Consider the following 144179-nt stretch of genomic DNA (forward strand, 5'->3'; position numbering starts at 1 on the left):
GTCAGTCTTTTACTCTTATACTTGTTTATGTTGATGACATACTCATGGCAGGCAATGATCTCTCCGATATTAGCACTTTCAAAGTCATGCTCACTCAGAAATTCAAACTCAAGGATCTTGGAAAATTGAAATATTTCCTTGGCCTCGAAGTAGCTCGCTCTCCCACTGGCATTTTTCTCAACCAACGCAAATACGCTCTTGACATCCTCACTAATAACGGTCATTTGGGTGCTCTTCCTGCCCACTTTCCCATGGAACAAAATCTAAAGCTCAATAATACTCTCTCCGATCCAAGCTCGTTTCAGAAACTCGTTGGACGTTTGATCTGTCTCACCATCACTCATCCCGATATTGTATTGCCAATCAATTTATGCACTAGCCCAGACAACCACATTATGATGCTATTGTACGTGTTCTTCAATACATTAAGGCATCTCTAGGTCCAGGCTTATTTTGTCCTATTGCCAACACTCTTCAAGTCTCCTCTTATTCTGATTCGGATTGGACTAGTTGTCCACTCACTCGCCGCTCCACCACTGGGTTTTTCATTCAGTTGGGCACTAGTCCAATTTCTTGGCGCACTAAGAAATAAACTATAGTCCCTTGCTCCTCTGCCGAAACTAAGTTTCGGGCACTTGCTTCCACTACCTGTGAACTTACATGGCTCAAAACTCTTTTAACTGATCTTGACATACCGCATTCTTAACATATGCTCTTATATTGTGACAACCAAGCGGCACTTCATATTGCCCAGAATCCTGTTTTCCACGAACGTACCAAACATATAGAAATCGATTGTCATATTGTACGTGAAAAGTTACGAGTTGGTCTCTTCTTCACTAAGCATATTCCTACCCACAATCAGCTTGTCGATATATTCATCAAAGCTTTGGGTCATGATCATTTCCAAAACTTATCACGCAAGTTGGGCATTACGGATCTCCATGCTCCAACTTGAGGTGGAATATTAGAGATATCTACACTTTCCATTTTAGCACAATATTTACTTTCCATTTTTTCCAATTCTCTTATGTATATATACCCTTGTAATCCTTGTATTATGTAAAAAAAAAAATCAATATAGAAAAAACTTTTCTCCCAATTTAACAAACCAATTAACTTATTATATATTTCACGCGAAAAAGAAATAAAAAAATATTTTTCACAAAGGAATTACAACTTATCAACAAGAAATTTTAATATTATTTTATTTTCATCAAGTTTACCTACATAATATATTTATATATAAATTATATTTAAATACATAATATATATTTATGTAATAATTTTTATGTACTTATAACATATTTATTTTGTTTGGCTAATCATGGTTGTTGAATCATAATTGAATCCTTAATTGAAAAAATGATAAATATATATATATATATATATATATATATATATATATATATATATATGGGTTGAACATGAACATGAAAAAGTAAGATTAACCTATTTTTTAAGTTTGGTTGAATTTTGTAATTTGATTTTTTTTTTTCTTACCCACCCCAAGTATTGTGTTAGCCCAAGCTTAAACTTTTAAATTTTAACAATTCTTTTTTTTTTTTAAAGAGAAACTTATATAAACCCTTTCCATAATTTTCCTGATAGAAATCAATATACAAGAAGCATTTACTATTTTTGACAAAAATGCATTTAAATAATATTACTTTTTTTATTTAATATAGCCATTAAATACTAGAATTCTTAGTAGTGCGTAAATAAAAATAATGTCCCTATATCATTACATGTCCTTAAGTGACATAATCTAGACAAGTATAGGCTAGATTAAGACATCGTTTGAATAAAATAAAATAATATTATTTATTAATTAATAATAATTTTATTACTAATGTACATTTATAACATATGATTATCACATTAATTTATTGTTAATTTAATTTTATAGATGGTTCTTTTTATTCGTTCTAGAATTAAATTATATTTTATTGATTATGAATAGGTTAAAATGTATAATAAAATAATATATGATTAATTTTTATTTAATAATTTAATTAATATTTAGTTAAAATTTTATTAAAATATTTTTATTAAGTAAAATAATATAATATTATTTTTTGATTAACAATAATTATGTTCTTAATTTGTATTTATAATATATGATTATCATATTAATTTACGTCAAAATAATATTATTAATTAAATTATTATTTTTAATTTTTTATGTTAATTTAAATTAATATATGATTCTTCTTCTTCATTCTAGAATTGAATTATATTTCATTAATAATTAATATAATATAATACGTAGTAAAATAATATATAATTATCCTCTTTTATATTTTTTAAATTATAAAAAAACAACTAAATTTTATTATATTTACAAAATCGACATCACCTATAAACGATTTCACTTATAAGTAGTCAAAAACCTATCTTAGATTACTTCTCAAAATTCACTTAAATAGTTCTCAAAAAAGTAGTTCTGGAAAAATATTTTTTGTAATAAGTGTTTGTTATAATACAACCTAAACGCCTTTTTTTTTTTTTGGTAAAAGTGTTTATTTTAAGTGATAAGTGTTCTAAGCACTTTTTTAAAGTGCTCCCAAACAGGATAAAATGATGTGTAAAGAATTTTGTTGTGTATGCCTTTCAATCTAGTTTACATTGTAATAAATAATACAGAAGGAAGCCCAAGTATAGATCTATCTTAGTTCCTACATTAATTATGTGGAGCATTTTACCGCCTATTCACTTATGTAGTAATTTTATTTTCCATATTTGATTTAAAAAAAATTAAAAATGATGTCTTGTTTATTAGTTTTTCAAGATTTGTATTAAAACCCTAAAAAAAAATAAAGGTTTTGTTTAGTTTTGAAAAATAGTTTCTTATTTTTTTATTTTTAAATATCTAAATAATTAAAAAATATTACCTTATTTTTTCAAAATTTCAAATATATATGAGAAATAAAAAATTTTAAAAATAATAAAAAGATGTTTATAACTTTTCTATACAAATTTAGAAAATTAAAAGACAAAATGACATTAAAGTAATTATTTGAAAAATAAAAAATAAAAATTAAAATAAAAATTCTTTCCCACAAGTAAACAATACCAAAACTTCTATTGTTTTTCAATTTTTTATATTGATGTTGCAAAACTTCAAAAAAAAAAAAATACAGAACTGATTCTCAAATAATCAAACAAAAAGGTTCATTAAAAATTAATGAAGAATACATTGTCAAAATTGTTATTAAAGAGACTATTAAGTTAGAAGATCTAGCAACCTTTAGGTCAAACTATGATAGAATTCATATCGGAATGGTCCAAGTTGGATACTTTCCTTTAACAAGAGCAGGTCTTAATAAGTCAGTCTGTGTCTTACTTCGAGACGCACGACATCATGAATTCAATGATTCCTTACTAGGAATGTTAGAGTCAAATAAAGCTAAAGGACCAATATATTTTGAATGTTATCCAAATATTAGTGGAAATTTGCATGATGAATCATTATACAAGCTATTAACATTGGATCTTCAAACAAAAAATTATAATATGGATAGTCAATCCTCAAATCTTGAAATAATTTATAGAGTTTATTACAAAGTAACTATTTCAATAGTTTTTCCAAATGCAATGCAAGAAAGTCCAAAAGGATCGACTCTCATATTACAAGCTAATAATTTCTTTAAGTTTTAATTTATCATATTTTAAATGATTTAATTTATTTCAAATAAGTATGCTCTGCGATTGTAGCTTTTAAAGTTGATCATTCGCGTCAGAAATTTATCTAAATGTTTTATATGTTTGATTGTTCTATGTCTGATTAATATTAAAATGTTTGTCTATTAAATTGTTTTCATCTTTCCTGCAATTAAAGATATTACAAGTTCTGGTATCAGAGCCAGTATTATTCATTATCCTCTTTGTTTTCTAAAAGGATTGCATGTTTTGATTTCTCTAAGCGTTGGTCAGCCTATGAAATCTGTTGGTTAGCCCATGATTTTGTGAATTGGGTGGTTCCGGTAGGTGGTCCCGATTAGAAAATCGAATATTGTAAAATTAGACGATAAAGAAAAATAATGGATAGATTGGTTCAAAGTATCAAACAAACAGGAAAGATTTTAGGGAAAGGAAAAACAGATTTAAATGAGACAACATCAAAAGAAAGATCAAAAAAGAAAGAATTACAAATTTCATTAAGCACAATTGAAAAAAATATTAGCAAACTGGAATGGCAAAGACATGCCTAAACAAGATCCAAAAGAAATCTGGAAAATGTCGAGATTTGATTCTCAAATAATCAAACAAAAAGGTTCATTAGAAATTAATTGTCAAAATTGTTAATAAGTCTATTTCATTAGTAACAAATGAAACAAGACAACAAAAGCGATTATTAAGTCTAGAAGATTTGGCAACCTTTAGGTCAAACTATGATAGAATTCACATTGAAATGATCCAAGTCAAACTCTTTCCTTTAACAAGAGCAAGTCTTAATAAGTCAATCTGTGTCTTAGTTCGAGATGCACGACATCATGAATTCAATGATTCCTTACTAGGAATATTAGATTCAAATATAACTGAAGGACCAATATATGTTGAATGTTATCCAAATATTAGAGCAATTTCGCATGATGAATTTGTTGACTTTTTGAGTCCGATCCCTGGTTTTGATTACGACAAATTGCATATTACTAATGTGTGTGCCTAGTACTTGAACAAATCATTAAATCAGTACACACACATGAGAAAGAATTGTTGGAAGCTTGAAAGACTTAAAGATCATACTCCTGGCATACTCCATGGAGAATCCAAAGAGCAGAAGAAAGAAGAAGAAGATTCTTATTGTAAATGCATTTATGTTTTAAATTTGGTTTGTAATAATCTATATCGGTCTGTAATAATTATCTGCATGTCATGCATATAGGATATACTGTAAGCTCAGTAAGACCCTAGTAAGACCTTAGGTCCCAACACTCATGCACAAATATCATTCATAATCAGGTGTGTAAAAAGAAATTGAATTGAACATAATAAGCATAAAATGAGTGAGGTCGGGCAACCAAACCCCAAGAGTTCAAAACTGATTGGGCACCCAAACTTCTGGAAAGTCAGCAATTTGACTTGGGTTCGGGCTACCAAACCAAGAATGAATGCATCGCCCTCGGGTGACCGAACCCTTAGAAAAGGACTTCTCACCAACCCGGGTGACTGAAGTTTATAGTTCAAAATGACCTCGGGCGACCGAACTTGTGAGTTCGGTTAACCGAATGTTGGATTGGACACCCGAACTGCATACTGTTTCTTACTTTTGTTCAGCCAACAGAATCCAAACTTGAGCACCCGAACTGTTTAAAATAATTTTTTAGCTAAGTTTATTCGGGCGACCGAACTAAAGTTCAGCCACCCAAATCCTCTCGGGTTACTTAATTATTTACCAAGGTTAAAAGGGCTAAACTGGATTAAATGCTCAAATGTGTTTTAAAACTTTCCTAATAATACCTTACATGTCTTAAACGGTCATAATTAGGCCTTGGTATATATATATATATATATATGGGTTCATTTGTGTGGATTAGCAAGAAGATTAAGAAAATCATTAGCAAAAATCCTCTCTATTTCCAAAAGCTCATATTTCCCGTTTTACTTCAAAACACTCTCAAATCTTCATATCCTTGATACATCTTAGCTTTGTGAGAGTGTCATATTGTGTTATTGATTAGTAGAGGTAGCTAATACTCCCATTGTTTTGGTTAAGTGATTGATATTGATTTTGGGGAGCTTAGTTAAGTTTATCCCATAGATTTGAACATTATAAATCTTTTATTGGGATAAACTAACAAGCTTAAGGATCTTTGCATTCTCATTGCAAGATTCTTATAGCTTTGATTTTGTTGTGCAAATATTTTTACAAACTATAATATTTTTCAAACTACCCTTGTTCTTATTTCATTGAAGGAAAATATTTTGAGTTAGTTTGAATATTTGATTAGCATCTTTGAAACTCTGATTTGTTATTGAAATTTGATATAATTTGTTTCAAAGATATAGCTTAATTAGAACACTCTTGAGCATCCTTATTATCATATCTTATTGAGTGTTGCTTGCACAAAAATTCACATCATTGAGCTTACATTTATCTATACTATTGATGTGCATGTGATTGGTTACATTTGATACACATTAGCTTGATTAAGAAGCATAATCATTGTACCCGTCTTTATTGTGAAAATATTGTTGTATTCCAGGCGTGACCTGAGGGGGCGTTGATCTAGCCCGCAAGGATCGGTAGGGCCTTCTCCACCCCGCAAGGAGATTGTGTAAAGGTTGAGACCAACCCTGTGCTAATTGATCTGGTTGTTTAGGTGTCGTTCCACCCGTTAAGTGAGCCATAGTGGAATCCTTATGCTTATAAGCTAGGGCGGGGACATAGGTAGTATTGGCTGAACCCCAATAGCATTTCTTGTGCTTGCTTTTAATTTTCACATTTTAAATTCCAGCACATAAATATTTATGTTTTACCATTGAGATTGATTGGGTTTGTGAAAATATATATATATAGGAAGACTTTAGGTTTGTGTAATACTGGTTGTGGAATTTGGACCAAACCTAGGAGGAACTTTTAAATACCCAATTCACCCCCCTCTTGGGAATACACCAAAGTTAACAATTGGTATCAGAGCTATATGACACTTACAATAACAATGCAAATTTCCTAAAGCTTGTTAAAAGTCATTCTCCTTGTAATCAAAATTAGAGGCATCCACTAAGGAATTGCTTCCTTTGAGTTCAAAATAAAAATCCTTTATTTTTGGTTCACCATCTCCTCTATAGGAAATCTTTACCAACCACGATCACATTCGGTAAAGTTTTCATCATATTCCATGGTTCGTATCCTTACTCAAAATAGTGATTATACTTAAAGGATACTTTCCAATCACCAAAGAACTACAGTCAAAATTCATATACTCCTTAGTGCTCTTTTCCAAAGCAGTTAAGATAATGTCTTTAGACTTCTTATCCTAGAAAATGTCCTGCCTATCCTAAATACTCTTATGTACCCATTATTGATTTAATTTTTAAAGAGAATTTACTCAAACTTCTTTCACAAGCTCTCAAAATTTAAGTCAAAACCTTTAGAGCTTCATCTTCATGAATTAAGTTAAATGGCTAACATAATTGGTTTGGGTTTCAAAATATATGAAAATACAAAGTTTCAAGAAACCTATGCACGATTCTTAAAGTTTAATGTCATTTGAACTTGTGCCTCTCACATTTTGAAGATCATAAGAAAAGAGGCAGTTATAGGCTTTATTCATTGAAGGAATATTGATTGTGATTTTTTGGTCCTTTAAAACCTATTCATCTAGAGCCAAGTTTTAATCATTAAGAATCTTAAATCTCTTGGCTAAATATTTTGAAAAATAAGAAAAGGCATCAAATGAATCGAGTGCATAATTGAGAGGGAGCATTTATCTCTCATATCTATACATATTAAAATTCTCTCATATTCTTATATCATTTATGTCTTTATGCCTTAATGAATAACTGCACTGTAGTGAACTCAAATCTATCCTCTACTCTCTACTATTTATATTCTTTAATGGATAGATTATATTTTATGAATTGTTGATTACAACTGGATTGCATGCTTGTATCAAAAGCCTCATGCATGGCGGATGCAGTGATGTATATTGCATGCTAGTAGTGGATATAGGTTCTTGTGTGCCTTGAACTGAATTATAAATTGCTTATTTAAACCTATCATGTATAGGTTTTATAGGAAAATGTCCATTTTACAGACGGCATGCTGAAGAAATTTTGAAAAAAAAAATCCCAAAATAAAACCTTGTACATAGATAATTATAGTAAAATTAGTTTTAAAATATTTTTGAAAGGATGAGTGAAAATCATTTTAATATATTAAACTTCATCCTGGCATAATCATCAAATATTTAGAAAGGGTAAGATCCATCCCTATGGGAAGCGCATAAATTACTTATATGCATCATTTCGCTTTTTGAATATTAAGGCTCTTCTGATATCCTCGAACATTATATCATGTGCTTGAAGCTTTATGGTTTAACATGGAATGTTCATGGTTATGTCTTAATATACATTTTTCTTATGCATCAATGGTCTATAGGGACAACTATACTAATCAGGTGATAAATATAGTTGACATATATTCAATATAGCTAGTTTAAGGAGTGCAAAAATAATTGCTTATACTACATGGCATGCTTACAAAAATTAATTTTTGTTTAGTATAAGCAACTGTGTTCATCTAAGCTCGTACTCCAATTTCTAGGGGGAGTCCTTGAAATTAAATTTCCATCTTTTTAGGCTCTCCAACATGTCTAGCTTAGATATGTTTTAAATATAGTGTGGCATGTGCTTAAATGTATTAATCTCATTGAAAATCTTAAAGCTAAAATATATTGTTTTGCCACAAACTATTTCAAAGTTTGCCACATGATCTTGCACTTAAAATATGGTTGTAATTTCTGTGGTAATAAATTTGTTTTGTGTTTAAATGATCACCAAAAAAAATTTGCTTGCTTGATCTTCGAATTAAAGTTTCCTTTTTAGCAAGCATTGCTCCCGTACATGTGCTTAAAATCATAAGGGAGTTACATATTTATCTATTTGTATTACATATTTTTGTTTTTGGTAGGAAATTGATTTTACATGCGACATATTGTTTTCTTGCTTGTATGCTAAAACGACATATTCTTTGGTTATAAAATTGTTCATACCCAAATGCTATATTAAAAAGGGGGAGAATTTTTTTTAACAAAATAAAAATCATTTTAGAAAAGGGGGGGGGGTGCTATTCTAAGCTAATAATTCTTTTATAATAAATCCAATCTTTCTTAGCTTAACCTTTTTACTGATGCCAAAAGGGGGAGAGTTTTGTTGAGCAAAATACATGAGTGTCTGTGCTTTAATGCTGAAACTAACTGCATAATTTATTTGAAATGTCTTCTATCTTGGATATGCTTGAGCTTTACTGCTTATTTGTATTTTATGCATATTCTTAGGGGGGGGCCTTTTTAGGCTAAACCCCATTTTTCTTTGATGCATTTATCATCATCAAAAAGGGGGAGATTGTGAACTTTTTGAGTCCGATCCCTGATTTTGATTATGACAAACTGCATATTACTAATGTGTGTGCCTAGTACTTGAATAGGTTATTAATTCAATACACACAAATGAGAAAGGATTGTTGGCAGCCTGAAAGACTTAAAGATCATACTCCTGGCGTACTCCATGGAGAATCCGAAGAGCAAAAGAAAGAAGTAGAAGATTCTTATTGTAAATGCATTTATGTTTTAAATTTGGTCTGTAATAATATATATCAGTCTGTAATAATTATGTGCATGTCATGCATATAGGATATACTATAAGCTTAATAAGAGCCTAGTAAGACCTTAGGTCCCAACAATCATGCACAAATATCATTCATAATCAGGTATGTAAAAAAAAAAATTGAATTGAAAAAAATAAGCATAAAATGAGTGAGGTCAGGCGACCAAACCCTAGGAGTTCAAAACTCCTTGGGCGCCCGAACTGCTGGAAAGTCATCAGTTTGACTTAGGTTCGGGCTACCAAACCAAGAATGAACGCATTGCCCTCAGGCGATCGAACCCTTAGAAAAGGACATCTCACCAACCCGGGCGACCGAAGTTTATAGTTCAAAATGACCTCGGGCGGCCGAACTTGTGAGTTCTATTAACCAAATGTTGACCTGGGCACCCAAACCGTGCACTAATGCTTCTGACTTTTGTTCAGCCAACCGAATCCAAACTTGGGCACCCGAACCGTTTAAAATAATTTTTCAGCTAAGTCTATTCGGGCACTCGAACTAAAGTTCAGCCACCCAAATCCTCTTGAGTTACTTAATTATTTATCGAGGTTAAAAGAGTTAAACTGGGTTAAATGCTCAAATGTGTTTTAAAACTTTCCTAATAATACCTTACATGTCCTAAACGGTCATAATTAGGCCTTGGTTTATATATATGGGTTCATATGTGTGGATTACCAAGAAGATTAAGAAAATCATTAGCAAAAATTCTCTCTATTTCCAAAAGCTCATATTGCCCATTTTACTTCAAAACACTCTCAAATCTCCATATCCTTGGTACATCTTAGCTTTGTGAGAGTGTCATATTGTGTTATTGATTAGTAGAGGTAGCTAATACTCCCATTGTTTTGGTTAAGTAATTAATATTGATTTTGGGGAGTTTAGTTAAGTTTATCCCACAGATTTGAACATTATAAATCTTGTGTTGGGATAAACTAACAAGCTTAAGGATCTTTGCATTGTCATTACAAGATTTCTATAGCTTTGATTTTGTTGTGCAAATATTTTTACAAGCTATAATAGTTTTCAAACTACTCTTGTGCTTATTTCATTGAAGGAAAATATTTTGAGTTAGTTTGAATATTTGATTAGCATCTTTGAGACTCTGATTTGTTATTGAAATTTGATATAACTTGTTTCAAAGATATAACTTGATCAGAACACTCTTAAGCATCCTTGTTATCATATCTTGTTGAGTGTTTCTTGCACAAAAATTCACATCATTGAGCTTACATTTATCTATTCTATTGATGTGCATGTGATTTGTTACATTTGGTACACATGTTCTTGCTAAAGAAGCATAATCACTGTGCCTGTCTTTATTGCGAAAATACTATTGTATTCCAAGCGTGGTCTGAGGGGGCGTTGATCTAGCCCGCAAGGATCGGTAGGGCCTTCTCCGCCCTGCAAGGAGATTGTATAAAAGTTGAGGTCAGTTATGTGCTAATTGACCTGATTGTTTGGGTGTTGTTCCACCCGTTAAGTGAGTTATAGTGGAATCCTTGTGCTTGTGAGCCAAGATGGAGACGTAGGCAGTATTGGCTGAACCTCAATAACATTTCTTGTGTCTACTTTTAGTTTTCGCATTTTAAATTCCAACACTTGAATGTTTATGTTTTACCATTGATATTGATTGGGTTTGTGAATATATAGATGGACTATAAGTTTGTGTAATGCTAGTTGTTGAATTTAGACTAAACCTAGGAGGAACTTTTAAAAACCAAATTTACCCCCTCTTGGGAATACACCAAAGCTAAAAATGAATCATTATACAAGTTATTAACATTGGATATTCAAACAAAAAATTATAATATGGATAGCCAATCCTAAAATCTTGAAATAATTTATAAAGTTTATTACAAAGTAACTACTTCAACAGTTTTTCCAAATGCTATGCAAGAAAGTCCAAAAGGATTGACTCTCATATTACAAGCTAATAATGAAAGAACCTCACTTGTATCTCAACTGTTAACTTCGGTGCAATCCCAAGAGGGGGGGTGAATTGGGTATTTAAAAATTATAGCCTAGGTTAAATTAGATTAATAGTATTACTTAACCTAAGGTCTGTCTATGTAAATGCAAACTCAATCATGCATAACATGACATACACGTGCAATAATTAAATTTGTAGAAATGTAAAGGAACACGCATAATATGTTATTAGGGTTCGGCCAACAGTGCCTACGTCCCCGCCTTGGCCACACCAGCACAAGAATTACCACTAAAATGCTCACTTAAACGGGTGGAACAGCACCTAATACAACCGGGTCAATTCAAAGGATTGACCTCAACCAACACACCTTAACAGGATGACGCACCTAACTTTCCTAACCGGGTCTAAGCCAATCTGGGACTATTCCAAATGGCTAGTCTCCCTCTTCAGGCCCGCACGTGGAATACAACCAATGTTTATAAAACATGTTTTACAACTCATAAATCTTCATTCTTCGGCATGAACACCGCACGCCATCATGATACGTCTTTTAGTCCGAAGCCGCGCACACGGTGAACCTGCATGCAATTCTCAGTATAACTATCAGTATCAAGAGTATTTGTCATAAGCAAAACTGGGTGTGACCTATCAGGTCAACATCAACCAAAGAAATTACTTTGACATGAGATTCAAACTGGGGGAGAATGAGAATTCAGTGAACTTAATGAAAATGAAGAAGAAAAAGTTCAAAGTATTCATAAGACAGCTGCAACAAGTATAATTCAAGACCCAAGTGGAAATGTCAAGATAAATTTTCAATCATTATGAACAAAAAGTAGAAGTCTAGTACAATCAAGTTCAAGACAATTCAAAGTCCCAGGAAGAAAAATCATTTCAAGCGTCTACATTGAGCCAAACAAATATTACAACTACAAACTTAAAGGGATCAATTTTGAACCGAAGTTCCACAAGGTTATTATCAAGAGGATTCTGAAGAATCCATCTCACCAACCATGTCTCAAGCTTAGATGAAGATCAAAGAAAAGCCTTAGAAGAAAGAAAAAAAATTACTAGTCATAAATAAAAAATTTGAACCTGATATGGAAATCCTTTGAGAAGACTATAAACATAAGCTAAATCAAAAGAATAGAGAAAATTTTTTTCAATAATTATAATAAAGAAGAAAGAGAAAAAATAAAAATTGATTGGCTAGAAGAAATGCAAAAGACTCAAAAGAATATTTTGTTTTCAAGTATTTGAAGGACAAACAGACAGTCAATGTTATTCAAGATAATAAAAAGAATTGGAAACTGTTAAATAATAATAATGTATCGTCAACAGATCCTATAGTGGCCCAAAGAATAATGGTATTTAAATAATAAAGAAGGATAGAAATGGAAAAAGAAATAGAAAAAGACGGTAGACTTCGTTAACAAACGCTTCGCATTTGTCGACGACATTGCACTTTGGGGGTAATAACCAAAAATTTTTCCTTGGTCCTCGTCGAAGAGGGTATAGCAGGATTTCATCGACAAGGGCGAGCTTTGTCGACAAGAAAATACTAAGAGAATGTTTGGGCGACTTTGAATTTCGTCGACAAAGGTTAGGGTTTGTCGATGAATTGTCTCTTGACCTCGTCAACGAGATGACGTGGCTTGTCCATGAAGGCCGCAGTATAAATAGCCTAAACTTGGTTTATACGCATAATTTCCGACATAAATCTCTCCTTTCTCTCTCCTAGATGGTTCTTCCTCCATCTCTCTTCGATTTCGGCCCCTTCAGTCGCTGAATCGATGATCTAAGGCCACCACGATGCTCCTGGCGGAGTTCTCTTCAAGTCTGCTGGGGTGGATCGTCAGTGGGATTGAGTCGAATTTCTCCCCAGAATCAGGGTAAGGTCTTTTATTCAGTTTTTGGCCTTCTGGCAGTTGTAGGAAATGATGTAGGTCAAGAAATATTGATATTCTGTTCTAGAAAATGTGGTTTTCAGAGTGGGGAATAGGAAGCCCTGCGGGTGTAGGACTAGTATACGATAGGGGCTTTTTGACAATTAGGTAAGAGAAACATGCTATGCTAGGAAAACCTAGTATAATTTCAGTATGAAGTTTATGTTTTTACCAAATTATTATTCAGAGCAAAAATTTGTGCAATTTATTATTGATGTTAAAATATTTTAAATTATTGTGAGGCATGAGAGTATGAATACAGTATAGAAACATGTCTATACAGTACAGAAACATGTTTATACAGTATTTTCAAGAATATGTTTTATAGAATATACAGACAGTGAAATGCGTTTACAGTATCTTTCAAAATACCATGATTTTACAGTTTTACAGCACTACAACAGGTAGATTTATAGTTATCTCAAAAAAATACAGTTGATACAATTATTACAGAATCATGGTAAAACAGTTAGTTGTATATAAAAACGTATTATATAGTATCAGACCCTGATGGATCAGACAGCAGAGCACGGTACCGTAGCTCTCGATATACAGATATTCAGTTCAGAGTGCAACCACTTAACTCGAATAGTAAGTGGTATAAGGTCAATTGTGCATAGTTGTGGACAGGCTCCCCATCAGATATGGGTTGCGGAGGGACGATCTGACCGAGGAGTAAAGTGGTTTATCCTGGTAGGCTAACCAAGATAGATCCAGCCTTTGGGTTGCACAACCCTATTTTGAGGGGTTAAATCATGACATGCAGTCATCCAGGAAAATATTCTCGGATATTATAGTATTATCAGATTTTCCAACATAATAGTATTATTATGAAAAGTAATTTCATACAGTTTGACATATTAAATTATGTAGTTAAAGGTTTTATAACATGTTATGTAGTATCAACATTTTCAGTTTTAGTTATTTGTACTGCTCTTAACTCGGATTAATTTTTACAGATCTACATCTCAGTAGCAACACACTAGTGATAGCATGTTTCGTCTTACTGAGCTATGACTCATCCCAGTGTTGAATTATTTTTCAGGTGAGCCAATTGGGCGAGCGGAGCAGGCTCGCAAATAAAGGAGCTGTTAGTCTGCCCTTTTTTTAGGGTGAGTGTTTTGGGGTTCAACTTTGTTAGCCCTGGCATTAGTAAGAGTAATTCTTAAGAGTACAGTGAAATATGTAATATTTGTGGAATATTTAGACACTCTGGTATTGTATGTATATATATATATATATATATATATATATATATATATATATGGTTGTGTTTCATGTTATTTGAATTTCGCTGTGTAAGAGGTTGTTTTTAATTTAAAATAGTAGAGTATAAATTTTATAAGGTGGTTGTTACACATCCGCCATCAAATTCTTTCAAAATTGATTATAAAGGAACAAAAGTTATAGCATCACCATATAAAGAAGTTAAAGAAAGAAACAATGAATTTGATCAAATAATTAGTCAAAATAATTTTACAAATCAAATATTATAAACTATTGCAAACCAATCTTCAAGAATTGAGAATATTTTAGAAGAATCTTTAGTAGGGTCAACAGTACCTTTGAAAAGGGTGAATCAAGTAAAGCAGTTAAAAAACAATAGCCCATATATAAACCGTTTACTATTCAAGACAATATCAAATTCAATTTAGATTCTAAAATTGAGCAAACCATAAAAAAGATTGAAGAACTACTTAAAAAATACAAAAAAATTAATACTTTAACAAAAGTAGAAGCCATTCATAATTTAGAAAAGACATTTACTCCAGATGGCAATGATTTTGAAATCAATAAATTAAGAAATTCTTATTCATGGAAAAATAAGAGCAATAGAACTTATTACAAAAGACCAACACCACCAAATTTGTTATTTGAAGATGAACCTTTAAAGACAGAAAGAAGTTTTGATTCATTATTTGAATGAAACTAAGATGGATTCACTGAATATCAAATAGTCACATTGGTATAGCAAATGGCTCTAGCAGCCACTGCTTTCAAACTCAAAAAGAATGAAGAACCTACAATAGCTAATATAATTTCTCAAGGATTTAATGGAACACTTAGAGTCTGGTGGGATAACTATCTCACTTCGCGTGAAAAAGAAGAAATCTTTGCTGTAGTCAAAATAGAAGAAGTAAATGGTCAGCCAACTCAAGTAAGTGATGTTGTTTCAGCATTACTTTGGTCAATACTTAAAGCTTTCATAGGAAAACCTGATAATGCATTAGAAAAAAATAGTGTCATTTTATTCAATCTAACTTATCCAAAATTATTTGATTTCTCATGGTACAAAGATGTTTTTCTTGCAAAAGTATTATAGCGACCTGACGGAAGAAGTGGATTTGGAAAGAGAAATTCATATGTGGTTTACCAAAATTGTTTGCTCAAAGAGTTAGAGACAGAATTAAAGATACATTAGGAACAAATTATGCAACATTCACTTATGGTCAAATCATTAATGTCATTAATCATGAAGGTTTAAAACTATACAATGAACTGAAAATTCAATCACAAATGAAGTATGAATTTAAAAAAAATATAGGAGAATTAGGAGATTTTTGTACGCAATATGGATATGAAAAAATTCAAGAACTCTTTAAGAAAAATAAAGAAACATAAGCCTCATTACAGACATACGAGATGTTACAAAAATTATGATAAAAATTAATTTAAGAATAAAAAGAAAAATTATAAATCCTCAAAAGGAAAATCTAAGTCAAAATATAAAGACAAAAGTGAAGTAACTTGCTTTAAATGTGGTAAAAGGGGTCATTATAGTAGAGATTGTATGGTTAAACAAGAAATCAAAAAATTAAATTGCAATAATAAGCTCAAAAGACAAATGCTTTCTTTAATAGTCAATAGTGAATCTGAATCATATGAATCAAAAGTATCCTCTGAATCATAAGAAGAATTTGTTAATGAGTTTTAAGAAAATTCATCACATTACTCATACTTAGAATCATCATCCGAAGAAGAATCTTGTAAAGGAGATGTAGGATTTTGTTTCTGTAATAAGTGCTCAAAATCATTAAATGTTTTTTTTTTAAAAAGTGAAATTATGTTAGAGATGCTACAACATGTTAACGATCCAAAAGTAAAAAATAAGTATTTAAAAAAATTAAAAATCTACTAAAACAAGAGTACAAACCAAAAGTCGAACAAAAGGCTTATAATTACAGCATTCAAGAAATTATTGATAGATATAAAGAAAAAGAAATTATTGCAAATAAAACAAATCAACCTACGATACAAGATTTACAAAGAGACTTTAATAATGCAAAAGAAGAGATAAACAAAATAAAAAGGGAAATGATTAATTTACAAGTTAAGGTAGACTCTCTTCGTAAAGGAAAGGAGATTAAAATTGAATCTGAAGATAATGAAAAAGATGAAAGAAATGATTTTCAAGTTGACTTTGAAAGAAAAGCCTTATTAGGGTATTTATCAAAAGTTAATATACATAAATGGTATACTGAAGTCAAACTGGTCATTAATAAGACATTTGTTCTTCTTGCTCATGCCTTACTAGACATAGGAGTAGACAGGAACTGTGTACAAGAAGGATTAATTCCTACTCAATATTATGAAAAGACGACACTACAACTATATGGAGCAAATAATACAATATTACAAATACAACACAAAATTTCAAACATACATATTTGCAATCAAGAAATTTGTTTAAAAACTACCTTCATACTCGTAAAAAATAAGCAACAGGAAATTATACTAGGAACACCATTTTTCACATTAATTTATCCATTTCAAGTAAATGAAAAAGGTATTCATACACAAATAGGAGGTCAAGAGATATTATTTGAATTCATGAACAAAATGAAAGAAAAGGAAGTCAATACGCTTAAGGATTTAGTAGTAAAAAGAATTAATTTAAATAAGACAAAAAAGAAAACATGTTAAACAATTATCAAAAGAAATTAACTATAAAAAGATTAAGGAAAGAATTCAATTGCCTAAAATTAAGTCCAAAATTGAACAATTTAAAGCAAAAATTCGGAAGAAGAAGTATGTTCAAATTTACCTAATGCCTTATGATCTAGAAAAAAGCATTTGGTAAAATTACCTTATATAAAAGATTTTACAGAAGATAAAATACCTACAAAAGCTTGTCAAATACAAATGAATCAAGAATTACTTGAATATTGTAAAAAAAAATTGAAGATTTACTAGATAAAAAATTAATAAGAAAAAGTAAATTACCATGGAGTTGTTCAGCTTTCTATGTTCAAAATCAAGTTGAAATAAAAAGATAAGCTCCAAGACTTGTAATAAACTACAAAACTTTGAACAAAGCTCTTCAATGGATTAGGTGTCCAATACCTAATAAAAAGGATTTATTAAATAGGCTATATACAACCTCAATATTCTCAAAATTTGATATGAAATCTGGATTTTGGCAAATTCAGATTGTTGAAGAAGACAAATACAAAACTGCATTCACTGTGCCATTTGGACATTACGAATGGAATGTAATACCCTTTGGTCTTAAAAATGCACCCTTTGAATTTCAAAATATAATGAATGAGATATTTAATCCTTATACAAAATTTACAATTGCATACATAGACGACGTTCTTTTATAGTTTGAATCAATAGAACAACACTTCAAACATCTAAACATTTTCTTGAGGTAATCAAAATAAATGGTTTTGTGGTTTCACAACCTAAAATCAAATTATTTCAAGTAAATGTTAGATTCTTAGGTCATAATATTTATCAAAATACAATTACTCCAATACATAAAGCATTGGAATTTGCCGACAAATTTTGAAACGAAATCAAAGATAAAAATCAATTACAAAGATTTTTAGGATGTCTTAATTATGTAGCCGATTTCATTCCTAACCTTAGAATAATTCTTAAACCATTATTTAAAAGATTAAAAAAGAATCCACCAGCGTGGATAGAAGAGCATACTCAAACGGTCATCAAAGTCAAAGCTTTAGTCAAAACTTTGCCCTACCTTAGTCTTCCGGATCCAAAAGCTTTTATGATTGTAGAAACTGATGCCTCTGATGTTGGATTTGGAGGCATTCTCAAACAACGATTAGGATCAAAAGAGGTTTTAGTTAGATTTCATTTAGGAGCCTAGATAGAGCCTCAGTCAAACTATTCTACAGTAAAGAAAAAGATTTTATTAATAGTTTTGTGCATTCAAGATGACTTATTCAATAAAGAATTTTTACTCGGAATTGATTGTAAAGGTGCAAAGGATATTTTGGAAAAAATGTCATAAATCTTGTTTCAAAACAAATCTTTGCTAGATGGCAAGCCATCCTATCAGTTTTTGATTTTCAAATTGAATTTATCAAAAGAACTTCAAATTCATTACCATATTTTCTTATAAGTGATTTTCTATAGGGGAAAGATTCCTTGTCAAAAAACCAATGACTACTATTCAAAAGCTAGTCCCTCAAAAGACATCCTTGTTTAGAACAGATTTCAACCCCTCATAAGACCTCCTATACAAGTTGTTGGCTTTTTGAGTCCGATCCCTGTTTTGATGCTGACAAAGCACATGTTTCTTATGTGCGTATTTAGTATGTGAACAAGTCTTTAATTCAAACACACACATAAGGGGAAGTAAAAGTTAGGAAGAACTTCAAGCTTATCATCATTTTGGCATTTTCCATGGAGTCTTGAAGAGCAAAAAGAAGACGAAGACATTTGTTTTTAATTTGTTATGCATTTAATTTTATTATTTTGGTCTATAATAATGCATGCATTTGGATGATATGGATGAAAGCTCATAATGACCATAGATAGACCCTAGAGACCAACACACTTCGCAAAAAACCTTTTTCTTAACAACTAAATCTTATAAAAAGGTTTAAATTGGCTAAGGTCAAAATCGGGGCAAAAACAAAGCCTTGGTCGACCGACCTTGGATTTTTGGCTAAGCTAAAGACCCTCGGTCAACCAACCCCCTTTTGTACTAAATGACTTGGTCGACCAAACCTGCCACGTGAGGCATGTGCTGTGAAGTCTCGGTTAATCGGACCATTTACTACTTAAAGAGCTCAACTGATCGAACATGGTCAAAAGTTAACATTTAACATGGCTCAGTCGACCAACCGAATTATAACATAGCATCCACGGTCGACCGAAGTAAAAACTTGACTTTTCCACCTTTCACGGCCGACCAAACTTTTAGTTCAAATTGGCCTTAGTCTACCGACCATGAAGACTTGACATACCGACCTAAGCCACGGTCAACCGAACCTACAAAGGTTCAGGAAATTGCCCTCGCTCGATCGACCGACCCCTTGCTTCGGTCAACCGAACCTCTCGGGTTGGGTTATTTTCCACTGCTAATTAAGCTTAATTTTTTCATTAAATGATTTGGAAAATACCAAAGTGTCCCCAAACGGCCATATTCTCAAGAAGTCTATATATACCCCTTCATTAGCCAAAATTAGTAACTTTGATTAGCATTAAAATTCTCTTAACTTATTTTTTAATCAAAGTTCCCCCAAACAACCTTTTTATTGCAAAATCATTTTGGGGTCAATTTTTATACTCTCCAAACTCTCTTTCATTTTTTTCTTGAAAATCATTGTTACAAGAGAGTATTTTTACTTGGGCATTTATTTCATTCAAGAGTTTTTTCTCTCTTGCTTGCATGTTTGAGAAACATTTTTAAGAGTAAAGCTTTGGGATTTCTCCACATATTTTTCCATGGTAAATATTTTGTTGGAGAAATATATCCTTGCTTTGATTTGCATATAAAGTTTTAAATGCCTGTATTTTGTTTTTTGTGTGCAAAGCTTTTGAAAGTAAAACCCTAGGCTCTCCTATTTCTTATTGCAAATATTTTCGGAGAAATATTTGATTTAGGGTTTAAATATTTGAGGTCCTCATCATACATATTATATTCAAAGATTACAAAAATTATTTTGAAAGCACCCTTTCTCTACTGAGAAAATTTCATATTATAAGAGAGTGTATGTATTTTGAGCTTTAATATGTACATCTTTGCTTGTATTTCAGAAGCATGTTTTATGTACAAAAATGTTTTATTGTATCGGTTAGGTTTAGCTCGGAATTGAACTAAGGAGTCTCAGCCTCGTGAGTGAGACCGATTCGATTCAGCCCGAAAATTGAACTGGGGAGTCTCCGCTCTATAAGGGAGACAAGTTGGGCTCAACCTTATAATTGAGCTAGGGTTTTCCTCACTCTGTATGGAGAGGATGTAAACAGCTTCTGCTCCATTCGTTTAAGTGAGCAGGTTCAGTGTAACCCTTGGGGGGTCTGCCTAAGGCGGGGACTTAGGTTGGTTTGGCCGAACCTCAATAACAAATATCGTGTGTCACTCTCTCTTTATCTCATTTAATTATTACACTTTAATTTCCATATGTGTATGCTTGCTTGTTCACTGCTATAATTATTTGCATGCACACATTTAATTTAAATGAGATATGCAACACACGTGTATATCTGCATTGATAACTTAATCATTTTACATACACATTTGTATTATGAATGAGATATGAACTGTGGTGAATCGGTGCAAATGTTTAAATTAGCCAAAATATTTTAAAACCCAATTCACCCCCCTCTTGGGATCACACCAAAGTCAACACAAACTCCTTCATTTAAAGAAATCATGGAAGGACAAAAGAGTCCTTCTTCTTCCCAGAAGAAGACTGCAAAAGGATACATTGACAAAGATATTATCGAAGATCTGTTTCCCATTAAACCCAAATGGGATTCATTTTCCCCTTTTGATGTTATCAAAAACTATTTCTTTAGAGGATGTCATTTTGACACTCCCGACCCTCTGAAAAATCAAAAGTTTTATGAATTAATTTTAATTGAAACAAATTCTATTTTCATTGATCATAACTATGATCTTAAAGAAGTTTCAAAAATTAATTTTTTAAAATTCAAGATTTTGAAAAATATTACTCCTTCTGAGTGGGATCAGCACCCACGCATCTCAAGAAGGTTCCAAGGAGCTTTTTGTCCTCAGAACTATGATTACAAGGACTACACTGATGCCTACTTTAATACCATGTTCCATAATTACAACCATTCATGGTTATCCACTTTAATCAAAAGATTTTGAAAAGCTTTCCAAAATGGTTTTTATCATGGTTCAAGTTCTTTGGTCCTGAGACTTGCATTTTCCCAGAATCAATTCAAGATGATTTTGAGTTGTTTCAAAAGAATTTTCATCCTCCTCAGGACTTGTTTGTTCCTTTTTCAAAGCTCCTACTATTTTGTTCTTATTTCATTATTACTTGGATTTTTTTCTAGGACTATATTATAGTTCCTCCCAAAGAAAGTTCAATCTGTTATTCAAGAACTGTTTGAAGAATTTACAGAGTGCAATGGTGGGACAAGTTCACCATGCCTAAAGGAAAAGTTCGAGCTTGGCTCGCTTAAGCTTCTAGTTAGAACTAGCATGTCTTCCTTGAAGGAGGTTCTTATCCAAAATCAAAAGATAAGAAGAAGATTTTTGAAGAAGACAGTATGTCATCTTGTTCAAGAAAGTCAAAATCAAGTAGTATGAAGTCAAAATTAATCAAGATGATTGCCCAACTGGAATCAGACGACTCTGAATTCTCTGATGATCAAAATTCTCCTAAGACCCTTGATTTAGAACAATTTGGATCCAACATCGAGAACTGGTACGATTTTATTCATAAGGAAGATCCAACTGCAGAAGCTGCTTCAGAACCAAAAGATCCAAAGTCCTCTAAGAGAAAATGATTTTAGCATTTGTCAAAAGTTTCGTCACCCTTGACATGCAACAGCATAATATTGACGTTTTAGCAACTGGCCTTATTTTCAAAAGAAGATATTGATATTTGCTCATGTTATTTGCTCAAAAGTCTTCATTTTTATAGTAAGATTTTATAGCTATTAGCCCTTTGGCCCAGCTTTGTAATTATTTTGAGAGCGAAAGGTTGAGTGATTTTACAGCTGTCCTACTTTATGGCCAGCATTGTAATTTTTAAATTATTAAAGTAATCCAAGTGGTAGTGGTTCATCCACCCGAAGGCAGCCGCCCTTGTATTGTTACCACTTTTTCTACTATAATAATTTTCATTTTGTCTTGTTGCGTCGGCCAAACTCTTGTAAGGAATCTTGATTTGAGTGGTCAATGGGGCCCAATGAGCACCCGCACTCACTTTACGGATTCCAAATGGTTTGAAGTCCGACCCTCAGTGTCTATAAATAGATGTTTTGTTCTCAGTTGTAATTCGCGCCAATTTAGGGGATTCGCTTAGAGCATCCTAAGCCTCGAGCTTCACATAAATATCTCTCTCTCTCTCTTTTTCTCTCTCTCTCTCTCTCCCTCCTCCTTATCTTCGTCCTTAAGCTTTCTGTCAAATGTAAAGAGGCATAAAATTCAATAAAAATAAAAATTTATGTAAGTTTTATTTATCATATTTTGAATGATTTAATTTATTTCAAATAAGTATGCTCTCTGATTGCAACTTTTAAAGTCGACCCTTCAAATTTATCTAAATGTTCTATATGTTTGATTGTTTAATATCTGATTAATATTAAACTGTTTGTCTATTAAATTGTTTTTCATCTTTCCTGCAATTAAAGATCCTGCGAGTTTTGGTATCAGAGCCAGTACTATTCATTATCCTCTTTTTTTTCTAAAAAATTGTATGTTTTGATTTCGCTAAGCGTTGATCAGCCTATGAAATCCGTTGGTCAGCCCGTGATTTAGTGAATTGGGTGGTCCCGATAGGTGGTTCCGATTAGAAAATCGAATATTGTAAAATTAGACGATAAAGAAAAATAATGGATAGATTGGTTCAAAGTATCAAACAAACAAGAAAGATTTTAGGGAAAGAGAAAATAGATTTAAATGAGATAACATCAAAAGAAAGATCGGAAAATAAAGAATTACAAATTTCATTAAGCAAAATTAAAAAAAGATTAGGAAACTAGAATGGCAAAAACCTACCTGAACAAGATCCAAAGAAATCTAGAAAATGTCAAGATCTGATTCTCAAATAATCAAACAAAAAGGTTCATTAGAAATTAATGAAGAATACATTGTCAAAATTGTTAATAAGTCTATTTCATTAGTAACAAATGAAGCAAGACAACAAAAAAGACTATTAAGTCTAGAAGATTTGGCAACCTTTAGGTCAAATTATGATAGAATTCATGTCAGAATAGTCCAAGTCGAACTCTTTCCTTTAATAAGAGCAAGTCTTAATAAGCCAGTATGTGTCATTATGCGAGACGCACGACATCGTGAATTCAATGATTCCTTACTAGGAATGTTAGAGTCAAATATAGCTGAAGGACCAATTTTTTTTTAATGTTATCCAAATATTAGAGCAAATTTGCATGATGAATCATTATACAAGTTATTAACATTGGATATTCAAACAAAAAATTATAATATGGATAGTCGATCCTCAAATCTTGAAATAATTTATAGAGTGTTTTACAAAGTAACTACTTCAATAGTTTTTCCAAATGCTATGCAAGAAAGTCCAAAAGGATCGACTCTCATATCACAAGCTAATAATGAAAGAACCTCACTTGTATCTCAACCAAAGAAATTACTTTGGCATGAGATTCAAACTGAGGGAGAATGGAAATTCAATGAACTTAATGAAATGAAGAAGAAAAAGTTGAAAGTATTCATAAGACAACTGCAACAAGTATAATTCAAGACCCAAGTGGAAATGTCATGATAAATTTTCAATCATTATTAACAAAAAGTAGAGGTCTAGGATAATCAAGTTCAAGACAATCCAAAGTCCCAGGAAGAAAAAGCATTTCAAGCGTCTATACTGAGCTAAACAAATATTACAATTACAAACTTAAAGGGATCAATTTTGAACCGGAAGTTCCACAAGGTTATTATCAAGAGGATTCTGAAGAATCCATCTCACCAACCATGTCTCAAACTTTAGATGAAGATCAAAGAAAAGTCTTAGAAGAAAGAAAAAATTTACTAGTCATAAGTAAAAAATTTGAATCTGATATGGAAATCCTTCGAGAAGACTATAAATATAAGCTTAATCAAAAAAATAGAGAACTTTTTTTCAATAAATATAATAAAGAAGAAAGAGAAAAAATAAAAACTAATTGGCTAGAAGAAATGCAAAAGACTCGAAAGAATATTCTGTTTTTCAAGTATTTGAAGGACGGATGGATAGTCAATGTTATTCATGATAATAAAAAGAATTGGAAACTATTAAATAATAATAATGTCTCGTCAATACATCCGCCATCAGATTCTTTCAAAATTGATTATAAAGGAACAAAACTTATAGCATCACCACATAAAGAAGTTAAAGAAGGAAACAATGAATTTGATCAAATAATTAGTCAAAATAATTTTACAAATCAAATATTACAAACTATTGCAAACCAATCTTCAAGAATTGAGAATATTTTAGAAGAATCTTTAGAAGTCGGGGTCAATAGTACCTTTGAAAAGGGTGAATCAAGTAACGCAGTAAAAAAAAAAAAAAAAAGCACATATATAAACCATTTACAATTCAAGACAATATCAAATTCAATTTAGATTCTAAAAATGAGCAAACCATGAAAAAGATTGAAGAACTACTGAAAAAATACAAAAATAATAATACTTTAACAAAAGTAGAAGCTATTCATAATTTAGAAAAGACATTTAATCAAGATGACAATGATTTCGAAATCAATAAATTAAGAAATTCTAATTCATGGAAAAATAAGAGCAATAGAACTTATTACAAAAGACCAACACCACCAAGTTTGTTATTTGAAGATGAACATTTAAAGACAGAAAGAAGTTTTGATGGAAATTCATTATATGAATGGAACTTAGATGGATTCATTGAATATCAAATAGTCACATTAGTACAGCAAATGGCTCTTGCAGTCACTGATTTCAAACTCAAAAAGAATGAAGAACCTACAATAGCTAATATAATTTCTCGATGATTTAATGGAACACTTAGAGCCTGGTGGGATAACTATCTCACTTCGCGTGAAACAGAAGAAATCTCTGCTGTAGTCATAATAGAAGAAGTAAATGGTCAGTCAACTCAAGTTAGTGATGTTGTTTCAACATTACTTTGGTCAATACTTAAAACTTTCATAGGAGAACCTAATAATGCATTAGAAACAAATAGTGTCGTTTTAATCAATCTAACTTATCCAAACTTAGCTAATTTCTCGTGATACAAAGATGTTTTTCTTGCAAAAGTATTATGGCAACTTGACGGAAGAAGTAGATTTTAGAAAGAGAAATTTATAGGGGGTTTACCAAAATTGTTTGCTCAAAGAGTTTTGAAAAATAGTTTTTTTATTTTTTTTATTTTTAAATTTCTAAATAATTTAAAAAATATTACCTTATTTTTTCAATTTTCAAATCTATATGAGAAATAAAAAATTTTAAAAATAATAAAAAGTTGTTTATAACTTTTTTATACAAATTTAGAAAATTAAAAGACAAAATTCTTTCCCACAAGTAAACAATACCAAAACTTCTATTGTTTTTCAATTTTTATATTGATGTTGCAAAACTTAAATAAAAAATTATATTTTTTAATTATTTAAAAAAACTAGGATAAAAATAACTCACTTTCCTTGAAATTTAACAAAAAGATAGGGATCTTTCTTGAGATTTCAAAAATTATATTGACATTTTTTGAGATTTGAAAAAAGTCATAGACCTTGCCTAAGGTTTGTCAAAAAGACATAAATCTTCCTTAAGATTTGTAAAAGGACAAGTCTTTTGAAAAGAGATTTGTATTTTTTGACAAATTTTAAGAAAGATCTTTAAAATTATTGAAATTTCAGGAAAAGTCTTTGAAAATTTTGAAATCTCAGAAAAGATTAGTGTCTTTTTATTCAATCTTAATGAAATTCAATATCTTTTGTCCTAAATACTAGCTTGGACAAACGCATATTTTTAGATTTTGAGTTAACTGAGTTACAATTTTTATAATTTTAAAAATTACAAATAATATTAGCAGTCATTCTAATACTACGGATAACTCATTGTTTTTGTTAAATCTATACGGAGGTTTCTCTCTCTCTCTCTCTCTCTCTCTCTCTCTCTCTCTCTCTCTCTCTCTCTATATATATATATATATATATATATATTAAATTGGAACCTAAAAATTGCACTAAGTAGTAATGAGAATATGAACATTAAATATTCTGCATAACAGGACTTGCAGTGGGGAGTGGAGCCCGCGTAGACCTAGCAAAGCGGATCGGATCGAATAATCCGTGATAGATAAGGCAGATTATCAGGTGAAAAAAATCATAATCATATTCGACTCGTTTAAGTGACGGATTAGGCGGTTTCGAGTCGAATAATTCATGGCGGATGGGCAGATAAGCCGCCATTCTCAAATATAATTTTATTAATAATTTATTTTGGCATAATTTTTCAAAGAAACAAATTACCAACCAATAAAATAATTCATAGATTAATATAAAAGGGTAACCAATAATGGCGAGTAAAATGAGTTTAACCAAAACTTTTTAAAACATAAATAAATTACATTAAACAGTAGCAATCAATAGTTACCCCAAAAAGAACTTCAAAAGGAAACAGAAAATGAGTGCCTTGGATTGAGCTACAAAGCATCTAAGAGTACTTTATATATAACATAGCATTTAAACACAATGTTCATATTTAATTTAAAGCAATCACATAATATAAATTGAGGTCTTGTTTAATTCAAAGCATTGGAGTATACTCTTATCATGAGTGCTAATTGCAGAAAGAATTCGCAGTAGGTAGAACAATGAGCAAGAAGCATGTAAAAGAAAAATAAAGGTAATGGTTTGCCTTGAGAAGTATTATTGGCACCAGGCCCACACTGTTGACCCTATGGGTCATATCCTGTTTTGATTATGACAAATACTTTGATATTTGATGTCTGTCAAGTTTGTATGCAGGTTCATAATAACAAGATCATTTGATGGCACGTGAAAAGTTGAAGACCGAAGACCCTGAAGAAATTTTTCTTGTTGTAATTTATATTATTTGGGTCTCTAACAGTAATTTAGGGAACATGGTCTGTAATAATCAATGTCTTACCTGCATGGTAGGATGGATAAGCTCAAGACCATAGATGGACCTTAGGGAACACTCTTCAGTCAACCGACACTAGATTTTTTCGGTGTCCTCGAACTAAAAAGGACCTAAAAATGACCCTAGGACACTCACACATGCATATATATGAATGGTCATTTGAATAGGGTGTTTGCATGCTTAAACAGGACCAAAATGCTTGAAATAGACACATTCGGTCGACCGTACTTCACAGTACATATACTCCCGGTCAACCGAACCCAGACCAGGTCAACAGTTTGACCACAGTTTAGTCGACCGAACTCATATAGTTCATTTACACCCGGTCGACCGAACTCCCTTTGAGTCAACACTTTGACCTCTTAGTCAACCGAGCCCAAAATGAACGCCAACGCTTTGGTCGATCGAGGGTCCTCAGGAGATGCCCCAATAGTCTAGTCGACCGAACCATCTAGTTTATTTCTTTCCAGTCGACCGAACCGCGCTATTGGAAAAAATTGACCTTTACAATCGACCGAGACCATAGTTCATTTTTCTCCTGGTTGACCAAACCTCAAAAAACTGCCCTTGACACATATATCCGGTTGACCGTGTCCCTTATTCATTTTCGACTTGGTCGACCGAACCATATGAACTTGAGTCAACCAAAAATGTTTTTGGTCAACTGAACCTCTCGGGTTGCCCTGAATTTTTTACCGTGGTTAAATATTTTAAACAGGGTTAATTATTTTAAAATGATTTAAAACTTTCCTAATTATTCCCAATAGGTCCCTAACAGTTATATTTTAGAGGTTGTCTATAAATACCCCTTCACTTGGAATAATTAGAAAAGAGATTAGAAAAACAATTAGCAACAAATCCTCTGATTCACAAAACTCTATTTCTCACATCCAAGCCTTATTTTTTCATTCTTACTCATCCTCATTGCAAACCTTGTTAACTAAAAGTGCTATTGTGAGTATCTAGTTAAGCTTATACTCTCATTTGTTTTGGTTGATTGATATATATTTTTATCCGAGAGTAAGCTTGAAGTTTTTCTAGGAGATTTCATTAATAAGTCTTCCGTAGGAAAACTTCGTAGAGCTTGTGAGTTTTGCATCATCATTGCAATACTCAAGAGTTCGTATTGCTTTTTTTTTGTGAAATAAATTTTTTCAAATCGATTTCAAATATCTAGTGTGATTTACCTTGAGAAATATTTTGTTGAGATATTTGTGCATACGTAAAAAGATCTTTGTTGAAATAGGCTTTGATTGATTTTATCTTCTTGAACACAAAGATCAAATTACTTTATAAATTAAATTTGAATATCTCTTGTGGTTATATTGAGAAATATTATTTGTTGAGATCTTTGAAGTGTGCTTATAATCTTTGGTTGTGCATTGTGATTGAAATATTATTTTGACACAAAGATCCTATCATTTACACTCTCACGCACTGATTGCTATATTTGCATAAATATTTGAGAGTAGACACTTAGACTACATCGAGCTTATCATATTCTATCTTTTGGTAGTGCATTAGTTATATTGTGCGTATTGGGTACATATCTGCTTTACACGAAAACACAATCATTGTACCATTTGATTGTATTTCAAATCTATTATATTTCCAGGCACGGGCTTGAAGAGGGAGACTAACCCTTTGAAATAGTCCCGGATTGGCTTAGACCCGGTTAGGAAAGCTAAGTGCGCCATCCTGTTAAGGCATGTCGATTGAGGTCAACCCTTTGAATTGACCTGGTTGTATTAGGTACCGCTCCACTTGTTTAAGTGAGCATTATAGTGGTAATACTTGTGCTAGTATGGCCAAGGCGGGGACGTAGGCATTGTTGGCCGAACCTCGATAACATATCGTGCGTGTTTATTTACATTTCCACAATTTAATTACTGCATGTGTATGTTATATTGTGAATGATTGAGTTTCATTTGCATATATAGACCCTAGGTTAAGTAATATCGTTTATTTCGTTCAACCTAGGCTATAATTTTTAAATACCAAATTCACCCCCCTCCCTCTTGGGATTGCACCGTTTCTATCACACATGCAGTACTAGACAATAAAGGGGTGATTGTCAAAAGAATCCAACCAAAAATGGAGGTCTAGGGTAAAAGTTTTACAACAAATAAGTATATGCAATGCCTTCAACTTTCTGCCCATGCAATTTAACCATCTAAAAACCTCTTCCATTCCTCTCCCTCCAGAAACACAAGAACACATAGCCTAAACCGTGCTCTATTTATTGTTGATCCTCTCCTTTCCTATAATGAACAAAAGAACTAAGGCAGTTTGGCACAACCCACACAACATTGAACCACTGCCAATTAAGGAACCAAAGCTCCCTGGAAGCCTAGGCAGTGAGGCTGAATATGACTCCTCATCCTTTTTACGCATATGACACCATGCATACATATAATGTTCATGAAATTTCGAAAAAATCAATATTGAAGAATTTCTGTTCATTTGATAACTAGAACAAGTGCTTGCAGAAGTGTAGGATTAAGCAAATTCCCACTAATCTACTCAGCATTTTTTTTAAACAGATTTCGAAAATCCAATGCCATGCCTGAATACTTTTTTTTTCTTTCTTTTCTTTCCTTATGTTGGGCTGAACTATACTATAATTTAAATGGATATCAATTCTCAACGCAAACATTGAACTTAAGTTTTATGCTAGATAGGGAGTTATGAAATATCAATTGTTATGAAATATCTGTAGTCTTTAGAAATGTCCTAAAATAGACCATGTACGTACATACAGGCATACTACATACATATACATATACCAAAACATACCCAATGTAATACAACAAACTGATTTAGCACAGATTACAACCATGGACAATTCTGCTGCTTCTGCACTTGGTTAAAGTCATGTCATGTATCACCAAAACATCCAACAGAAAGAGTAGATGAAATTTACAAATTATAAAGGCCAGTGAAGGAATTAATTTTCATTGCCCTACCTTCTTGCTTGTGTCGAAGTAGAAAATTCTGTAGAAATATGTAATGTTCTAATATGCAATAACAGAGAAGCGAAAGAAGTAGAGTTGCAGAAGAAGAAGAATAATAAGACCTACGAGTTCAAACTTTAAAGCAGATGAAGCACATGAAATCACGAAGGCTCGAAGACGAGCTTGAGAAGAGCTCCTTCTGGTTCGAAATGTCGACGACGAACTCACGAAGCTCCTAACGAACTCGCAAAGGGCTCCTACTGGTTTGCAGTGTGGAAGACCAACTCACGAAGCTCCTGCTGCTCATTCGAAGGGTTGACGACGAACTCACAAAGCTCCTAACTATTAGGGTGTGGCTCGTATTGGTGTTGGCAGCCGCACCACCCAGCCGCAATCGTTGACATTGGAGACGGACGATCACTAAACTCTACCTACCATGTTGAATTGCAGCCGCTCTATTTGACTTCTTCCCCCTCCCATTTGTGTATATATATATATATAATGTATGTGTGTGTAATTGAGTTGTGTGGCAAGGTAGTGAGTTGTGTGGCTGTGTGTGTGCAGCAGAGAGCTGTGAGGTGTGTATGTGTAGAGAGAGGGAGTTGCATAGTGTGGTGTGTTGTGTGAGGTGGAGTCTGTTCTAGAGAGAGAAAGAGTAGAGTTGAGGGCAGTAGCCTCCTCCTCCTTGTAATTCTCCCCGTTTATAGTGATTGTATGCTCTCCTATGGACGTTGGTCACAGTGGACCGAACCACGTAAATTTGGTCTAGTATTTTTGGTTGCGTAATTTTGCTTGTGTGATTGTTGCTTGTGGATCACTTCGCAACAAATGGTATCAGAGCGAAATTGGAGCAAAATTCCTAGATTTGAGCCTCTACCTAGTAGTTCAAAACTCGATTTTGAGACCACCAAAACATTTTTCTTGATGAGACGAAGTCAACTACGGTAACAAGAGCTCAAACGAAGCACAGAAAAGGCCGCACGTGCCCACACGCACCACTAATGGAGAGACAACGCTGCCACGAACTCTAGCGCGCCCTCACGCACCTACTGGTTATCGAAAGGTATACTCATGCGCGCCCATGCGCCGGCGAATGTTTGAAGGTTGAAGATGCTAACGTCAACGCCACGCCAGGCTTGAGTCAGCAGGCACGTAAGTAGGTACATAGCCACGTCAGCACTGAGTCAGCTACACAGTCAGCAGCCACGTCAACGGGGGGACCCCAGAGGAGGTGGGCCCTAGTGCCACATCAGCTGGCATCAATAACGGCTTTAGTGGCTGTTAACGTCGTCAAGAATATTCTGTTAAGGGAGGGAATATTCAGTTAAAGTTGACAAAGAGTTGACTTTTTTGACCAATTTGACCAAAAGTTTGACTGAGCATTTCGGAGCCATTTCGTATTGGTTTTTCAAGCGGGTTGAACCATTCCTAAGGTTTTCGGCCATTTTGGAGCCATTGGTGGTGTCCGTTTTGTGAGATTCAAAGCATAATGGTAGGTTTTGGCATTTCAAATTTTGAAGTGGAGAAGTTTGATGGGTGGAACAACTTCAGTTTGTGGCAGAGCATGGTGAAGGATATTTTGGCTTATCAAGGCTTGATCAAGTCATTGATTGGAAAGAAGTCAGATGATTTCAAAGATGATGATTAACCAAATTGTTGTTAGACGAAACCTCACTGATTGAGCTCTAGAAGAAATTATAGCAAAGGTAAATGTCGAAGTCCCTTACCAATAAGTTGTTTCTGAAGAAGAAACTTTATCAACTTAGAATGAACGAGGGAAGTAGTCATTTTGATCACATAAATGATTACAACAAGATTTTGACCCAGTTGTTGAATCTCGACGTAAAAATTGATGAAGAGGGTAAGGCGCTTCTACTTTTGTTGTCTTTACCAACTTCATTTGATGGTCTGGTAACTGCATTGCTCGTGGGAAAGGATACCTTGAAGTTGGATGATGTGATGGCACCACTTCAACATTCTGAGACGTTAAGAAAGCCGATTGTGATGTGGCGTGAGCAAGCTTTGGTGGCTAATAGTAAGAGACAAGGAAGAAGGAAAGATCAAAAGCTCATAGGTAAACAATGGCATTCAAAATAATGAGGATGAGATACAAGCGAGGTCGTATGTTATTGGTGTGATAAAAAAAGGCACTTCAAGAAGGACTATGAAGATAAAAAACAATACGAAGAAGAAAAGAAGACACAGGATGGTGTCAATGTATTAGAGCATGCCACATGGCATGGTAATGATGAAGTCTTTATAATGGTGAGCAGCTTACATCGACAAAATCAAAATAATGTGTAGTGTCGATGCTGCAAGAAGTATGGCCATATGAAGAGGGAGTGCCAGAAATTGATAAGAAAGAACATGAATGCTCGTGGTAGTCCAAATGATAACGAATGGGTTTTGGACTCTCGGAGTTCAGTTCATATTTGTTTTAAGAAAGAATTTTTTCATTCTTTCAGAGAAGTTCGTGGTACGGTATCACTCGATGATGGGTCTTCATGCGATGTTAGAGGGATTAGATCTATGAAGCTAAACACGCCTGTTGGAGGGGTTCGTATTTTGGATGACGTAAACTTCGTTCCAAGGATGCGAAGAAATTTGATCTCCCTTAGTCGGTTGGATTCTAAGGGTATCCAAATCTCTTTCGCAAGTGGAGCTATAGAGGTGACCCAACATGACTCAATGATATTTACTAGGAAGGAGTCTCCTGGGCTATATCAGTTGATGGGAACCACAGTGATTGGTGGTTTGACCTTAGATGATGATAGCCGCACGTCGTTAGAAACTAACAGACGAGTTCAGTTTGCTGATGAAGAAGGCGGTACTCTTTGCATGGTTCAGATGTTTGAACCAGGCTATGATGATTTGCCTTGATCAAGTTCGTAAAATTGGAATAAATTGCCCAAGAGGGGGGTGAATTGGGTTTTTAAAAATTTTATTTTCTTTTTTTTAAAACTTCTATGTTATAACAATAACCACACCTCAAACACAATCACAAAATTAATTCAAATCAACCACAACCAAAACAAAATAACCAATCACTTGATTCTTGTAACAATAGCCCTGTAGCAATATGTAATGCTTGCTGAATATGTATAAGCCCTGTGTTACAATCACACTTCTTCCCAATGTTCATCTTGTAAATAAGCTTTCAGTTTAATAAGTTAAGGATGATCAACCAACGTAGTCCCTTTCGGTTTCCGCTATCAATGCTCATCAAACCAAAATAAACTATCTTCCAGTCTATTTAACAACCAAGCATTTAGAATTCAGAGTTTTATGAAGCATCCATGCAATTTGTAAATTTTGCTGAAAAATAAAGAGTAGGGAAGAGAGAGAGAAACACAAGGTTTTACGAGGTTTGGCTTCAACACAGCCTACGTTCTCACCCTTGGCAAACCACCAATGGGTTCCACTATTGCAGTTCCTTTACCGGGCGGAATAATACCGATTACAACACTCCTTTGTTAAGGCTAGAGCTTGCCTCTCCAAACAATATTCCCTTTTTTGGTCCAACGATTCAACACTCAAACCGTCTATCAATCTGCTAAAAAGATTTGAAATAAGATGTACAAGAATTGCTCCTCAAAAAGCTAATTAGTACAGATCAAAAACTATATACTTCAATAAAATTCACAATATGAAATTCAGATTGAAGCTCTAGAAGTTTTTACCGTATGTTTCTTTCAATTGATGAAAGAATTAGTAGTTGTAGCACAATAGCAATGAGAAAATCAAAAAAACTTTAGTAAACTTCGTGCAAGTTGTGAGCAAGAGAGAGCTTTGAGAATTTTAGAATACTTGAGAGAAATTTTGAATGTTGAATTTAATTCTTGGTATTGAATCAATTTAGCTTGGGTGTATTTATAGATGTAGAAGAGTATCTAACTTGTTCCCGAAGTTTACTTGGAGTAGAGTCCAAGATTTAAATAAGTTTGAGCCCCAAGCAATTTAAAATTTCAAAATAAGTCCATTGTGTTTTTAAATTTTACCACGTGACAGTTGACTGTGAGAACTCTGGTAGTCGGCTGTCAATGTATTTCACATTTAAAATGCACAACCTGTAAGTTGGCAATCGCCTGTCAACAGGCAGTCTGGCGTTTGTCACTGAACAATTGGGATTTTTTAAAATGACTAGGAGGGTGACAGACGACTGGCAAAACACAAGCAGTCGTCTCAATTTACCCTAGCAGTCACCTGTCAACACTAGATAGTTGACTGTCATGCTTTTGTCTACTTACTTAAGGTTCTTTAACATGGCAGTTGACTGTCCATTGGCAGTCAGTCGCTTGTTAACTAATTTGTTTCTTGTGTTTAAAATATTTTTAATTTTTCTCTTCTTTGCTTATTTAATCTTAGAATATCAATTTGTTTTTCTTTGAAAAATAAGTTCCAAGACTTAAAACTAAGGTCTCTAAGTCTCCTTTGCCTAATGAGCTTCAAAAAGAAAAGTCATACTTGAATCATACTTGAAGTACTCACAAAGCTTGTTTTAAAAACTGATTTGACTCCTCTTTACTTTGAGTTCTCTTTGTCACTGACCTTTGATCTTTCAAACTTCTTTGAGCTTTCATTATGGGTCATTTATTTGATGTAGGGCCTTCCATGTTCCTTGATCCTTGTGAGCTTTCAAGATATGTCATTTGAAGTCTAAGCTTCATTTGATTTGAATTTTGACTTGAGCTTTTGGAATTTGTCCTTTTGTCATCTGAAATCCTTTTTGCCTTCATTAACTAAAATAGCACTACTTTGAAACAGATTAGATAGCCTTACTTTGTTATCATCAAAATCAAGAGTCGTAAGCCTAGTTAGGCCAACAATTTTCCCCTTTTTGATGATGACAAATAAGGAGCAAAGATACAAAAATACTCCCCTTTTCAACAAGCATAAATCTTCAAAGTGGATGTACTAGTCAAACATTAAAGCACAATTTCAGAAGGCACACTTTTAGATACTTCCTATTTAACATAGAAACATAGAACATAGACACATAATGTTTTAACATAGAAACATAGTTCAACAAAATACTTTGCGCTTATACACACATACTCCCCCTTTTGACATCAACAAAAAAGCATAATACAACCATAAGCAGAGCATGTGTAGCATACAAACATAAAAAATTTTAACATCATAAAAGAAACTCAGTCAAGCATCAGAGGTTGTATCACTATTTGTAGCAACTACTTTCCCTTTAGATTTCTGTGATTCTTCTTCTTCTTCTTCTTCTTCTTCTTCTTCTTCTTCTTCTTCTTCTTCAGTAGAGCCTACATCTGATTTTTCCTATGAACCTTCATCTAATGATTTTTGTGAGCCATCATCATTTTCGTTACTCTCTTTATTTGAATCAATATCATTTGGTGCTAAACTAGTGACACATTGCTCTATTTTGTCAAGACATTTATCCAGTGAAGAGTACTTAGCATCAATATTTGAGATTTTGTCTTGAAGAGAAGTAAAGCCAGCCCTCATGTCAGAACGGAAACTGGAATAATGCTGATAGAAGGGAAGGAACCATATAGGCATATCAGCTTCTTCAGGAGCTGGTTTAGGTTCTTCTGGCACCGGTCGTACAGACCTATTTCTTTTATGCATCCATCCCTCAATGTATTTCTTGTAGCCCATCCTTTTTAGAGTAGTGGAGGAAAATAAATTATAATGGGCTCGTTTCACTCTCTTGGAAGATGGAGTGAGAACTTGGAAGTGAACAAAGACTAAAGAAAGTATGCCACCATATGGAAGTCCAATTCTAGGAGATTCTAGTTTCATGACCATCCACTTAAGTATGAGGCTTGCTAAATCCAATTTCTTGTCTTTGAGTATGCACCACATGACAAAACAATCGACGAAGGAAATATGATCATAGGATCCTGCTCTAGGAAGAATATTATAAGCAACAATTTTGTGAAGGATTTGAGCTTGTAAATTGAGCTGCTTATATTGTGGAGGATTTCCAAAATAAACAGGTGAATCATTCATCACAAGAGGTAGAAATTCTTGTGGAGTAAATCCCTGCTCCATTGTCCATTGTTTTTCAATAGGATTGCACTCAAAATCACCATGTTTTATACAAAGGATTTTTCTTAGCAATGGTGGAGTAAGGGTAATCTTTTGGCCTAACACTTTGGTAGAAAAACCAATATCTTTCTTTACCAAGTTGGAGTAAAAGAGTTTGATCAGATCAGGATAACATCCTTTGACTTGGTGTAGGATAAACTTGTCTCATCCTATGTTTTTAAATAGCTCAAGAATCTCAAGTAAATTGGATTCAAAGAAAGCAATATCTAGTACCTTACCAAAAATTGGATCGATAGTGGAGATGTGATTTCGGTACAAATTTTTTGCTTGAGTTGAGACCAACCATTTTTCTATTTCGTCGTTGTTAACTGGTCGTGAAGAAGATGCTTTGTCTTTGTTCCCTACTATTTTAGTTCTTGACATGTTGATGAAGCAAAAATTCGAAGAATCCTAGGTGAGGAGTGTCACGACGTCTCGGAGCATGGGTGCCCCAGGGTGGCGAAATAAAAATTGTGGTTTAATTTTTTCAGGAAAAATATGGGGATGGAGTCGCCACTAACCTTTTAGTGTGGTTAGAACACTTAATTACTACCCAATTAAGGGTAGAATCAATCTGCATTACCAAAGCTGAGATTAGGGGTTCAATTACGCGAGAAGAAGGTACGAGCATCCCCTACGCTCCCATTCTCACGAATGATTACTAATTAATTATGAAATTATCCCAAATTTAATTTAATAGATCTTTCAAGTTACTCCCTTTTAGTGAATTTTTGAAATGCACATTTTAAAAAATAAACCACATAAAAATATATATATGATACATATATATATTCCCTCAGAATCGGGGTATGTAAAGCCCGAAAGCTTATACCCTTTTTGAAATCATAGGGAGGAAAAATGAAAATAATCATAAAAACAAACAATAATATACAATAATAATAATAATGATGGTAATGAGAGTAATAATAATCATAATGAAAACAAAAAACAATAATAATATTAATAATGATGAAGATAATATTAATAAATAATAATAATAGTAATAATAATACTAATATTAATAGTAATAATAAATAATACAATAATGATAGTAATGATTATAATAGTAATAATAACAATAATATTAATAGTTATAATAATAATAAATACCATAATAATAATAATAATAAATAAATAAATAAATAAAAATAATAGTAGTAGTAATAATAATATTAATAGTAATAATAATAATAATAATAATAATAATAATAATAAATAACAATAGGGATAATAATAACAATATTAGTAGCAAAAATAATAATATTATTTATAGTAGTAATAAAGATAATATGCGTATTTTAATAATAGGACACTTACCTTAATATAAACACACAATCAATATATATAAAAACAAAATAACCAAAACTAAGGAAACAATCTACTCATCAAATTATGGAACCAAGTAACCCTAAGATTAACAAGTAATTGTATAAGGACAAGAAGGTGGTGAAATTATGGAAATGAATACAAACTATTCCTAATATGTTGACAATCAATATGGTGACCAAATACAAAATTATGGTAATAAAGGAAAACAAAAATCAACATGACATTCTAAATTTTTGGATGTTAAATACAATAATAAAACTTGACAACCATCTTACACCTGATATGATAACAAAAACCCTAATATGAATAATACACATTTGAATCAAGACTACAATAGTAAAAATCTTACGCATAAGAAACACACCAAGATAACAACCCAAACCTTAAGAATACATATTACACATTAAAATAATATAAACTTTACAATATGAATATTAAAAAATACTATCATGATAAAATCTTACAATATGAAAATTACCCAAATAACAACCACACCCTAAAAATACATATTAAACATACAAAAACCCTAAATACGTACCATAATGACAAATACCCTAAATATTAAACCTATAATATAACAAAGAAAACCCTAAAATATTTTAATAAGTATGACAACAACAAAAGAATAAACATATATATTTAAATGTAAAAACAGTATAATCCCACAATCATAATATTAACACTTTAATGTGTAAAATAAAAGCTTAAATATGAAAACTAAAAACATATTACACTAAATAAAGCACTATAAGAAGAAAGCCTAAACATTAAATAATAAATATACCTGCACAAACAATGAAAACTCAAACATTAGATATCAGCACAAACCAAAACCTCAAAAGAAAAAAGAAAAAAGAAAAAGAAAAGGAAAAAATGCATGCATGTGCGTGTGTTGCTGTGTGCGTGAGTGTGTGTGTGTGTGCAGGGGGGCTTACAGAGGTGGTGCTTACAGTGTGTGTGTGCAGCAGGCGATGCCGGTGTGGTGAGGGGCGACTCACGGCGTCTGAGGGGCTGGGCATTACTGTGCATGGCCGTGAGGTGGTGGCTCACGGCAGGTGGCCAGAGCAGTGGGGATGGAGTTGCAGAGGTGGGATGGTTGCCGGAGAGCTGTTGGGTCGTTGCCAAAGTTGATGACTAGAGTCGAGAGACTGCTACTGTTGTATGAGGGAGATGGTGGTTTCGGCTGTGAGGTGGCTGCCGGAATTGATGGGGGTGGTCGTGAGGTGAGCAAGGGAGTGTCGTGGGTCTCTGCTACTGGTGGTTGTTGCTAAGGTCGGCCGAGAGTTGCAGTGGGTTGGTTGGTGGCTAGCCGTGTTCGGTGCTGCCGGCTGGTTGTCTCGGGTGGAGCTTGTTCGGAGTGAAGGACTGAGGGAGAGAGCGGGGCGGAGGAGAGTGAGGGAGGTCTGTGAAGGCTGGGCTGCTGGGCACGAGTGAGTGAGTGAGAGGGAGAAAAGAGAGATAGGGAGGCTGTGCGTGAGGTTGTGAGGCTGAAAAAAAAAAAAAAAAGAGATCAGTTTTTTTTTTTAGGGTTCTTTTTGTTCTGCCCCCCGGGTGTTGTTTTAGCTTCCTATTTATATATAAAAATAAAAATAAAAACAAACAAAAAAACAAAACCCTAAAGCTCCTTTTTTTTTTATATACTTTTATGGTAATAATAATACTAATATTGCTAATAATAATAATAATAATAATAAGGTTTGAAAATAATGATAATACTAATATAAATAGAAATAGTAAAAATAATTATAGTAAAGTAATAATAAAATAGAAATAATAAGAATGATAAAAATAATAAAAATAATAATAGTAAAGTAACAATGATAAAATAGTAATAATAATAATAATGATAATAAAAATACTAAAAATAATAATAACAAAATAATAATAATAATAATAATAATAAAAATACTAATAATGATAATAATAATAATAATAATAATAATAATAATAATAATATAGTAACCCCTTTGTTATATTTGATTCAGGCAAAAATAGAGTGTCTACAGCTGCCCCTCTTTGTAGGCTTTGTTGCTCAATGTAACGACAGGAACTGTCCTACTTTTTTGTAACAACAAGCCTGCAAAGATAAAAGACACCTATTTTAATCAAGCTATACAATTTCTTATAACTTTCAGGTTAATCAAGTGTTGTTCGTTTCTGCCAACTAGGGATGATTTGCACTGAATGTAAGAATTCAAGTGGAAGTACATAGCGAGGTATTGCACTGAATGTAAGAATCCAGGTTGAGCTACGCAGGGATGGTTTGCTACAAATGAAAGAATTTGAACCATAGCAGATACGATGATCTGAGCCACATAACACAGTGATGGTTTGCCACAAATGTAAGAATATGAGCCATAGCATATACGATGATCCGCACCATAGGACACAATGATGGCCTGCTACGAATGTAAGAATCCGAGCCGTAGCAGATACGATGATCCGAGCCACAAAACACAATGATGACTTACTTCGAATGTAAGAATCCGAGTCATAGCGGATACGATGATCCGAGGTATAAGACACAATAATGGCTTGCTACGAATGTATGAATCTGAGTCGTAGTAGATATGATGATCCGACCCACACAACACAATGATGACTTGCTTCGAATGTAAGAATCTGAGCCGTAGTGGATACGATGATCTGAGTCATAAGACACAATGATGGCTTGTTGCGAATGTAAGAATCTGAGCTGTAGCAGATACAATGATCTGAGCCACACGACACAATGATGGCTTGCTTCGAATGTAAGAATCTGAGCCATAGCAGATACGATGATGATCCGAGTCATAGGATACAATGATGGCTTGCTTCGAATGTAAGAATCTGAGTCGTAGCAGATACAATGATCCGAGCCATAAAACACAATAATGGCTTTCTGCGAATGTAAGAATCTGAGCCATAGCGGATACGATGATCTGAACCACAAGACACAATGATGGCTTACTGCAAATGTAAGAATCCGAGCTGTAGCGGATTCGATGATCCGAACTACAAGACACAATGATGGCTTTCTTCAAATGTAAGAATTCGAGTCGTAACGGATACGATGATTCGAACCATATGACACAATGATGGCTTGCTGCGAATGTAAGAATCAGAGCCGTAGCAGATATGATGATCCTAGCCACAAGACACAATGACGGCTTGCTTCGAATGTATGAATCCGAGCCATAGCGGATACAATGATCCGAACCATAGGACACAATGATGGCCTGTTGCGAATGTAAGAATCCGAGCCATAGCGGATGCGATGATCCAAGCCACGCGACACAATGATGGCTTGCTTTGAATGTAAGAATCCGAGCTGTAGCGAATACGATGATCCGAGCCGTAATACACAATAATGGCTTGTTGTGAATGTAAGAATCCAAGCTGTAACGGATACGATGATCCGAGCCACACGACCCAATGATGGCTTGCTTCAAATGTAAGAATCAGAGCCATAGTGGATATGATTATTCGAGCCATAAGACACAATAATGGTTTGCTGCGAATGTAAGAATCTGAGTCGTAGCGGATACGATGATCCGAGCCACAGGACACAGTGACGTCTTATGAGCAAGCTTTGGTGGTTAATCGGGAGAGACAAGGAAGAAGTAAAGATCAAAATCTCAGAGGTAAACAATGGTGTTCAAAATCAAAAGGATGAGATACAAGCGAGGTCGTATGTTATTGGTGTGATAAAAATGGGCACTTCAAGAAGGACTATGAAGATCGAAAATGATACGAAGAAGAAAAGAAGACACGGGATGGTGTCAATGTATTAGAGCATGCTACATGGCATGGTAATGATGAAGTCTTTGTAACGGCAAGCAGCTTACATCGACAAAATTGGAATAATGTGCAATGTCGATACTGCAGGAAGTACGACCATATGAAAAGGGTGTGCTGGAAATTGATGAGAAAGAACATGAATGCTCATGGCAGTCCAAATGATGACGGATGGGTTTTGGACTCTAGGAGTTCAGTTCATGTTTGTTTTAAGAAATAATTTTTTCATTCTTTCAAAGAAGTTCGTGGTACGGATCACTCGGTGATGGGTCTTCATGCGATATTAGAGGGATTAGATCTGTGAAGCTGAAGACACCTATTGGAGGGGTCCGTATTTTGGATGACGTAAACTTCATTCCAAAGATGTGAAGAAATTTGATTTCCCTTAGTTGGTTGGATTCTAAGGGTTGTCAAATCTCTGTCACAAGTGGAGCTATGGAGGTGACCCGACGTGACTCAATGATATTTACTAGGAAGGAGTCTCATGGGCTATATCAGTTGATGGGAAGCACAGTGATTGGTGGTTTAACCTCAGATGATGATAGCGGCACGTCGTTAGAAATGAATAAACGAGTTCGGTTTGCCAATGAAGAAGGCAGTACTCTTTGCATGGTTCAAACATTTGAACCAGGCTATGATGATTTGCCTTGATCAAGTTTGTGAAATTGGAATAACTTTCCCAAGAGGGGGGTGAATTGGGTTTTTAAAAATTTTCTTTTCTTTTTTTAATGTTTCTGTGTTATAACAATTAACACACCTCAAACACAATCACAAAATTAATTCAAATCAACCACAACCAAAACAAAATAACCAATCACTTGATTCTTGTAACAATAGCCCTGTAGCAATATGTAATACTTGCTAAATATGTATAAGCCCTGTGTTACAATCACACTTCTTCCCAATGTTCAACTTTTAAATAAACTTTCAATTTAATAAGCTAAGGATGATCAACCAATGTAGTCCTTTTCGGTTTCCGTAATCAATGCTGATCAAATCAAAACAAATTATCTTTTAGTCTATTTAACAACCAAACACTCAGAATTCAGAGTTTTATAAAGCATCCACGCAGTTTGTAAATTTTGCTGAAAAGTAAAGAGTAGGGAAGAGAGAGAGAAACATAAGATTTTATGAGGTTCAACTTCAACACAGCCTACGTCCTCGCCTTTGGAAAACCACCAAAGGGTTGATTAGTACGGATCAAAAACTATATACTTCAATAAAATTCAAAGTATGAAATTCAGATTGAGGCTTTAGAAGTTTTTCACCATATGATTCTGTCAATTGATGAAAGAATTAGTAGTTGTAGCACAATAACAGTGATAAAATCAGCAAAACTTCAGTAAACTTCATGCAAGTTGTGAGTAAGAGAGAGCTTTGAGAATTTTAGAATACTTGAGAGAGATTTTGAATGTTGAATTTAATTCTTGGTATTGAATCAATTTAGCTTAGGTGTATTTATAGATGTAGAAGAGTATCTAACTTGTTCCCAAAGTTTACTTGGAGTAGGGTCCAAGATTTAAATAAGTTTAAGCACCAAGCAAATTAAAATTTCAAAATATGTCAGTTGTGTTTTTAAATTTTACCGTGTGACAATTGACTGTGAGAACTCTGGCAGTTGGCTGTCAGTGTATTTCATGTTTAAAACGCACAACCAGTATGGTGGCAGTTGCCTGTCAATAGGTAATCAGGCGCCTATCATTGAACAACTGGGTTTTTTTAAAATGACCAGAAGGGTGACAGACGACTGGCAAAACACAAGTAGTCGTCTCAATTTACCTTGACAGTCACATGTCAACACTAGATTCTTTAACATGGCAGTTGACTATCCATTGGTTGTCAGTCACTTGTCAACCAATTTGTTTCTTGTGTTTAAATTTTTTTTTGATTTATCTCTTCTTTGCTTATTTAATCTTGGAATATCAATTTGTTTTTCTTTGAAAAATAAGTCTCAAGACTTAAAACTAAGGTCTCTAAGTCTCCTTTGCCTAATGAGCTTCAAAAAGAAAAGTCATACTTGAAGTATTTACAAAGCTTGTTCTAAAAACTGATTTGACTCCTCTTTGATTTGAGTTCTCTTTGTCGCTGATCTTTGATCTTTCAAACTTCTTTGAACTTTCGTTATGGATCATTTATTTGATATAAGGCCTTCCATGTTCCTTGATCCTTGTGAGCTTTCAAGATATGTCATTTGAAGTCTAAACTTCATTTGATCTTTAACGCCCTGACCCCCTACGTGGGCCCGGAGTGCTACTAATCCATTCATTTACTTGATAATCTGCATTCTAATATCATGTATGTAGTGAAAAATATAATTATAATCTTCCAACAAATATAATACCAAATTTTTATAAATCTATATACACACCATAATAAAACCATGCATCCACCTGTATTCTCATATATATATATATGTCTCCAAAACATAATCCCCAAATATCAGTATTCACAACTATTCACCTATCTAAAGACTTCAATACATAAAACATAAAACATAAAATATACATCTAAAAAATAACATAAAAAGATACCCTTTTCTCTTTCTATTTCCCAAAAATGTTACAAAAACCTCGAGCTCTCCTCGATCTCGAGGAAATCCTAGAAAAAAAAATTCATATTTGGGTGAGACATATCTCAGTAAGGGAAGAAACAATATATTAAAACAGTGTGTGACTAACATGAGTTTATATAACAACATATTATTTAACATATGCAAATCGTTAACATAATTTCTGAAATCATTCTCTGAACCTAATCAATCACATGTAAAAGATTTAACCCACGAGATTACCCAAGGATAGAGGTGATTACCTGCCCATACAAGTAGCACCTCTCTGTTCTAATACATTTGACAACCCGAAGGTCACAATTGAAGCATACCAGAGCACTCACCTTACTCAGTAAGCCCTCAAGTATTAAATTAATCTCGTACTCACATAGTTCATACAAAAGTTTACTGGCGAAAGCTCCCAAGAAAAGGGAAATCTACCCCCCCCGTACAAGTAGTTTCCCTCTGCCCTAGCACGTTATGCAGCCTACTGCGACACCTGATACAACCAGAGCACTCGCCTTTCTCAGCAAGCCCTCGGGCGAAGAGTTCGCCTTGCCCAAATGTAATATGTTCTACTAGCATAAATACTGCTAATACCAAAATACATTATTTTGTTTGCCATTATTCTACATCTCTCAACTGTTCATGTTTTCATATTTTACTTTTCATTTCATTTCACTTTACGTGGCTCTTTCCCATTTTACATTGTTCACATTTCACACTCCATTTCCATTTCATTCATTTCCATTTTCATTTCATTTCATTTCATACCCAGTATCTTTTAGCTATTTTATCCAACATCTTTCAGTTGTTTTACCCAACATTTTTCAGTTGTCACACATTTACCCGCATCTTTCAGCTGTTTTACCCACATTTACCCAACATTTTTCAGTTGTTTTACCTGACATCTTTCAACTGTTTTACCAAGCATTTTTCAACTGTTTTACCCAATATCTTTCAACTGTTTACATGGCTGCATTAACACACACAAGCAGCATAGTTCATATCATATTTTATTCTCAATGAATTACTTACTTAACCTGCATCTCATACATTTAACATATATTTGCACAAAACTTACATTCACTCATTCCACACAATTTAGTAATAAAATTCATACACTGCTTGTAAGATAAGCCAACAAACATTTAATATTTATATACTGGAAATATCTTTCATTTCTTACATAATTATCTTGAAAATATTTTCCACTTTCATCAATTAATTTTTGCATATACGTATCTAATAAATAGCCCTAAACTCGAAAAAACATAATTTAAATGACTAATATTTTAAACCCATACCGCGACATATACACGTAAATATAACACAATTCATTTTCCATTAAATTCATAAAAATTCTGGTTTAATATATATTTTTTCCCTTACCTGATTTCTTGAATTACACCAACAAGGACTTTGAAAAATACCTGCGTTGCTAACCCGGACCCTGAATCAAAAATCCTAATTCCATTAAATTAACCCTAAATAAAATATTATTTTAATATTTCCTAAAATCATAAATTCCAAATAAATAGTTATACCCTCAAATATAACAAATTTCTCAAATCTCTCTCTCGCTTTGGAGTGGGGCCTAGAATACTCTAATTGGAACTTTACTTATGTCAAAATGATGATAATCATGACTAGAACCCCGTGGTGGTGTCTGATTATCGATTTAACAACAGATTTAACAAGAAATTGAGCAATTAGGGAAAATTTGCTTTACCCCAGGAATGGTACCTACGCCGCTCCCACAACAAATCCGCTTCAGTGGAAATGTAAATGGCGAAGTTAGGAACCCAACGGTACCTTCCGTTTTTCGATCGGTGCTCGTTAGGCCGACGAAATCGAGGAGAGAGAGGAAGAGGACGAAGGCGAGACACGGGGATGTGAGAGAAGTTGAGAAAACTTGCGCAGGACTTTTGAGTTTTTTTTTAAGTTTCAGGATGTTTTCATTAACTATATAATATATTATATTAAAATATTATATTATATAATTTAATTAATAATATTAATTAACTAATTAATTAATTATTTTTATTTATTTACTTTAATAATGTTTAATTAATTAATTAATAATTATTCTTAACTTTTTCTTTTCATATTATTTCTTTTTACTTGTTTACGTAATACATTAATTTAATAATGTTTAACTAATTAATTGATTAATTAATTAATTAAAATTTTTTTTTTCAGGTTATTACATGATCTGAATTTTGACATGGGCTTTTGGAATTTGTCCCTTTTGTCATCTGAAATCCTTTTTGCCTTTATTAACTGAAATAACATTACTTTGAAGTAGATTAAATAGCCTTACTTTGTTATCATCAAAATTAAGAGTCGTAAGCCTAGTTAGGCCAACAGTTCATATCAAGGTGGAGCTGTGGACTTGGGAGTTAATACTCGCCAAGGTGGAGGTTATTAGGGTGTGGCTTGTATTGGTATCGGCAGCCGCACCACTGAGCCGTAATTGTTGACGCTGGAGATGGACGACCACCAAACTCTGCCTACCATGTTGAATTTCAGCCACTCTGTTTGACTTCTTCCCCCTCCCATTTGTGTACATATATATATATATATATATATATATATATGTAATGTAAGTGTGTGTAATTGAGTTGTGTGGCAAGGTGGTGAGTTGTGTGGCTGTGTGTGTGTGCAGTAGAGAGCTGTGAGGTGTGTGTGTAAAGAGAGGGAGTTGTAGAGTGCGGTGTGATGTGTGAGGTAGAGTGTGTTGTAGAGAGAGAGAGAGAGAGAGAGAGAGAGAGAGAGATTAGAGTTGAGGGCAGTAGTCTCCTCCTCCTTGTAATTCTCTCCGTTTAAAGTGATTGTGTGCTCTCCCGTTGACGTAGGTCATAGTAGGTCGAACCACATAAATCTAGTCTCATATTTTTGGTTGAGTAATTTTGCTTGTGCGATTGTTGCTCGTAAATCACTTCCCAACACTGATGAACTCGCGCAGGGCTCCTGCTGGTTTGAAGTGTGGAAGATGAAGGTTTCGTGCCAGAAGGGTCAAAGAAGAAGGGTTTCATGCCGGAATAGGGCCAGGGCTCGTTCTGCTCTGGAGTCTGGCTATTTGAGAATCTGGGAGAATGGGACTGAGTTGGCATGGGGCTGGGAGCAGGAGGAACCGAGCGGAGCTGGGGGCTGTCAACTGTGTCTCTGTGGCGACAATGGCATGTGGGCACTGGGCTTTGGCCTCTGGGCACTTGGGCAATGGGCTATTGGACTTTTATGAGTTATAATTAGTAATAAACTTATAAGCGGTATCCACTCGATCCAACCCAACCCGCTAGGAAAACAAATATAAAACTGAAAAACTATATTTGACTCGTTTAACAAGCGTCGATTATAAGTTGATCAAAAAGGGTCGAATTAACGGATTTTTATCCATCCGCAGCCCCAGCCCCATATCCCGTATCCCACTGCTGCCCCACCCCCGCGCCCGCTCACTCTCTCGGAGCTCTCCCTCGGAGAGGAGCCATACGCTTGAGAATGTACAAATCGAAGCTTCAAGAGCTGTGCCATCGATTCTCATGGCAGCTGCCGGAGTATTCCTACGAGAAAGAAGGCCCAAACCACAACCCTCATTTCACCGCTTCTGTCACTGTCAATGGCCGCTCCTTTCGCACTCCCGACCACTACAGTTCCTCCAAACTAGCCCAAAACGAAGTCGCCAAGCTCGCCATCCTTCACCTCACTGATCCCCAACCTTCCCTCCCCCCAGCTACTCCTTCCACTGTCTCAGCTCCCTCTGCATCTTCTGGTAAAATGAGTAGACCGAACAGTGAATTCTCGTCTTTTTAATTTTTTTTAATTTATAAATTTTTGTTTATGCTTTTTTACGTGAGGTGCAATGTAGGTAAATTGAATAGAGTTGCTTTTGATTGTTGTTGCCTGTAAGGTCTGAAATTTCTGTTGATATTTAGTTATTTTTCTTTTTCATGAGATTTTGAGTGAGAATGAATTCCATTTGTTTTGCAAAAATTATGGAAAATATCAGGTAAATGTGGTCATTATTGTTAAATTTATTTTTTTTTTTTTTTGAGGAATGGGAGATTTTCCTTGTGACGCTGCACAATTTGAGCAGATCAATAGAATGACTAATCCTCCATTGATGCTCCCTTGAGATATGGACTTGTTAAACAAAAATCAGGCCAAAGGTAGTTCCAGGAATGGCCTTTCCATGCCTAAGTTAGTTAAGATGCTTAGGAATCAAAAGTGGTTGGTTAGGTTGAATTATTTACCCATTTACCTTAGGTTACAATGTTGCATTTGGTTCCTGGAGTGCCTATTTCTAGGAATGGATTCGTTGCAATTAGTTATACAGAAAATTGTTATGATAAAGAAAATAAAAAAGTGAAACTTTTTATGGAATCAATAACTAATATTAGACAAGGAATAATTGTTCTCAAATTTCACCATGAGAATGTCTATTCCTTTCTTGTCACATGTTGGATGGAATAAATAAGGAATCTATAAGGAATAGCTACTCTCTCTATTCTCAACCTTCTCATTGTATTCCATCTTATTCCAAGGAATAGCTATTCCGCAAACTAGACGTAACCTTAGGGTTTCTTCCTTTTGGTTTAGTTTTTTTGGTGAATTTGGTAACTTTCCATAATCATGGGATTGGTGTGGGGTGGTTTATTTCACCATTAAGGGGTATGTTACTTGCAGTATTTATGTGAAACAAGCTGTCCCACTTGTCCTAGTTGGTTGAGGGGTGCTAGGTTGCATACTTGTGCGGCCAGACAAAGTTGGTTGACGCATGCCAGGTTGTGTAATCGGTCTATGCAGCTAAACTAGACTTGGTGACTTGTGGCATAGATGGTGATCTTGAGGAGGAGGTCTATATGGATTATGGAGCAACCACCTGGGTTTGTTGGTCAGGGGGAGTTGGGCTCAGTGAATCTTCTCAAGATGTTATTATATGATTTAAAACAATCTCCCGGAGCGTGGTTTGGTTGATTCAGTGATGTAGTACTTGACTTTGGCCTTCGATTGTGTGTAGTAGATCACTTTGTGTTTTATCGTCATACTTCATTAGGTAGGATTCTTCTTATTGTGTATATGGATGATATTATAATTATGGGTGATGACAATCAAGGTATTCAAAGCCTAAAACATCTTCTACAGACTAAGTTTCAAAACAAAGATTTGGGACCATTCAAATACTTCTTGGGTATAGAAGTATCCAAATCTCGTATGTGAATTTTTTTGTCACAAAGGAAGTATGCTCTTGATCTTTTGTATGAGACTGGGCTATTGGGATCCAAACTGGTTGATACACCCATGGATCTTAATTGCAAGTTAGTGTCAGATATGAGTGATTAGTTGCCTAACCTAGGACAATACTGGAGACTTGTTGGAAAATTGAACAATCTCACAATCACTTGGCCGATATATCTATTGCAACAAGTGTTGTGAGTTAATTTCTAGATTATCCAAGGACAAGTCATTGAAACACAATAATTCGCATCTTGAGATATCTCCAAGGTGCACCTAGGAAAGGTCTCTTATATCAAGATTAATTCAAAGATATACTAATGCAAATTAGGCTGGATCACCTTCAAATAGAAGATCCATGACTGGGTACTGTGTCTTTGTTGCTAGTAACTTGGTTTCTCGAAAGGGTAAGAAACAAACCGTAGTGGTTAGGTCAAGTGTTGAGTTAGAGTATAGGGCCATGGCTCACACTACATGTGAGCTTGTTTGGTTAAAAAATATGTCGGAAGAATTGGGTTTTCCACATTTTGTGTCTATGGAGTTGATGTGTGATAATCAAGCTACTCTTCATATTGCTTCCAACCTAGTCTTCCATAAGCGGACAAAACACATAGAAGTCGATTGTCACTTTATTTAGGAGAAACTTGTGTAGTAGCTCATGACCACCACTTATGTGAAGTTGGTATGCAACTTGTTGATTTGTTTACCAAAGCTTTGGGGGTTGCTCGTGTTACATTTATTTGTAACAAGCTAGGAGCATATGATATCTATGCTCCAGATTAAGAGGAACTGTTAATGGTTATTTTAGTCATTTAGCATTATTAGTGTGTTTGTGTTATGTTAATAAGTGAGAGTTGGTACGGGTATTATGGTTATTAGCATGAGCTTGATATATATTATGAATAGAGGAAGAAACCTATCTTTGTGTTAGATCTTTTGTTTTACCCCAAGTTTCAACATAGTACATGTAGTAAAAGTAGCTCTGCTACATGGATCAAAATGTTGGGTAACTAAAAATCAACATATATGAAAAGGTAAAAGTTGCTGAAATGAGAATGGTAAGGTGGATAGCGGTATAATGTTAAAAGGTAAATTAAAAAATGAGCACAATTGTGGTAAGTTAGGCATAGCACTTGTGGAAGATAAGATAATAAAGTGGGGTTGATATAGTTTGATCACTTGCGACATAGGCAGTGAGGAGGAGTGAGCTAGTTACCCTTAGTGGTGTTAGAATGGGGAGGGGTAGTAAGGATTTAACAACCCTCAAATTGTTGGAGGAATTTGCCTAATATCGTGTAAATTGGGAAAAAAAAAAAGGATTCATTTAGTTGGCCTCACATAGTGGGACTTAAGGCTTGGTTTGTTGGTATAATATATCAATTTGGTTCAGTTTGGTAAATATATTTTTAGGCATGTTTTTCCTTTTAGATGACAAATGTTAAGGTATTTTTAATTTAAAATGAAATATAAGCTGTCATTCATGCACATTCATTTTTTGATAGAAAAAGAAATATAATAAAGAAGAAGAATAAAGAGAATTTCAACCTAGGAGAGGACAAGAAATCCTCAAAAAGAAAAGAAAAAAAAAAAAAAAGAAAAGAAAAAAATTATCAGAATCTAACTAGGAAAATGCCTTTTTAAACCCTCACTATTGTAATTCACCAAACATTGCGAGTTTGCTAATTTGCACTAGGCTTTCTTCACCTTCCTTGTGCCACCATCCAAACTTCATTTCCCATAGGAAAAGAAAACCATAACCCCATCTATAGTTGTTGGGCTTCTACATCCTTTACATTAATTTCCTCCACAAAAATAGGCAAAATCCCATGTGGAAGTTGCTTTTCTTTACTCAATCCATCTTCCTCAAAACAGGAATTCCCTCCAAACCCAACACTGGAGATGGTGGCACATAAGGTAGGTCCCCAAGTAAATCATACAACTTTGATGCATATCCATACTGTTCCTGAAATTCATTTAATAACAAATCATCATCACATGCAAACTCATTGGAAACATCGCTTTCAACCTTTGATAGATGCCTTCAATACCTTTTCCCCTCACCATTTTTAGTTAAATCTCTCTTTTGACTATTAACATCTACTTGCAACATTGCCAGTCAAGAATAAACCGTATTGTGCCTAGCCTTATCACCACTAATACTATTTTCCTCATCACTACTCTGATCCTCCATAGCTCCAAGCTTAACCTAAACATCGTACCCACGGATTACTTGAGGCTTTGTATCCCTCCCCTCATCAATTGGTACTGAGGGATGCTCATGGCCATTCTCTTATCTTGACCATATTTTTCACCCCCTAAGTAGCGACAGAAGTTGAATTTCTAGAACTAGATTTACCTTGGTCACTGTTTTTTCCTGGCCTTGCCTATCGAAACCCACAAATCCATTATCCCTTTCTTGTGAAGAATATGTAGTTGATTCCTTCTCCATTTGTAGAATAACCTCTTTTGAATACTCGATTTGCCATTTGTTTGCAAAGTCTGAGGGGCCACCCCATTAGTCTGCAATTTTTGAATCAGAGCCTTACTTATGTTTTGGGCCCGATTTAATGGCTTACTTAAATCTTGTATTGTAGTTGGACATAATGTGCGATGTATGCTTTGGGTTTGGATGTGTTCGGCTAGCTAAAGCCCCCCACTAAACATTTAGGATTCTTTTTGAAAGCCTAAAATTTGGTTTATATCCCTTAAGCCTAGCCCATACCTTTTTATTTTAGAATTTTGTACACAACCCAAGTCTAAAATCACTTGTACACCTGGACCATCTTTTACTAACCATGCATAGACAGTTAAGAGAAAAATTTGAGTTAAAGAAAATCCTGTATTGAACCGAATCGAAGTCTTCCAAATACCCTATTGTTAAATTAACCAAATTATAACTTGGTTAAACTAGGTGATTGACGTAACCATATATAATTGACTCCAAATTTTAGATTCAAAGAATTAAAACAGGTGAGCTAATAAGCTTTGATTCTAGTGTGGGCCTTCTCGAAAACATCACCACCATCCATTTGGAAGGACATGTGAAGGGATACACAAAAGGAGAAAAGAATGCATTTGTGCCCTATTTCTAGATTCGACTCTTAACATGGCAATCTTTGTCTACGCAAACAATACACATCTCTCAATTCCCAATCTTCATGCCAAATTTGCAACCAAACTATTTCTCACATTGCACTCTTGCAACTCTGAGGAGCTCTAGAGGCTTTGGACCACCCTTGAAGAAAACCAAGAAGGCCAAGAGGCCAAAGAAGAAATACAGTGGGAAAGAAGATGAAGATGATGAAGCAAAGGAAAGAAGAACACCATAGATTGTGACAAACTGGATGATTAGGATGGGGTTCTCAGTGGGGATTACCCTGATCATAGGGTTGCGTTTCTTCCCATTCTTTTATTACCTCGAGGTTGGTTTGAAAATAGATGTGTCTATTCGGTTACTTTCGGTTTACATAATACATCAATCGATTAACTGAATTAGGTCGGTTTGGTTGGTTAATTCAGTGTATACTGAGTACTACCAGTACCAACCCTAACTAGGCCCTATATGGCCCATACTAGTTACCAGAGGCCCACCAATGTTTGAGCCCATTTAACCCTTCTTGTCCCTTCCTCCTTACAAACCAGCTAACCCTAAAATCTCTAGCACTGCCACCTCCTCATTTTGCCCATCAAGGTAGTTGAACATGTGCACAATTATCAATTGTACATATTACACACTACAATTATACAATCATCAACTACATCCATATTAAAAAATATTGGTCCAATGAAAAAGAAAAATTATTTTTGAGAAACATAGGAATTAGTGTAAGTATCGTCATTCATCAACAACCAAAACTCATCCGAGTAGAATACAACTAGGCAACCATTAATTTGAAACCTTAAAAGCATTTGTCAAAGAATCAAGTACAAAACATAAGTAAAAGTGGAAACACAACTTAATAATCTAATTCTAATATCATTAATTCATCACCCAAATGGACGCAAGGGAGCCCATCAGGGCCATTATGCCCATTAGTGTCACTGTCACTCATCAAGTTCACCTATCATTTTTTTTTTAAATGGACAAAAAAAAAAAAAATAAGCAGAAAGATTTATTCATCAAATAGATATAAATGGACACCGCGGGGGGGGGGGGGGGGAGAGTTTGGTTGCTAAGTGTCAAAGCCTTGAAACTAAAAAATGATTATGAATGTCTTGAACTAAAGCAGCAAGGTAAAGGAAATTTTGCAACCCCTTTTGAGTGATTGAATCTCGTCATCTTTAGCGAAGCAGGTGTTGGGAAGTCCAATGGGCAAGGATCTGGCCATTTGATGCAAAATGGTGCTCGCACTAGGGCTCCAGAGTGGCAAAGTACAGGCCCAATCCCAGTCCTCTACTTTTCATCTCAAATTTCGGTTTATTAGTTGTGTATAAAGGTGCCAAAAAAGGACACAAAACACAACGTTTTGCTGCAAACATGTCCAGTGTCCTGTCCATGATTGAAAATAAAAAATAAAATTAATTTTCAGCATGGGTTGGAGCATCTCGGGCAAGTGTTGAAGTCCAACATGTGTCGGATACTGACACTTCAACCTTCTAGAAGTGTTGTTGTTTCCTAGATTGTGGCAATATATCTCTAGGTAAAGTCCCTTATCGCCTTAGTTGTAATGGGTGCTAAGGGTTCTACTTCAACCTATTTAGTGAAATTATTTATGGCAACCATCAAGAACTTCTATAGACTTTTGATATTCTCAAAATGGGCCCATTAAAGCGATTCCCCATTGACTAAAAGGCCATGGTCCCTTTATTGTACTAAGTTCTGTGGTAGGTTTTCATGTGATTTGCATAGGCTGATAGTGATCGCATCTCTTCACAAACTCCATAGAGTCTTTGTGCATCGTTAGCTGGTAGTATCCCTGGCTAGGGCTCTAATAGCCAAAGACACCTACCTCAAATGATTCTGACAAACCCATTCGCTGATCTTTGTGAGCACTTTTTTATGCCTTTGTGTAGAGCAAAGTTTATGACATCGTGTAGACCACTACTCCTTGGTGAATGGCATACCTTGCAAACTTTTTCTTGATCTGCATGGCTTCATTTCTCTCGGCCGGGAGATTTCATCTATTAAATAAAAGATGATCTAGTCCACTCAAGACAGTTCCAAATCTACTTGTGTTGCTTCGGTCGTTGCTTAAATGCTTATTTTCGATACTATTTCAACCTTCACTAGCCTTTCAGGTCAGTGCGTGATGAGGTACCCACTTTAAATAATGCATCTACATGACTGTTGTTGTTTAAATGCTTATTTTTGCTACTATTTTGACCTTCACTAACCTTTTAGGTCAGTGGGTGATGAGGTTGTCACTTTAATAATGCATCTATGTGATTGTTTTCAAATTGAGGTATCCAAAAAATAGTGAAGGACTGCAAAGACAGTATCAGTTCTTTAGCTTTGGGCAAGTATCTTTGTATCATAACCTCTTTGGTTTCATAGTTGATTGATGACAATCTGGGATTTGCTAAAACTCTAATACGCTCCAACCCCCCAACCCCCCCCCCCCCCCACGGGGGGGGGGGGGTGCCCGGGAGAAATCTAAACCTCTATTTGGTTGGATATATTACTGAAGGAAGTTTTTTTTTTGCAAATCAGAAATCAATACCCTGAAAATGACTTCCTCTAACAACAAAAAGCTGGTAAACAAAACGAAGACTCCATATAATTGCAGCCTCTTCTACATATCAGGCTATAAAAACATACACATAAATGATTAGGTTGATTATATAAACAAAACAAAAAAGCGGGGGAGGGAGGGGCATAATGTGTGACACGCTGGATGGAGTACAAATTGAGGACTAATGGGCCATAAAGACTAGTTTAATAGTAATAGAATGTAGTTATGCTTATCAAACTATGCAAAAAGTGGCATGGCTCTAATAAATAGTGCATACTAATAATTTCTAATGTGCATAGAAAATGTGCAGCAGCAATTTGATAAAAAATCCTGTTAGCAAATAGTTTAGAAAAATAGAGTTTTTATTTCAAGGTTCGTAGTTTAGGCAATCTACATTTTAAAACATAAAAATTCCAACACTACCCACAAAACCAAGAGGTTAAAAATTATAAATCATCAAACAGCAACGCTAGGAAAAACTTGTGTGAAATCCATCGAGATAAGGAGGGGAGCTACAAAAAATAATAACCCTAGCCCATTGCATTTCATTTTAAACCAATCATTTAGTATAAGAAACATAATTTTAGAAGCTAAGAACACCGATACTGTCCACAAAAAAAAAAAATTAGAAATTAAAAATCATAAAACAGTGAACTAGAAAAAATTCATGTCAAATCTATCGAGACAAGGGAGGGAGCTACAAAAATCAAAACCATAGCCCAATGTGGAATTGGTGGGAAGAAAAATCACAGCTGTACCGACTGTTACGGATTGCGACCATTATGTAAAGGCCGCTACAGCTGTTATGTAACCGCTATAGGACTGTTACTCCAAAAAAATTATTTTATTTTAAAATTTTTCTTCTCACTTTTGTTTTTCACCTTTCATAAATCACTCTCAATATACAATGAAGCTAGAGGGGGGAAATATTATAATGAGGATGATAATGATACAAAATTTACTATTTTTTTAAATAATCATAATTGATTAATTAACTATTTGAAAATACTAACTTGTTAAGAAAATATTTTATTTTGATAATATTAGCAATTTGATAATTATGTTCTATGGTATCAAATTGAAAATATTAACTTATTAGTAAAACTTTTCAGATTACTATGATATGAATGGTTACTGACTATTCGCTGGGGTGTCCCCTACGAGCAGCATGCTGCACTTATACCACCTAGGTGTAGCGAAAAGTGGGCGACGGTGGGCTAGTTTGTCGCCCCAAAGCGTCGCATTGTGTTAGCGCCTGGTATGGTGTCAAATATGTGAAGGTTCCTGCATCATTTTGGATGTGGGCAAGTAAAGAAGTTAGTTCAGGAAGGACTAGATTAGCAACTTAGAATATAGGGACACTTATGGGTAAAAGCATGGAAATTGTGGATGCAAAGATTAGAAGAAAAATTAATCTAATCTGCCTTCAAGAAACTAAGTGGGTAGGGGAGAAAGTTAGAGAAATTAAAAATCAGGATTTAAACTTTGGTACATTGCAAAGAAAAACATAAGAATGAGGTAGGAATTATTGTAGATAAAAACTTAAAAGATAGTGTTGTAGATGCCAAAGAGTAGGGGATGGAATTATAAAAATCATGATGGTCTTAGATAAAAAATGTTATTAGTGTTTATGCTCCTCAAGTAGGCTTAGCAGAAAACCTTAAGAGACAATTTTGGGAAGATATGGATAGTATCATACAAGCATATCAAGGTTTGAGAAAATATTCATTGGAGTAGATCTGAATGGACGCATTGGAAGGGTAATAAAGGTTATGAGAGGAATAGAGGATACATGGAGGATATGAATATGGAGACAAAAATGAGCATGGGGAGATGATTTTAGACTATGCCATGTCATATGATTTTATTACAATGAATACTTGCTTTAAGAAGAGAGAAGAATACTTAATAATCTTAAAAAATGGACAAAAAAAAAAGTCAAATAGAATTTTTCTTAACTAAGAGGGTAGATTGTTTATTGTGTGAGGATGGTAAAGTTAACCTAGATAAAAGCTTAACCACACAATATAAAGTTTTAGTGTTAGATACATGTATTTAAAAATGGAAGAGAAAGGACAAAATAAACTAGTGTGAGAGAACTAGGCAGTGGAACCTAAAAGGAGAAAATATAATAGAATTTAAAGATAAAATTATCAAAGATGGCAATTGGACTATAGAGGGTGGTGTAAAAACACTCTTTGGATCCAATAGCAAAGAAAGTTGGCGGTGGGATCAAGATGTCCAAAAAGCTATAAAGACAAAGAATTTGGTATAAAATATGACAAAAATATAGAAACATGGAAAACTTTAAAAAGTATAAAAAGGTGAGAAAAGATGCAAAAAAGGCCATTAGTGAAGCTAAACATAGATCATTTAATAATTTGTATGCTAAATTAGATACAAAAGAACGGAAAGAGACATATTTAAACTTGCTAGAGCTAGAGAAAGAAAGAGTAAGGACTTAGGTAATGTAAAAGAAAGAAGACATAAAAAAAAGATGGGGAAGTTACTTTTAGTAAGCTATTTAATGAAAACCAAGTAGAAGACTCAAACTTAAAATTGACAAATGAGGAAAAGACTAAAAATATGAGATTTATTTGCTAGATTAGAGTTAACAAAGTTAAGTTTGCACTAAAATGGAAAAGTTGTAGGACTGGATAACATCCTAATTGAAGTTTGGAAATGCTTATGTGATAAAGGATTTATATGGTTAACTAATTTATTTACCCCAATTAGAAAAATTAAAAACTAAGAAAATGACAGATGAATGGAGCAAAAACAATGTAATACTTATATAGAAAAATAAAGGATATATTCAAAGTTGTAATAACTATCGTTGAATTAAACTTATGAGTCATACAATGAAATTGTAGGAAAGGGTAGTTGAACAAAGATTAAGGCTAGAAATGAAGGTCTCAGAAAATCAATTTGGTTTTATGTTTGGGAGATCTACTACAGAAGCTGTATATCTTTTAAGAAGATTTATGGAAAAGTTTAGGGAAAAGAAGTGGGACTTGCATATGGTATTTATTGATCTAGATAAGGCATATGATAGGGTATCTAGGGAAGTTCTGTGGTGGGTTTTGGAAAGAAAGGATGTATGTAGTAGGCGTACTAATATCATTAAGGATATGTATGATGGAGTAATGATGTTAGGACTATAGGTGGAGAGACTAGAGAATTTCCAATCACAATATGTGTACATCAAAGATCTACTTTGAGCCCTTATCTTATTGCTTTATTGATGGATGAATTGAAGTAGTTCCAGAATGAGGTTTCATTGTGTATGTTGTTTGCGGATGATATTGTCTTGATTGATGAAACTAGGGTGGAGTAGAATCTAAGTTAGAATTGTGGAGAGAAACTTTAGAATCTAAAGGCTTTAGGACAAGTAGATATAAGAAAAAATATATGAAATGTAATTTCAGTAATAGTAGGAGGAATATTAGAGACAAAGTTAAACTTGATGATGAAGAAATCAATAGCAGCTGTAGATTTCGATTATGTGGATCTATTATGCAAGTTGAAGGAGAAATTGAAGAAGATGTAATGCATAGAGTTAAGGCAGGTTGGGTAAAATAGAGAAGTGCTTCAAGTGTGCTTTGTGATCATAGAATACCTTTGTAATTGAAAGGGAAGTTTTATGGGATGGTTGTAAAATCAACTATGCAATATGGATAAGAATGTTGGGCGATTAAGAAACAACATATCCAAAAAGTAAAATTTGTTGAGATGAGAATGCTTAGATGGATGAGTGGTATAACACTGAAAGATAAATTAAGAAATGAACATATTTGCAGTAAGTTAGGCGTAGCTCTTGCAGAAGATAAGATAAGAAAGGAACGACTCAGATGGTTTGGGCACTTGCAACATAGGCCATATAGTGTGTCAGTAAGGAAGAGTGATTTAGTTACTATGAGGGGCAGTAGAAGGGGTAGGGGTAGACCTAAAGTAACTTGGAATGATATAGTAAGGATTTAATAGTCATGAATTTGTTGAAAGATATTGTCCATGATCGCATAAATTGGCGGAAATGGATGCATGTATCCGACCCCACCTAGTGGGGCTTAAGGCTTGGTTGGCTGTTATTGTTTATGTTATATATTTTTCAACTTCAACCTTCCATTATTTTCTAATTATTGTATATTTGTATTATTCGTTTGTCTTATTTGTCTAATAGATTAATGAAGTGTATAATGTATTTTGTTTTATTAATTAATTTATTCACATAAGAATTTATCATGCTTAAAAATAATGACAAAGTATAAATACACATGTAATTTTTCTTTCGATGGTGGTTTAAAACAAATGTAAATTTCTTACCCTTACCAAACAACTTAGTTGAACTAAAGGGGTCAAGATACACTAAAACTCCTAAGAAGGGTTAAAACCTCAAAACGTGCAACTACACTAATATGCACAAGGTTGTACGTGCTTGAAAAAAATTCATGTCTATCACACCAGCTCTTGTTATGTAATAACATATGCTTTCCTGCTTCCCATTACACTCGTTACCATTACCTTCCGCTAAGCGCTACCACAATTTAAAACCATGGGTATAAGAAGGGAGATGGATTGCATTCCATTGGATAGCCCAAGCCAAGTGGCCTCCAATGGACCAAAAAAAGAGCAAGTCACAAAGACACTTAATTATGTTTGGACAAGTTTTGTATTTGGATTTTTATTGGATTTGGATAAAATATAATATAAAATTGTATTGAAATTTGTCTAAATTCACCCAAATCCGAATCCAAGGTCTGTAATCCATGCTGTCAAACACAGTGTTAGAAGATAGAAATACAATCACACCATGTTTTACATATAAAAAGAGAGATAGGATCAAGAATTACTTATTTTGCACTAGATTAAAGTTGAACCAAAATCCAAATTAACTTCCATTAAATGGAATTTCTTTTCTCGTTCCTTTAATATCTTTGCGAATATATAAATTCACACTAATGAAAATTATAGAGAAAAAAGTATCAAAAGTGATTCAAGAGGGACAAGAAAAGTGAGTGCCCACCAATTTGATGAATATTCCAGCCCAAAGTCAGTAAGTTGGTTAGTAGAAGTGCCTTGAATCCATTGATTGATAAAATAAAAAGATTGTTGTTGATATACAAACTTTTATGTCCATTATTCTATCCATAAGCTAAGAATGTGGAAAACCTAGTTCTTTCAACGTGTTCTTCAACCAAACAAATTCAAATGTAAAGTGTACCATAGCCCTATACTTTGACTCAACATTTGACCTAGCCACCATAGTTTGTTTCTTACATTTTCATGACACCAAATTACCAACTACAAGATATAGTACTTGGTTGTGGACCTTTGGTCGGAAGGTGACCGAGCCCTATTTGTGTCTGTATATTCCTGAATATGAGTGTGACCTTGAACCTGATATAAGAGACCTCTCTTTGGTGCACCTTTGAGATATCTTAAAATGCAAATTACTGCAATTTAGTGACTTGTTCTTGGGGAATCGAGAAATTGATCCACTCCACTCATTGCAAAGTATACATCTAGTCGAGTGACTGGGAGATAATTCAACTTTCCAACGAGTCTTCGGTACCAACATGAATTAGGCAACAAATCACCTATCTAGCACTAACTTACCATTGGGATCCATGGGTGTATCAACAAGTTTGAATCCCAATTGTCCTGTCTCATCTAAAAGATCAAGAACATACTTCCTTTGTGACAAGACGGTTCCCATATGAGATCTCAAGACTTCTGTACCCAAGCAGTACTTTAATGGTCCGAAGCCCTTGGTCCGAAACTTCCTTTGTAGGAAAAACTTTAGGTCCTGGATGCCTCAACCATTGTCACTAGTGACCACAATGTCATCCACATACACAATAAGTAAAATCTTACCAGATTGAGTATGAGGATAAAATACAGAGTGATCTACTGCACACCGTTAGAGGCCAAGCTCAAGTACTACAACACCAAATCGGCCAAACCATGCTCTGGAGATTGTTTTAATTCATATAATGATTTCTTAAGCCGACACACTGAACCCGACTCACCCTGGGTAACAAACCTAGGTGGTTGCTCCATATATACCTCCTTATGTGGATCACCATGTAGGAAAACATTCTTTACATCTAACTAACGTAGAGGCCAATGACAAGCAATGGCTAAAGAGATGAACAAAAGTTCTGAGGCAACTTTAGCAAACGGAGAGAATGTGTCTGAATAATCCAAACGATACACCTGAGGCAGGCCTTCAAACGAGCCACAAAACCATCAAGATTGACTTTCATATTGTACACCCAAGGACAATTGACCATAGACTTATTAGGAGGAAAAGGTACCAAATCCCATTTATCATTATCATGTAGCGCATGCATCTCTTCAACCATTGCAGTCCTTCATTCAGAATGGGATAAGGCTTCAGAAATAGATTTTGGAAGAGTAACAAATGGTAGCATAATAAAGAAACGTTAGTATGAGGGTGAGACGAATTTATAACAAACAAAATTAAAAATTGGATGTTGGGTACAAGTACGTTTACCTTTCCTAACCGCTATAGAAAGATCAACATCATGGGAAATAAGATCATCTGATGAAGGAACTAGAGGCGCAATAGTAGAAGCTGGAGGAGGTTCTCACCCCTTGTTGCTATGTGTATACTTGCAAATTTGGATGATCCTAGCGATGAGAAGGACTTAAACTAGATGAAGACATAGGAGGATTGGGCACAGATAATAGGTTGATCTGGAAGGCAAGGGCCGCAAGGTAGAGCAAGGGACTCATTAAGGTTAACAAAACTCAAGAAATTAGAGTAGTATGGTGTAGACTCAAAAAAGGTGACATCAGTAGAGACAAAGAATCAATGTAAAGTAGGACCATAACATTGACATTCCTTTTGAGTATAGGAATAGCCCATAAAAATACATTTGATGGCATGAGGATCCAACTTATCTATTCCTGGAGTTAATTGATGGACAAAGGACACATAACCGAATATATGAGGAGGAAGGGAGAACAAAGGAGCCTTAGGAAAGATAACCGAATATGGGATTTTACGAACAAGGACAAAGGATGACATTTTATTGATGAGGGAAGCAAGCTATGAGCACAACATCACTCCCAAAAATTTTTGGGGACATTCATTTGATACAATAGGGTATGAGTGACTTCAAGAATGTGTCTATTTTTCCTCTCTGCAACTCCATTTTGTTGTGGAGTGTGGGCACAAGAGGATTGATGTATCATACCAGAATTAATCATGTAGCTAGTGAATTGGGTATTGAAGTACTCCTTAGCATTATCACTATGAAGCATCCTGATTGGCATATCAACTTGAGTCTTTATTTGAGAATAGAAGGCATAAAAGATATTATACAACTTAGAGCGGCCTTTCATTAAATATAACCAAGTAATCCTAGAGTAGTCATCAACAAATGTAACAAAAAATTGAAACCCCAACTTCGATGTGACATGAATAGGACCCCAAATATCATAATAAACTAGCATAACCACCCGTTTGTCGACCGAGGAAGCAAAGGGAACAGGTATTTTCCCAATTGACAAGACTCACACTCAAGATTAGACACAAAACTCAATGTAGGAACTAACTGTTTCAACTTGTCCAAGGATGGATGACCAAGTGACAATGGATTTGAACTGGTGTAGTTGCGATTGTGCAGGCAATGGGAGGAGAAAGCAACTTATAGTAGTAAAGCCCATAAGGCTCACGTCTTGTGTCAATTGTCTTCCTTGTCTTCAAACCCTGAATAAACACAAAGGAAAGAAAGTGACAGAACAATTTAGTGACTTTGTAAGCTTACTAACTGACATGAGATTGAAAGGGGATTTAGGAATGTATAAAATAGAAGAAATAGAGATGAAAGGAAGAGGATTTACTATTCCTATCCCCTTAACAGCAATAGTAGACCCATTAACAAGGGCAACTTGAGGGAGATTTTTAGGATGCTAGAGGTCAGAAAAGAAGTTGGCTGCACTTGTTATATGGTCAGTGGCAATAGAATCAATAACCCAAGGACTAGTGGAAAAGATACCAGATGATTTACAGACTGTGGATTACCTTTCTGGGCAAAAGATGCGATGTGATAAGATGCTTGTTGAGATGATTGATACTGGTGAAACCTGGAATACTCCTCCGATATAGTCACAATATGCGGTTCACTCAAACAAGTGACTAGCGAGGGAACCATACTTTTGGGATTTGCTAACTCCATCCCAACACACAATTTAGACCAATGATAACAAGATTAATTGCTGGAGCAGTCGGAAAACCACGAACAAGGTGACTCACCATGAACAAGTCACAAATAAATCAGTACAAGGCTGCCACAGCACCAAGAAACTTAGATGCAGCCCTAAGAAACTAACACACGACATTGGAACAATTGGAGAGGTGAACCACCGAAACTGCCACAGACAAATCACCAACAAACTTATATAACACTGCTACAACCTCACAAAAAACAGCTTGTGAACCATGTTGATAATTGGGTAAAATGGAAGACCTAACTTCAATGATAGGTCTCTCCCTCTATTAATAATACTGGTCAAGTACAATATCAATGACCATAATACCCTTACTATCTCACACTTATTACTAACATAACATGATAATAATGCTAAATTTATAAATAACCATTAACAGCTAGTTTGTAACTTGATGAAAAATCGCTTCATATATTGCCTCTTTGCTTGTTTCTTTGTAGCTGAAACGCATGGCATATTCAATTTTTTGGCCTTTCTGATGATTAAATCAACTCCATTGGCCTCTGCCGTTGAATCACCCATCTATAAGAAGTTTCCATTCTTTTTAGTGGTTGCTTGCTCAACAGAACTATAAACTTGGTGATGAAAATTGCCAAAGCCTTTGCCTTCATGGCAATGCAACCTACAAGGCATGTAACAAATCAAATTCGCTAAGTTTAAAAGACCACCTCATCATCCTGCCTTAACTTCTTGATGATTATGATGGCATGTGTGAAACTAGGCTTGGAGTTTCTGGGCTGAAATCACCATTGCATAGCTCGTCTTTTCTCCTTGGATATTGCATTCCTTTAGTTCACTTAACATTTTACTGATTTAGTAGATGGGCCTCTCCCTCTTCTCATCATTACATACCAACTCCAAGGTTAAACGGATAAGGTAAAGGAAAAGCTCATCTCCCACTTCTGGTTTTGCCAGGAGCTACTGATCCTTGAGATCGAAAAATGCCTTTTCTTGCACTCTCGAGTCCATTATAAGTTGCCACATTCCCAAGTTTGGCAAAAAAGGTAGGCACTCTCTATTGGCCTAGAAATGAATCAAAATTGGGCAACTATTCTTTCAGCTAGATTATGAACACCCCACATGCACCTTGGAGGGGCATCTTTATCAAGGACTGAATTTTTACTGGGTTTGCCTTGATAGCTCTCCTCACAATCATAAACCCCAAGAATTCCCTTTAATATACCCCCAAAGGTGCATTTGGTAGGATTCAGCTTCATGTTATATTGTTGTAGGTAAACAAATGCCTCATCCAAATCAGCCACATGTGAAGCCTTAACCAACATGTCATCTACATACATCTCCATGTTGTGCGTATTTGTTATTTGAATTTTTAAGATCTTATTAACCAACCTCTAGTACATAGCTCTGGTGTTTTTGAGCTCAGAAGGCATTACATTGTAGCAATAGATGTCTTGGTTGTTAATGAAGGATCTTTTCTCCTAGTATTGGGGCGGAGGGTGGGGTGGGGCAGGTATATCCTTATTTGATTATATTTGAATATATGTCCATGAAGGTCAGCAACTTTTATATTGATCAATCTGGGTTGGGGATACCATCCTTTGGACATACCTTATTGAGGCCAGCCACTTTCTTTCTGTTTTTTTACCATGACCACATTTGTTAGACATTTTGGATAGTTCTCCTCCCTTATGAATGCTGCCTTCAATAATTTTGAACTTGCTAGTGGATTTGATTGGCTCTTTAAGCTGAGAACCTATGTATTATTCCTTCTTTTCAGGCCACGTTGCTTGATCTCAACTAAACTGTCCACTGGGCTTGCTCTCTGACCCAACTTATCTTCCCTGGAGTATAGGTTATCCATCATCAAGGTCTTTGCTTTTCCTTTCAACGTGGCAACATAGCACTGCTGCACCACTGATTGGTCTCCTTGTACCTTCCTTATTCCATTCTCAAGGTTTTAGATAGCGTCTGTGATGTTAGTAATGGTTTTTTGGGTCCTCGATTCCTTTACACTCTGCTAAGTAGGTGGGGAGAAAACTCACAGCTGTAGTGAGCCTTCTGGACTGCTACTGTTACATAACAGCCACCACAGCCGGTACATAACCACTATAGGACTGTTATGGCAAAAAAAATAATTTTATATTTTAAATTTTTTCTTCTCATTTTACTAATTTCCCTTTCATAAGTTATTCTCAAAAAGTTTCACTGTGGGGGGGGGGGGGGGGGGGGAGGGATTTTAATGAGGATGATTAAAAAAAAGGGGCAGCCTGGTGCACAAAGCTCCCGCGTATGCAGGGTCTGGGGAAGGGGGATTTTAATGAGGATGATAATGATGCAAAATCATTTCTTTTTCGTATTCACAAGAGATGCATTTATTAACAATTTGATATGAACACTATTTTGTTAAAAAAAATATTTATTTTGATAGTATAGTAATTTGATTATTCTTTTCTATATGTTTCAACTTCTACCTTCTTTTTCTTTTCTAGTTTTATTCTTGCTCAAGTTGTTAGTACTTTATTTATTTAATTTATATATTATAGTTTGAAAGCTTAGGTTATAGTTATACAATATAACTTGTTAGCCTGAAGTTATTAGATTTTTATAACTTCAACCAATAAAATACTAAAACTTGTTTAATTTATTGTATTGTTTGTGTTTCTTATGTGCCCAATAGATTAGTGGAGTGTATAGAAAGTTTTTGTTTTTTCGATTTGTTTTCTTTGTTTGTTTTGTTTTTTGTTTTTTGTTTTTTTTTTTTTTTGTTTTTTTTTTTCCCCTTTTCTGATAGCAAAATAAGAGAATTCATTAATAGATTAAGAATTTGTGTGAAGGAGAATAACAAATATCCCAATAAAATATAAAACAAACTAGAAGGAAAATCTAAGAACAACAAGAAAGAAAAGAAAATAATCAAAACTGCAATTCCTAAAATCAAACCAACGGATTAGTCTAGTCTCACTGAACTTCCACAAAATACCCAAACCCAACACACCACAACAAAGCCAAACAGTGAATCTTCTCCCAAGCCAACAACTAGTTCAACTTCTTCCCCAAAAAGATCTCTGCATTGTGCTCTGACCATAACCCCAACAAAATATTACCAATTAACCTCATTTCCAAAGCACAACCCTATCCTTCATCTTACCAAAGCCCACAAATGAACTATCCAAAAGCTCCGCCGATTCTGGATGAACCCAACTTTCTCCAAATTCAACAAATAACTAGTCCAAATTCTCCATGTGAAATCGCAGTGCAAAAAAAAAAAAAAAAAAAAAATGAGATGCAATCTCTTAATTTTTATAGCAAAACAAGCAAATGTCTTGAGAAAGTGACCATATGATCTTCTAATTTGTAACAAGTTATTAGTCTTGATTCTATTAAGCACAACCAACCAAGTAAAAGCCTTAAAATTTTAGGGGTACTTTGTTCTTTCAAATAATAGAATAAAGAGAAAAAAAAATGAGGAATGAAAAGGTGAAAAATATGTGTATAAACCGAAAAAGTAAAAAAATATGTGTGTGTGTATTGTCAATAACGGTTTAGAATACATGTAAAATTTGTTGCCCCTATTAAGCAATGTTAGTAAGTTGAACTAAAGGATCCAAAATACACTAAAACTCTTTATTGGAGAATCTAAGAGCTTAAAACATGCAAATATACCAATGTACATAAGATTGTGTATGCTTGAAAAAATTCATGGCTGTTTCACCTGCTTCTTGTTATGTGACATCCGCTACTCCCGCTTCCCCTATGCCCATTACCATTATGTTACAGTACCTGCTACTGCTATTTAAAACCATGTATGTTCTTGGTTGGAAATTTCATTAGGAGGTGATTGGTGGATATTGTGGGCTTCATCCAATTTAGGCTTGGTTGGCCTAAGATCATGTTATAAATGGAGCTTCCTTTAACCATGGGGAAGTCTACCTCTACCATGATGGTCATTTGTTGGGGAAATGTCCTAGTTGTAACTTGCAAGGTGATCATTCCTTGTGGTTGGATTGCTTCTCCTGTAAACCCCTTGAGTGTGTTACTTGATGACTAAGTTTTTGTTGATTGATGTTCATATGCTTAAAAATGCGGTTAAACATCATATTAACAGAGCTGCCATTGTCCACCAATTTCAGCTTTAAAGTGTGACGAGCAATCATTGCAGATATGACTAGTGTGTTTTGTGGGTATGACACGTTCCTTGACCTGCTGCCTGCATATGTAATTGACAAGTCTTGTTTAAGAAACTTTGGCCTTCTCTCCTCATTTTGTCTCCACCAATTGCTAGACCGAACTGACATCATGGTGATTTTTCGAACCAAAACCGAACCAAACTCATTGGTTAACCATTAGTTGGGTCAACTAATGGTTTGGTGACGAAAGTTGAAAGGAAAAGGATCAAAGAGAATTATAAAATTTGAAGAGTTTGGTAAATTATGATGGAAAGGGTTTTAAAAGGGGGGTTTCTGGTTAATTTCATTTAGTTCTATATTGTGATCTTGTGTCTTTTTTGTTTTCCTTTTATTTATTTTTCTTTTTTTATTTTTACTTGGTGGATTCCTTGTCCTCACATGTACCTTTGTTTCTTTCTATCTGATATACTTTCTTTTGTTATAAAAAAAAAAAAAAAAACTGACAGTTTGGTTATCCAATCTGAACTGATTATCACCACACATTGCACATAAAAAAATAGCTTTGTACAGTTTTTTTATTATTAATCTACATGGCTATATATTAGGAAAAAAGATCCTCCACATGCAAGTGTGTGGAGGAAAAAAATTGAAGGAAAAAAAAAATGCATGGCTAACCAATGGAATCTGTACCAAGAAAGACCATGGTGAGAGTAGGGGCTGTACAGAGGCCGCCTTTGGACTTTAATTCAATTTGGGCAGTCACACTTCAGTTTCGTAGGCCGCTAAAACATATCCATGTGTATTGATTTTAAATTTTTAGACATATTGTATATTAATATAATTATATATATTTCCGGTAATATATATTATAAATATTTATATATACCAGTTCAGTTCGGTAATTGTTACCGTATGAAGAATAAATATTGAACCTGAACCGATAATCAAAAACTCTAAAAATGGTGAACTGAAACCAAACTGAACAAATTGGTCAATTGAATTTTTGTTTTGGTCTGTTTTTCGAATTGGTTCAGTTTTCTAACATTTTTGAACAGCCCTAAAGCCTAGCACCCTGGTTTGCTAAACCCAAGCCTCCCTTAGCCAGAATTCACCATCTATACTGCTTAAAAAAATGGTGGAGGACAAATTACATTGTTGCTACTAAGTGAACAACTCAAATTGTTACTGAGCTGAACAATTAATCTGATTTTGTGAAAGTTCTTGACAAGGATGATTGAAAAAAGTTTGTTGTTGGAGATGAGAAGGGGCCTGTAGAGATTTTTAGTGAGATAGTGCCAAAACCAGAATTACATCTGACCAATTGCACTAGCAACAGGGTTTGAGGGCATAGTGGATGTGCCAAAATTGACACCTAAGCCCAAAAAACCCAGTTAGGAACTTGAGGTGGAAACTGCAAAGATTTTTGTATATTTATGTTACCTAACAGATTATCTTGAACTGCACATACATTGCGTTGGGCTAAACTAGAAAAAAAAAAAAAAAAAAAAAAACCATCTGTGGAGCGTACCTATTGATTTCAAGGCTGAAGATGTGAGTGAAATTGCATATGTGGATTCCTTCTAAAATTGTCTCCAATGACCTTGCCGATTTTCCTTTATATTTATTTTTGAAATCTTTGGATTACTTTGTTCAACTACAAGTTTGCTTGGTTCTTCAATTCGTAATACTTCAAATGTTTCAAATTCAAGGTCAAATTTTTACCAATAGAGGGAGGGTGGTGCAGTGTGAGCTTTGAGGCCTAGAGCTCAAATTCATCATGTTTGGCATTTTAAAGATTTTTGGGCAATATTATAATATTATTATTTTCTAGGATTTTCCTATTTTGACAGCATTTTATAATAGTATCTTATTATGAGACAATGTATTAGATTCTAGCTAATGAAACTACGGAGAGAATGTTATGGGGAGTGAGAAGAAAGGTTTAATTTTTAATCTGGTTTTTGAGAAGGCTTATAATTGGGTGAGTTGGTCCTTTTTGAATAAGGTCTTAGATATTAAAGGTTAAGTTCAAAATGGCGTGACCGGATCAGGGTTTGTCTTTCATTTTTTAATGGTGAACCTTTCAGCTTCTAGGAGTTTGAGACAAGGGGATCCTTTATCTTTTTTTATCTTTTTTATTCTGGCAGTGGATGTTTAGTAGGATGATTGGGAGGGCCGGATCGTTAGGAGTTCTGTTCAGGGCATTGCTATGAGGTGGGATGGGGTGATTCTCTCTGCAGATGACACTATTTTGTTGGTCTGATGATAGGATTTCTTTTTGTAATATTTATAGATTGTTTTACAAGTCATTGTGTCAGTTTCAGGACTTAAGATTAATTATTTAAGATTAATTTGGGTAAGTGTGGTTTAGCTGTTGTTAATCTGTGTTCAAAGGTGACTTCTAGGTTTGCTGCTGTCATGGGTTGTGGGATTTTATAGTGGCTTTTGACCTATTTAGATGTTCCATTATGTGGGAATCCTCACTCAGGGGTTTTGGGATCCAGTTGCTGATAAGTTTTCTAAATGCCATTATGAGTGGAAGGTTGTATTTTTTGCTTTGGAGGTCACATTAAATTAGTCCAGACGTGTCTTTCCTCAATTGGCCTTTATTTCTTATCCTTGTTAAGGTTCTGTTAGGGGTTGCTGATAGGTTGGACAGGAGTATGAAGGATTTTCTTTGTCCAAAGGGTGGGTGAGAGGAGGGACAATTTGGTGACCTGGGAGGTTATTGGTAGGTCTAAGGAGGAGGGAGGGCGGACTCAGGCTACTAAATTGGGTATTAATGACTTTCTTGTGGAATCTAATTCCGTTTGGCGTATGGGTAATTATGAGTAAATTTGGCATGCAAGAGAGCGGGAGCGATGCTAATATTGCAGCTAGGAAACACACACACTTTGGGAAGCTTGAAGTGTCTGTATTCAACACATGTCGGTTATGGACACCTGCCCAACACTCCCCTACACGTATCCAACATGTGTCTGAAATTAACTTGTTAATTTTTTTTTTGAACATGGCTGAGACACTTCATGACACAGCGAGGACACCTTTGGGACACTTCTTGCACCGCAATGCAGTGTTTTGTTGCCCCATTTAATTCTGTTAACAAAATCCAAAAATAATAATAATAAAAAATTGCGCTTAGGTTGAGAGACTGAAAATCTAGAGTTCTTTCGACAAGGAGTGGTTGGACTTTGAAGATCTTGTGCCATTATGCCAGCCTTGTAGAGCACCACCAGACCTACCAGCCCCTAGAATTAACTCTCTCTTTTCTAAAGCCATTACCAGTTTTCCACTCTCTGTTTATATATATATATATATATTTATTTATTTTAAATTTCTTGATGCATTAGTCATGCTCTTGAGTTTTTATTTATTTATTTTTTTTAAATTTTAATTTTAATTGTTGAAACAATACTCTATGATAATTCTGTAAGTGTAGTTTGTAAAGTGTAATTGATAATTTTGCATAATGGTGCTTATATTTCATTTTAAATCAAAATTACCACAATATTTGTCATCTAAAAGGAAAAACATGCCTATATATACGTATACATTATATTATATTATATTAATTTGTCAACATATCTGCACCATCTCGTACCCTCATTTTTTTCAAAATTTCTGTATCGTCATGTCAGTATCATGTTGTATCTGTGTCTTGTGTCGGAATCATTGCTTCCTAGTATTGCAGCTAGCCAGCTAGAGTTTCACATGAATGGCGCCATGGAAATTCATTTGGAAGGTATCTCTGTTTTTTTTTTTTCTCTTGGACTTGAATATAAAGTAGAGATGGTTGTTGGGCTCAATTTTGGAAGGATCTTCAGCTTGAAGACTTAACATTTTTTTGGTTGCTTCTCTTTTTTGTCTTACTTTGTATTTTGAGGCTCATCTTCTTTTCTCATTATTGATAGTGATGTTGTTTCTTGGACCAATTTCATAGGAATCTTAAGTTCTTAGAAATAGGGAGATGAAGGAGCTTTCCTCACTCATTTTTGGTTGGTTTCTTATGAGCGTTCTTATTGTGGGGATGTTAGAATTTGGTGTTTGGATACTTTTCTGGTGGCTTTTCTTTAAGTGCTTTATTCTTATTTAAGAGTTCTCATTCTTTTTTCCTTTTGCCAATCGTTTGTGGAAAGCTGAATTTCCTTGAAAGGTAAAAGCTTTTGTGTTGGCAACTATTATTAGTAGAGTCAACACCAACAATTTGTCGAAGATGAGGAAACCTTGAAATACGTGTGCTGTTATAAACATGAGCATTTAAAATACATATGCTGGATCCCATTTTGATTAGCTGTGTGCATATGATACCTTTATAAGAGGTAATCTAGTGTTAGATAAGTAAAAAGTAGTGTGCAGTATCTTAATCCATTGCATAGAGCTATAGACCAGGCTACTTTTGAGTTGTTGTGGTTAAAGCGTCTTAATTCAAATATTGGGTCCAAAGACATCCACCTATTCACTTGCATTGCGATAATCAAGTGCCTATTTATATTGCAGAACATTCAGTTTAGGGCAACATAAGCTGAAAATCCCATCGCACCCCACCAGGGGAGCTTTTCCAGGAAGATATAGACCTCCATGATATTCAAAAAAGTGACAGCGCCTCCCAGACATTTCAAAATAAGAACGCGTATACCCTTTTCATTAGTTGTTTCCCCATCACTGCTATATATTTGTTTTAGACACTTAATAATGAATTTGGCACATAAATGATATGTGGAAGATGCTTCAATGCCGAAAAATGGTCACAAGCCATTCTTAGATGAGTTTCAGTGAGAATGTGAGCACTGGCCAATTCATCCTAGAGGAAGATGCCTTTCTGGAGAAGAAGATGCATACCTGCAAACATATGCATTGAGTACTTGCTATCATTTTTCCTAATCCTTTCACATTTAAGATGTCAGTTGCAAAGAAGAGCAACACGATAATTACTAACTGACTTCTGTTTTTATGGGAGATATCAACTAAACGAGGGGGAATATTTGTCATTATATTTAAATGACAAGGTAGATAGGTGTCATTTTTTTGAACTCTACGAGGGGTCCATGATTTCTCATCTTTTTGGTCAACCTTAGGTTAGGACAGTGTATTTTACCCTTCAGTACCATGATAGGAAAAATCATGTGTTCACGATATAAATGCTTTGCTAATTTGTTAGCGAATGTGTTTACAAAGTTAGAATGACGGTTTAACAAGCTGGATCTTTTATATGTGTTTGCTTTAGCTTGATGGGGAGTATTTTTGTTGATTTTGACCATAGTAGCTGTGGGTATATGATCCTTATTTATTTTTTGAACCTAAATTTCTGTGTTATATAAATATAGCTTAATGATCAAGTCTCAGCAATAAACTCTTTGGATTTATATGCTCTCTCTCTCTCTCTCTCTCCTATTATTTGTTTATACTGTCATATTAAATCTGCATATTTGGAAATTTAATTTGTTTTCACATTGATTTCTCATAATTTTTGCAGGTCATTTAAGTGCAGGTACTGGTTCCGAAGGTACATTGCCCATTAGGGGGACATTTCAGCCAAAGATACCAGAAACTTTGCAAAATCCTCAGACAAATGGAACTACCTCTGCTGTTGGTGATGATAAGAGGTCAATAGGTTAGAATAGTTTTATTCTTGTGCGTAATTTTCTTATTATCAAATAATTTTTATCATTGATTTTGGATTTGATAGGTTGTACTATTCTTATTTTAGTGCACACATTTCTTGTTATCAAATAATTTGCATCATTGACTTTGGCATGGTAATGTTAATTTTTGGAATAAATTTATGACTATTATGCCTTGCACTCTTTTATATTATAGAAATAGTAGATTAGTAGATTTGCATATCTAAGCACTCGCTTTTGCGGGATAAGAATTATTTTGCATTTTTGCCTAGCTACATGTTTGTCCAAGTTGTGCTGTCCTTTGTCCTGTATGAATTTTAAAGGTGACGAAATATCACTGATTATGTGATGTAGGCAATTAAAGGATTGAGGAAAAGCAAGTATAAGAGCTGTATTTTGTTTTTATCACTGTTTGTTCTTTTGGAGCAGTAAATCATTAGGGCAGAGTTGTATCTTTTTTTTTTTCTTTGAGTTATTGGGCTGAGTTGTAATTTTCGTTTCCTTTTAAGCCCTTTTCGTGGTTTTTTATATTTTATAATTTTAAAGAATCCTTTAATGAGTCTAGTTCAATTCTATGCTTGGAAGTTAAGTTGTGGGTCAAGTTTAGAAGTTCTCTGTGTCCGAAGAAAGTTGATTCCTAATATGATTGGTGTTTGTGGAATCTCTGAATGGTTTATTGCTCTTTGGTTTTGATAGATGAATAAACAAGAATTTTCTCACACAATGCTTTCCCTTAGGCATGTTGATTTCATGTTTTTTGTGAGTGGATTTCTCACAAACCATAGGTTCCTTCTTTTCTCCTCCACACCTCCTTCTCTTGGCTATTGTTTGTGCACACTGTTCACAGCATTTTAACTCCTTTCTTTTGATTTGCAACCCTTACACTATTCCATCTTCTACTCCATTAAAAGCTCTAAACACTAGAATTGTTTTTGGTTTTTACCACAATAGAACCCTAACCCCAGATACCTAAAACCCTAGCCTTCTTACTGCTAGAATTTCCAGAAAACTGTTTGATATATTCCAACCCTTGTGGTTAAATCCCAGAGACAATTATTTTCCCTAACCAAGCACTCCGAGGCTCTAAACAGTGGACCTACTTTCTACCATATTTACAAACCCTAAAGACACTTATTTCCCCTAACCAAGCACTACTAGGCTTGTAGGCAGAATTTCCCTAATTTGTCTTGTGTCATTATGTTAATATATAATGGAACTGTCTTGAAATGCCTCTACATGGATCTGCAAATGGTGAAAACTAGAAGTTGTAAAAGTTGTAGGTAGATTTTCCCTAATCTGTCTTATCATTATGTCAATATTTTAATGGAATCCCCCTTGGCTCCACTTTAGTTACTGCAGGCTTTGAGCATTCTAATCCATCTAGGAGTGCCCTTGATGAAGGTGGGGCTGGAGGCTTTTGCTATGAAGCTGGGGGCTGGGATCGAAGCCTCTTGCTCAGCCAGAAAACCTGGAACATTTGACAGACATGGGACCTCTTGCGATGAAGCAGGGACTGGGACTGAAGCCTTTTGGATTCAGCTGAGCATGAAAGCAACTGAATGACCTTGTGCTAGCAGAGCTATTGGTTCTCTGCTGGAGGTGATTTTTCCAGCATTTTGTAGGAAACTAGACTTGAAGGTGGTTGAATCACACAGGGCAGGGGTGGTGGTGGTATTTCTTTGTAATTGGTTCCTTAGGCAGCTTTTGAGGATGATGTTTCTTTTCTCAGGCCAGAAAGGGATATCCCAAGGGGATGCTGATAGGTATTTCAGGCTTAAAGGATCACTCTGATATTGGGGCGGCCTTAGAGTTTTTTGTCTGTACTACGTTTTCCAACTTTTGCCACCCCATTTTGTTCTGGAGTGTGGGCACATGATGACTGATGAACAATTCCAAACTGAGTCAAAAAAGTAGTGAATGAAGTACTATTTAGTATTGTCACTCTGAAGTATCCAGATAGGTAAACCAAATTGAGTCCTTATTTTAGAATAAAAAGCACGAAATATATGAAATAACTCAGAATGATATTTTATTAAATAGAGCCAAGTCATCCTTGAATAATCATGTAGAAGTATTGGAAACCCAACTTGGACACAACTCGATTGGGACCCCAAACATCATGGACTAACATGAAAGTGCTTGCTGCCTGTTTATTGACTTGGGAAGCAAAAGGAACTCAATAATTCTTTCTCGACTGACAAGACTCACACTTAAGACTAGATATAGGACTCAAAGTTGGAACTAGTTATTTTAACTTTTCCGACAAAGGATGACCAAGGCAACTATGGATTTGGACTGGTGTGACAGCAGTAATGCAGGTGTTAGAAGGATGTAGCGGCTCAAAGTAGTACAGTCCACCAGCTTCAGCCCTTTTTAAATCATCTTCCTAGTCTTCAAATCTTGAACGACCATAGATTCAGGGAAGAATGTTGTTGAACAACACTTGGATTTGGTAATCTTTCTACTCAATATAAGATTGAAACTTGGGAATACACAAAACCAAAGGAAGAGAAACACAGGAAGTGGGATTTACAGCCTCTATTCCCTTAATGGCAGTGATGAACCCATCAACAGGGATAACACGAGTTAAGTTTATGAAATGTTAAGTAGAGGAGAAATTTGGTATACCTTTTATATGATTAGTGACAGCTGAACCTATAACCCAAGGACTGAGATGAGGAGTACTGGATGACAAGCAGGGTGTAGGGTTACCTATTTGAGTAAGAGATGCAATGGAAAGGGAAGATTGCTGGGATGCTTGATATTGTTGGAATTTGGGGTACTCTTCTTTGACAAAGTACACTGCTCCCCACTTGGGCTTGAAAGTGTGGAATTTGTGGTGGTTGCATTGGTGACACGAGGTGGTTTACCATGGGGATCCCAACACTGCTCAATAGTATGGCTTCCTTGTCTACAATGAGTGCACTTGTGAGGAGGGCCTCTACCTCATCCATCTCTTCCACCATGACCATTTGAACCACCTTAAGAGATTTTGTGGCTGCTTGGTTAGAAACGAATATCACCCAGTGTAACGAAAGCAATCCTCTTAGAGCCAAGGATTGAAACACTAGATGCAAGGGTTGGGGAATGTGTGTTGGAGGAAACATGAAGTATGCGAGAATAAACATCAGCAAAGGATGACAACTGTGCACTACTAAGAATTTGGGATTAGACTTCCTCAAACTTGGGTTTCAAGCCCGCTAGAACCTGAAGTACCATCCTAGTACCCTTTGCTTTTGGATCTTGCAAACATTGGCAGTTATGGGTTGCACGATGTTAAGCTTTGCTTGGATAAACTTCATCTCTGCAAGGTACTCTGACACTCCTATCTCCCTGTTGTAATTGAAAGTACTCTAGGGATAGTACATACGTGTAACATCACTAGAACACAAGAGGTTGACACAATCTCAATACTCCTTGCATCCGTCTAGGTGCACGCACATCCATGCAATGTGGGATTCCATAGAGTTCTATAAAAGGGAAACAATCAGCCCATCCTCATGGTTTTATATCATGGTTGCATAAGCAGAAAAAGTTATATTTTTTTTAATAGTTTGCACTACTTTAATGGGTTAAAAATCTAGGAATGTAATTAAAATGAAGAATCAATTAATTAGAGACATAAAATTACTACAAATGAGTCAATATACACGTATATGAATTTGGAAAAAAGGATTAGTATCAGTACTTGAATACATGAATACAATGTTACAACATAGCACATGTCACCACCAAAAAGAATGACGTGGAGGGTCTTCACAATCTACATCTCAATTTTGAGATTAGGATTGGGAGTTATCTCCCCACTGTTGTGGAAATAATTAGCTGAATATACCCATGTTCATGTTATTTCATTGTTGCTCTCAGTGTTTTTAAGGAAAAGGTGTAAGGCGAGGCGTTTTACCCTCCTTGAGGTGAGGCGTAAGTCTCAAGGCATTGACGCGTAAGCATTTTGGGACTGTATTTTTTTAAATAATTAATAAATAAAATCAATTTTTATATAGTAAAAAAATGAGGAAAATTTTAGAATAATGGAGAAAAAATAAAAATATAATTTTTAAATATCATATAAGTCAATTTTAGATTAAAAAAAAAAACACACAAATAATACATGTTAAAAAATAAACATGAGCCATATTACCAAAAGAATAAAAAAAAAAAAGAAGCCAAATTAAAGCATCATCCAAAAGAATAGAAAAAGCCAAATTAAAGTCATCCACTAATTTTTAAGAATATAAAACTAAATAAATAGAGGCAGATCAAATTGAAGGGTCCACGACAGTTTGGAGGAATTGTCAAAGAGGGAGACGGTGCTGGAGGAAAGCTACGGAAACTTTGTCGAGTCGTCGGAGAGGGAGAAGGAGCTGGAGGAGAGCTACGAAAGCTTTATCGACTCGTCAGAGAAGACTGGAGGCTTCGTCGAGAGATCTGAAGCTTCGTACAAAGGAATCGTTGAGAGAGGAGAAGAATGGAGGCTTTGAAGAGAGAGCAGAAGCTTCGTAGAGCTTCGTCGAAGAGAGCAAAGGCTTCGTTAAGCTTTTTCGGAGAGAGCAGAGGCTTTGTTGAGGCTTCGAAAGAGAGCAAAAGCTTCGTTGAGCTTCGTCGGAGTTAGCAGAGGCTTCGAGAGAGAGGAGAGGCTATGTTTTGGGTTCTGGCCAGACATACCGAAAGGCGTACGCTTGGATGCTGAGGCATAAAAGGGCGAGGTTTTTTGCCTGATGTGTACGCCTTCTCGCTTGAGGCGTACGCTTTTGTGGACTTGCACCTTGGTGTGTTTTTTCCCTAAAAGGCCTTAAGGCATGCCTCATTTACGCCTTTAAAAACACTGGTTGCTCTTGAAAATCTACTGGTGGCGGAAATCTAACAAGTATGGGAGGTGCATAATCTCCTCCTTGACCATACCCTAAATAATATCCATAAGTTGGGGCTGGGCTAGGGCTAGCTCTAGGTAGTGTGTAGAAGAAGACTCACTATACCTTGACCCACTAGGATAAAAGATGATACACGTGATATGGATCAAGGTGCTGAGGTGGTGGATATGCTAGATGGTAACTACTATGAACCATACCATATGAATCTTTAGCAGAATCACGATCTTGGTGTCGTTGACTTCTTCTAGTTTGTGCACCATGACTCCTACTAGGGCCACCACTAGCAGCACTCCTCTTGAGTTGTGAAGATTGGTAGTCAAGAGGAATACCCAAGTCATAATTTTTGGGTATATCATGTAATCTATAATGATTAGGAGGATATGTATCCCCTACAAATGATGTCCCTATGTCATACCCATAATTATATTCTGCATTGCCACCACCACCACCATCACCCCTAGCCCCAACACCACTACCATCATCATCATCACTTGGTGGGTTCAAACCAAGATTATCATCATTGTGTGTACGTTTAGGACTTGAATCATGCACATTTATTGGTTGCTAATCACCTCGTTCTACAGTACCGCCAACCTCTTCATCTAACCTATTTGAGTTGTCCTGATCGTTGAGTAATGGTGTGTCTCTCTCCTCTCTTCTAACCGTGGACTCAAAGGATCATGTTCTTCGAAAATATAGTCCAAATTGATGGCGTTGAAACTATCTTCAATTTCCAGTTGGCTTCTTCTCATTCTATGTTTTAACTTTAACCACATGTTGTAATGCACGAAAATAAGTTTTTGCAGTCTCATGTACTTTAGTCTATTTCTTTTTTTTTTCTGGATGAGGCTAAATGTGCTCCAATTACGCTCACAGTTCAAAGTTGATGTGGTCTGACTAAGAACTCTAATTGCTATTCTTTGGAACTTAGGAGCACACATGTCATAGTGAATCCACCATACGGTTGCACTGAATAATTGAAAAATAACATGTCAATATAGTGTATTTTTGAAAAATCAAATTCGAACATAAAAATGACAAAATAGATCCATTCATCTATTATTTAGCTACATTTACCAAGATTTGTTTGTTTCGCTGCCCTTTGAGCCAATGGGGTTTTAAATGTCTCCTACTTATCCTGATATAGCAATAACTAAAAAAGAATGATTGTGAAGTTTAATTAATTAATTAGATATATATTATAGAAATTATTACAAAATACTCAAATAATTCATTATTCAATAGAGCCAATACTTACTCGGTTAATAGCCCGAATTTGAGTATCTATATCGAGTATTAGCTTGGTTATCATTTTTTAACCCCACTTCTCTAGCAACTTTAGGAGATTGTGGGGCACCATAAAAAGGTTGGTGGTTCAAAAAGTATCCTAAAATTAAATTTACAAACATGTTAACCAATAATAGTGTTTTAATGCAATTATGCAAGAACATAACAATATAACATTTTGCATAATTTAAAAGTTGAAACAGTAAGAAACTGTATTTTATTTACACTTACCAGTTGTGTGCTAGTCTTGGTGATTGTAAATAAATGAGGTTATTGATTTTGCATCTTCTAAGACCTTCTTCACATTACTTTTCTTATCAATGCCTTCAAGAATAAGGTCTACGCAATGAGTTGCACATGCTGTCCAGTAGAGATTGAGCCCCTTTTGCATTAACAATTTTTGTCCAGCCTTCATTGCAGCTTCATTATCAATCAAAACTTGGACAACATTTTCGTCTCCAATCTATTCAACAACCTCGTCCATTAATTGGAAATGAATTTATACATTTAATAATAATAATAATAATAATAATAATAATAATAATTATTATTATTATTATTATTACTACCTAATTAAAAATATACAAGTCTATAATACTATTTACGTATATGATCAAAATTAGAAAATTACATGAAATAATATGTAGTTGTTCGACTCGGCACATTAGAGGCATCGACTAACTTTATGAAACACCCTCTATTGTAATAAACTAAAAACTTTATTATGTGTTTTCTAATCGGTCTTGACCAACCATCACATATAATGGGTACCCCCCTTTCCTTCCAAATGCTAACAAAAGAATATATATAACCATTCTTTTCTCAATACTCTTGCTTCAAAAATTTTTTTGAGAGCTTATAGGGTGTGGACCCTCCACCCCCTTTCCAATATCTACAGCAACATCAAGCATAGGCCACATAAATGGAGATTAGGCTACTTTTGCTGGAATTTGATTATAAATTAGGAATTTTCCAATTTCCTAATTTACTTCTTAAACCTTTCCATAGTTTTGTGTTTATTTTTGTTTGTGCACTTTTGCTTCCTTCTAAATAGGATCAATTCCTAATTTCCTAATTTACTTCTTAAACCTTTCCATAGTTTTGTGTTTATTTTTGTTTGTGCACTTTTGCTTCCTTCTAAATAGGATCCCTTGCCCTTATTTTAGCTTTAGGGGCATCGGGATTGATCTATTGTCGTCCACTACCTCTAGCTTCACGGAAACTATGTGATCTAGCTCTATTGAAACAACTAGCATGACCACTTCCGGAACCACCTCCCTTTTCATAAATATTACCCCCTCTAGTAGTTCTTGCTCAAAATCTTTTGTCTCTTTTCCCGTTGTTGTTGTGACTGTATGTTTTCTTGTCAAGTAAATCTCATTCTTTCTTCTTCTAAGTCTTCTTCATCGATCAAATTCTCAAAATCTTCTCTAATTTGAGCTTCCACTTCTACTTGCTTTTTTGTTTCTCTCTCTTCTTAGCATATTGTTGTAGACGTTTCATAATTTGTTCTCTTACTTGTGTGGTTACATTCAGGCATCCAATCACTTGACCTTTTTATGTGCCAATTATTGTTTCAAGCGTGTAATCCCTCTTTTAATTATCTTACCACATAGCTTAAACATAATAATATGTCTATTACCATCTATTAGAGTCCGAAAATGCCATTCAGTGTCCTCACTAGGTAACTCCTCATTTCCTTTCTTCTCACATGACATTTTGATAGACTTGATTTGATGATCTCTACGCAAAACACATAGGAAATACAAAGTTATAGTCCTTGTAGAAGAATAAAGATAAGATATAATACAATTGGTAAGTACTAAATAAACCTTCAAATTTTAAATATTTATTACATAAAAATAATCTTTGGTTAAAAATAATAAGTAGTATAGTCTAGTAGACTAGTACTAAATTACTCATAGTATTTTTTAACTTTCTTTTAAAATAAAGCAACTTACTAACTAAATATTTAATATTTTTTAAGTTGCTTAAATAAAGTAGTACTCAATTACTCATAGCATTTTTCACCTTGTTTAAATAAAATAAAACAACTTAATGACTAAATAAAGTACATAAAGTTTTTAAATACCTTGTAATTTTAATTATTTTTTACATAATATAAAAAAAATTTTGTGTAGCTTTGTAATTTTAATAATTTTTTATATCATAGAGAGTAGGCAAATTCTATTTGAGCTTTGTATCTTTCTCAGTTACTAACAATTTAACGTTGATCATTGGAGATCAAATTTCAAGCTCATTACAAGCAACTCTAGTTTTCATTCAAAATCTTTGAATAATTAAAAATTTAAAATATTAGATATTTCATCTATTAATAAAATAAGTCATAAAATAAGAAAAAAAATTAATTATTTATATATAATATATATATTTTAAGACCAATAAATTTATTTCTCAAATCGTAGAAATTAGCAATTTAGCCCTCACAATCTCTCACATTCAGCCTAATTGAATAGCCTAAGTCCCTAATCCTATCCCTATACCTAATATAATATATAAATAACTACTCAAAATAACTATTAACTAAACCTAATATAATATGTAAATAATATAATATATAAATAAATACTCAAACTATTGACTAAACAACAAATCAAAAGAGAGGGAAAACAAAAAAAAAAAAACAAAAAGGAAGGAAGCATACCTGAAGAGTGATATGGTGGAGAAGAGGAGTGCACTCTCTTGGAGGAGAAGAGGAGTCTCGAAGAGTCCATGACTCAAAACACCAATTGATCGGAACCTCTGGTCTAGAGGGCGGACTCGGCAAAGGAAGTTGGCGGCCTGGCATGACTATTGAGCTGCTGCAGGGCAGCCTGTCACTGCCGAACAGGCTAGGAGGCTTAACCAAGGGCTTTGAGTGCTCGAGAGGGGGAAGGGGAGATCGAAGCCTCCAAACTTGATTTCTTCCCCAAATAAACAAAGATGGCCAAGGATTTCCAAGAAATTGGAGAAATAGAGGAGGGGGGGGGGGGGGGGGGGGGGGGGGAGTTTTGGCGTAGTGCAAAAGAAGGATTTCTTCTAATTCTTCAAATTCAGACAACAAATCAAAGGTAAAATTTCTTGATTTTAAGCTTTGGAATGGTAGATCTGCCAAGGACGAGTGGTTGGGAGAGGGAGAAAGAAGGGAATCGTGAGAAAGATGCGTGAATTGGAAAGATGAGGGCTGAAGCACACTGTTGGCTGATGCAACAGTCTGTAACGGGCTGTAACGATCTGTAACGGCCGTTGCGAACTGTTATGGCAGTGTAACAGCTGTTACAGCCGTGAATTTTCCTCCCCCTGCAATATCAGTGTGTAACTGTTTCGGTGGTCTGAAATTCCATTATGTAACGACCGTTACGCTAGGTAATGGTTGTTATTTAAAACTATGCATCTTCTTGAATCCACACTTATTACCTTTTATCATTAGAGGGCTTGGATTGGGTTTTAAAGATAGATCTAGCAGCCTTAGACCACTAAACATAATTCTTTCCATCCAACCTTTTGGTTGTTATCTGTGGCAATGGGAGTTGCTAGCAAGCTTAAGAGAGTTATAAAGGATTTTTTGTGGCCTGGTTTGGGGGGTCGTAAGTTGGGCGGAGGTTTGTAAGTCTAAAAAGGGAAGGTGGTTGGGTCTTGGTAACTTGGTGTCTTATTTTAGCTAAATGGTTGTGGTGCTTCTCCTTTGAAGATAATTCCCTATGGCATTGAGTTATTTGTAGCAACTTTGGCTTGGATGAGAATGGGTGGGATACTCATGCTAGCTTGAGATGTTCTTTGGGGAGTCTATGGAGGTCTGTTTCCCATATTTACTGTGTTTCACCCCTCACACTAAATTTGTAGCGAGGAGGGGATCTCAGATTTGTTTTTGGAAAAACCCATGGCTCGGGAATGATTCCTTTTCCACTTCTTTTCCTTATCTTTTTAGATTGTGCTCTGAGCCAAATAGAGCTATTTCTTTCTTTGTGGATAATGGGAGTGGCTTTTTGGTCTCTTGGAATCTTTTTTTCAAGAGACCTCTGAATGATAGGGAGATGGTGGAGCTGTCTTCCTTGTTGCCCATATGGAACAATTGCAAATTATCCTTGGGAAGGGATGTTCGTTCTTGGTGTTTGGATCATTCGGGGATGTTTTCTTGTAAATCATTCTTTGAGTTTTTGACCTATTCAAATTGCCCCTTTCCTCTTTATTCAGTCATTTAGAAGGTTAAAGTTCCCCCAAAAATTAAAGCATTTAATTGGTTGGTTGTGCTTAACAAAATTAATGCCAATAACTTGCAGCAGATTAAGAGACGTTTGAAGGCTCTCTCTCCAGATGTTTCCTGCTCTGTTATAGGAATTTCGTAACAGCCTATCATCTCTTTTTGCATTGTGATTATGCATGGATGACTTGGAATAAATTGTTCAGTTTTATGGAAGAGAGTTGGGTCTGCCCTGTTCAGTGCAAGACTTGTTAATCACTTCTTTTGCAGGATTTAGAAGGATGGGGCAGCTCTATGGAAGTGTAGCAAGTATGCAGTTTTAAGGGGTCTTTGGTTGGAATGTAATGCATGGATTTTTTTTTCGGGAAGAAGTTGAATTTATATTTGGTGTGGGAGAAGATTTAGTTCTTGACTTCTTGACGGTGTATTGTGCTTGACATTTATAGAGAAGCTAGCTTTCAGGATTTGAATAGGGCTCGGAAGAATTATTTGGATTGATTTCTGTTTTTTGTTGTTTTAGTTTTTCTCTGTTGCTCCAGATTTTTTTCGGTAGACGTCTTATTCTCCCTCTTTGTAAATTCTCTTCCTATTAATGAATTTCGATTGCTATAAATTTTTTTTTTTTTTTTTTTGTGGGATTCATAGACCATCCCAACACTCAGAAACAAGACCAACGAACAAAATGAACTTCCAGAATAACCACAACAACCACAAATAAGGTGAACTACTAACACAACAATGAATGAATCACCAACAACTTAGACATAACACACCAGTGCCTCAAAAATTAACCTACAGTCACTACCACTACCCTAAGGGACTAACCAATCACTGTAATAATACTAAACAACAACTAATGAACTGCCACGAGTGAACAATTGAAAAATGTTTGATCATTGACCAAAATTACCAACAACTTGAAATTATGGTCTATGGAAGGATTTAAGTCATTTTTGAGGAAATCAGAGCAAAAACTGGCTAGAAAGAGCTTTCATGCGCTAGCCTGTGGGGATGAACCTGCTGGCAGTTGGGCAGCAGATGGGGCCATGGGGCTGATCCTCTAGCGATGAAAATTCACCCACTTGCAGATTGGAGGGTTCTGTGACTGGATATGGTGTTGGTTTTGTGAAATATGAAAGGGTTCTTGAGATTTTGAAAAGAACAGGGCTGTCCTGGAAGTTTTGGGAAACAGCTGTGTTTTCTAGCGACATCTGCTCTTCATCTAGAGGTACAGCTGAACTCCTATAATGGCAGTTTTGTATAGGATGATCAGGTTTAGGGTTTGGCTTGGCAGTATGGTTTATGTTGGATCTTGCTTTGATACCATGTTGAATTATTGAGTAAAACGGAAGACCTAATCACAGCAATGGGTCTCTCCATCTATTTATAATATATGTCAATAACATACAAATGACCATAATACCCTTACAAATTCGCACTTACTAACATAGCACTAACACATGCTAATAATGCTAAATGACCAAAATAACCATTAATAGACCTGAGGTCAGAACTTACATTCTTTTTTTCTTGATGGTTCATTTGAGAGGCCAAGGTTCCATATAAGGTTTAGCCTTTTGCATGGTCAATGTTAATCAATTGGATTAAACACTGTTAGATCACCATTTCATCTAAAAGCTCAGGCTGTTAGGTTATAGGTCAACAATGTATATCAAGCTTTAACAGACACTAATAACTGTCAACAGTTGTGCAGACCAAAGAAGGCATTGCCTCATGGCATATGTCAGGTGCATGCAGAATATTGAGACTAGTATTGTTTTTTTTTAGACTTATTGTTTGAAGTTGTTGAGTGGTGTTGGGTATGCCTAAGGTCCCAGGTATTTTTTGGAAGACTGTTGTTAGCTTTCTGCTTTTTAGGCAGCCTTCTTAAATTTCTTTGTGGGTGGTCCTCCAATCTTTGTATCTTTTCCTTTCTCTCCACAAATAATTTCTATATTTATCCCAAAGAAAAGCTGAAATATTATTGATAATAAAGGCTTACAATGAGTTGTTAGCTTCTATTTTTATGAGACCAATCCCGATATGTCAAAAAAAAAAAAACACTAAATTATCCTTGAGTAACCCGTAGGTGTTTGGTTGCTACGGTAGGATGACCAGTGCCATGCTAGTATTTATTTATTTACTTTTCTTTTTGAGAAAATCCAGTCTTTTTTCCCTGCATCACCATATCTTAAATCAGATACCAAATATATAAGCTTATGCATTTATATATATATTTTATATTACAGCGCTTACCGATGTGCATATGTACAAGAACAAGCTGCAAAACTATGCTCAAAAGAGAAATCTTACTCTGCCTATTTATTCTTGTGAACACAAGGGCCCTCCTCATGATAGCCGTTTCAAGTGTAAGGTCACAGTTGATGGACAAACCTTTGAGAGTCCTGACTTTTTTCACACAGTAAAGGAGGCTAAGCATGCAGCAGCAAAAGTTGCTTTAATGTCATTGTCTACAGATGGAATCCAAGAGGCTAGCATTCTGAGTTACTTGTCGTCTCTTTAGTGTTATTTTATGTCTTCATGAATGTGATCATTGATATAAGTTGGCCTTGCTTTTTTTTTTTTTTTCAATTTTAACTTCCCTATTTATTTTTCTTCAGGATGATTCTGGCTTCTACAAGAATCTTTTACAAGGATTGGCTCAGAAAGAAGGTTTTGTTTTACCAATATATGATACAAACATATCTGGTTTGTCTCATAAGCCAACCTTTGTTTCAACCGTGAAAATTGGAGGAGAAATTTTTCAAGGACAAGAAGCCAAAACTAAGAAACAGGCAGAAGTGAGTGCAGCAAAGGTTGCATATACTACTCTTACAGAGCGTGAGTAATTGTCTCTTTTTTCTATCTCTAATGCTCATATACCTGTGGCAGATACAGAAACATTGAATTTGTTTGAGATCACCTTTTTAGGATATCTACTGTCTCTAATGCTCATTATTTACACCTGTGGCAAATGCAAGAACATTGAGTTCACTTGAGATTGCCTTGTTATTGACGTAGTTCTGTGAATGGTGATGGTATATAGCTCTCGACATATTCACTAAATAGTTCTTTATATGTTTGTTAGATTACCACTTTACCTAAAAGCTTTAAGCTATTAGGTTGTGGGTCAACAATGTATATCAAGCCTTTACAGTTAACACTCCCCTGCACATGAAGAAATAAATAAACAATGAGTAACATCCATATTGGGGACAATAATTTTTTTAACATACTTACATTAAATGCGGGCAACAAGAATAGAACCTTGGACCTCTTGGTAGTTAGCTTTGTACCATTTTAGATTACCAGTTTACCTAACAACTTCAGCTTTAACAATGTCAAAAGGGTTATGAGAGGAAAAAAGATATTCACTGGTATGTAAAATATGGCAAAGGATTGGAAAACTATTTTTATTAATGGTTATGAATTCTCTCAAGTATGGTGCAAGTCTTTTCATGCACAAGCACCTAAACTTTGGAGTTCATTTTTAGGGTAGAAACAAAATTATTTGTTATTGAGGATTGGATAATATTTTGTTGGAGAGTTATCTCTAACTGAGTGGTAGCTTGTTAAACTTGTAGATAAAGCATTATGTAATGGAATATCTCTCAAACCACTATCCCTAATGAAGCTATGGAAAGACTGTATGCTAGAAGAAAACTTCCCACCCGCTTTTTTCTATGGCGGGAATCTAACTTCATTAAAGTCATGCCATTTGGGCTTGTCTTTCTAGTATCCCGTTATACTTTCTTTTGATTTTTAAGATTCCTGTAGGGGTGGCTAGCAAGATTGAGAAAATGATGAGGGATTTCTTGTGGTTCAGGGGTAGGTCGCTTTAGGGATCATTTGGTGAGGTGGGAATTGGTGTGCAGGTCTAAACGGTAGGGTGGTTTGGGTAATGAGGAACGTAGTGTCCAAAAACACGGATCTCCTGGCTGAATGGCTTTAGCAGTTCCCATAGAGGATTCCTCCTTGTGGCATAGAGTGGTAAAAAGAAAGTATGAATTAGACGAGAATGTGTGGGTTACTATTTGGGATCTTGATGTTCTTTTGAAAGTCCGTGGAAAGCGCTCTCTCAAATTTATCCCCCCTTTTTGTTCTCCATACTAAATTCATGTTGTGTAGGGATTGTAATATCTGTTTTTGTGGAGATTTTCTGGTGGGGAATGCAGTTTTGTCTACCTCTTTTCCTCTTCTTTCTTGTTTGAGCTCAGGGCAGGATAATTCCGCTTCTTTTGTTTTGAACCAGGTGGTCCTTTACCTTTTTGGGATTTTCACTTTTGGAGGTCTTTAAACGATAAGGAGATGGAATAGTTATCTTTTTGGCTAGTCTTCTTGAATAACTGTTGGGTTTCCATTGGAAGAGGATTCTCGGTCTTGGTCTTTGGATCCTTGGAGTATATTCTTGCAAATCTTTTTGTGAATTTTTGACTAGCTTTAATTCTTCTTTCCTTCTTTTTAAATCCATTTGGAAGTCCAATAAGTGTTCGGAGATTGCATCTTTTTATACAATGTGAGTTTGTTTCGGGGGTATGTCATAAGTTATTTGGTTTCTTTGATGAAAGTTGGGTTTTTACAATTACAATGCAGGATTTTTTGGCAGTTTCTTTTGTCAGTTTTGGCTGGAAAAAGGGAAGGGCAGTGCTCTGGAAATGTGCTTTCTTTGCAGCATTTTGGGGGCTGTGGATGGAACGCAATACACACATTTTTTCAGGGAAGAAGTTGTCGTATATGCTGGGTTGGAAGCAATGTCTTAAATTTCAATTTCAATTCAAATTTCGAAGCTCCAAAAGTATGGAAATTTTGAAGGAAATTTCGATTTCGATGTCAATTTCGATTTCGATTTGAAAAAATAATAGAAATTAGTGGTAAAACATGGAATTCTTTGTGAAACTTTAGAAATGATTAGCAAACATAATAATAAAAGTTATAGGACTAATATATTACAAATTAAATACATCTATGTTTTTGTATGAGGTGGAAAAGTTGTAAAATAGTATGTGTATCAAACATATGTGTAAGATAATATACATTAAACATATTCAGCTAATACAAATGGAATTTATAAATCATTTAAATATTATTTATTATACAAATAATGATAATTTAGGCATGAATGGTTAAATAAAATATTGCTATAAGTTTATTTTTTCATATAATTTCAAAAGCACTTGTAATAATATTTTGTTTTGATAAAATAAATAAAAGAAATTAAGATAGAAATTTCACTTCACTCCTAAATTTCTCATTTGAATTCTAACGAAATTTCATCATATAGTTAAAATTTCGACAAGTTTTGCTAAAATTTCGAGATTCGATAAATTTCGGATGATTCGTTGATATTTCAATGGAAATTATGCAAGACGGAAATCGACTGCCATTTCTATTTCAAGGGTGACGGAAATCGGAAATTTCGATGAAAATTTCAAGAATTTTGTGGAAATTTAAGCCCATGGTTGGGGGAAGATTCATTATTTGGCTTCCCTTTAGTTTGTGGGTAATGGGAACTTTTTAGGGGGGGGGGGGGAGGGGAGCCTTTTGGATATTCAACACAATTGGTGATATTTGTTGGACTGTGTGTGCTGGTTTTGATTTGTGCCTTTTGCTTTTTCGGGGTTGTTCTCTTTTTTTTGTTTGGATTTTTCCAGATTTTACTGAGAGTCTTCTTCTCCTGATTGTACATTTTTATTCTATTAATAAAATTTTGCTTTTGCAATTTAAAAAAACAAGTCACCTCCACTACTCATCTTGGATAACACAAACCCATACAGAGCCCCCCAACTCCTCCCAAAATTAGGACCTAAGGATAGGTGTAGAAGGACCATAAACCGAAGTATATCATGGCTGCCTTCTTCCTTTACCTCCAGCAAGAAAGATAAAGAAAAGAAACCCTAATCAAGCTCACCAAAGTTGCCATCCAAGTGTCCAAATCACTAGCATATCTCCAGATGCCCCTTGAGAAGAAAAGATAAAATTTTTCTGTTATTGATGGACCGGCTCCATATTAATGCTTGAGCCTGCTCCATATGAATGCTTCACAATAAATCTCTCATTTAATTTCTCATTCAAGAGAGGAGTTTCTTGTCTTCTCATGCATTGGTCAATGCATTCAAGCTTCACAGTAAATCTCTCCTTCAAGATAGGAGTTATTTGTAATAAATTGAGAGTTTATGCTCTTATTAAAAAAGGAGGTTTTTTGTCTTTGTTTTTGTTTTGTTTTGTTTGTTTTGTTTTGTTTTTGTAGTAGAAGAAATAAAATTAAAGAGTTGACCTCAAGTAGAGTTAATTTTTATCCCTGATTTGAGGGAGAATTAATTTGATTTGAGAGGATGTTATTCTTGATGGGGTGTATATATATAGGTGCCTTTGTGGGTCTTTGGACAGTGTGTTAGAGAGCATAACATCTTAGTTGCTCTTGTATTCTATCTCTTCCCAATAGTGAAATTCTCGTCATCTTCTCTCGTGGATGTATGCTATAAGACGAACCACGTAAATCTTGTGTCAATTCTCTTGCATTTCTCTTTTATTATTCACTTACGGCTCATTTGGTTCAACATAATAGTTATTAGTTGTAATAAGATGGAATATAGTTTAAATTTTGGGAATTGAAGGAATAGTTATTCCTTGTGTATTTCTAATTATTTCATTGAACATGTAATAAGAAAGGAATAAAAGTTCCCTTGATGAAATTTGGGAATAATTATTCCTTGTCTATTTTTTATTATGGACTCATAAAACGTTCATGTTGTTGCTTGCTTTATAGTAACAACATAATTTCTTGTATAACCAATTGTAACTAACCTACTAAAATTAATCTATTCTTGGGAATAGGCATTCTGCAAACCAAAAGTAACCTTTTTTTCTTAATCGTGGTACTTGCCAATCCTGACACTTTCCCTTTATTAGACCAGATCTCCCTAATAATACTCCCATATACTCAATCTAATTTAGTTTCCTGAAAGAGCAACACATCCGGAGAATACCTCGAAACCACTTGCCAAATCAAACACCTTTTTCTTACAATCACCTAACCCTCTAATATTCCAGCTCAACAACCTCGTATTTTAACAATCTTACCCGCTTTACCCACCTTTTCTCTCCCCATAATTAGTTGAAGAATCTAAAATTTTCAACTCTTTCTGAACACATTTTTTCTCTCATAAGTTTCAGGTGAAACAGCCACTCTTAACTCCTTCCCTAAATGACTCACAAATTTAAATCCCATGTCTTTGAAATGAGGAAAAGGCTCATCGGAGTCTTTTTAAGGCCTAGCACACTTCACGCTCTAGTATAAGTAGTGACTAGTTAGGTTGCCCATTTTAGGAATGGTGAGTTGTTAATGGGCAGACTCAAAAATTAGATCTACAAGAAGAGGGGTCATTGTGACTTGCCAATAGGGCTGCTGCGCAAGTGGGGAAGAGGAGCATTCATGGTTCAGCTGCTTCTTCTTCTTAGGAGGTGACTCTTTCTCTCCAAATGGAATTCTACAAATTCATTATGGGGTTTAAGCTGAGTCAGAACCCAGCAATGTTTGGGAGATCAGCAACTGTCCAAGTCTATCCGATTTTGTAATTTGCTTTGGCTAAAAATTCTGAGCAACAATCTGAAGAGGGAAGTGATGTGCTGTGCATGGTAGTCAGAGGTGTGAGGCGAAGGCGCGCGCCTCACAAAGGTGAGGCGCACAATTATTAAAATGGTGTAAAATGCCTATTTATGGCAAATGATATATGAACATATGAATATCTAGTAATATTAGAATTTAAAATGCCTAAACATTCAATAACAAAATTGGAAATTTAATAAAATTGCTAGGACGAAGGCCAAAAGCATCAACAATTCAACGTAGTTCAACATCAAATTTATAAATAAAATTTTAATTTTACACTATTAATGTTTATTTTTTTCTTAATTTTTAATTACATTTAAATAAAATTTAATTTTTAATAGTATTTGATAAAAAATAAATAAATTTCCTCTTTATTTTCATTATTTTATTTTTTCAAACAAAATTCTTAATCTAAACATACTCTTATTAAATATCTCAAATACATTTCAAATGCACCTCTTAACATGAAGCATGCATGCATTATGCCACTATAGTAAGAGAAACAAAAGAGTGGGAACGAAAGAAAAATGAATAAGATGAAGATTAGATTAATGAGCAAAACCTTTTATGTTTGATTAATTAAAATAAGTGAGAAATTAAAAGGTGCTTATGTTAAAATAATAAAAAATAATATTTTATTTCAAATCTTCAATTCAAATTTATGTGTTTCAAAATATTTAATATAATTTTAAATAATCACACCTTGCAATTCCAAAACAGTAATAAAATAATCATTATAATTTAGAGAGAGAGAGAGAGGATTGGATGGATAAGCATTCATTCTAGTCTGGACACACCCAAGTGTCTTCACTGAGGAGTAATCAAGTGTAGAAGCCCCACAGCTAGCTGCTTGATCTTCTTCACTAAGAAGAAGAAGAAGAAGAACTGAAAAAGAAGCAGCAGGCAGCAGGACGCAGGCAGCAGAAAGAAGAAGAAGAAGAAGAAGAAGAAGAAAAAGAAGAAGATGACTTACGCAGGTTCGAAGGCTCAAAGACGAGCTCGCTGGTGGTTCGCAATGTCGAAGACGAAGTCACGAACTCACGGCTGGTTCGAAGGCTCGCAGATGAACTCGCGAAGGCTCCTGCTGGTTCGAAATGTCGAAGATGAACTCATGGTGCTGGTTCGAAGGCTCGAAGACGAGCTTGCGAAGGCTTTTGGCTGGTTCGAAGGCTTGCAGACGAACTCATGCTGCTGGTTCGAAGGCTCGCGAAGGTTCCTGCTGGTTCGAATGTGCAAGATGAACTTGCGAAGGGTTGTGTGGGGCTTCGAAGGGTTGAAGAGGGCTAGGGCTCGTGTTTGTCCGAGTTGAATGAGGGCTTCGGCTCTGGCTCTAGCTATTTCTTTCATTTAATAGACTCAAATTTTTCAAGGCGTGCCTCACTGCGCCTGTTGCTCCTCTGCGCCTCATCGTGCCTCACTGCACCTCTTGCAGGTCGCCTCACCTCGTAGGCACACCTCAGGTGCCCTTTTAACTACTATGGTGCTGTGGAGGGAATGGGATCCAAAAATTGTATTTTGGTGGTAGTTGGTTGTGGGAACTTAAGTGAGGAACTAGGAAGCACGACAGCAACTCAGGACTTGGACACAATTTTGCGGAAATTTTGAAAAATGAGAATACAACATGGTAGGGATACATTAATTAATTAATACAAAAAAATTCATTTAGGCATGTTTTTCGTTTTGGATGACTTGTAGCAATTTTAATTAAAATGAAATATAGGCATCATTCATGCACAAGTGTCAATTGCACTCAACAAAAAAAATTCCCTCTACAAACTACAACCATACACTCATAGGCTGCATTTTTTTGTTCTCAAGAAAAACACAAATACTAAAAATATACTGCTTGTAGTGATGGTTGATGGTGCCTGGCAGGTAATCGCTCATAAAGAATTTTTTTTTTTTTAAAAAAAGCAGGAAAACAAACAGAGAGCAGCAATGTCTTTGGAGTTTGGACCTCTGGTTTCCTGGTCAGAGAGAGAGAGAGGGCTGCCCCTTTGGGGGTGGGGTGCGGTGAGATGGAGAAAGAAGAGGCTGGGACAATGGACTCACTGATTGGCTAAGGGTTCAAAGTTTGAACTGAAGAGGCAAGGAAGCCAAGGATCTTCCTCCAACAATTTGGCAATTTGTCTTGTCATCATTGCTTCCATGGAGCAGTGTAAGCCTCTGGTGGTGCTTTGCAAGGGTGGGAGCTGGCTCTAGGTCTCCAAACACTGCAAGGTGTTTCCTTGCCATGTCAAGTGTCACGGTCCCACATTGGATGTGTATTACAGAGATCTTGGGCTTGTAAGGAGGGTTTGAGCTCCAACTAAGTGAGGTGCCTTTTATACGATAAACCCGTGAGACCAGTGGACCAAAGCGGACAATACCTCACCAAAGTTGTTCCTAGACCGTTACATCAAGGCATGTCACAAACACATCTAAAAAAAAATAAGTAAATTAATTTTGACATGTCAAACATGTAGTGCTGTGTTGGGTAGTAGGTGTTAGTATCTGAAATGAGTCAGCTATTGGCTCCCAGGAGTGTCGGTGCTTCCTAAGTAAGGAACAAGCAAGTGAGAATCTTAGCGATGAGTTGTGCATACGAGATGTTGAAAGAGCAAATGTTGATGCAGAGCAGAGAACAGGGAATTATATTGTGGTAAATAATGGTGGTGATAAGTCTCTCAATGCTAGAAAGAAAACTTTTAAGGCTGAGTGCACTAAAGTTTATATTTGTTGGGTGACGATGCAGGCAGGGCTTGAAATGAGGAATTCTCTTTATGATATTCAAATCAATTCTGATGTGATAACTTTTTTTAAAAAGAAGTACAGATGGTAGTTTTAGCAGAGGAAACTTCCAATGTTCTGAAGGTGGAATCAGATGAGAAGATTGAGGAGGAAGGTTGTCAAAAAGGGGAAAAAGAAATGCAGCAATGACTCTGATATTGAGAGTGAGTTTGATATTTAGTTTGCTTGTGATGAGAGTTTATTATTGGACGTGTTTCAAGACCAAAATGGGTATGATTTGGATTCCATTGATTTAGTTGATGATATTTCTCACGACTCCACTCAAAGGTTTATGGGGTGTTCCTATATTTGAGGATGATGGTACTGGTAAAGAGCCGCGACTGACCGATCATATTAGGGATGGCATTTTGCCTACCCCTGTTTTTCCTTTGGTGCAGATTAATGGGAAATATGTTGACAGCAACTTGTGGTTGTTTGATCCTAGGGAACAGGATATTCGACTAGATGGGTTAATAAAGGTCAGCATGAGCTAGCAATCTTTAAGCGTCTATTAACTATGATGGGAAGGGTTAAAAAAGGGCTTCTCTTTTTTTCGTTTTTTGATTAGGGGTTTTGTCATTTAGTTATTTGTTAGGTTTTTTCTTCAATTTTAATTTTTTCTTTGTCAGTTGGTTAAAAATTTTAAGGCCTCTCGCTCTTAATTTGTATTTCTTCTATCTTAATGCATTTCTTTTGTTAACAAATTTGTTTTTTCTTAACTATGTTAATTTTAATTCATTGTCAAAATAGGGACTATTTTCAAAGGCATGTATCATAGTTATTTACTTTTCCTGTCCCAATTTGTGACCTAGGTTGATGCATATCGAAATCACTGGATTCTTCTATTGATTGTGCATAGTTGTGGTTAGCATGGATGGTATGCCATGAATACTTAGATTGGAAAAAACTAGAGGGACAAAAAAATAGAAGCATTCCAAGACAAAAGGTCCATTGTGATTCTTTGACAAGATATTATGTCTTTATTGTTCAGGTAAACCTTCGAGCCCTAAATTTGCTCCCTGTAGTTGCATAGAAGCGGGACCTTCTTCTAGCTCAATGTCGATTTCTGATTTGGAAGAGAATGTCAGGCATATAGCTATTGAGGAACAATATGATGATTATAGAGGTAAGTAAATAAATAAATAAATTTATTAAAGTCTTAATTTGATATTTTTCTTTGTGTTTTTTTCCATTTATTTTTTATGATTGGCTGCTAGTTTTTGTGTCATATGATTTGAAAAACTGCTTCCAAATGATATTTGATACTACGTCTACGTCTCTTGCATAAAATTTAATTGACTATCATGTGTGTGCATACATATGAAGGCCCTAATTCAATGTAAGGTTTTGATTCAATGCATTCTTTTTGTTTCTTTCTATTTATTATTTGTGACTGGTGCAAGTATTTCTGTACTGTATGATTTGAGAAACTGTTTACAAATGCTCTTTAGCACTTCCCTCGTGCATAAAGTTTAAGTGCACATGATTGAGTACTCTTAAAGTTGTTTTCCTAAGGTTCCTTATTGGACGGTTCCATTCATAATGTAAATATTTATAGAAATGCCCACTTATTGGACGGTTCCATTCATAATGTTAATATTTATAGAAATGCCCAGTAGGAGTAATTTTTTACCCAACGAGTCAAGCCCATTGTGTTTTCTGATTCTTGGTCTGATTCTAGAAGTCTTGATTGAATTTGTTGAGTCTAGGATTCATAATTCACATGTACTCCTCAAATTAGTAGGGGATGCACAAATAGTTTGGGAGAATGAATCTCTAAGAAATCTATGGATTCAAAGTCCTAATATATTGATTGCCATATAGATTGGAAGTTGTCATTGCATTTCATCACAATTGTTGTAGAAACGTTTCGAGAAAAGGAGATTTATGGTTCACACTGCAAAGCTTCTGCCACCTAGTTGTGCTTATTTAACACCTGCACGAACGCTCATGCGCGCATATGCGCATACATGCACACTTTTCACTACTGTGTAATATTTCAAGATGAAAGAACAACGAAGAGATTACACATTAAAATGTACAGTATAGACACACATACATGTAAATGAATATGGCAAATAATAATTTTATACCTAGTAGGTTGGGGTCAGTTTTACTTTGTGCTCCCAATTTTAATGCGTTAAACCCTTAAGTATGAAAACACCCCATTGAGTGAAGCTAGATTTTTTTGAAAAAAGAGTGTTGCATGGAAAGCTATTAGTTATGTATGATATGGATTTGAAGTCGACCACTTGTTTACAAATCCTAATTTGCTCTACATTTAAAAAAAAAAAAAAAAATTGTATAAATTCTCTCTCTCTCTCTCTCTCTCTCTAATATGACTATGAAGCACTTGCTAATAGGTTACAAAATGGTCGCACGAGCCTCTTCTGTAAATGTAGCAGTCTTTGCCCAACATTGGTGAGGTATTATTTGTTTTGGTTCCCTAGCCTCACAATTTTGCCCTATAAAAGGCGCCTCACATAGTTAGAGTCTAATTCATCCTTATAAGCACAAGATATCCCTAGTTGACATTAAATGTGGGATTGTGACATACCTTGTGAAGGGTTGTGTGGCACTAGTTGTAGCACACTTAACTTAATTAGTCAGCTGAAAGTGAATTGCGGGTTCACTAATGAACAACTTCACAACCATTGAATATAAATAAAACAAAAAAAAACAAGTTTGTAAACATGAGTCATGTGGTAAATCATAAAGCAGTGCAATTCTTTATTCACACCCTTGCAGGAAATGCGTGTTTAGTTAGGAAAGTAAGAAGGCTAAACACGTTTACAGTAATGAGTGAATTTTACAATGATTGATGAACACTAACTGTCCCCTAAAGAACTCTTTATACTATTCTCACTTTGTCATTAGGAAACATCAAAGTGACCAAGGAGCCATACTCACTAATTTTACCGAGGCATTATCTTAATAAAAGAATAATACCTACACTACTATTTACATAGTGGCTATCCATCCCATGCACATAAGAAAAGTGGTCAGAGGCAAGCATGATGACCCGAGCAAACTTGGTTTGTGACATTCTCCCCCACTTATGCAGTCAATGTTCTCGTAGACTTTGATGCTAAGTATTTTTCAACTTTGTTCGTGAACAATTCCATGTCTTCCACCAAAATCTAGCTAATTCTTCATCTTTGAGACTTTCCACTTCACTAAAAACTAGTGTTGCTTCTTCCTTGATGATTTTACCTCTCTGTTTGCAAGGATATCTTCAACTTCTTGCTTTTCAAGTTACCATGTCTTCAATGGTGCTATGGTTGACTGACTTCGGGTTGGATCTTCATTGTTAGTGATGAATGGCTTGAAGTAGCTAATAAGAAACATATGGTGCACCTTCATCGAAGCTAAAGGATCAACTTTTTTAGAGGCCTTCACAACTTTCGCCAAGATGGGGAGTGGTCTTTCATATATGCGAAGTAGTCTCCTACCTCGATCTTGTAATGACTCTGGTTGAAGTTTAAAAAGCATCAAGCCACCCATATTGAAGTGCAACGGTTGTCTCATTTGATCTGCCCACTTCTTCAGTTGCTTTGAAATTTTCTCTAGATAGGCTTGGGTAATCTCTTGGTTTTATCTTTATTTTTTGGAGAAGATATACGACTTGTCCTCTATGTGGGGGTAACAACCTCAACCCAATTGTAGTGAGATATTATCTGCTCTGAACCATTGACCTCACTATTTTTTCCTATAAAAGACGCCTCACATAATTGGAGCCTGAATTATTCTTGTAAGCCCAAGATCTCCCCAGCACATGTCCGATGTAGGATTGTGACAGACTCTGTCCAATCTCTATCTCTGCTGCCCTCATTAGAGTGGAACTACACCTTTGTGTTGGATCCAACCCATATATGATAGTATTCCAAGGTGGCTTTTATACCAACAATCACAGGCCGAACACTTCACACCTAGTGAAGTACCATGTGGCACTAGTTATAGCCATGGTCTTTAGTTTTCATGAAATTGTCAAAATTTCCATTGAGATTTTCACTTTCCATCGCACACTTGAAATTGAAATGGTGGTTCATCTTACAAAATTTCGGTCAGAATTTTTGCAAATTCTTTGAAATATATCGATGGAATTCAAATGTGAGATTTAGACACAAAGTGAACTTACTCTTTTATTTTTTTATTTTTTATTTTTTGAAACAAAATAGTATTACGAGGGCTTTTGAAATTATATGAAAAACTAGACTTAATTTTTAGTAACAATGTTTATTTAACCATGTATATCTAAATTATCTTTATCTGTACAGGAATAATATTTAAATGATTTATGAATTGCATTTATATTAGTTGAATATGTTTAATACGAATATTATATTTACGATTATTGCACCTCATACAAAGCATGCTTGTCGTTGATGTATTTAATTTATAGTATATTAGTTCTAAAACTTGCATTATTATGTCTATTAATCATTTTTAAAGTTCCATAAAAGAATTTCATGTTTTACTACTAATTTCCATAATTTTTTGAAATTGAGATCAAAATTGACACCAAATTGGAATTGTGTTGAAATTTCTGTACTTCTATAGCTTTACAATTTTAGTTGAAATTGAAATTGAAATTTCAGACCTTGGTTATAGCATGCTAGCTTAACTAATTAGTTGAATGTTTACTATAATTTTACCACATGAACAACTTCACATCCATCAAATATAAAGAAAGTGGAAGTAGTAAACAAACATGTATGTAAACACGAGTCATGTAGTGAGGGAGGCAAGTAGGCTAAATAAGTTTACAATAGCTAGTGATTTTTACAATGATTGGTGAACACTCACCCTCTCCTAAAGAGTTTTCTATGATTTTCTCACTCCTTCACTGGGAAATATCAATTGAACAAGGAGTTTTGCTTATTATTTTCTATACGACATTATCGTAATTAAATAATACAACCTATATTACTATTTACATGATGGTTATCCATCCCATGCATGCAAGCCAAGTGGTCACAGATAAGCATAATACCTTGAACAACTTGGCTCTTGGCTCATGACATTCTCCCTCGTGTATGCAGTCAACGTTCTACATGGAGGTGTGAGCCACTCTAATGAGAGTGTAAGAGATCAGAGCCTTTCACGATCCCACATAAGATGTGGAGATCTTGGGCATATAAGAATGGTCCAGGTTCAATTATGTAAGACACCTTTTATAGGACAAAATCATGAGGCTAATGGATTAAAGCAGACAATGCTTAAAGAGAGTTGGGCTGAGACCGTTGCATCCTATATACTGTATTTATTTGAGACAGTTTGTTAACTTTAGGGTTTTATGCTCAAAAATTGCATGGTTAGGGTTTTATTAAGATGGACATTGAAGTAGTTTCAAACGTTTTGTGTAGATCAAGGCAATCTGCACGAAATCCCTGGATTCAAATTTTGTATGTGGATTTGATGAACTAAATTTTGTTATTTCTTTCTTCTTCCAAATAATTACGCATTTGGATTTTCTTATAATTTTTCTTCAATCTTGAGGACTTCTATATAGATATATTCGCTCCTGCACTTGTTTTGTGCACCACAAACCTAACTTTGTTTTCACCATTTTGTGTAGGTTACATAACTAATTATTCAAGTGATTATAAAATTTGGGTTTTGAAATGCCCCTAAATTCCTTTAGTTTCTTGATTATATTGTTATTTCACTTTTTCATTTTAAATCTATCTTGGCATCTTTATTTTAATATTTTAAAAATATTCATTGTAGCATTGTCTCAAAACTTACTGCATATTTTTTTTGCCTATTAATGTTGCTCAAAGTATAGCCATTGACTTTTGTTAAGGCTTGATATACATGTTGACCCTCAACCTAACAACTTAAGCTTTTATTTAACACCCTTTTCTGCTTGCTTCAATTATCTTGCCAAGAATTGATTATAGCAGCATGCACTTCTTTGAAATTAGATTCATTATTACCATTGTCTCTATTTATTTGCTTCTTTGGTGCACTGATTTCAGGAGCTGTTTTGCCTGGTACTAGTGTAGAACTCACTGCTTTTATACATTTCAATAACTTTTGTTTTGCTTTTACAAAGTTTTGGTAAAATACAACAGAAAAAGCGCATTTTCAAACCATGTACTGAGGTGGGAACTGGAGGATCATGTTAAAGCTAGATATGTATTATTGGTCCACAACCTAACAGTTGAAGCTTTTAGGTGGAGTGGTTGCTTAACATGGTATCAGAACTGTGGTTTCCAGGAGGTCCTGGGTTCTAGTCTTTGTTGCCCCACGTTCATTGTGTGGTACTCAAAAAATAATCTTATTCCTCATAATGGGCGTTATCATAGTTTGTTTATATCTCCATGTGCAATCGGGCAGCATGTGGAGGGAGTGTTAAAGCTTGATATACATTGTTTGCCTACCTAGCTTAAGCTTTTAAGTACAGTGTTAATCTAAAAGATCACACAAACATTAATTCATGTTTTGAAACATGAGTACGTGCTAGTGGGAGGGACAAAATGCTAATATTGTGCTTTCAAAACAAGTGTATGGGCTTGTTAATTTTTTAAAATTATTATTAGTTTTTGGATAAAAAAAAATTTATTAACATAAAAATGATGTACTATCAAGGAGAACAAGATGTCCTCTAGCAAATATGGCAGAAGAAACACATTGATTTTTTAAATTAATCTTGTGTTTAAAAGAACATGTCCAAATAGCTATTGAGATTGGGTCATTCTCATGTGCTCAAAACATGATCTTGAATTATTTTCCAGATCACTTTTGAGGGGTGCAATACAGTGCTTTGCCATTTGAGAGTCCTGCTTTACTGTTCACTTGTTTTAGGAAAAAAGAACACTTTGACGAGTGCGAAAAAAAAAGATAAATAAAGAAAGAGAAGAGTTTCAATGGTAAGATTAGCTTAGAATGGCTTGCTTTTTGTAGCAACTTTTGCTCAAAGCTAATAGGTCACAGCATGCTCACAGAAGCCTCTTCTGTCTCTATACAGGACCTTAGTCATATGTTGGATTGATTTGAAACAATTTGTAACTTCAAAATTTTATACATTATAACTGAAGGCTAGGGTTTAAGTTAAAATGCACCCCGATATTTGAGGTTCAAATGTTTCGTGAGGAGGTTAAGGCAACCTGCGTGAAATCCATGGATTTAAATATTTTATATCTGCGGATATGGTGGATTGGACTTGCTATTTTTTTTTTTGTTTCTTTAATATAATAATATGTTTGGACTTTTTTATTTTTAGTTTCTTCAATCTTGATGTGCTAGTGTCATACCATTGTACTTTCTTCATGCCCCATTAGCCCCAGCTCTGTTTATGCCATTATGTGAAGGGTACATAACTAATTATTCATGTGATTGTTAAATTAGGGGTTGGAATATGTTCCCTTAATTCCTTTTGTTTCCTGATTATATTGTTATTTCATTTATTTTATTTTATTGAAAAAATCCATCATAGAATCTTTATATATGTATTTTTAAAAATATTCATTGTAGTATTGTTCCCAGACGCACTATGATACAACTATTACCTATTAATATTGCTCAAAAGAGCTTTGTGATAGCCATTGTCCTTGTCTGCCTGCTGCAATTGTTTGCAGAGAACTGTTGTAATGTCTCATGCTTCTTTGTTATGTATGCATTATTGGCATTGTCTCCATTTGTTTGCTTCATTTGCTTCTTTGGTGTGTTGGTTCAATGAGTTGTCTTGCCCTGTGCTGGTGTAGAATTGGCTGCTTTTACACAGAAAAGCAGTTATCATGCATTTTAGTCCACCTCACACATATTCATCTTTTATAAACACAAATTTGTTCTACATGTTAACAACCCACCACTTGGCTGCATAAATCTGCACCTGCTTTCAAGTGTACTTTGTATAGAACACCAGATTTTGTAGATAATTTGACTAACTTTTTTCTGGGGCTTAAATTGCACTAAAACCACCACGGATTTGGCTGCACTATGCCCATTATCCATGCCAAACACCCAGAGATTTGCCACTGGTGAGCTAAATACTTGTCTAGCTGGAGGGGCATGAGTGCAACACGCACACTAGAATTGTATCCATGTTGTCAAATAGTAATTTCTAAAATATGCTTTTGGTATCCATGTACCAGCCAAAGATCAAAAAGCATCTGAAACAAGTTCTGTCAATACTAAAATTAGCACACATTATCCTCTAATTTTGTCTCCAACTGCGGGCACTTGGACAAGAGAATCAAGATCTTCACCTGACACTGGATCTTCACCTGACACTGTATTTGCCCACGCAAGGAATCCAAGCCCGCCTGTCCCTGCCTTGTGTGAAGTTGGCCTAACTTCACCTGAGTGTGCTACTGATTTAGTTTTCTCAGATATCAAACGTCCAGCTGGAACAAGTCCCTTACCATGCAAAAGAGTTTTGATTTTCCCACGTATGCCGAACATGACATTTCCTGCTGGTGTCACTCCTAAAAATATATTGCCTATCAGCAATGATGAATGGGTGGCTGTGAGCTGGGTTCCAAGTCAAGTTGATAATTAATTTGTAAGTTTGTGAATTGTTTTCCTTGTGATTGCATTGATGTATCTTTTAGTGCTAGATCTTACAATCACAACCAAATGGAGCATATTTTTTATACATGTTTTGAGTTGGCTCAAGTTCTTCAATTTGGATTTTATGACTATTATGTTTTTTCTTATGTTTCCCTGTTTTAAGCATTGATAGTTGCCGTTACATGCCTTTGCATGGAACTTGGCTTGAGAGTTTTACCTATGGAATGAGGTTTTATCATTAGCCAGGTTGTGTTGCTGACATGTCTATTTCAAACGAGACCAAAAATGCGTAGAACAGAGTGAAAAGCATGTGAAAGTTTGTCTGCTGTGCATAATTCCTAGACAGCAAAGTGGTAGGTGCTGCAAACTCTGTAGCTGCCATCAATGTCTTCAAAAGAGTGTCTTTCAAAACCATCCTTTGTTGGCTCATCATGCTCATCTTAGATGCCCAAGGAAGTAACCTTATGCTGGGGGCTATGTTTTTATGTTTCAGTCTTTAAGAGAATGACAGGCAAGAAGGGTTGTTGCAGATGTTATGGTTGCCTCAACTCCACTGGGGTTTTTTTTTCCCTCACATTTGGGAGCCTGAACTTTGGGTTTTGCTTTAATTTTTGCAGTGATTTGGCAAAGCACTACATGAAATTATATTTTCTTCTAAATTTAAATATTCAAATCCAAGACTTGAAATTTGTGCTCCCAAATATTACTTGAATATTTCCAAACAGTGACTTTGTGTGGTCAGTGGACATCACAAAATTCTCAACATTTTTTTTTTTTTCAAAAAAAAAAAAAAGGGAGTTTTTGTTATAATGCAAAGAGTTTTTGTAATATTTTTTTTGTGAATTTATCTTGTCTTTTTTAACTTATTAGCTACTTAGTATTTAAAAATCTTGTATATTAGGCTGAATGATCATTTCCTCTTTACTATTATAGCATGTTTGGTCTATAGGAATGGAATCAAATTTGTTACTTGTTTTTTGTTATCCCATTCTTTGCATCTTAATTTTTTATTCTTTTCTAGCCCTACCTTGTTTCTTTCAGTAAACCAAACATGACATTATAATGTTTGAACTTGCAAGTAATCATACCATGCTCAACCCACTCACCTGATTAGATATTGGACATTTTGTTTAAAATAGATAAGATATCCAATACTAAACAAATCAGATCATTTTATCAAAAGGGTTAATAACGTTAAAATATTTTCAAATTTTGATATGAAATCAAGATTTTGACAAATTCAAGTTGCTGAAAAAGATAGATGCAAAACTGCTTTCACAGTACTGTTTGGCAATATGAATGGAATGTAATGTCATTTGGTTTGAAAAATGCTCCAAATAAATTTCAAAGTATCATGAATGATATTTTTATTTTTTATTCACAATTTATCATTATCTTTATAGATGGTGTATTAATATTTTCTGAAACTCTTCATCAACAATTCAAACATATCAAGATCTTTAGCAATATTGTCAAAACTAATGGATTAGTTGTTTCAACAAAAAAGATAAGTCTTATTCCAAACAAAGATTAGATTTTTTGGACACAATATTGAAAATGGAACAATCATTCCAATTGATAGAAGTATTGACTACAAATTTCCTGATGAGATTAAGGACAAAAGCAACTTGAAAGATTTTAAAGATGTTTGAATTATATTTTAGATTTTTATCAAAGTCTTAAGAAATGTTGCAGAGTTTTATGTGACAAATTAAAAAAGAATCCTCCTCCATGGAGCTAGATTCATACTGAATCGAGAACAAAATGAGTGAGTGTACTTGGAAGATCTACAAAATCGATCCTCCAACTTGGATGAAAGTGCATCTCGTGTTTCACGTCAGCTGCCTCAAGCTGTACAATGCCAACATTGACGATCCGAGCAGAAATCAGTCAGATAGAGCAGAAGTGAGTGCAGTTTAACCTGATAGACGTGAAGTTGAAGATATCCTTGCAGACAGAAAGGAAGAAGCGGCATGAATTCTTAGTGAAGAGGAAAGGCCTTGAACCAAAATAAATATGCAAAATTAGGAATTCCTGTGAAGGTTTGCCCTTTGCCATTTTAGGCAATATTTCCCTTGCAAATATTACCTAGACAATTTCTTCCCTCAAGAAGGAGACTCCCTTGGCAATTTCAATAACAAATAGATCTTCTCCATTAAAAGGAAAATTTCTGGTAATTTGGTCAAGTTTAGTCACTCCTCAAATTTCTTAGAAGGCAAGACTAGCAAATTCTCTAGAAGCGTCATCCTTCTCAGGATCAGAGCCAAATACAAAGATAAATACTCCCACTCTGGCAAAATTTTCACAAAGTTTTTCATATATTAACAAAATTACTTTCAAAGTTGTTTTACTATTGAAGAATCTTTGATACAAATTTAGATCCAAAGAAAATTGCTGACAAATTTGTTGATGATCCTAAGAAAAATCAATTATTCTATGAATATATTTGTGTTGATACAAAGTGTGTGGATATATTCAAGCAAATGATATGACAAAAAGTGCTTTTTCAAATATTAAAATTAACAAAGTTATCTCCCCAACCGAATGGAGTCATATGATAAAATTGAGAAATCTTTTGCAAAAATGTGATCCTAGACATTTTAATTACGAAATTATAGTGATGCTTGGTTCAAGACAATTTTGTATCAAAATTAAAATTTTTTTCTCTTGGTGTATCTATTTTAATAAAGATTTTTTTTGGTAAAGTAACATTTTGGTTTCATGAATAGTGGGACAAATTTGGTCCCTAAGAAGAAATTTATCTGGCAAATTTAAAATCCATATATACATACTTATTGGGTTGATAATTTTTTGCTTCCCGATGAGTGGATTGATTTTTCAGACTTATTTTTATTTTTTAAAATTTCAATTTAACTTGGATCTTGATGCTGAAATATAAGTTTTCAAACAAACTCATTGGCAAACATCAAGTTCTCTATTTTGGGAAGCAAGCTTAGATCAAATGGTGGAGCGGTATTAAAATCGGCCACTTCACAAAAGAATTTTTTGATCAACGATTCAAGAAAAATCTAATTTTTCCAAAGCCCAAAGTTATTTGGCCAAATTGAATTTCTCCTTGCAAAGTCTCAACTCTGGGCAAAATTAGCCAAGACAAAGATCCTTAAGGATTTCAAGGCAATTTTAAAAAGCAATGACAAAATTCTTCTAATTCTAAAGAGAGCGTGGTCATGATTTTGATTTTATGATATAGATACTCAAATATCTCAAGATAAACCACACAATATTATTGCAAAAAGACAGTTTGGAAAGATTATAAAAGCAATCTCTTCAAGTGAGAAGCTTCTCAGCAATTTCTAAGTTCCTTTATCACAAGAAGACAAGGCAATCTCATCTTCCTTGAAACTTCCAAGCAATTTCTTAAGACAATTATTAGATTCCAGTTGGCATCAATTCCTTCATCTTTCAGTAAGATGCTTTAGGTGTGTTTGTCTCTAGCAAATTGGATCATTTCTGAAATTTCCTTTTAAGTCTCTTTCAAATTTTCTTTTGTTAATATCAAATTTTCTTTAATCTAAAGCAAAATTTTATGGTGGGTCCATGTTTGAAAAATTCCAAGTATGTCAGTCATGGATTGATATTATTGTAAATCTATTTTCAAATTTTGTTTCAAATACGAGCCTGTATAAGGTGCTTATGTCTCAATTTAAGGACATCACTTCTTCCTTCACTCATTACTACTTTGGTAGAAAAGTCGTGAAGAAAGGTGCTCTTAAAGCCTCAAGTTTGCGAAACCTTATATAAATCTTGAAAGTCTATATCAAAGTTTGTATCAAGTTTGTAATAATATTGTATCGACTTTAAATTCCCTACAATTATATTTCTATTATAATTCTGATGCAATTTCATTTCAATATTTCTAAAGATTAATTCCTAATTTGATTATGCCTTTATTTTTCCATTTTGAAGAAAGGTTTCATTATTGCCATGTCGTGGGTTGCCATTGATATCATAGCCAATTTGATGTGTGTAATTTTTGAAATTTAATTTTCATCAAACTCTAAACTTAAAGAAAATAAGCCAGGGTAGTAAGTCTCATATGTTGAGAATGAGGAAGAGTAGTCTAGCTAGAGTGCTAGGTCGTTGCGACTAAAAAGTTTTGTGAAATTAGATTTTGATTTTCACTCATGTCAAGTGTCTCGAGCTATAGTAGCCATCTAGGTTGTGAAACTGGCAAGTAAATAATAAATCAAGAATCATGTTGGAATGATAAAGAACTATCATATTGGAAATTACTAGATTTAGATAAAAATAAAATTTATAAAAAAGGTAAAGTTTTAGAATTTAAATCAATGATTAGGCAAAAGCTAAAAGAAATTTATGTCAAATTTATAGGTAAATTTTGCAAAAAAAACAAACTTTTTCTAAAAATATTTAAAAGGATATAGAAAATTAAGATTCAATAATCTCCGATGTGAACAAATATGAATTAAACCATTATAAAAAATAGGTCTTAAAAATTCTCTCTTAGTCTACCTAAAATATTATAGAATCTCATGTCACAAAGAGTCAATCTTAAGGATGATAGAAACTTCCCTTACTAACAGGCCAATTTATCTCAAATGCTATCCAAACTTTACAATTAGCCTAAGTGATGATGATCTTAAAGAAAGATATGCTATATTAGATATCCAAACTCATAACTATAAATTTTGTCATGGATCTTCTCTATACAAAATAATTTACAAAATTCATTATAGGGTTCTTACATTTGGAATAACTTCTTTTTACAATCCTCAAGATGTACCCTTGGGGACAAACAATATGTTTTGAGGCAACTAAGATATGAATTTGATGATCCCCATAATCTTAAAATGGAATTAAATCAATCTACTTGAAGAATGGACTAAACTAAGAGTTAGCAAGCCACAAATTCAAACAATTTCAAATATAAATTTTGAATGATTTATTTTTTATGATTAAGGAGACTTAGGGGGTTAAATTCAATAGAAACAATATACCTTCTAATGATGACTCTCTAGAAGATTTTCAAGTTGCTAAACCAAGTCTTTCTAGGCTAAGAACTTTTGGTCAACGCAAAATATCTCTGAATTTGAAGAATCCAAACCATCTTCTTCAAAAATAAATATTCTTGAAAAGTGTAAAGGAATAAAAATAGAAGAACAAATTGCTCAACTAATTTATGAAGAACCACTAAACAAGTCCCAACAGGATCACAAGTTTATGAAGTTAATGCAATCAATAAAAGATTTTTTCAAATAAACAAAGAAAATGTTGGCTTTGGTGTAATCCTAAAAGGGGGAGGGGTGTAATTGGTAATTAAAATTTCCTAGGTTGAATTCAATTCCACAATCAGTAATTCCCAACCTAGGATCTGTCTAAGCACAGACCCACATCCCAACAAAATAATACTAAGTAAATATATAAAACAGATGTAGCAGACTTAGTATTTCCAAATTATTCACAATATTGAAAGCATGCACATCATTTATATAACTATTAAAATATAAACATACATGTGCATAAATTAAATTGCAGAAATATAAAGAGTATAGGGAAAGAGAGATCCAACACAGGATATGTTATCAAGGTTCGGCCAACTGTGCCTACGCCCCCGTCTTGGTTCACCAGCACAAGGATTTCCACTACGACTCACTTAATGGGTGGAGCAGTACCATTTACAACTATGTCAATTAATGGGGCTGACCTCAACCTACACCTTACTAAGATGGTGCACCTAACTTTCCTAATCGGGTCTAAGCCAATTCGGGACTATTTACCAGGGCTAGTCTCCCTATTCCGATCATTTGTCGGGAATACAATAGATAATCAAATGAAATATTTTGTACAACAAAATATGCTTCTAATACAAGAAGATGTGTACAACACTACAACTCAAATACACTCACACATGATATGAAATATAAGCTCAAGTGAGTATGTGATTTTCTCAAAATACCTTATGCAATCTTTGAGTTAGATGTATATAATACAACACTTTAAAGATTCAAACCCTAATAAAAATGATTTTCTCCCAAAAATATTTTTCAAATAAAGTACAGGAGAACCTAGGGTTTTGGCTCAAAAATGTTTTTGCAAGCACAAGCACATGAGCCTTTGAATCTTGCAATGGATGTGCAAGATTCACAAGCAATGAAAATATTTCTCCACCAAAAATGTTTATCAAATAATAATGTGGAGGAACTTGAAAAACACTCTCAAAATATGATATGAAAATAAATAATATATGAGAGTTAAAGGATATTTCATTTGTAAAATAAATGCCCACATGAATGTTTAAAATAAGTCTCTCTTGAAAGATTTTCAATATAATGAGCATAGGAGAGTATGAAGGAATGAAAAAATCAAAAATATTTTCAGAAGATTTTTCAATCTAATCTCATGCTTAAAAATGTGTAATGGAGGGGTATATATAGACTCCTTAGAAAATCTGACCGTTAAGGACATATTAGGGAGTTTTGTAAAAGTTTAAATGAGGTTAATAAATATTAACAGCGTTTTAATTTCGGTAAAACCCGAACAACCCGAAAGGGTCGGTTGACCATCTTGAAGGTACGGTCGACCATGGAGCTCAGTTCGGTCGACCAGGGAAAATTTGAACTGAGTGTCGGTCGGCCATATATAAGGCGATTCTGAACCTCTGTGGTTCGGTTGACCGTATTGGGTTCGGTTGACCGAATTGTACGAACTTCGATCGACCAAGTTATTTTGAATCTGGTGGTTTTGTTGATCAGGGCATTGAGACTTCTCCCAATGTGGTTTGGTCGACTAGAGCGTTGCAACTCATTTCTGGTCGGTCGACCGAAGAGTTAACTTGTTGACCTCGGAGAGGTTCGGTCGACCGAAGGTCCATATGAATAAATGTTCGGTCGACCGAACATGCCCTTCAAGAGTATTTCGGTCCAATTCTCTTTATAATATTGTCTCTATACATATGATGATTAATATTAAAATGATATGACACATTTTTATGCAAATATGAGGGTCCTAAGGTCAGTCTAAGTACTTTGAGGTCTACTGAAAAAATTCAGCGTTGGTTGACCGAACCCCAAGGTCATTTGGATCCCTATGGTCAATCTACGGTCTTGTTTGAGATTTATTCATATCATGCATGCCAATGCAAATATTACAGATCAAATAGAAAAAACCAAATGTCATACAAATGAAATTTAAATGTTTTCAATCTTCTTTGCTCTTGTGACTTCCTTGGTATATGCTAGCTGATGTATATGTTTTTCGAGTTTCTTCTGGTTTCCATTTTCAGTCTCCTTATGTGTGTGTGTTCTGAAATGTTATCTGTTCAAACACTAAATACAGACATAAGAAACTTGTAGTTTGTCATTATCAAAACTAGAGATTGGACTCAAAAAGTCAATAGACTAAATAAAGATTTCTTTTCTAAGAAAAATGAAAACTTAAGATAATAATTTTTGGAAAAATTTTCAGAAAATAAAATTGAAGAATATAAGCAAAGATGGATTTCTGAAATGGAAAAGCAAGAAAATGAATGTATATTTCTTTGATTGCTTTTGCAATAGGAAAGTGATTTGTGAGCTAATTTATAAAAGGGGAAGATGTTGGAGTTGATGTATTCCTAAGAGGGAGGTGAATTGGATATCTAAAAAATTTCTTCATAAGTTTAACAAAACCAGTAGCAGTAATACACAACCTAGGGTCTATCTAAATACATACCAATTCAATAGATAAATTACCGAGCAAATATTAAAACAAATAAACTATTCTTAGTAATTTACAATCTTTCAAAGTGCATATGTAAAATAATCAGAGTATTAAATAATAATATATAGGTGCAAAAAATAAATTGAGGAAAAATAAAGTGCACGCATGATATGTTATTGAGGTTTGGCCAATACTGCCTACGTCCCCACCCCTAGCTCGCAAGTTTGAGGATTTCATTAAAATTGCTCACTTGTTGGTGGAGCGACACCATTTACAACACCTTATCAGGATGATGCACTTAGTTCTTCTAACCGGGTCTGAACTAGTCCAGTGCTCTCCTAACCGGGTCTGAGCAAGTCCGAGACTATTCACAGGGCTAGTCTCCCTCTTCCAACCACCCGTTGGGAATACAATAGATAATCAAACAAAATATTTTGTACAACCAGATGCTTCTTACACTAAGCAGATATGTACCGATATGTACAACACAACCAATGCATTCACAGATGATAAGTATTTATGCTCAAGGTGAGATTGGTCGAGTTATGTATCAACTCTCAAAGATGTGCATATGAATATGTATATACGTGAGAGTAGTACCTTTGATTCAAGATATTATAATCAAAAAATAATCAAAGGAACTTCTAGCATCCTAATCAAATATCTCAATAGATATATTTTCAATATTAAACACAATAGAGATTAGGATCTATGGACTTAATCTCTCAAAAGAATATATCTATCAAGTAATATGAGAGATAATGTCAAGATAAATCTTTGAATTAAATAAACGGAAGTCATTAAAATGTATTTCAAAGATTTATACTTTAATTATCTTTACCTCCACAAAAATATTTCTAGCAATGAAATCAGGAGATAGTGAAAATTAGCTTCTTCAAAAATATTTTTGCAATAAGCACAAAAACTAGCTTTTGAATCTTACAATAAAGAAGCAAAGATTCTCAAGCTGAAAAAAGTTATCCCAAGATAATATTTATCAATGAAATAATCTGGGATCAACTCAAGCTAACTCTAAAAATAATTTTAACAATAATGAATAGGAGAATATAAGCTAAAGAAAGTATATATATATACCCACAAGAATTAAGAATAATCACTCTTCAAGTTTGTAATGGATTTGCAAATGAAGAGGATGAAATAAAAGCTCTCTTATCAAAGATGATTTTGCAAAGAAGAAATAAGAGAGTGTGAAGATATGCTTGAAAAAATCTAAGTATATAAGCAATAAAAGCTCAAAAAATTTAGAGAGAATTTTTCTTAATTTAATTGCTAATCTCTTGCTAATTTCTCTAAATGAAAGGGTATATATAGATTTTACAAAAAATATAACCGTTAGGGACATGGAGGTCATTTTGGAAAAAGATTAATGGATTTTAATTAATTTTAATTTCAGTTAACCATGGTAAAAATTTGGTAACCCGAGAGTTTTGGTCGCCTAAAGCCAAAAGTCAGTTGCCCGAATAGACTCAATAATTTGAAGCTCAAAAACATGTTCGGTCGGCTAAGAAAAGGGTTCAATTGGCTGAGTTTGACGATTTTCCTCAGGGCTTCGTGGTTTCGATTGCCTGGTGAATGGTTCGGTTTGCCAAACTTTGAAGTTCGATCGACCGTGGTCATTTTGACCTAAAGGAATGGTTGCTAGGGGCAGGTGAAGAAGTCTTAATTTCTTGATCGGTCGACCGTGGGCAATATGTTCAAAATCAGTTCGGTCACTCGAGCCATAGTCAACAGTTTGACTTTAGGCTGGTTCGGTTGACCGAGGCATTTATAACGCCAAGGTTAGGCCACTCGAGGCTATTAAAAAATGTGCATTTAAGTCTTATTTTGCCTCTGTGCTTTTTCAACCATATGTGGATAAGCTTGTAACAATTTGGTTAAAGGGTATTAGTCGACTAAGACTTTTTAATTAAGCCTAAAAACTCGGTCGACCAAATTTTGTCTATGATCTTCTGATTTTCCCTATGGTCAAACTATGACCTTTGAGCATAAACCTATCATGCATGAGATGCAGTTATTACAGATCAAATTTAAATACAATACAAATTAAAAACAAATGTCTTCTTTATCTTCTTTACTCTTTAATCTTCATGGAAAACGCCTGATCATATCAGCTTTATGCGTATTTGGCTTCCATTCTCAATCCCTTTATGTATGTGTTGAATTATAACCTGTTCAATCACTAGATACACACATAAGTAACTTGCGGTTTGTCATAATCAAAACCAGGGATCAGACTCAAAAAGCCAACAGAAAAATTTATAAAACAACAACAAATACTATGCTAAATCATCATCCTCCAAAAGGAAAAATTTACTTTCAACATAATGAAATAGAAATTGAAGCTTTATCATTTGCAAAAACAAATATTGAAAAACCCCTAGATCCAGCAAGACAAAATCAAGCTAATATATTAGTAAAACAAAATAATTTTACAAATGAATATTTGACAATTTTAGGAGAACAACTAGATAGAATTGAAACAAGTATTGACAAAATTGAGGCAAATATTCTTGCAAATCTCACTAAAAACAAAAATAAAAAATAAGGATTCCAAATATTTAGAGGAAAAGGGAAAATTGATTTAAAATCTAAACAAACAAAGTTTTAACAATATAAGTGGATACGAATTTCATGATCCATCTTATATTAAAGCATGTTTTGATAAAGAACCAGATGATGTTTTAAGAGAAATAGATGAAAAATAAAAAACTGTTACGTCTTCATCAAAAGGAATTCAAGCTTTGGATGGTCAAAATAGCCAATCTAGTAAAATAATTTCTGAAGAATTTGATGAAGGATTTGAAGAAGAGTTTTTAGATAATGTTATAGAAGTAGAAGAAAACTTTAGAAATTTGGAAATTATTCCAATAGCCTATGCGAATAGATTAAATGATAATATGACTATCCCAATTGAGAATTTAGGTATACTCACAAGAGGGGGGTGAATTGGGTTTTAAAAATTTCTTTATGACTTTGTTTCACGAATTCCTTAGTTTAAGTATTAACCCAACAAATTGATTTTTAGCAATCACACAAACACAATAATATTGATCATCAATCCTTACAAGTTCAGTCAACAATTCTTTGAACAATCCAAATTCAATTTTTTTATGAATGAATGATGTTAAAAATTAGCTTGATAAAAAAACAATGACAATTTCAAGATAATTTCAAAAGGTTGATTTTATAAAGGCTGCAACTTTCTTTCAGTGAAGTAATTAATTTAACAAAATCAACTTCAGCTGTGATATTCAAAAATCAGTATTCAAATTTTACTTTGAACTTGTCAAACCAACCAATGATAACCAATATGTTCCTTGATTTCAAGTATGAACCGAAATCAGTTTTTCAACAACTTCTAATGTAACAAGTTCTCAATAAACATACACGCAGATTATAACTTTGCAATAAATTAAAGAGATTAGGGAAGAAGAGCTGAAGACCAAATTTTTTACAAGGTTCGACCAGAAGCCTTCGTCCTTGCCCCAAGCAACACGTTGTGAGGATTTTCCTTTCCAACTTCGTTACCGGGTGAAGTTACAACCTCTCTTTCTCAATGGTGGAGTTTGCCTCTCTAACGAGAATCCCCTCTCGTTAGGCAATGATCCAACAATCATAAATCATCAAGAAATTAAGAAATAAGAACAAACTTTGTTCATACACTTGAAACTCTCAGTTAAAGCAGATTTGTACAATTGAAAAACAATATACTTAAAAAATAATCAATATAGAAGAGTGAAGCTCAGTAGAATATCACTAGGGTTCTGATTTGAATTGAAATTTTAAGTAGCAAAAATTAGAAAATTGTGGGTTGTTTCAGCAAAAACACATCAATACTTCAGAAAATATTTCAGTAGGAGAATTTTGAATTTGTAATTTGTATGTGCTTGATTGTTTGTATGTAATTTGTGAAAATAACAAGTATTTATAGAGTAGTAAAGTTGCTTTACATTTTTCCTGAGTTACTTGCAATATTTCCCAAGTAATCTCTAAGTTTGGAGCCCAAGAAATCAAATTTAAAAACTTTTCAAATGCTGTTTAAAAGTTAAAACACGAACTTCAGTCAACTATGCCCAAGGTCAATCGCCTGAGCCTTTTAAGTTCAACGTATATTGAAAACACGGTGTTGAGTTGGTCAACTGAGCTTTAAGGCTCAGTCACCTGTCTCGGTTTTGTTTTCTTTCTTAAAAAGCACATAAAAATGTCAGTCAATTGATGATGATTCATCAATCGCCTGTCCTGCTTTTAACTTAAGTGATTTTTCAAATTTTGATTTCAAAACTTTACTTGAATCTTGGAAAAACATAAGTAAGACTTTAAAACATTTTCCATGATTTTGAAATAAGGTATCTAAGTCATTTAAACTTTCCTAAGAGCTTCATGCATCAATATTGAATTTGTGAAGTACTTACATGAGACTTATATAATAACTCTATCTTAAGAACAAAGTCTTCATGCTTTGGCTTGCTTTCTATATCCAACTTGAAGCTTTCTAACTTCAATATACTTTGACATCTATCATATCTCATTGCCTTGAGTATAAATTTCATCCATTTTCTTCAAACACATGAACTCAATCTCATAAGCTCCTTTTGAAGACTTGATAAATACTTAAATAAACATGTTAAGTACACCCTTGATTTGTTATCATCAAAATAAGATTCTAAACCTTTTTAGACCAACACCAATACTTCTAACTAACCCATTTTTTCCTAGGCCAAGTGCCCCAGGCCTACAATTTGAAGAAGAAATTCCATATAGGGATTATTTCAGCAATAATGCTTATAATTGGAATATTGATGGATTATCATATTATCGAATTTTAACTCTATAGACACCCCAATTTTAACCAGGCCGTTTCGGGAAGAATTGGCGTAATAAAAGTTGACTTTACATCCTAGGGATGGGAGGATCCGATTGAGTCCCATTTTGTTTCAAATCGAGTCCTGTTTTATTTTGAATTGGAGTCTTGTTTTAAAATCGAGTCACGGTTATTTTCAAAAATGAGTTCAGGATATTTTTAAAATAGGGTCCTTTTAAGTTTTTAAATCGAGTCTTTTAATTTGGAAATTGAGTTTTTAATTAAGGTCATCTTAATCTTAAATTGAGTCTTGGAATTTTCGAGTTGAATCTTTTAAATTCATATTGAGTTGTTTTTTTTTTTTTTTTAGTCTTTGAATTTTTAAACTAAGTTTTTCAAATTTTTGGAATGGAGTTTTTAAATTTTAAAATTTTGAATTGAGTCTTTTATTTTTAAACCAAGTCTTTTGATTTTAAAATCGAGTATTTTATTGAGTCATTTTTTTTTTCGAGTCCGGGTCCTTCTATTGCTAGGAATCAAGTATTATTTTTAAAACCCGAAACTTTACTTTGGAAAAACAAAATGGACAACAAAAATAAATATATATAAGAAGTTCAAAAATGAAAATAGAAGAAGGGAAAAACAACATTGCCCAAATGAAAAGAATACATGGAGCCCCCATGGGCATTACGCGGTGGAAAAACATCAGCAAGTAACAAGGAGCATTAGGAGTTCAATTTCAGGTACATACACTCACGGAGCCAGCGGTATCTGTGGATGGTGAGAGTTTACTCTGTGAGCCAGCGGGAACCGTGGATGGTGAGAGTTCGCTTTGTAAGTTAGCGAGGACTGTGGATGGTGAGAGTGCTCTGTGAGTCAGCGAGAACCATGGATGGTAATGGAGATTTATCCCGGGAGTCAGGTTGGCCGAACGTCAAACTGATTCATAGAAACCGTGTCCGCATTCTAGACTTTCGCTTAATCAGCGAGACTAGGGGGCGAAAGACGTTGATTCGTAGGTTTGGTGCCACACCAGGGGTCCAAAGGGCTGGAGTTCCTATGTAATCAAAAAAAAAAATACATGAAAATGAGCAGGTACAAACAATGGGAGCAGACAAAAACCTCGGGGGTACACCCAACAAAGAAAAAAGAAATTAAAAAAAAAAACAAAAATAAAAAGGAAACGCATGTGCGTAGTTGGGGAAATTATTCTCTCCTAAACAAAACTGCACGTGTATGGGGACAAATATGCTTCTGTTGTAACTTTTTTGGGCACCAATTATTGCTAGACTCTCTATGAAGAGAGTTTGGGCGCACACACAGGGGGATTCATTATGCACTATTCATTTCACCACCTTTCCTCTCTCTCCATCCTCCATTCATCTACTCAGCGCCACTCTCCTTAGTCCCTCTTCCTACAAACCATCTCCGGCCACACACCACCATCATCTCTCTCCCCCATAGCCCACCACCACCTTCTACCCTCACAGTCGCAAACCACCAAAACAACCGCCCTCTTTCTCCCGCGCTCCCATCTCCATCACTGACTATCTGTTTCTCGCAGGTTCACCACGGTGCCACCATCTCCCTGTTCCCCTCGTGACCACCTGCAAGTGTCACCGCCCCTCCATCCTCACCTACAAGCATTGCCGGCCACCATCACCTTCACGCAAGCATCGAAGAATCTCCGGACCACTACCCTCATCTCCCGCTCCCACTCGAACAACCTTGATACCTTCACCGCACCACCATCTTCGGCCACACACCACCATCATCTCTCTTCCCCACAGAACCACCATCTCTCCACCCTCGGTTGTGAGTACACCCAAAGCCACCACTATCACCAAAACCTCAACACCTGTAGCAACTCTTCCCCTCTCACCATTCTCTTCTCTTATCCTCACCAGTTCACGCACTCATAGTCCTCTTCCTTCTCCCTCACAACCTACACTCCCTCCACACCAGCTCCACGCAGCAATAGCCCCCATCCTTACCGCAAACTCTCTCACATTATTCGGCCAATAGGTTTCTAATTACCGTTCCAGCCATGCACAAGCTACGGAAGAAGATACAGAGATAGAGCCACCTCCCTTTACACAACCAACGACCACCAATTTCAGCATTCACGGCCAGTAGAAGCTCTAGCCGTCACCGTCGCCGTACCGCGATTTCGCCAGCAATAAGGCTTCGAGATCCGACAGTCTCTAGTTCCCTGTGAACGCTCCTGCCTTCGACGGTGACGACGACGAAGAGTTCTTGTTTCGCCAAGAGGGTCCTCGAGCGGAAGAGAGAATTCGAGTGTTATTTGATCGAGCTTTAGGAGAGTATTTGATGCTGTTGGAGCTGAAAATTTCAGCATTAGGAGCTTGGATTCAAAAAGACCTTTCGTGCCCATCTTCGGTACCTGCTCCTCACCTCACCTCACAGCTGTGAGCACACTCACACCACACACACACACACACACACACACACACAAGACATCCATGACACCACCTGCCAGAGCACCCCATGACCAGACCAAAGCACCCCGTCCTCATCCTCATTAACCACCGCACCAAACCATCCTCTGACAGCATTCGTCGGCTCCGGCCTCCACGGTTCAGTTTTGGAAACTAAATTCTATGGAAAGATGGTAAATAGGAAACAAACTTTATGCTCGAACTCTCAACCATGGTTGCCTGACCATTTCATCCACTTCCTCACTGCCTACGTGCGTCATGCACGGCTTCAGAACAACCCACTATGGGAAGTAAACTGAGAGTTAGGTAAGTAGGTATGCTTTGCGTTTTTGACTCTTTGATTATTGAATTTATCATCACCGTGTTTTGTTGAATTGGTGTGGATGATGGGTATCTGTTATGTGCCTGATTAATGGATGTTATTTCAAAATCCCAATTCCTTTATACATGTGCTTAGACTCTAAACACCTAGCACATGTTTGATAAAATGCCCAAACCAAACTTGTTTAGTTATCTTTCTTTGATCTATATAGTGTTCGGAATTTTGGGTCTTTTTGCTTGTTCGGGTTTATTAGAATTGCTGCATCATGTTATGTTGGTTTTGATTGGTTTGGGGATGAGTAGTATAGTTTACAGTGCCTTGTCAATGCTTTCGGAAAATGTGTTGATTCATATGCACTAATAATGTGGGGAATTTGTCCGATGCATGCAAGCTCTTTGATGAAATTCCAGAGAGAGAGATGTTGAGTTGTTGTTGAGTTTGAGTTTGGCACCACTTACACACACTCGTGCACACCCTAGTCTTTACATATATTCATGCACTCATTTATACTCATAACCACACACACTTTCACATACCCACATGCATATATACATATATCCGTGCATGCGCACATACATCATCATCCATGACATTATCCATTCATGCATATGCAGAGCCATCACACATCATATATGCATGCATGTTCATTCTTATCCATGCACACCAATATTCATGCATTGCATCATTATTTGTCATTGTACATCCATGCATGCATCTCCAATCTTATCCATACACACACATGTTCACGCATTATATCATCACCTATGTCATTGTTCATTCATGCATGCATGCATGTCCATTCTTATCCATGCACACACTTATTCATGCATTACATCATTATTTATGTCATTATTCATGCATGCATATGCATGTCCGTTCACACACCATACATGCATGTTCATTATAATCCATGCATATATTCATGCATTACATCATTATTTATGTCCTTGTTCATTCATGCATGCATGCATATGCATGCCCATTCACGTGTCATACATGCATGTCCATTCTTATCCATGCATACACATATTCATGCATTCATGCTTATACATGCACCATGCGTCGCCCACGCGGAAGGCCACGCGTGTTGACTTTATGGTTTTGACTAGACCTTAAATAGGTTGACCCTTCCCCTTTGACTGGTTTTCTCCCCGAACCGATTGGGTGCTCTGAACCGGTATGAAATCGGTTTAACCTTTTATTTTATTTTATATTTAAACTTTTGAAAACCCATAAAAATTTCAGAAAAAGCACAAAAAATTTAGAAAACTTAGGAGAAAATTTCAAAAATATTTTTGGGACTTGATTTTCATTATTTTTTCTTAATTGTCTTTTTGTTATCTTAAAAAATTGGGAAAATGTGAAAAAATATAAAAAATCATCAAAAATCCAGAAACATTAGAAAACATGTTTTTGAGGTCCACAAAATTGTTTTCATCCTGAATAAGTTCAAAAACCTCCCGGAATAGTATTGTAACGACCTGCCTAATTTACCATAATTTTTTTTCCCATAATAATATCCAATAAAATAATCCTAGCAAATCATAATCAACTATGACCCATGGGTACTAGGGATATACCTGAAATACAACATGGATACCTAAGGAGCAGGAAACGTAAAATCATATACATATCAAATTACCAACGAACACAATACCAAAGTTTTACTATGACTATCATATACATACATGCACCCCAAAATATCCAAAAGTGGCCTAGGGTCACCACCTAAAAATCTGTCAGACCCTAACAAAATGACTTACCTTTCAAACAGGGTAGAACAATTGAACTCTAACGTTGTAGAGCTCTATCCGCTATCTGGGGCTTCTGAAATGTTTATATATAGTTAGGGTGAGACACCTCTCAGTAAGGGAAATAAACTACTATCAGTGTGTGACAACATGAGTATTTTTGTATTATACATATAACAGTACATAAATCATACTTGTTAAAACTATTTGTAACATAACTAGGAAAAACATATTTTACCATAACATGGTATAACATATTGAATATCTATACATATAAATCATCTTATATAATTGTACGTGCAAAACACCTTAGATGGATAGCTGGCTGATGTCATGTTTTACCCTAATATGACTGCGTTGTGTAGCCCGAAGGCGGGACCTAGCAATGGCTGGTCGACCACGCTAGATCAACATAAGTCTGTAAGTACGATGGGTATGCCCCTCCTGGTTCGGACACTAGAGGGACGCCTGTGTTACAATAAACCACATCGACTGCCGATCTCCCACTGCCCCTTACGGCAAGCGGTAGCACTAACATAAACATGATCGTGAGCATATAGCTACGGTACTGTGTTTCGTGAAAGCCTAAACCAAGCCAACCAGGTTTTGATAACATATAATATATTTCCAAATAATGATACGTGGTTATTTCTTAATAATATTTGTTTCATATTAATATTTTCATAAAACTTTGCATAACATATCATATAAAATTTATGGTCCTTACGCCGGAATTTTATATCTTGTAAATCATGACCCTTACGCTGGTATAGCATATCATAAAAACCTTCGACCCTTACGCCGGTATTTCATATAAGACCTCGGCCCTTACGCCGACATATCGTATAAAATCCTCGGCCCTTACGCTGATATATCATATAAATTCCTTAGTTTGAAAAATCTCTGTATCATTTTAATATTTCTTGAAAGCAATAAAAACATACTTATTTTGTAAACATAATATCTCATCATCATAATATCCATGGTAAATATTACTCATGCCACACAGAAGAGGTAATAATCACATTTCTGATCAACAACATTATTTCCAACATAATTCTACAATATATATATTTATCTGAAATTAAATGCTGTAAAATAGTAAATACGTTTTCATGAAATCCTGACATAGTTTATCCCCTTACCTGACTACTGGAAAGCCCCTAAAATGATTAGTCGTGCACTCGCGCGGTTCCCAGTTCAACACCCTGCAAACAACATCGCCCTAAACAAAATTTCAGTATTTCTTCAAATGGTACCTTTTCTACAACTGTAGGAAAGCTTAATACTCAACATAAAGTCTTATCCTGAACTTGGAATGGAGTCAAAGTTAGTCCCACCAACGATCTACTCCAACAAACTTGAAGAGAACTTACCCAAGAGTAGCGTGACAGCTTCGGATTGTTGATCCGACGAAGAATGGGCCCAAAACTTAGAGAGAAGGGAGGAAAACCAAAGAGAAGAGAGAAAATATGATTTGCTTGAATAATCCATGCTGAAATCTGAGTTTAGGGCTATTTATACACTTGCCCTTGTCGAGGAGACACGTCACTTCGTCGACGAGGACATGAAGGGAGTTCGTCGACGAATGTTTATTCCTCGTTAACGAAATTTAGAGATGAAGAATAGCCCCTCGGTAATTTCTCGTCAACGAGACATGTGTCCCCGTCGACAATCCCAATAAGCCACTTCGTCGACAAAGGCTTCGCGTTCGTCGACGAGGACCTGCTGTGACTCCCTTTACAATTTCCTTTTTCTCCATCTTTTATTATTTAAATACCATAATTCTTTGGGTCTCTACATTTTCCACTCCTTATAAAAATTTTGTCCTCGAAATTTACTATCCATATAATTCACCATCCCTTAAAAGCAAACAATTTACTTATTTTATTACTTACCCTCACTTATGGCGGAGGAATATCATGGTTACATTCAGAGTTCTGGGAGATTACATATATATAAAATAAATTTCTCCAAAAACTAAAATGCTACTTACTAACTACACCATTACATATACTGACTAATCTGCAAAAGAAATATCTCATAACCACTTACACCTTCCTGATTATAACTGAACCCCATTGAATAAATGTGGATATTTCTGCCTTATCTGTTCCTCGAGCTCCCAAAAAGCTTTTTCTATTACGTAATTTCTCCACATGATTTTCACTAGAAGAATTTTCTTATTACATAATTCTTGTTCTTTCCTGTCCAGAATTTGTACTGGTACCTCCTCATAAACTAGTGAATCACCAAACTCTAATTCACCATAACTGATTATTTGAGAAGGGTCTGGAACGTATTTCCTCCACATGGAGACATGGAATACGTCGTGTATCCTAGACAACACAGGTGGTAAAGCTAACATGTAGGCAACCGACCCCACTTTCTCTAGAATCTCGAACAGGCCAATAAACCTAGGGTTAAGTTTACCTTTCTTCCCAAATCTCATAACCCTTTTAACGGAGCTATTTTCAAAAACACATGAGCACCAATATCAAACTCCAATTTCCTGCGGCGGGTATAAACGTAACTCTTCTGTCGGCTTTGAGCTGCACTGATTCTGTCTCTGATGAACCGGACTTTATCATATTGTTGCTGTACTACCTTTGGTCCCACAACTCGCCATTCTCCCATTTCATCCCAATGTAGAGGAGAACGACACCTTCTACCATAAAGCGCCTTAAACGGTGCCATGCCAATGCTGATCTGATAACTATTATTGTATGCAAATTCCACCAGCGGCATAAACTGGGTCCAACTACCCCCAAAATCTAGCACGCACGCTCGAAGCATATCTTCTAATATCTGAATCATCCTCTCAGTTTACCCATCTGACTGAGGATGGAATGTCGTGTTAAAAGATAACTGAGACCCTAGAACTTCCTGCAAGCTCCTCAAAAATCGTGACGTGAAACTCGAGTCCTGATCTAACAATGTAGACACAGGCACACCGTGAGAATGGACTATCTTCTGAAGATAAATCTTTGTTAGTTTGTGGAGTAGTTGATCTTGATGGAAAGGAAATGGGCGGTCGTAGTCAAACGATCTACAATCACTCAGATTGCATTTTGGCCATGCAATGCCAACGGCAGCCCTAAAAAAATTCATAGATATGTGATCTCATTTCCACTTTGGGATAAAAAGTGGTTGCAATTGGCCTACCGGCCTTTGGTGCTCAGTTTTTACCTGCTGGCACGTCGTACTACATACTCAGCAATCTCTTTCTTCATACCACTCCACCAATAAGACTCCCACAGATCCCTAAACATTTTCGTGTTGTCAGGATGAACTGTGTATAAAGATCTGTGAGCCTCCTCTAAGATAGTCTTTCTGATATCAACATCAGCAGGAACACATAATCTAGAACGTAATTGTAAAGCTCTGTCATCTGTAATACAAAATTCATCTCCCTGACCACTTTGTACTCTCACCATTATCTCCGCTAATTTTGGATCTTTCTTCTGAGCAGCTTTAATCCTTTCCTGCAGAGTAGGCTGCACCACTAAACTGACAATATATGCCTGAGGATCACTCTTAACCAACTCTATACCGAGTCTCTCTAGATCCATCATGATCGGATAATGAATCTCCATAACTGTCAGCGCTGGTCCCACATACTTCCTGCTCAGCGCATTAGCTATCACATTTGTTTTTCTTGGGTGGTAACTGATAGTACAATCAAAACATTTAATAAGCTCCAACTACCTTCTTCTGCCTCATGTTCAATTCTTTCTGAGTGAAAAAGTACTTTAAACTTTTATGGTTGGAGAAGATTTCGCATCGCTCGCCATATAGGTAATGCCTCCAAATCTTCAATGCATGTACTACTGTAGCCAATTCAAGATCATAGGTAGGGTAGTTCTTTCCATACTCTTTCAACTGCTTGGAAGCATATGCTACCACCCTACCATGCTGCATCAATTAGGGTTGAACAAAAATTATCGAAAAATAAAAAATCAGACCGAAATCGATCCGAAACCATAAACGATTTGGTTTTTCGATTTCGGTTGTGGTTTTCAAAAATAAAAATGTTCAATTTCGGTTTTGGTTTCGATTTTTATTTTGAAACTGAACCGAAAAAAACTAAAAAACTGATTTATATAAGATATATATATAATATGGCTAGTAAAAATATAACATGCAATATAGCCTATAGCCAATATAGAAAATAAAAATCCTAAAAAATTTTTAAGAACTTTATGAAAAATAAAGGTTATTTTTTTTAAAAGTGCCCAACAGATTTTATTTTGTTAAAATTATGAGTTCCTATAAAAAATTAAAATGCTCAATAAATTTTCAACAACTTTATGAAAAATAAAGGTTATTTATTTGTAAAAAAAATCAGTTTAAAATCGAAAAACCGCAACCGAACTGCCACATTTTTGGTTTTCAATTAAAGCATAATTTTGATTCGATTTCGATTTCGGTTCGAAAATCCCAAAATTGAACTGCACCGAACCGTGTACAGTTCTAGCATCAATGCATAGTCAAGTCCCTTTGAGGACGCATCACGATAGATAACATAACCCTCACCCCCTAACGGGATGATCAATACTGATGCTGTGACAAGCCTTTACTTTAATTCCTGGAAGTTCTGCTTACAGCTGTTGTCCCATTCAAACCTGACGTTCTTCCTAGTCAGTCGCATCAGAGGTCCTCATAACGTTGAGAATCCCTCAACAAAATGATGGTAATACCCAGTCAGCCCTAAGAAACTCCTGATCTCCTGGACGTTCCTCGGTCTACCCTAATTCACTACCGCATCAATTTTATTAGGATCCACAAAAATTCCATCCCCTGGGATTACATGCCCCAAAAACACAACCTTCTCGAGTCAGAATTCACATTTGCTGAACTTGACATACAACTTCTTTTCCCTAAGCGTCTGTAAGACCTGCCTCAAATATGTCTTATGCTCCTTATAGCTCCTCGAATAGACCAATACATCATCAATAAAAATAACAACAAACTGGTCTAAATATGGGTGAAAGATTTATTCGTCAAATCCATGAATGTTGCAGGAGCAATTGTCAAACCAAAAGGCATAACAAGAAACTCATAATGCCCATACCAGGTCCTGAAGGCCGTCTTCGATACATCTTCTGCCTTTACCTTTACTTGATGATAACCTGATCTGAGATCGATCTTAGAATACACCCGTGTATCCTAGAGCTGGTAAAATAAATCATCTATACGGGGTAGAGGATACTTGTTCTTAATTGTCACCTTATTAATTTCCCTATAATCTATACACATCCTCATGAACCCGTCTTTCTTCTTCACAAATAACACTGGAGCTCCCCACGGAGATACACTAGGCCGGATAAATTCCTTATCAAGAAAATCTTACAACTGATTCTTTAATTTTGCCAACTCTGCTAGTGTCATTCGGTAAGGTGCTTTAGTGATCGGCGTTGTACCTGGAAGTAGATCAATACGAAAGTTTACCTCACGATCAAGTGGCAAGCCTGGTCACTCATCTAGAAAAACATTTGTAAATTCCTTTACTACTGGAGTACTAGTGAGCTTTAATTTATTTCCTAACATTTCCTTCACAAAGACCACGAATCCTTGACAACCACTCAGGAGCAGTCTTCTCGCCTGAATAGCTGAAACTAATTGAGGCGGGGATTGCACTCGTGACCCTATAAACCTAAATTCTGGTCTTCCCGGAGGTCTGAATATTACTTCTTTCAAACAATAGTCTATGCTGGTGTAATTGGTTGTCAACCAGTCCATACCAAAAATTACATCGAACCTGTACATGTCGAATACTATCAAATCAACTAGTAAAATTTTTCCCTAAATATCAACTAGACAACCTAGGAGCACTCTACTACACCTCACTACTGACCTTGTCGGTGTAGTTACTAACAGTTCGATGTCTAACAACTATGTTTCTGGCCCACATAATCTAATACACTCTATAGACACGAACGAATTTGTGACTCTTGAATCAAACAATAACTTTAAATGAAAACAAGTTAATTATACATGTCACCACATCACTAGCTATCTCAGCATCCACAGGCATCAAAGTATAGACCCTCGCTGGAGCTACATATCTCTGCTAGCCACTATAGGGCGCCTGATAGCCTCCCCAGTACGGTCTGAGAGCAGGTGCAGTATCAAGTGGTGTAGGGCAATTTCATACCAGATATACCTCTCTACCACAGTGATAGCAGACAACTCTCTCCACTCGACACTTTCCCACGTGTCTCTTCCCACAAGTCTGACATACAGGAAAATTCTGCACCGCCTGAACCTCACGACCTCCAGTCTCCCGCCTCTATCCTCTACCATAGTTTTCTCTCATCCACTGACCCTACCTAGATCCTTATTGAAAACTTGAAGGTGCAGATCTCTTCTTCTGTCCCTACTCCTCTGCATCCATGCACTTATTAGCCTCGGCCAAGGCTGCTCTGTCAACTAACTCAGCAAAGTTCTGTATCTTCAGCACTACCACCTACTTGTATATGCTTCACCTCAATCCTCTTTCAAATTGTCTCGATTTCTTTACTTCATCAGGAACAATATACGGAGCGAAGCGAGATATCCCTATAAATCGTGCCCCATACTGTTGGACCGACTATTATCCCTTCTTCAAATTCAGGAACTCTTCCACTTTAGCTTCCCTGACAGTGGTTGAGAAATATCTGTCAAAGAACAATTCTTTAAATCGGGTCCCATGTCATAACTATTGCGTTGTCCTCTGCTACTCCGGAAGTCTCACAGTAGTCCACCACTTCTCAGCTTCTCCTGTTAGTTTATAGGTGGTGAAGAGGACTCTTTACTCCTCTGTACACTGCAATACCACCAAAACTTTCTTGATCTCCTGCATCTAATTCTCGGCGGTTGCAGGATTAGCTCCTCTTGAAAATGTCGGAGGATTCATCTTGGTAAATTTCTCTATCGTGCACCTATGGCCTGCAGACGGGCCTCCCTGCTCTCTAGAGCTCCTAGCAATCTCAGTCATAACCTGCTGAGTCACACTGCGTAATACCGCATCAGAATCAACTTCGCCAACACTCGTGGACCCTACTCCATCACTACCACTTGCATGGGTACTACCTCCTCTAGGGTCCATACTGAAAAAAAATAAACGTGATTTAAAGACCCCATCCTTATAATTTACATGCCTAACATAGTCCCCTATCTTGACATCCTCATATTATTTCTAGATCCAGTCCTACATTTTAGGAACACAACCCGGCAATAGTTTACTATGGTTTTCCTGAAATCGTCACCCTAGGAAAAACACAAAAACCACCATGGAAGTCCTACCTCTAGAATGTAGAACAAAACCTTAAATTCTTTCCCTATACTCTAGTATCATTTTCACTGCACTCTAAAGTCTACAGAACCTAACAACCTACGCTTTGATGCCAAATTGTAATGACCTGCCTAATTTACCATAATTTTTTCCCCATAATAATATCCAATAAAATAATCCTGACAAATCATAATCAACCTGGACCCATGGGTACCAAGGATATACCTGAAATACAACACGAATACCTAAGTAGTAGGAAACATAAAATCATATATGTATCAAATTACCAACCAACATAATACCAGAGTTTTACTACAACTGTCATATACATACACATACCCCAAAATATCCAAAAGTGGCATAGGGTCACCACCCAAAAATCTGCCAGACTCGTGCAAAATGACTTACCCTTTAAACAGGGTAGAACAGCTGAACTCTAACGCTGGGGAGCTCTATCCGCTCTTCTATCTACGGCTCCTGAAATGTTTATATATAGTTAGGGTGAGACATCTCTTAGTAAGGGAAATAAACTAGTATCAGTGTGTGGCAACATGAGTATTTTTGTATTATACATATAATAGTACATAAATCATACTTGCTAAAACTATCTGTAACATAATTAGGAAAAACATATTTTACCATAACATGGTATAACATACTAAATTTCTATACATATAAATCATCTCATATAACCATATGTGGAAAACACCCTGAATGGATAGCTGGTTGGTGTCATGTCTTACCCCCACATGACTAGGTTGTGTGGCCCGAAGGCGGGACCTAACAATGGTTGTCCGACCACGTTAGATCAACATAAGTCTGTAATACGATGGGTCTGCCCCTCCTAGTTCGGACACCAAAGGGATGCCTGCGCTACAATAAACTACATCGACTGCCGATCTCCCACTGCCCCTTACGACATGCGGTAGTACTAACATAAACATGATCGTGATCATATAGCTACAATACTGTACTTCATGAAAGCCCAAACCAAGCCAACTAGGTTCTGATAACATATAATATATTTCCAAATAATGATACGTGGCTATTTCATAATAATATCTGTCATGTTAATATCTTCATAAAACTTTACATAACTTATCATATAAAATTTACGGCCGTTACGCCGACATTTTATATCTTGTAAATCATGTCCCTTACGTCGATATTTCATATAAAATCTCGGCCCTTACGCTGGCATATCGTATAAAACCCTTGGCCCTTACGCCAACATATCATATAAATTCCTTAGTTTGAAAAATACCTATATCATTTTAACATTTTCCTAAAAGCAGTAAAAACATACTTATTTTGTAAACATAATATTTCGTCATCATAATATCCATGATAAATATTACTCATGCCACACAGAAGAGGTAATAATCACATTTCTGATCAACAATATTATTTCCAATATAATTCTAAAATATACATATTTATCTAAAATTAAATGCTATAAAATAGTAAATACATTTTCATGAAATCCTGACTTAGTTTATCCCCTTACCCGACTGCTGGAATGCCCCTAAAATGACTAGTCCTGCACCCGCGGGGTTCCCAGTTCAACACCCTGTAAGCAACATTGCCCTGAACAAAACTTCAGTATTTCTTCAAATGTTACCTTTTCTACAACTGTAGGAAAGCTTGATACTCAACATAAAGCCTTACCCTAAACTTGGGATGGAGTCCAAGTTAGCCCCACCAACGATCTACCCCAGCAAACTTGAAGAGAACTTCCCAAGAAGTAGTGTGGCGGCTTTGAATCGTCGATCTGGCAAAGAATGGATCCAGAATCTTAGAGAGAAGGGAGGAAAATCGAAGAGGAGAGAGAAAATCCGATTTGCTTGAATAATCTACACTGAAATTCAAGTTTAGGGCTATTTATACACCTACCCTCATCGACAAGACACGTCACTTCATCAACGAGGACATGAAGGGAGTTTCTCGATGAATACTTATTCCTCATCGACGAAATTCAGAGCTGAAAAATAGCCCCTCGGTAACATCTAGTCGACGAGACACGTGTCCTTGTCAACGATTCCAATAAACCACTTCGTCGACAAACACTTCACGTTCGTCGACGAGGACCTGTTGTGACTCCCTTTACAATTTCCTTTTTCTCCCTCTTTTATTATTTAAATACCATAATTCTTTAGGTCTTTACAAGTATTTTCCTACTTAGAAAAACTCTACGAAATTTCAAAATCTCGAGAGTGTATTTTATACTATTTTCTCAATTTTTCGATCCCTGTAATTGAAAAGGGAGGCATGAGCTCTTCGGAGCACGGTATGCTCCAGTTTTGAGGGAATATCTATATAGTTTTTTATTTTTTACATTTTCTTCATACTTTTTAGGAAGAAAAATTAATAAGAAGGCTTATTAGGTATCGTTCATAAGAACGGGCGTGTAGGGGGTGCTACTACCTTCCCTCACGTAACCGAACTTTCGAGCCCAACTCTGGTAGCGCAGACTGATTCTACCCTTAATTTGGTAGTAATCAAGTATTCTAATCACACTTTAAAAGGTTAGTGGTGACTCCATACACTTTTTTTTTTTTTTCCGTGAAAATCACATTTTCAAAATCCACATACGTCATCATCATCTCATTATCAATTTTTGAGTCGTCCCAAGTTCGCGTCTGGGAACGTCGCGACAGCTTGGCAACTCCGCTAGGGATTTTGAGAGTTGACCCATAAATTGATTGTTGATTATCCCAAATTCAAATTTAATCAGCCTTTTAATTACTCCTTATTTTGTGGATATTGTATGTATACTTGTGAATATTTGTTCGTATATGTTTGAAATATTTGCCTCTGTATATACTTTGTGAATATTGTGATGAATGTTTAAATGCACATATATGTTTGAATAAACATGTTAATTGTGAATATTTTGTTGCCACTTTTTTGAATAAGCATGTGAATTGTGAATATATGTTTCCATATTTTGGGATAAGCATGTGAATTGTGAAAATTTGTTGTCGTACTTTTGAATAAGCATGTGAGTATCTGTGACGACCTCAAAATTTACATCATTTTTTTTTTAATATCTATATAACCATACCTAAACAGTGGAAACACAAGTCATACAACCACATGTACTATACAATACCAGAATTCTGTACATACAGACCATACCCATATACAATAACTTCCTCCAGTATCGTCTACCCCAAAAAAATACAAAACCCTGTCATAAACTAACCCTCTAAACCAGGGTAATCAATATACTCTCTATCCGCGAGCCTGATCTGCTGGCCCAACTGGCTCACCTGAAAAATGTTAAAGTCATGGGGTGAGTCAACGCTCGGTAAGTGGAAATATGCGATTAGTAGTGTGTGACAACTTAGTTAGGAATAATGTTTAAATAAAAACTGAACTATAATACAATAGTAAAACTGTAAAGCATATCTTTCTTTTCTTAATTTAAAATATAATTGTATCATATGTATTTTCTACTTTTCATACTGCTAATATCATACTATACTCATCAGATACTGTAAAACTATATACATATACTTATTTGTGCTTTATCTCTAGAACTTTGTATGTCATGATTTGACCCCTTAGGACAGGGTTGTGTGGCCTGTAGGCGGGACTTATTCTGGTCGACCCTCCAGATAAGTCAATATACTCTACACTACCTTAGTTCGGCCAAACTACATCCACTCCTTGGCTCGAGACTGGTTGCTACCTCATCAAACCGACCCCTTCAACCATACGAACTGGGGAGCTGCATACTCTCCAAGCACGACTGACGGTACCCACACACTATTTGAGATATGTGGTTGCACTCTATCTATATCTAGCAACGGTAACGTGCTCTATATTCTTTATCTGTATCTGTCTGTAAACATTCCTCAGGAATCTGATACTATATATATACATATATACTCTTTTACTGTTTTCATCATGTTTTCCAAAATTACCATAACGCTATCTTTCTGTACTGTAAACTCTGTAATCTCTATATTTTATATCAGTAGCATCTTGATGCTATCTCTATATATCTTTCTTTATACTCTGTTTATATATTCTATCTGTATACTCTGTATGTTATGGTAATAGGAAACATGACAAACTATAAATACTATATATACTATTCTGAATAAAGCTGTGATATACTGATATGAGTAAACTGCAATATACTATTCTGGATGAAATTCTATAATATACTGATCTGTATAATACTATAACATACTAATCTGAATAAAACTATAATATACTGTCTATTTCTGTGTATTTTGTATAGAATGATATACTGTAGAAACTGTATAAGTTCTTCATCAAATAATTATCTACTCAAGCCACACAAATATTTAAAACTCATATTCTGTAAAACTGAGTAATAAGCTGGTATATACATATGTGTAAAATCTCTATTAATATTATAAAAATTCCTAGCATAACATATTTCCCTTACCTTATCTCTAAAAAATCCCTATTATACTCTAGCCTTATATCTGCAGGGTTCTCCACTCAACACCCTGAAAATCACATCCCTCAGAACAAAATATCAGTATTTCTTCATGTATAGTATTTCTTATAACTGTGGGAAAGACAAATATCAAATAAAATGTCTTACCTTGATATTGGGATGAAATCCAAATCAACTCCACCAATGATCAGCTCCAGCAGACTTGTAGAGAACTTTACCAGGAGCGTCGTGGTGGCTTCGAATGGTCGATCCTGCGTGAAACGGGGCCGAAATCTAAGAGAAAAGGAGGGATTGACGTTTTTAGAGAGAGAAAAACCCTTCTGCACTGAAAATTCGTCTAAAATCTGGGTTTTCACTATTTATAGAGCCAGATTTGTCGATGAGTCCTTTAATAATTTCTTCGACAAACTTCCTCCCTTGTCAACAAATTTTAGACTGTCCCAAAAACCCTTCTCGGTATCTTCTCATCGACGAGGTCCCTTATGCGCTCGTCTGCTGCCTCCTTCCGTTTCTGTTTCCATTTCCCTCTCTCTTTATTATTTAAATATCATTATTTTTTTTTTCAGGTCGTTACATTCTCCCCTTATAAAATTTTGTCCTCGTAATTTACTAACTGTATCTCCATCTATACACTCCATCATCCCGTAAAGGAAAAGGGTCTATCTATTTTATTACTTGCCCTCACTTATGGTGAAGGAATACCATGGTTACATTTATGTTATGAGAGATTACATATATAAAACTGAAACTATCTACTCACTAAATCCATACATGTACCTGCAAAAGAAACTTATCTAACTATTATACTTTACCTGAGTACCTCTATACCTCTTGGAACAACTACGGGTATCTCTGTCTGATCTGCTCCTCAAGTTCCCAAGAAGCTTCCTCTATAGCGTGATTCTTCCACAAAACTTTAACTAATTGTATTTCTTTAGTGCGTAGAGTTTGAATCTTTCTATCCAAAATCTGTACTTGTACTTCTTCATATGCCAATGAACCCTTAAGCTCTATCTTTGCATAGCTAATGATATGGGATGGGTTTGTGACGTATTTCCTTAACATAGCAACATGAAACACGTCATGAATTCGAGCCAAAGCTCGCAACAAAGCTAGCCTATAGGCAACTGACCCTATTCTCTCTAGTATCTCAAAAGGGCCAATATACCTAGAGCTTAACTTGCCCTTCTTTACAAACCTCATAACTCCTTTCAGAGGAGCTATCTTAAAAAATACTTGATCTCCCACATCAAACTCCAACTTTCGGTGGTGAGTATCTGCGTAGTTTTTTCTGTCGACTCTGTGCTGTACTGATTTTTCCTTTAATTAGTTGGACCTTGTCACAAGCCTGCTGTACTATCTCTGAACCCAAAACTCGCCTTTCGCCTACCTCGTCCTAGAAGAGAGGAGAACGACATCTCCTACCATACAATGCCTCGTATGGAGTCATGTTGATACTAGCCTGGTAGCTGTTATTATAAGAAAATTCAACTAGCGGTAGAAACTGAGTCCAGCTACCCCCAAAATCCAGCATGCAAGCCTGAAGCATATCTTCTAATGTTTGAATCGTCTTCTTAATCTGACCATCTGTTTGGGGATGGAAAGCAGTGCTAAAAGCTAACTGTGTACCCACAGCCTCCTAAAAACTTTTTCAGAATTGTGAAGTAAACCGAGGATCTCGGTCTGAGACTATGGATATCGGCACACCGTGGACGCAAACTATCTCATCGGCACACCGTGGACGCAAACTATCTCTTGAACATAAATTTTTGCCAACTTGTCCATGGAATAACCGACTTTAATAGGGATAAAATGAGCGGTCTTCATCAAACGATCAACAACCACCCAAATCGCATTCAACCCATGTCGCACTGGTGGTAACCATGTAACAAAATCCATAGAAACGTGGTCCCACTTCCACTCTGGAATAAACAATGATTGCAACTGCCCTGTTGGCCTCTAGTGCTCAACTTTAACCTGCTGACACGTCAAGCACTGCTATACAAATTCAACTATCTCTCTCTTCATCCCACTTCACCAGAAGTACTCCCGCAGATTCCGATACATTTTAGTTCTACCTAGATGTACGGTGTATAGGGATCTGTGAGCCTCCTCTAATATAGTTCTCCTGATCTCAGTATCTGCAGGAGCACAGAGACTAGCACAGAATCGTAGGGCTCTGTCATCTGATATGCTAAACTCCTCTCCCTGACCATCCCACACTCTAGCCATTACCTCTGCCAACTCCGCATTATCACCCTGAGTTGCTTTAATCCTCTCGTATAGCGTAGGCTGAACCACTAGACTGGCAAAAAATGCCTAAGAACTATCCTCCACCAATTCTATACTAAGTCTCTCTAAATCCATTAGAATTGAGTGCTGAATCTCCATAGCTGCTAGTATGGGTTCCCCAGATTTCCTGCTTAGAGCATCTGCCACTACATTCGCTTTTCCTAGGTAGTAACTAATCGTACAATCATAGTCTTTAATAAGCTCTAGCCACCTTCTTTGCCTCGTATTCAACTCTTTATGGGTAAAGAAACATTTCAAGCTCTTGTGATCCATGAAAATCTCGCACTTTCCACCATATAAATAATGCCTCCAGATCTTGAGAGCATACACCACTGCAGCAAGCTCTAAATCATGGACATGATAATTCTTCTCATATTCTTTAAGTTGTCTAGACGCATAAGCAATAATCACGCCATGTCGCATCAACACGCATCCAAGACCCTTCAAAGAGGCATCACTGTATATTACAAACTTATCCTCCCCTAAAGGAATAGCCAAAACTGGAGCTGAAACTAACCGCTGCTTTAACTCCTGAAAACTCTGCTCACAGTTGTCAGACCAATCAAACTTTACATTTTTTCTCATAAGTCATGTTAATGGACCTAATAGCTTGGAGAAACCATCCACAAAGCACAGGTAATAACCTGCTAATCCTAGAAAACTCCTAACTTCCTAAACATTTCCCGACCTTTCCTAACTCACCATTGCCTCTATTTTACTTGGATCAACTGATACACCTACTTCAAAGATCACATGGCTGAGAAAAGTAACCTGTTTTAACCAAAACTCACATTTCTTGAATTTTGCATAAAGTTTTCTTTCCCTTAATATCTGCAACACAAGTCTCAAATGATGCTCGTGCTCCTCAAAACTCCTTGAATAGACCAATATATCATCATTAAATACAACCACAAACTAGTCTAAATACTAATGGAACACCCGATTCATCAAATCCATAAATACTGCTGGTGCATTAGTCAACCCAAATGGCATCACTAAGAACTCGTAATGCCCATACCTGGTACGAAATGCGGTCTTTGAAATATCATCTGCTCTAACTTTCACCTGGTGGTAGCCTGACCGCATATCAATTTTAGAGTATACTTGGCTCCCCTGAAACTAGTCAAACAAGTCATCAATCCTAGGGAGAGGATATTTATTTTTGACTATCAGTTTGTTTAGCCCCCTATAATTGATGCACAATCTCATGGTTCCATCTTTCTTTTTCACGAATAAAACTGGTGCTCCCTAGGGCGACACACTGGGCCTGATAAAACTTTTATTAAGTAATTCTTGTAGCTGATCTTTTAGTTCTTTCAACTCAACTAGAGCTATACGGTACGGTGCTTTAGATACTAGCACAGATCTCAATAACAGATCTATAGTGAACTCAATCTCATGATCAGGTGGCACACTAGGTAGTTCTTTTGAAAATACGTCTGGAAACTCTCTCACTATTGGTATGTCAGCTTCTCTCAATTCTTCTTTTGACAATTCTTTTAGGTATGCGACATACCCCTGGCAACCATCCTGCAGTAGCCTCCTCACCTGAATAGCTGACACCAGCTGTGGCAAGGCACGTACGCGTGATCCTACGAATCTGTACTCTTGTTCACCCGGGGGTCTGAAAATCACTTCTTTCTGATGGCACTCTATGCTAGCATAATGGGTAGCTAACCAGTCCATGCCCAATATCACATCAAACCATTGCATATCAAGGATCACAAGATGGGCTAACAACACCCTCCCCTGAATACTTATTGGAAAATTTCGTAGCACATTCCTGCATTTTACCACTGATCCCATCGGCGTACCCATAGATAATTCTACATCTAGTAGCTGAGTTTCTACCCCAGTTATTATGACATACCCCGCTGATACAAAAGAGTGGGTGGCACTTGTATCAAACAAAACAACAATTTTATATGGTAAAGCAGTAATGATACCCGTGACCACGTCTCCAGCTGTTTCAGCGTCTCCCGGCGTCAATGCATAGACCCTCGCTGGTGCAGTATTCCTCTGCTGACCTCTGCGGGGTGCCTGATATTCACCTTAAAATGGTCTGGGATCCAGTGCATAATTCGATGGCATCCAACACAATCGAACCATATGGTCAAGCCCCCCGCAACGATAACAGACATTCTCCCCCAGTCGGCACTCACCAGGATGTCTCCGTCTACATTTAGGACAAATAGCAGGAAGTTGTCTGCCCTGAAATCCCCCATGCTCTACCATCTGCCTCTGGCCTCCGCCAGATCTACCTTCTCTCTAAAGGCCTTGGCTAGGACCCGCCTGAAAACTCGAGGGCGCAATCCTCTTCCTCTGACTCTGTGTCTCGGTCTCTCTAGATAGACTCTCCTCCGTTATAGTGGCCCCCCTGTCAACCAACTCTGCAAAATCTTGGATCCTTAGTACCGCTACCTACATGTAAATATCTCGCCTCAGGTTCCTCTCGAACATTCTGGCCTTCTTCACTTCATCGGGGACAATATATGGGCAGAAACGCGAGAGTTTGATAAATCTCACAGCATACTGCTGGACAGTCAATGATCCATAGGACAGGCTTAGAAACTCCTGTACTCGAGCCTCTCTGACTGAGGCAGGGTAATATCTATCAAAAAACAAGTCCCTGAAACGGGCCCAGGTCATCGGCACTGGAGTTATCCTCTGCTCCTCCAATAGTCTAGTGGTCGTCCACCATCTCTCAGCCTTCCTTGCCAGTCTATACGTAGCGTACAGAACTCTTTGCTCGTCAGTGTATTGAAGTACTGCCAGGATCTCTACCTCCTGCACCCAGTTCTCAGCAACTGTAAGGTCAGTCACTCCAGAAAAAGCTGGCGGATTCATCTTTATGAATTTCTCTATGGCACATCCCTAAGCCAAAGATGGACCTTCCCGCTCTCTAGAGGTCTATGCAATCTCAGCCATAACTTGCTGAGCCACACTACGTAGCACAGCATATGAATCCCCACCTGCTACGCTAGAAGGACTAGCAACATCATCTCCACTAGCATGAGTGCTATTGCCTCCTGGGTCCATCCTGCAAACACATAGAACACCGTTTTAGAATTCTATTTCCCTACAGACCCAACTTATTCAACTGAAACTCCAAACTCTCTATTAACCATCCCTTCTAATCCTAACCCCAAATCACATCCCATTACCTAAATACATAACTCGTCGATAGTTTACTATGGATTTCCTGAAGTCATCACCCCAGGAAACACACAGAAACCATCACAAAATCCTGTATCCAGATCACAGAACAAACCTTAAATATTTTCCTATATTCTGGTATTGTTTTTCGCTGCACTCTAGAGTTTACATAACCTAACAACTTAGGCTCTGATACCAAATTGTGACGACCTCAAAATTTACATCATTTTTTTTTTTATCTATATAACCATACCTAAACAGTGGAAACACAAGTCATACAACCACATGTACTATACAATACCAGAATTCTATACATACAGACCATACCCATATACAATAACTTCCTCCAGTATCGTCTACCCCAAAAAAAATACAAAATCTTGTCATAAACTAACCCTCTAAACCAGGGTAATCAATATACTCTCTATCCACGAGCTTGATCTACTCGCCCAACTGGTTCACCTGAAAAATGTTAAAGTCATGGGGTGAGTCAACGCTCAGTAAATGGAAATACGCTATTACTAATGTGTGGCAACTAAGTTAGGAATAATGTTTAAATAAAAACTGAACTATAATACAACAGTAAAACTGTAAAGCATATCTTTCTTTTCTTAATTTAAAATATAATTGTATCATATGTATTTTCTACTTTTCATACTACTAATATCATACTATACTCATCAGATACTGTAAAACTGTATACATATACTTATCTGTGCTTTATCCCAGGAACTCTATATGTCATGATTTGACACCTCATGACAAGGTTGTGCAGCCCGTAGGCGGGACATAATCTGGTCGGCCCTCCAGATAAGTCAATATACTTTACACTACCTTAGTCCAGCCAAACTGCATCCACTCATAGGCTCGGGACTGACCGCCACCTCGTCAAACCTGCCCCCTCAACCTAGCGAACTGGGGAGCTGCATACTCTCCGAGCACGGCTAACCCACACACTATCTAAGATATGTGCTTACACTTTATCTATATCTAGCAACGGTATCGTGCTCTATATTCTTTATCTATATCTATATGTAAACATTCCTCAGGGATCAGATATTATATATGTACATATATACTCTTTTACTATTTTCATCATGTTTTCCAAAATTACCATAACGCTATCTTTATGTACTGTAAACTCTGTAATCTCTATATTCTGTATTAGTAGCATCTTGATGCTATCTCTGTATATCTGTCTGTATACTTTGTTTATATATTCTATCTATATACTCTGTATGTTAAAGTAATAGGAAACATGACAAACTATAAATACTGTATATACTGTTCTTAATAAAGTTGTGATATACTGATCTGACTAAACTGCAATATACTATTCTGGATGAAATTCTATAATATACTGATCTGTATAATACTATAACATACTAATCTGAATAAAACTGTAATATACTGTCTATATCTGTGTATTCTGTATAGTATGATATACTGTAGAAACTGTATAAGTTCTTCATCAAATAATTATCTACTCAGGCCACACAAATATTTAAAACTCATATTCTGTAAAACTGGGTAATAAGCTGGTATATACATATGCGTAAAATCTCTGTTAATATTATAAAAATTCCTAGCATAGCATATTTCCCTTACCTTATCTCTGAAAAGTCCCTACAGTACTCTAGTCCTATACCCACAGGGTTCTCCACTCAACACCTCGAAAACCACATCCCCTAGAACAAAACATCAGTATTTCTTCGTGTATAGTATTTCTTATAACCGAGGGAAAGACAAATACCGAATAAAATGCCTTACCCTGAGATTAGGACGAAATCCAAACCAACTCCACCGACGATCAGCTCCAACAAACTTGTAGAGAACTTTGCTAGGAGCGTCGTGGTGGCTTCGGATCGTTGATCTGGGGTGAAACGGGGTCGGAATCGAAGAGAGAAGGAGGGAGTGACGTTTTTAGAGAGAGAAAAACCCTTCTGCCCTTAAAATTCATCTAAAATCTGGGTTTTCACTATTTATAGAGTCGAATTTATCGACGAGACATGTCACCTCGTCGACGAGTCCTTTAATAATTTCGTCGATGAACTTCCTCCTTCGTTGACGAATTTCAGACTATCCCAAAAATCCTTCTCGGTATCTTCTCGACGACAAGGTCCCCTTATGCGCTTGTCGATGAACTCCCTGTGTTTGTTGAAGAGGCCCTGTGTAAGACAAAGCCTGCTGTCTCCTTCCATTTTTGTTTCTATTTTCCTCTCTCTTTATTATTTAAATACCATTATTTTTTTTCAGGTCGTTACAGTATCTTTGTTGAAGTGTGAATATTTGTTTCCATATATGTTTGAAATGACAAGTGAATAAATATGAGGATAGTGGGATCAGGCTAAGCTTATGAGTTCACACACTTTCACCAACCTTCTACTCGGGCTTCACCCTTTAGGATTAGAAAGGAGTACAGTATCGTTAGCCCTCATGGGACATGATCCTTGGGGGCATGCGAACCACTCTGCTCAGTTTAAACTTTGTTCGAACCCCTGTGGGGGAGGATTGAAGTTTCAATCTAGGAACTTGTTGTTTATATGGATTAGAGCTTACCCACACGTACTTGTCCATGGGACGCCCCCCTAGGGTAGAGCTTTAAAGAACTCGGTATGATAGATGAATCCACTTGGGGTTGGGAAAGAAGCCACATCCTTCTCCACATGTTGTAATCCATGTATATTGTATATATGTTTTGAAATGTTTTGTGTTGTACATTTTGCATCCACTTAGACATCCCTACCACTTGGCCAATATTTCAAAAAAACCCCAATTCGTTTGTGAGAAAGTCAAGATTTTATCTCCTAAAGTACCCTACCAAGGGGGAATAGATCATTCACGAGATCGTTAACGGATGGGGTTTTCCCTAAAACTTTGGCCAAATGATTACTTAGGTCGCATTACATGCATCCATGCATGAATTCACACATAATCCATGCATGATATTTAATCTCCAATGGGCTAGTAATCACATGCCAATTTCCTGTAAAATCAGGCTGAACTAATGAATACAGGATGAGTGTGGAACAAGGGCAAGAACAAATGAATGATAATGTGAATAAGATCCTGGAGCTATTAATAAACAAGGGAAAGGCGGTACAAATATAGGATGACAAGGCCAATTTAAACCCAACACGCACTTCGGGTTTCACCTCAATCCATGAGCAAGCGTCGACACCACCGCTTGCTGTCACAACAAGACCCAGGTCCGCTCTTGGAAAGACTTGGCTAACCTTTTCATGGCCCAATACTGCCATCTAACTGAAATGATGCCAGACGGAGCAACCCTGCAAGCGATGGAGAAGGGGTCCACTGAAATATTCCGGGAGTATGCATGTAGATGGTGAGATATAGCTACTCAGATGATCCCTCCGATAGACGACAGGGAAGTGATATCCTTGTTCGTGAATATGCTAAAAAACCCCTACCGCGAACACCTTCTGGGATCAACCCCCAATGACTTCATGGATATTGTGGTGACCGGATGAAGGATTGAGGCAGCTGCCAAAGCAAACAAAGCCGAAGGCCTGAATTTAGACTTAAGTTCAAACAAAACGTGAGCCGACAAAAGGGAGGCAGGGGAAGCCCAACTGATCGAAAGGTATCCTAGCCAAGGAAGCAAGACTCAATGAGTAAATCAAAATGCTTCTAATCAAGTAGTGCAGTTGGTTGCATGACCCCAAATAGTTTCTTCGGTGCCTATGCCCCTTCCTAGATAGTAGAATGTTCAAAACATGGAAGAGATGCTTCCAGTGAGGAAGAAGAAAGTGGAAATTCAACCTATCCCGATGAAATATGCAGAATTACTACCACAATTGATGACAAGTCACTTGGTGGTCGCAATACCAGGAGTGCCGATATCACCCCCTTACTCAAAATGGTATGATCCGAACGTTCGATGTGAGTATCATGCTGGAATAATAGGTCACTCAATTGAAAAATGTTAGCCTCTTAAGTACAAGGTACAAGCCCTAAGAAATGCATGATGGTTGTATTTTTATGAAAATACACTGAGTAATCTAGTGCATACCCATGCCAAATCATCATGAATGGGAAAGCAACATGAGTAAAAAGGAAGCACACAACTTTGGAAGACCGACTAATTATCCACTTTGGCAATGTAATGAAAATGCATGGAAGGTTGAATCAAGGGAGTGATATGTGTAACTAACAAATTTGGTTGTTTGAATTGTTTGGAGTTTTGAATTAAATGAAATGCATCTCATTCTCATCACATCACCTTGTGCCAAATTTTATCCTTTTTAGCTTGCATTTTGTGCTTTGACACAGGAAATGATTTTACCATAACAAAGGAGTTAGAACCTGTAGTTAGTTGATTTTGTGAATCTATTCAAAAAAAAAAAAAAAAAAAGGAAAAAAAAAAAAAAAAACTAAAAAAGCAAAAGAAAAAAAGGCAAAATGAAGGAAAAGTCTCCAAGTTAAAATTTGTTAAGTACCCCTCTACAAAATAGAGACAAGGAGTTTTGTTGATTGAGAAGACATAAACGACTTATCAAGCTTCACATATGCTCAAATCGATGAACAAATTGATGTTTTAAAAGTATGATGATTATGTCCCAATCAAATGAAGGGTGGCCATATTTGGTCAACCAATTTTCCTTGAAAAGTCCAAATTGTCATTTACCATTTGCTAACCCATTGGAATCTGAATGTATATATTAAACCAACCCTTTCTCAAAAGTCAGTTTACCATAAATTTAACCTAGGCTTGGGTCTCCCGGAGCTTGACAAGTCATTTAAGGAAATGGTCACTGCCAAAATGACGATAGACCATTTTTTTGCTACCCAAAAGAAGATCAAAGAATAAATCTCTTGCGAGCCCTCTTGAGCTTAAAAGAATTTAATTCTTGATTAACACATCAAATGATCACACCCCACACTGGGCAGTTATAAAAAGGATTAGTCCCAATTGAAGTCCCAATGAACATGATGTTCAAAAGTCCTCCATAAAAGGCAAAGTAAAAAAGAAGAAAATGTAGAAAAAAAAAAATGAAAAAGGACATGCTTAAGATGTGATCTTTTACCAAGGATTACCCTTTTTAAGTTCAGCAAAGTTTGAGTTGTATTATACCCTTTTCTTCTCTAACCAATACCCTAAGCCTATATTACGGTCTAAATGAAAGTTTTGACCAGATTGACATGCATTGTTGTCTCAAATGAATTGTTAGACTCAATGATTGAGTCTGAACTATGTAATGACCCGATCCTGAAAAGGTATGTAAGTAGTTTTTTTAAATAACAAGTTTGGTCAATACTTTGCAAATATGACGCTCCAAACTAGGGCATAATTTTTTGTTATGGGATGGGATTTTGAGCCTTGGTTTCCTTATACTTGTTAAAACCTGAATCCCTAACCTATATTTTGTCATGTGTCTCAAAGTCCACCTTAAGATCAGGATATTGATCAGATTACTCAATAAGACACTAGACAGAAAGTTTGATATGAGCAAGAAAGAATCTTTGGTTGGGGGGTTAATGAAAAAGAAAAAAAAAATGGATGTTTGCCCAATAATGTGATTCCCTGAGTTTGTATCAAAGTTATATCCATGTCAAAGTACTGGTAAAACTGTTTTCTGTTAAGAAAGCATAGAAGGTCAAGTGAAAACAAACAAGTTTGAGCATTCCTTTATGAGATTGGGATGTTTGTTTGCATATTCATTTTAAAAGTATTAAGGTTGTGATCCAAAGAAGGTCATTTTTTTGGAATGCAAGATGTGCGGGATTAGTCACAAATGAATGTAATTGGGGCAGATTCCACGATGAATTTCAGTGAAACTGATTCAGGGGCATCCATACTAGATTGGAATTCAAAGTTGGTTTTGTCGATTATGGGCATATTGGGGAAAGAAACCCCGCACGTCATCATACATTTCATGCATTGCAAAAAGAAAAAGAAAAAACATACATATTCTCACACACATAGCAATAGGCATACACCCTTGCATCATAAGTAGCAACTTGCATACACTGCATTGTATCATCTCTTGGCATTCGTTGAATAGGCCTTTATACGTCCACTTCTCATCCTAGCTTAATAAATCCTTGTCAAAACTGGGGCAGCTATCTCAGGCTTTAATTGATTCATCAGTTCTAAAACTAGGGCAGCTGACCCAGTCTGAATCCAGACATCCTTTCCGAAACTGGGACACTGACACAGGTTCGGTTGCGTGGCATACTCTGAAACTGGGGCACCTGACCTAGGCCTGTATCATCTGCTTGGAAGCTGAGACCCTAACCCTAGTCCAAACTTGTTTTGCCTATCTTGAAACTGAGGCAGTTAGTTTTGCCCCATCTCAATTTTTTAAGCCAACCCTTTGTGATTATCACAAAAAAAAAAAAAAAAACACAAAAAAAAGAAGAAAAATCCCAATTAGAAAAACTTTGACTATCTTAAAGGCATGTGGCTAGTCATTTTTCCAATCAAACCATTTTCTCAATCAAATCATTTTTCCAACCAAATCATCATTCTAATCAGAAAAATACTCTGGCTATCTCGGAGGCATGTGGCTTTGTTCCCAAATCTAAATAGTCATTTCTTAAGAAGAATCACCCCAACTATCTTGGAGACATATGGCTTTGTTCCCAAATCCAAGCGGTCATCTTCCTATTAGAATTACTCGGACTATCTTGGAGGCATGTGGACTTGTTCCCAAATCCTAATAGTCATCTTTTCAGAAAAAATAACTATGACTGTCTCAGAAGCATGTGGCTTTGTTCCCAAATCCGAATAGTCATTCCTCAATAAAAATCACTCTGACTGTTTTAGAGGCACGTGGCTTTGTTCCCAAATCCAAGTGTCATCTTCCCATTAGAATTACTCGAACTATCTCGGAGGCATGTGACTTTGTTCCCAAATCCGAATAGTCATTCCTCAAGAAAAATCACCCCGACTGTCTTGGCGTAGCTTTGTTCCCAAATCCAAGCGGTTGTCTTCCCATTAGAATTACTCGAATTATCTTGGGGGCATGTGGCTTTGTTCCTAAATCCGGATAGTCATCTTTTTAGAAAAATCACTCTGACTGTCTTGGAGGCATGTGGCTTTTTTCCCAAATCCAGGTTCTCACACTCTCATCCCCATGTGATTCCATGCTAGCCACTAGCCCTCACTAATTAACCAACCAAAAACCTATAAACAATTTCTTAGAAAATTATGCAACATTCCCGTTTTGCCTTGGTTGCTTTTCTCCCACCCCCAGATTGGTAGAAACAATACCCGATTGATCAAAGTTGCAACCTGGTTAAAATATGTGTCTTTTATTTTTGCAGTCTTGTTGCTACAAATAACGTATGAGAGTTCCTACTATCACTTTGAAGCAATAAAGCCTACAAAGAGGGGCAGCTGTAGATACCCTTGTGAATTTTGATGTTATCCTAAGAGGGGGGGTGAATTGGGTATTTTAAAAATTAAGTCTTTCAAGTTCTAATTTTGAAAACTATCAATTACAAACTTGCAAGCTACTTACAACTATCTCGATGTTTTTCAATTAATCAACCTAATAAGTGATTTTGTCAATCAACCTAATTTACCCAATTACTTTGTAAACTTACTATATAATTAAAATATTCACAATATTCACTCAAATAAAATTATGCGAAATTAAATAGAGGTAAGGGTAAGAGAGATGCAAACTCGATTTTTACGAGATTTGGTCTACCCCAGCCTACGTCCTCGCCTTGAGCAACCCACTCAAGGATTCCACTAAAAATCTGCTCCTTTAACTGGGACGGAGCTTCCCTTACAATCTGTTGCTTATAAGAGGTGTAACTTCCTCCTCAACCCCAGTTCACAGCCCGAACCGTGAATACAAAGTAATGAATACAATTTCTGCGAAACCCAAAATGCTTCTAACCAAGCTAGTGAGTACAAGATAAATCCTAGTACATAATCATATGATAAAACAT

The 144179-nt window shown here is 35.4% G+C and overlaps 1 protein-coding gene across 4 annotated transcripts; it reads left to right on the forward strand.

The window, feature by feature from the left end:
* The first annotated feature begins 47145 nt into the window (after positions 1-47145).
* Positions 47146-102987, forward strand: LOC131168195 (double-stranded RNA-binding protein 1-like). Of its 4 annotated transcripts, none has more exons than XM_058127477.1 (6): positions 47146-47700; positions 72656-72793; positions 85412-85653; positions 85784-86003; positions 94532-94666; positions 101640-102171. In XM_058127477.1, the coding sequence occupies exons 1-6, from the start codon at positions 47430-47432 to the stop codon at positions 102044-102046; spliced, it is 1413 nt and encodes a 470-aa protein (XP_057983460.1). In that variant the 5' UTR covers positions 47146-47429; the 3' UTR covers positions 102047-102171. The 4 variants fall into 4 exon arrangements, with proteins under 4 accessions (XP_057983460.1, XP_057983461.1, XP_057983463.1 ...); XM_058127478.1 differs by lacking the exon at positions 101640-102171 and adding an exon at positions 102304-102987 and having other exon boundaries at positions 47163-47700; XM_058127480.1 differs by lacking the exon at positions 101640-102171 and adding an exon at positions 102300-102735 and having other exon boundaries at positions 47165-47700.
* The last annotated feature ends 41192 nt before the right edge of the window (positions 102988-144179 follow it).

Source organism: Malania oleifera, chromosome 11, assembly GCF_029873635.1.
Source record: "Malania oleifera isolate guangnan ecotype guangnan chromosome 11, ASM2987363v1, whole genome shotgun sequence".
NCBI classification, from domain to species: Eukaryota; Viridiplantae; Streptophyta; class Magnoliopsida; order Santalales; family Ximeniaceae; genus Malania; species Malania oleifera.

What these genes read in the sequence shown, in the direction of transcription:
- LOC131168195 (XM_058127477.1), top strand. Translation starts at nt 47,430, where the DNA reads ATGTACAAATCGAAGCTTCAAGAGCTGTGCCATCGATTCTCATGGCAG. An exon ending in AGCTCCCTCTGCATCTTCTG is followed by an intron (nt 47,701 to 72,655) that starts GTAAAATGAGTA and finishes TAATTTTTGCAG; the next exon opens with GTCATTTAAGTGCAGGTACT. An exon ending in ATATACTACTCTTACAGAGC is followed by an intron (nt 86,004 to 94,531) that starts GTGAGTAATTGT and finishes TTTATTGTTCAG; the next exon opens with GTAAACCTTCGAGCCCTAAA.